The 144,179-nt window shown below is 35.8% G+C and overlaps 6 protein-coding genes and 2 long non-coding RNA genes across 10 annotated transcripts; 7 read left to right on the top strand and 1 right to left on the bottom strand.

Moving 5' to 3' along the window:
- Positions 1-12,711: 12,711 nt before the first annotated feature.
- Positions 12,712-33,022, bottom strand: LOC121728939. Its single transcript, XR_006035892.1, has 3 exons — positions 33,011-33,022; positions 19,071-19,075; positions 12,712-12,812 (listed from the first exon to the last, which is right to left on the bottom strand). It is a non-coding gene; the product is annotated as an uncharacterized LOC121728939 (long non-coding RNA).
- Positions 19,520-21,590, top strand: LOC121728937. The gene has a single exon (XM_042117276.1). The coding sequence runs from the start codon at positions 19,581-19,583 to the stop codon at positions 21,498-21,500; it is 1,920 nt and encodes a 639-aa protein (XP_041973210.1). The 5' UTR covers positions 19,520-19,580; the 3' UTR covers positions 21,501-21,590.
- Positions 32,009-41,340, top strand: LOC121728938. The gene is made up of 10 exons (XM_042117277.1): positions 32,009-32,231; positions 33,214-33,337; positions 33,637-33,742; positions 34,343-34,490; positions 35,590-35,682; positions 36,178-36,276; positions 36,971-36,991; positions 37,911-38,104; positions 40,727-40,950; positions 41,250-41,340. The coding sequence occupies exons 1-9, from the start codon at positions 32,127-32,129 to the stop codon at positions 40,932-40,934; spliced, it is 1,098 nt and encodes a 365-aa protein (XP_041973211.1). The 5' UTR covers positions 32,009-32,126; the 3' UTR covers positions 40,935-40,950; positions 41,250-41,340.
- Positions 41,341-41,494: 154 nt separating this feature from the next.
- Positions 41,495-43,579, top strand: LOC121728897 (organic cation transporter protein-like). The gene has a single exon (XM_042117218.1). It carries the CDS (start codon positions 41,770-41,772, stop codon positions 43,372-43,374), a length of 1,605 nt encoding a protein of 534 aa, XP_041973152.1. The 5' UTR covers positions 41,495-41,769; the 3' UTR covers positions 43,375-43,579.
- Positions 43,580-47,499: 3,920 nt separating this feature from the next.
- Positions 47,500-53,082, top strand: LOC121728816. The gene is made up of 8 exons (XM_042117117.1): positions 47,500-47,691; positions 47,884-48,057; positions 49,057-49,367; positions 50,158-50,320; positions 50,976-51,071; positions 51,485-51,583; positions 52,247-52,458; positions 52,872-53,082. The coding sequence occupies exons 1-8, from the start codon at positions 47,533-47,535 to the stop codon at positions 53,080-53,082; spliced, it is 1,425 nt and encodes a 474-aa protein (XP_041973051.1). The 5' UTR covers positions 47,500-47,532.
- Positions 53,083-53,688: 606 nt separating this feature from the next.
- On the top strand, positions 53,689-73,411 carry LOC121728795 (proton channel OtopLc-like). 3 transcript variants are annotated; one of them, XM_042117086.1, is made up of 14 exons: positions 53,689-53,773; positions 53,958-54,033; positions 55,717-55,828; positions 56,447-56,552; positions 56,792-56,905; positions 57,725-57,875; positions 58,163-58,359; positions 58,876-58,929; positions 67,975-68,125; positions 70,161-70,295; positions 70,730-70,823; positions 71,599-71,748; positions 72,153-72,402; positions 73,091-73,411. In XM_042117086.1, the coding sequence occupies exons 1-14, from the start codon at positions 53,711-53,713 to the stop codon at positions 73,409-73,411; spliced, it is 1,974 nt and encodes a 657-aa protein (XP_041973020.1). In that variant the 5' UTR covers positions 53,689-53,710. The 3 variants fall into 3 exon arrangements, with proteins under 3 accessions (XP_041973020.1, XP_041973021.1, XP_041973022.1); XM_042117088.1 differs by having other exon boundaries at positions 53,710-53,804; XM_042117087.1 differs by lacking the exon at positions 58,876-58,929.
- A 1,332-nt stretch (positions 73,412-74,743) lies between these two features.
- On the top strand, positions 74,744-106,382 carry LOC121728720 (proton channel OtopLc-like). The gene is made up of 16 exons (XM_042116960.1): positions 74,744-74,908; positions 75,358-75,547; positions 89,916-89,945; positions 90,423-90,488; positions 90,970-90,999; positions 91,479-91,605; positions 92,210-92,312; positions 92,465-92,614; positions 93,393-93,540; positions 94,499-94,695; positions 95,460-95,616; positions 98,630-98,776; positions 100,222-100,321; positions 101,538-101,693; positions 102,442-102,691; positions 106,062-106,382. The coding sequence occupies exons 1-16, from the start codon at positions 74,744-74,746 to the stop codon at positions 106,380-106,382; spliced, it is 2,337 nt and encodes a 778-aa protein (XP_041972894.1).
- LOC121728721 lies at positions 78,628-79,248 on the top strand. The gene is made up of 2 exons (XR_006035858.1): positions 78,628-79,164; positions 79,203-79,248. It is a non-coding gene; the product is annotated as an uncharacterized LOC121728721 (long non-coding RNA).
- Positions 106,383-144,179: the final 37,797 nt, after the last annotated feature.

The raw sequence follows: 144,179 nt of genomic DNA on the forward strand, positions 1-144,179 counted from the left end.
CCCCGAGACGGCAGTCGGTGAGCGAGAGGAAATAAAGTTATGATTTATGTAGTGAAATATGTTGCAGGCGAGCCAACTCTAAGCACTCCCGATGCTCTGTCCTTGCCAACATAAATTTCTTTCAAAACAATTGTCTTACGGTCTACGATATATTGAATGGAATTTTGGTATAGAATTAGAGATTTAGGAGCGTTTATTTCTGGTCCTTTGTTGATTTTGCGCTGTAATATTTTTTATGTAATGATATGAAAGTTTTTTACTATATGGTAAATCCTAAACATAGTAAAATTATATATCGTATCTTGTTTAGTATATCTCAATAAGCAACACACTTCGTTGCTTGAAATATAAATATTAATGGAAATAATATTTATTATAGTTATTATTGTGTACAGTACTTACAAGAATTTAGAAGTTGGCAATTTTCGAAATATCCGTTGGCTCTGATGGCAAATTAGTTGAGCAACTTTGAACTCTACTCCTCATTCGGATTAAAGGGACGTGTAGATTATATAGTATCAGCTTGCAAGTTCATTGTCAAGTTTTCTCACGTGGCAGTCTCCGGAACTTCTACAAGAAAGCTTACGATAATAATCTATATAGAGTCTACAGTAAATTGGACCAATTTGCGGCAGCTAATGAAAACCAGCCAACAATAGTTAGAGGAAAGTGGCTAACATGGCTTACTTTAATTGGAGCGATGGGCTTACAAAAATAATCACTTTCATACGGTCTACAGTCTAATATACAGAAACATTTTTGAGTAGACCAAAAGCAAAAAAAGATATTTTTTTTATATAATGAGAAAGTGAACAATAAATTTGAATTCTCTTTCTTATTTGAGCATGGTCACGGCTGTTATCTCCTGGCCGCGGTGACAGTCCGCCATGTTCTTGTGTGGTTTGATGGAGGTCGAGCTGTGTGCTAGCTCGATTAGAATGTTACTCACGGATTACAGTCGCCATCAATAAAAATATTAATATATATCATCAATAAAAAAATTAATATAAAAAAATATATATATAAGGACAACAGAAGATCGTATTACTGATACACATTTTTTAGCCTCTATTCAGTAAGATTTATCATTAAAGAAAGTACAGAAAGCTCTAAAGGCAAGATGCAATTCGATTGTTAAATATTTTACCCATCAAATCCCCAAGCGGCAGCCGGCTGTCGCATAACAATTGAAAATCTATTGTGTCTGCGATTCCCACGATCGAGGTATTAAAATCTAAAAACATACACAATGCATACTAAACTACAAAGAAAACAAATTTCAAGACTTGTGAACGAAAAATCGCAGTTATTTAATGCAAAGTTTTCTCGCGCCATAATAAATCACGTGTAAATTCCCTCCTACAAGCGGGCACGTATTGCATCTTAAATCCTACTTAGCATTAACTCTGGCGATTGCAGGAGGTATTTAATAATGAATTCTTTAAGCGTCACGTATTTAATACCGTCGCTATTTTAATGAGCGCGTCATAAAATGTTATAGTGAAGACAAAGACAAGATTAATTCGGTACATTAGCACTATCGCGCCGTAGCTGCCGCCCGCCCACACCCGCCCGCGCCGCGCCGTTCGTACCTCGTCTCGGAGATACGTATCTACGATTTATTGACGTTATATTTGGTGTTATTTGGAATAAGGCTTTGAATACTACAAGATTACTTGTACTAGATTTCAATCAAAAGCCCTGTTGGTTTTTTTAATGTCATCTTTCGATGGTTTTCAGTTTTCACAACAAGGAATGATCCCTTATTTCTTCAACGGCTAAAAATGAATAAAGGTCTTTTAAGGTCATTTATTTAACCATGTTTTTTGCCTTGACAATATATTATGTGTCTAGGCTTCCATTTCGTACATACAGCCAAATTTTACGGAATATAAACTATGTATTTAAAACCACACTTAATTCACACAGTAGAGTAATAGGCAATTACTACCGTCTTTATATATTTATTTAAAACCACACCTAATTTACACAGTAGCTTAATCTTTAGTAGTATTTTAATAGGCAATTACAATAATGCAAATGTCTAGTGCTAAGTGATGGAGGGATGCGGGCCGGGAATGTTCTGTGCCGTTGCCCGCTCGCAGATCGCATTACGTCTCGCTTGCATTCCGACGCTCCGGCTCACTGAACCTACACATTTAATTCCAATATCACTATTGATTTAGACGCTAATTTAAATTTGTGGTTTACACAATATGATACTAAGTGTGAAACATAATTAAAAATGTACGGAGCATACCTAAGAAGAGCAGTTAATCTCTATGAGCGGCTATTTAAGTATTTTTAATTTACAGAGTCTGTTTGGGTATATTCTAATTTTTAAGTAAGTTGTAACTTGTAAAATATTGTGTTCAGTTTGAGCACCTTTAGCGTAGCACCTTAAGACCCAGTAGTCCCTAAAATTAGGTCGATGTCTGTTAGTACGAAGGACATTAAAATAACATTCATATCAGCGCGCCTTGTAAAGCGGCGGTTACGCGCTGGCCGCGTGCCTTGATAAAAGAAAATAGGAGTAAAAACCTTTTGTTTTTAGTATTACACAAATCAAATATATCAAATCGTTTACGTTAGGTTACGAGTTTACGACACATATACTACATTTTTTGTTTTTTCTAGGTAGTGTGTAATTTAGCCATAAAATGATTTAATTATGAAAAACAGCGTTATAAGAGTCATCTTTGAGATTTTTTTCTATCGAGCAGAATTTTTCAAATTGTGTACCTTTGCAAATAGGAAATTTTCTCAAACGGTGCTTATTTTATATTTAAATAATGACATATTTTCATTTACTAAAAACGTTATTTAAGAAACCCATTTTACGTAGTTGCAACAACCACAGCGCCTTAAATAGGTTAGTCATACATCGGGAAAAAGTAAAAAATAAAACTAAAAGACTATTAGCGAAACACAGCTGATACGAGTTATCCGCAGTGCTGATTGGCTCGCAGCATCGTCGGGGATTAAAGACGCTTTACTTTCGATGATAAGCCCCAACTTTTACTTTATTTCTTTTCAATAACACAGCATAAAATATATACTGCATTATTATTTTCATCGGCATATACTTTCCGAAGTGTAATGTCATTTAAATATTTTTTTAAATAGGTCGAACTTCCCGTCGGTCGAACCCGATCATTGGAGTTATCCTACTATACTGGCACTCATCACTTTTACTAAGTTTACTTTTTCTTACATATTGTAAAGTAAGTAAAAGTACCTATGTAAATCCATAAATAATGTAAACCTTTAAGGGAGCGTATTACCTGTCAGTTGTCACTAACGCCACCCATAATTTAAAATTAATGTTATAGAAAACCAGACCCAAATTTCAAAAAATCATTTAAATACGCACTAGGTGATTATTCATTATTGCCTCTAGTATATTGGTTATACTTTCTATCTATACTTAATAACATTATATATGCGAAAGTGTGTCTATCTGTTACCTCTTCACGCTTAGACCGCTGAATTGATATTGATGAAATTAGCCTCGAAGAAGCTTGGCGTTCCTAACAGAGCGAGACAGTACTTCAGTCCGGACCAACGCCTACAACTCTACAAGGCGCAGGTTCGGCCTCATATGGAATATTGTTCTCATCTCTGGGCAGGGGCGCCAAAATACCAACTGCTCCCTCTGGATCATATCCAACTAAGGGCTGCTCGAATTGTTGACTGTCATAGTGTTTCAAACAGATTGGACCCCCTGGAATTACGCCGAGATGTAGCTTCACTCTGCATCCTCTATCGGTTGTATCACGGGGAGTGCTCTGAGGAATTGTTCGGAATCATACCACCAGCAACTTTCCGCTATCGTCCCACGCGAAAAACATACCATCCTCATCACCTTGATGAGTGGCAGTCTTTCACAGTGCGTCACAGCGCGCAAGAAAACTCTGGAATGAACTGTCACCAGCAGTATTTCCGGACCGATACGACCTGCAAACCTTCAAGAAAAGAGCGTATTCCCTCTTAAAAGGCCGGCAACGCACCTGCAGCAGCTCTTCTGATGTTGCGAGTGTCCATGGGCGACGGTAGTTGCTTACCATCAGGTTTGCCCGATTGACCCGTTTGCTCGTTTGCCCCCTTATTTAATAAAAAAAAAGTATATACTTATATTTACTAACTAGCTGTTGCCCTCGACTTCGTCCGCGTCAGCAACGAAAATATGAGTACTAAGAAAATAAAAAAGAGAAAAAAATCCCCTTTTTAAGGTTTCTTTATAAAAAAAGTGAAATAATATGTCCTCCTCTTTTTGGAAGTCGGTTAAAAAGTAGCCTAAGTTATTCCTTACTAAATCAGCTATGTGCCTAAAAAAGTCCCGTCAAAATCGCTCCAGCCATTTCGGATATTAACCGGAACAAACAGACAGACAGATATACAGACCAAAATTTAAAAAAATGTTGTTTTAGTGTCTGTACCCTATATACATTCATATGCATTTAGTAAAAAACAGTTCTTTCAATATTACAAACAGGCATACCAATTTTTATTTATATGTATGTATAGATGTAGGTATAGACTATCTAACTGACAGTTTAAGTCCCGGGACCGGGCATAGGATAATTTTTATTCGTAAAAGTACGGTTATCGCGTGACAAAAGAAATTTGACGCAACGTAGTTGCGGGCAACATCTAATATTTTGGGGTGTTTCACTTTATTTTGGAATAGACGAGACAATACACATGTAAGCACAACAAGTCAGTCGGATGCGTTGACAGTCGGTAGTTTTTATTATTCGTAGCAGTCGGTGATAATTTTATTGGGCGGCTGTCTGTCGCCGTGACGCAGGTCACTTGAAGAAGGTTCACGAACAATTCAATCACATGTACGTGATTTACAACTCGCTCAACACCTCATATTTGGGAATCGATTGAGTTAAGTTATACATTTTCGGGTCTAACTATAATCCCACGGAAACATTAAATGTAAAAAGGAGCCAAGCAAAATATTGCATAGCCATGCAATATCTTAAAAAGTTTCTAGATTACATTCAAGCCAAGTCTTCAACTTATTTTGTAATTTAAATCAACATTCAGTGAGTTTATCAATAGTTTTCTTTATTTTATAATTATTATAGTGGCTTGGCAATGAGCACTAGAGAAATAATCAGCGACTGATTGGATTTATTGGGTACCATCGTCCACATGCGTCGTTACATACTAAAAAACACTTTACGCTTGCTGTTTGTGAAAGTATGAACTACCCCAAATATGAAGTTTTATATTTGTTTTTCATGTGCTCATTGCCGAGCCACTATAATAATTATAAAATAAAGAAAACTATTGATAAATTCACTGAATGTTGATTTAAGTTACAAAATAAGTTGAAGGCTTGACTTGAATGTGATCTAAAAACTTTTTAAGATAGATATATTACATGGCTATGCAATATTTTGCTTGGCTCCTTTTTACATTTAATGTTTTGGTGGGATTTCATTTCTTTTTTTAAGGTTTCTTTTCTTTTCAGGTCACATTAAAACTTTTCTGTACTTAGCTTAGCACCCATTCTCTATCTCTAGGTATATAATATTCTAGGTCGTAAAATTAATTGATAATAACAGGTATGTACTTCTACAAAGTACAAATTCTATGACGATAGCCCAACAACTTTTGAACTTTCAGGAGGTTATTCGTGCACCGATGTTACTTTCGATTGAGTATTACGACCTATCCCGGATTTTTTTAAACCATAATAATTATACTCCGCAAACAAGCGACACCGCGATATAAAGGGAGTGCTACACCATCTATCGAGCGAGTATGGAGTGTACATCTTAATTCGCCACTAATTCGCAGTTCTGATTTCATTTATATTTTAATCGAATTTAATTATCATGGTTTCATTGTTAACTTTGTTAACACTATTTTTCCTTTTGTACGTTAAATAATTATTATGAAGTCGGAACTCATTTTTAAAGTTATCTAAAAAGGCCCATTCACGGCAGGACTGCACGGCAGCCTGCAGTGAATGGGCCTCACTGTTTAGTTCACACTCGGTGTTTCCAGCCGGCAAAACTGAGTGTGAACCAATCAGTGAGGCCCATTCACTGCAGGGCTGCCGTGCAGTCCTGCCGTGAATGGGCCCTTTTAGTTCTAAGTTTTTTTTAATTCATTTTTGTTCTTGCAAAGCCACAATCTTTTCTTTTATTTAATAAAGTTATATTATACTTTTCAGTTTTTATGAAAACGGGAGCCTATTCTTAATGAGTCTGGACTTCGCTGTCTGTCTGTCGTCCGTCCGTGTGTCACGAGGCTAGATCTCGAGAACCGCAGTAGCTAGATATTTTAATTTTTTACAAATCATGTACTTTTGTTGTCGCTATTAAAGCTAATAGTCCATTGTCCAACTAAAATAAAATAAATGATTAGTTGGGGGTCTCATACAACTAACACGTTTTTTTGCCCTTTTTTGCTCTATATTCATAATGGTAAAATTGAGGTTTTTGAAAATTTCAGAAAATACTCAATTGTATTTCAACTTTAATAATAAGTAATAAAAAGTATATAAACTTGTGATTTAAGGGGGGCTCCCATACAAATTTACGGTACGGAACCCTATGTACGCCAGTCCGACTCGCACTTGGCCAGTTTCATAATTTTTCCTTTCATTGTGAATAACGACCTACCTTGTTGAGAAATTTCAAGGTTCTAAGTGTGCTAGAAGTACCTTAGAATTTTGATGATCTGTCAGTCAGTGAGTGACAAAATGTAGTAACTTTGATCATCCGTTTGACACTGGCAGAATGTCGCAAAAAGCGATGGTTTGCCGTAAATAAAAGAAGAAGAAGAACTATTAAACTATTTATCGAAATTTTATGTAATTTGGAGGTTAAGCTAGTTTTAATACTTGCTCCTAGTCACCGAAATTCTAAGTCCTTAGCTTTGTTAACATCGAAGATAAAGGGGGTGTGAAAAAGCCGCGAACCGCTTCGAGAAAAGTATGCTACGGCCGTGCCTTTGCTAAAAAGCTTGGCTGGAGCACTGCCGTGCTCCCAGATAATAATATAAAAAAATAAAATATCCTACTGAGGCACACTTTTTTTTATGAAATTTAATTACTGCAATATACATAATATAAGTAAATATAGGGTTGTATTATAAGTCTTAAAATAGTACTAATATTATAAGTGTGTCTGCATAATGCTACCTCTTTAGGCTAGATGGATATGGGAACACTTTGAATATCGATAATAATTACTATAGAACGAAATATAGGCTTTATCACGGAATATATTAATGTTATATATTCCGTATATTCCTAAAAATGTACAGTTCCGCGCTACAACCTAATTTCGGTACAACGAATAATTGCAGAAAATATCTAGGTTTCTTTCATTGTAGTTAGAACTTAGAAGCCCAATAGCCAGTATGGTAGAGAATAGGGTGCGATAGGTAGGCATTACAAACTAAGCATCACATTAAATCTTGCATGACCGTAGCAAATGCATTTCCGGTTACTCTGTAGAATTAAATTAGCTTATTTCCTTTAAGCGACAATTTAGTCGGCGCTGTCACAAATCGTCGGCGAGGGTAAACGTAGACTATTAAGGAAATACAGCAATTCGAGCGGGCCTTACCCTACATTACTGCGCAATCTTACACCGGCGAAATTATAAGCAACACCTTCTTATGTCGTGTCTGGAGGCAGTAACACGTACTCAGCAATAACCGGGCGGATGCCGGCGCCGCTCATTTCGAGCTAGATGTAGATTCAACTCGAGCGCTTTGAATATTCAAATTTCGAGTTTTATTACTTTCGATGCCGTGTCACGTGACATTTAATGAATAGGCTACTGACTGCTTACGTGCAGAATTAAGGTACTAACGAATGACTGTTTCTCAACTGTTTTCAACAATAACATTGCATTGTAACAATCTCAACATAAAAAATAAGTAACGATTTTTTGACAATGCAATAAGTGCAGTGACGTGGGAGAGCCATGTTTCGGCACAAATGGGCCGGCTCGACCGGAGAAATACCACGGGCTCACAGAATACCGGCGTGAAACAGCGCTTGCGCTGTGTTTCGCCGAGTGAGTGAGTTTACCGGAGGCCCAAACTCCTACCCTTTTCCCTTCCCTACCCTCTCCTATTTCCTTCCCTACCCTCTCCTATTTCCTTCCCTACCCTGCCCTTTTCCCTTCTCTACCCTCCCCTATTACCCTATTCCCTCTTAAAAGGGCGGCAACGCACCTGCAGCACTTCTGATGCTGCGAGTGTCGAGAGCGAGTGCGGAAAGTTGCTTTCCATCGGGTGACCCGTTTGCTCGTTTGCCCCCCTATTTCATAAAAAAAAAATACATTGCACGCCCTTCATCACGTTAATATAACCTATATAAAACGCTTTGAAAATAGTAAGGCTATTAAAATTTCAATAGTTTTCATTAATTATAAGTCATAGGTACGAAACGTTGGAAAATTTAATTCCACCCCGGAAATGCCGAAAGTATTTTTCACCGAATTCCAGTTAATTTTATTTGGGCAAAATGTTTGAATAATCCGCAATTAAAACTGAATGGTTGTATAACCCAATTTATTAACACAATGCTATTGTGTGGGAGATAATTATAGGTTAAGACAGGGCTTGCCAAACTTATTTTAACTGCAATACCCTTGGGATACCCAAACTATACAAAACAGATGAAATACAAAATATCAAGTAATTTTTAATTTTATCGCTTTAATTATTATAATATAATAATTTATTTTTAATGAACCATTGATAAGTGAAATTTGAATTGATAGACGCTGCCCACGGAAATCGGTTATGTATTTTCTGAGATAGGGTATTTTGTAGTCAATTTTTTCAATACTATTGAAGTTTTTGCATAGCATTCCTACGCCACGTTGTAACGATAATAATAATAAAAATTCTTTATTTACACATTAAAACATAGCTCAATATTTTTTTAGCGCGAAAACCATTTTGTCGCGTAATTTAAAAACCTTACGCCCTTTCCGTTTAATGCTGTTCCATTGCTTGTTTTCTATGAGAGGCCAGGCCGTAATACAAGTAATCTAAAAAATAATATCCAACACGGTTTTTTACTTTAACGCGGCGTTACCTTAAAAGGCTGACAACGCACCTACAGCTCTTTTGATGTTGCGAGTGTTCATAGGCGATAGTAGTTGCTTTCCATCAGGACACCAGTTTGCTCGTTTGCTTCCCTTATTTAAAAAAAAATCTAAAATCATCAATCTAATTTGGTAAGTACTTTGTTTTAGGTCACAGTGTCCCTAAAAGCTTAGCCCTAATTCTAAGGGTGGGTTGCACCAGAGGTGTTGTTAAAGTTAATAGTTAAGGTTATCGTCAAATATGGCGTCCATTATTGAACTCAACTGGAGATTTGACAGTTCATTTGACGTTTTGTTATAAGTAGTTAAAGTAAGTTGGTAAAGCTAACGGTATCGAGTATACCACGTAATAGTTTAAAAAGAGCCAAGAAAGTTTATTTTCGGTGCACTTATCTAAGCGCGTATCTACATTTCGTTGACAAAAGAATGGACGTTGCGTTTTTAAGGAAACTTAGCATTTACAATTCCGCGGCAGCTCTGCACCGGACAAATGCACCTTCCATAAGTTGCCGCACTGAATTTAAATTTCGTAAACAAACAGAACATACACATGCAATCGCGTGGCTCCGTCCGACTATTTAACCAGCTTTGTTTATCATTCTGTACTCCCGCTGTTTACTCTATTGTGACACAAACATTTAAAAAAATGTTTCCTTTCATTGATTAAAAATTCTATTCATCTTCTCGTCGATGTTTTGTTTGGGTTCCGTTGTGAACTTGTTTGATGGGTTTTCAGGCTTGTCAGTTCTTTATCAAGGATTTTTAAAGTCAGATGAGAATAATATCTATATCAGCCATTCTCAAAGTTACTTAGGAAAGCCTTAATAGGAAAGGCTTCGCGAACGATATATTATGAATATTTTTTAGAAATATTGTCATCTGACGCCAGTATTGTGTAACTTCTTTTCTTTGCAAAAGGGTTCCAGCACCAAAAAAGTTTGGAAACCACTAAACTACACTATTTATCCCTAACGATGAGTACTACCCGAAAAAAATTAAACAGGAAAATAGACATTGTGCTTACTTAAAATAGACATAGGTACTTCATATTGGTTAATAATATTATTAACTATTATTTAATAAAAATCATTTAATAAAAAAACATTTTCATAGTTTTTTTTATACATATAATATCTATGGACGCTTTATTCAAAAAAATCATTAAAATATTTAGCATGCAGATGGCAGCTACGTTTTATAGAGCCGTGTCCAGTAAAATAATACACCTAAGCCCAAAAAAAACAATTGCAGGATCAACCACCGTCCAATCGGTTGTGTCATAGCAATAACAGTTTGAAAACAAAAAGCAATTTGATGGTTTGCCGACAGCGCGTGAGGCAAGGCAGGTGCTATCCGAAATTGATTCCCGCGGCGTCTGCACTCCAGCTGATGATGTCACTAGTGTCCGCTGTTACGTCACACCTGTAAGCCTTCGCTCGAATATAGCCTGTAAGTCAGGGGTTCCCAAACCGTGTGCCGCGGCGCCCAGGTGCGCCGTGAGTCGATCCTCCATCATTATCCGTAACCACAAATCTATAATATAAAAATGAGTCGCTGAAAGTGTTGCTAAACGCAAAACTCGAGAACGGCTGAACGGATTGGGCTAATTTTAGTCTTAAAATATTCGTAGAAGTCCAGGGAAGGTTTTTAAGTGACACGTAGTTCACCGGGACAGCTAGCATAAAATAAAATTATTATAATACGAATTATACAAAGCAGGCACATTAACTTGACTATACTCATTAAAGGTGTTTAGCCTTAAATATGCAGTAGACTCCAGTTTGGTAATAAAGTATTATTGTAGAGAAGCTACGAGTATTCGCTGCTACTTTATTTAATGTATTAATTTACAAAATGAATCATTAATTAAAAATAACTATACTCGTACTTTCATAATTATTATTAATTAGTTCATACGGCATACACTTATTATTTTCATTTATTTTTTTATTTTGTATATTATTTTATTATATCTCTCACATTTACTCGTATATCATATTATTATCACATTCCACTGCACACATCAATACAATATACAAGGGAGCTTACACCGATAGTTAGCATCGCATCTATTGAAATTTAATTCCGCCATTCACGATTGTGACGACTCAGTCCACGGCTATTCATCTCAATTTTCACCGTATAACTCATAAATTGTATGAATATTCTTCAATAATTATAATACACAATAGATATAATATTTAGATGTGTATTATAATTGCTTATTAGCTGGTTTAAGCTTCTTAGGTTTGATTTATATCGCGTGGTTTAGCTGCTACACCGTGAGATCAGGAACCTATTCGGAACGTGCACGTCAGTAGTGACATATTTCGGGCATGTGTCAAAAAATAAACAACAAGAGTTTGTTTATTTTGTAAATATTAAAGCAAATATATATATATAGAACAATAATTAATGGCATTTGGGTTATATTTAGTTAAAAACTACTTGTGAAAAATGAATATAATCATAAAAAACTGGTTTGGACTCAAAAAACACTCAATAAGTTTCAAGGCCCAATCTATGCTAAAAGGAAATAAATCGGTGTAAGCACGGACGTAATTTACGTCTGTGGGTGTAAGCAGGACATGTAAGGGATGTAGAAGAACTAAGAACTAATGGCAATGTTATCTAATACGAGCCAATATAATTCGCCAAACATCGGTGACTTTAGCACCCTATAAAACAAGTTCAAACGTATTGTACTCAACCAACCAAAAAACGTAACTAAACATTTATATAAAGCAAGTTTAAACATTTTTAATCATTCTTACAGATAGATAATAATGATCGGGCTGTTGCTGGAGTAAAATGCAGCTGCGTTTATAACCAGAGCGGCAAGTGCAAACATATTGCTGCTTTAATCAGTAACAAAAATACAAGCAATACTTTATACTTGAAAAAAAAAAAAAGAAATGTTTTTAAAAATCTTGTTCCTATTTATTTTTTAAAACATTACTGGCTGTGGTCGTTGCAATTGCTATAAAAAATCGAAGAAAGCGTCGAAAAATAGAATATTGGGTGCATCCACTATGGAGCGATCGGCTGACTCTCGGGAAATTTTATACTAGTTTTATGAAATTGAGAGCATACCCAAAAAAAATTTTAGTTACTTTAGAATGAGTGTCGAAAGTACTCTAGTATTATTTACCAGGCGCGGTCCGAAGAGGGGGGGGGGGGGGGGGGGGTCATGCAAAAATCTAAGGTAAAATTGAAAAATCTCAAAATATCTTGGTAAATAATAAAAGGAAATTTCTAGATTTCCCCTAACCACCACTTCGTCCGACTTTAGACAGCTGCTGTGAACCCAGAACCGTCCAAGGGCGCAGATAAAAAAAAATAGTGAAATGACTACTGAGTGCCCCCCCCCCCCCCCCCCCCCCCCCCCCCCTCCCCCAAAATTTCAGGCTGCGACCGCGCCTGGTATTTACTCTAGTATTTTAGAAACTCATTGCTGCAAGTATACACAAACTCACGCAGCGGCGGTCGAGTGGCAACTGGCCGGTCGGCAACTTTTTTGTTGCCCGTGCGCGCACTTGCATTGAAACCAATAGGGAAGGTTGGTTGGAAGGACAGTTGCGTCGCGGGCTCTGGGCAACGAAAAAGTTGTACAGAGTTGCGTCGCTACGTGCGCGCACTTTCATACTAGCTCCTAGACTTCATCAAGAGACAAATAAATCGCCGAGCAACTAAGTTGCCCGTGCGGGCATACCCATACTCTTGAAGAAAATCGGAGTCTATAAATTTACTAAAACACTGCAAACATTCTTCATGTTTCTGAGTCTTTGCATTAATACACTTTCAATCAATGAGTTTCTATAATAGTAACATAGAATATCATTGCTTTCAATCACTTCAATATGGATTCTTACTTGAGCAATATCATAAGTCCTTTCGGTTTCCTCTTGAGAGTACTCGTTTTGTTTTGCTCAAAATGGGGGCATAATAATTTTAACGTTTTTACCACTTTCATATTAATACGCGAGCGAAAAAATAAAATTATAGTTTATATTATGGTGAAGTAGTCCATCCAGCTAATATTATTTTGAAATTATGCTTATATCATAAATTTTTTTAACAAACAAAACATTACACACACAACAATGTGCACACTACCATCTTTTTTAATGACAAGCCTAGATATATATATGAGTTCTCTTTTGTTTTATGGTTAAAATCTGTAGTCAAATTAAAAATGGACGGAATTAATGGAACGAAAGGATTTTCATAAATTCCATCCCTAAGGGGATAAAATAGGGGATGAAAGATTGTATATAAAAAATTCTTAACGCGAGCGAAGCCGTGGGCAAAAGCTAGTAATATATAAATTTTGTACGGCAGTACCGAGTATAGGTATAATATATGAAAAGAATTTTCATATGCATCGAAAATAACTGAATACAAAAATGAAGTCGTAGAAAATGTTTGAATGAGAAATCTCGAAAGCGGTTTTTATCAACGAGTAACACGCTCCGTCCTCCACGGGAGAAGTCTCGCAACTTGTTTTCTCTAAGCATGAAATATTATATTGCATGTCATTTTCGTCGCTCCCAAGTTTCGCTGACTCAAAGTTTTACTCTTGCTTAACTTGATATAAAAATAATAATTATTAACATTACATTTTATTTTGTATGCACCAAAAAATATAAGTTGACGGTAACTTTTTATAAAATGACTAGCTGTCCCGGCAAATGTTGTTTTGACATACATACTTAATATAAAGTATTTTGCCCATAATATTATTTTATTGAAGTGACTAAATAAGTATGTCACCATGGCCACCCAATATATGGGTATAGGAAAAGAAAAATTAACTGATTGTGACAGATAAAGATTAGGAAGCCTGCATCATTCAATATTAAAGAGTGATATTTTTTTCACGGAAAGGTCTCTTCGGAACTCATTGATGGCTGTCAGCGGAAATCGTCTGTTGGCCGGAGTTACAAACTTTACCTTACGGGAAATCAACGCAATGAATTATGCATAGGAATTAAGTTTGACGTGAGATAAGCGGTCGAGAGATTTATTTGTTGATATGACGTATAAAACATTCTGTTTGCCGACTTGAGTTATAGCTGTTGTTCTATAGTGAATATATCGAAACGCGGACCGAGTTTTGGACAAGTTAAAGCTGATATACGTGGAAACTTTAACCAACTTTATTTTGCTCTGTTGTCTTTATAATCTCATTGAATAAGAGCAACGTAGAGCCTCACAACTTAAATTAAATATAATTTTAAAACAATAGCTCGTCACGTGATAATCATATTAATACTTAATTAAAACCATAGAATTAAAAATAGAAAATTCCTTTATTGTGTGTCGTAACGTCAGAGTTTATTTTTACGCAAATCTTTTCAACAGTCCAATGTAACAGAACAAAGTTATTACCCCATAATTTTTCATATCCCTAAAACGAGGGATAAGTTACGCTAAACAATTAAGCAAGCCATTGCGCAATTAAAAAAGCCGGGTTGTAACTGGCCGTCATTTTTATCTGAATTACGCACGCCTTACAGGTCCAGCCCGGAAATTTAACTTCATTAAGAATGAAATATGTCCCGACGCCGCTCCACGGCTTGTTGTACGAACGTTTACATTTCCCTACCTCTAGTTTTCTCATCAGAAACAACGGAAATAATTTCAACCGGGACTGAGTTACGACAAAACTCCAGCGGACATCGCCGCATCCGTAATGAGAGCGGGAGATATCGGCGATTTATTGTCACGTGTGGCAAGAAACGAATCAGCCCGGCCAGCCGCAGGTCGGTGTTTGCTAAAGCGATCCGGCGATACTGCTCCGGAACTGGAACGGAATATTTACAATGTTCTTCAGTACTGAGATAAGTACGAGGTGAAATAGTAGGCGGGCGGCGGTGCAAGGAAGTATTTAATTAAATTAAGCGACGGAGCATTTCGCTCCACGCTGCCCTTGCTAATCACGGGTCGACGTATATTCGAATACCAAACTGCTTTTGTGTATATTACAAAAACTTTACTATAAAAATTATTAAGTGGCGTAAAAAATCTTGTTAATAGCATTGAGATTGTACTGTTGATGTCCCATACAGTAATTATTATAAATACTATTAAGTATTTATAATAATTACTTATTACTTTTTTTGAGCGTCCTATCAATATGACGTGTATTAGCCAAAATGTTTAAATTTTAAATGTATTTGGTTGTAGGCCCAGAGTATACTAATAATAGCTCCCACACCGGTTTCGGTGACGGTGGCCGGTTTCATTGAAACCAGGCCAGCTACGCAGGAGTAATTTTATAGTGCCCAAGTCTGTACGCAGTACACAAGAGCACTCTCTATTCCTTTACTCTCATAACCCAGTGGCACGGAAGACCGACATGACCGGCGAGAAAACAGGCGCAGGACCGACTTTTTACATGCCCATCCGACGCATGGATCATCTTACTTGTCAGACAATCAGGTGATCAGCCTGCATTGTCCTAACTAAACTCGGAAATAACGTTGTAAAATGTTTTCAACGTGGGAATCGAACCCACGACCTCCGAGTCAAGAGCCGCGCTCTATGAGTACTCTATCCCCGCGTTCCAGATGACGTTAGAAACGCTCACGCTCAAGACCGTAGTTTTTCCCGTTCCACTAGCATGTGAGCGTCAGCGATACAAACCCAAGTGGAACGGATTATGGATCGTTTTGAGCGTTTTGAGAAAATTTAAAAAAAAGAACTAAGTATAATTTTTTTATACATAGGTACAATGAACCGAACTTGGATATTATGATCCTTTTCTTCAAGTCGTAAATAAAAGTAATTTTATTGTTTATAGTTACATTTAATTTACAAATAAAATACATAATATTATATTTGTTAGGTTTTTAGTATTACATTTTTTTACTTAAGTAATCATATTTTAATATAGTTAAACTTTTATTATATTTGAGTTTTCACATTGAATCATATTTTAATAACAAAACCCAATGAGTTTCTAAAATGTAACATAGAATATCATTGACAAAACCACATACTTTGAATATTGATTATAATTGTCACAATATACATATAAACGTTAGGTAACAATACCGCATAATGTTTAGTCAAGTCACGAAGTCACGAATAAATCAACAGGTATAGGAGAGATGAAAATTAGTTTTAATTATTATAATATTTTATAAGAAATCATTTGACCTTTCATTTAAAACAATTTATTTTCCAATCAAAATATTTCATTAAATGTTATTTAATTTATTTAAGTAATATAAATATTATTTGTAATGAAATAATATAAAGTTTTTTTTATCTACTCTCTCCTGAAAACTTTCCGAACATAGCTTTCGCGATATAGTTACGTTAAAATTTAAAAAAAAAACTAGAACGCCCACTTTGACCCATCTTCGTCGAGGGTCGTTTTGAGCGAAAATGATGACGTCATGAGTGACGTCATAGCCGCGATCAAAACGACCCCGGTCGCCAAAGGGAACGGCAGAAGGGGACGTTTTGAGCGTTTTGGTCAAAATTAACGTCATCTGGAACGCAGCCTATATATACTCATAGATTACTCATAGAGCGAAAGATGAGACTGGCTTTTTATTCCAAAACTGATTATGGTAACACTGTCATTAACGTCAGAGTCACCTATAGCATCTGTTGTTTATGTGTCAAAGTGAAAAATATTTCTGTGGTTTACGTGATTTTTTAATTTAAACGTGACGAAAACTTTGAAAAGAGATTTGCGAAAACTGCTTTTAGCTATGATTAGTAAATACGAACAAAAAAGAAGTGAAAAGGATGCAAGTTTTAAACAAAAACAAGATTGTTTACATGAAATATCTCAGTGCATTGGTAAGTACAGGTAAAAGATTTTGTTACTTTCAATTACAATTAATTAAAATCAATATTATTCATCATGTAATTGAATTTATTGTTTTGCAGGTAACATGAATGATGCAAAGGATTCAGTTATGCAAGTTAAAATGTCAAGCATAAATAAAATATGAGATATTATGTTCCAAGAAGAGTGTTTAAAGACAAAATCAGTTTCCTGATGAGATTTCTTCTTAGACCGGTAATACCTTAACGTTACAAAAAAAAAATACCTGAAAGCAACCTTGTTATTGAATGTTAACTTTATTTATGAACATATTTACGATGTATCCCAAAAAATATACGCTACACGATCTACAATTCCCTAGTAAAACCGCATCTTACCTATCTCATCGAAATCTGGGGATCGGCCGCTAAAACTAGATTAGATAAAATACAAATATTACAAAATAAAATTATCAAAACTATTTTTAACTATAACCGATTAACACCAACATCTAAAATCTACGACGAAACTAAAATAATGAACATTAAAAAACTATACAAATACCACATTTGCTTTTTTATTCACAAAACGCTCAATAGGAATATCCACACTAACCTTTCGTTCACTAAACATAAACAAGTTAGCGAGCGCCGTACGCGCCGAGCGAGCTACCTCGTCATACCTAAACATCGCACAAATTACGGCAAGTCGACACCTACTGTCGAAGGAGCGCAGCTATACAACCGCATACCCTCGCGCATTAAACACTCCCAATCTTTGAATGTTCTTAAAAAGCAATTAGCCGAACATATTATTAACGAGACTTAACGCTTAAGTTTTAATTATTATGCAACGCGAAAGTTTTAAAATGTTATATTATTAACGCAAATTAAAATGATTTAGTTTACTGTCTATACCTTTTGTAATAACATAATAACCTGAGGTTTTGTAATCAGTTAGCTATATTTTGTTAAATGTGAGGTACGTACACATTTTTTACCTTTAAAAAAATTTAAATGTTTCAAATGCCTTTATGTACCAGTAATTTAACTGTACCTACTTATATTGTATTTTCGACGACGAACGATGAAATTGTATCTAGACATTAAGTAATTAATGTTATCAAATAAGTGGCAGCTTGCCTTTGTTGATAATAAAGAATCTTTAAACCTAAACCTATATTTTCAGCTGGGCTAAAATGGTCATATTTAGCAATTCCTCTCAATCAATTCAGCAAATGAATTGTCAAAACTGTCAAACTGACAAATGTCAAATCAGTACAAAAATACAGAAATGAATTGCAAGCAGAGTTGCATTTTGCGATTTTAGAAAAATGAATTATATTATGATTCATATCATGATTCTTCAAAGCGACCATTTTAGTCCCGCTGATGTCAGTGTTTGTACCCTAAAAAGGATTAAAAAAGAAGGCCACATAAACAAAGGCATGTGTTTACGGGAGTTTGGCTGGGAGGTGTTAATGCATCCCCGTATAGTCCTGACCTTGCACCTTCAGATTTCCACCTGTTTCAATCGCTGCAGGATTCCTTAGGCAGTGTTAGGTTGACATCACAAGAGGACTGCCAAAACCACTTGTCGCAGTTTTATCATCAGAAGCCCCAAAATTTTTATAGCAATGGGATCGTGTCCCTACCAACAAGATGGCAAAAAGTTGTCAAACAAAATGACACCTATATATTTTAGTCAATTGTGAATAAACTTTATAAAAAAATCTTTCGAATGTTTATATAAAAATGCGAAAAAAATTCCGCAACCTTTAATTTTCTGTGTTGTTTTTTCATCTCCCCTTAATCCTTGGTTTTTATTTTTTAATCAACTTGCAAGGGAGGGTTATTAGTTTCAGGCATGTACAAGTATGTATTAAATAAACATATTTGAGTATAATTAATACAATCTATGATGCTTGCGAGTAATAATATAATATAGGAAATTATTTAACATTTAAATTAAATTATATTTAAACTTAGAAACAGTAGTGACAATTTAGTTTAAGAAAATGAAGATAATTGTTTGGTTAAATTATATTTTGTAATATATTTCATGATGTACGGTAAGTATTAAAGAAGAAGTTTTAATACTCCGACAAAAACATGCAAGAGTTTTCGTCAAAAACAAAACAAAATGAAATGTATTGCAAAATAAAATTTAAGTAAACAACAACAATAAACTTATTCTTGAAATGAGTTATCCAAACTAAAATATAATATTATTTTCATAAATAATCAAGTATCAAAACTATAATTCCGACTATAGACAAGGTTGCCATACGTAGATTTTTTGAATTTGCCGCCTTTTTCCAGTCTCATCTTTCGCTAGCCAGACTCCAGTAATATGATAAGTTTGAGGGTGTATGATAAGTATGCACAAATTTTCCCTTATTGCTCGTGCAGAGTTCATAATATAATGTTTCAAACTGTTGGTTAAACTTGTAGTACCTATACATTTTACATTTTTTTCGGAAACCTATTAAGCCTCAAAGACATTTAAATGTGACACGATCTATAATAGACAGACAAACTATTAGCATCTGTCGCAATCAATGGTCGCAACCATAATAATATATGTGTCACATGTGTGTCACATTAGAATTAATTTTGTCGTTTTCAATGTATTTTCTTACAGGAAAAAGTTGATTAAAAATCCTAGATAGCTAGATCCAGATTTTAAGCAAATTTAAAATGGAGAAGCACACCAATGAACTTAATGTTTTACAGGTAGATGAAACAAAATCGTATATTGACCGTGGACGTGAAAACAATAGCTTTCCACAAATACCAGATTCAAGCAACGGTTCATGTATATGTCGACCAATTGAGAAATGGACATCCCCTAGCGATCTCATTATTGATCTGGTAAATTTAAAACCGCCTCTTACTTCCAAAATAGCTAGAGGAAAAACACACATAGGCATTCAATCTATCGGCGAAACTTATTTGGTAAATGAAAAAGAAATTTTTCACAAATCAATCAAGAAAGTATTAAAAGACAATGACGACATTTGGAAATTTATTTTAAGAAGTGAAATAAAAACTATACACAAAAGAGCGAAGGAAACTTTCAAACAGATATTTGAACATAAACAAAGCATATTAGCGGAAGAAATGTCTAAATTCTATGAAAAAACACTAGCCGAATTGGAGCAACATGTAAAATCAGAAGCAAAAACTATAGCATATAGTTTTCAGACTAGTTTGCTAGACCAACTTAATAGCAAAATTGAAGAAAGATTAAAATGTGAAGGAGTAGATCTAGACAAAGAATTAAATGAAGAGTTAAATGCTGAACTTAACAAAATTAGAAATTATTACGACATTCTACTTAAAAATGAGATGTATAACTATACTAAATTGAAAAATAAAGCAATTCAAGAAAGAAACGATGCAGTTTTATCATTTTATAGACAAATCGAATCGGAAAGATTAACAAGTACTATGTATGTATTGAGTTCTGAGCGAAAAAAGTGCAAAGTGAAAAAAATTATGTTGGAAAATATCCAATACGAGGAAATTATAAATACTCTGAATATTTTTGTGCAAAAAGATATTTTATTGGATGATTTAGTCAAAGAAAATGAAATACTTCCTATTTTAAATAAAAAATGGCAAGATCAGGTAGTTAAAATCTTTAGATTGTTTCTAAAATTTATAGGTTTTAGCCTGAATATATTACCTGAGCAGACTTCGTTTTTACTGGACTTTGAAAAAATGGTAATATTACAGCTGAACGAATTTCAAAAACAACCTTACAATCCGTCTCAAATGTTAATTGATAAAGAAGATCATGATAATATGTTCGAATTTAATGAACAACAATCAGTACAATCTGTATGTGAGGAAGCACCATTCCAAATAGCTGGTAGGTTAGAATCTCCTTTTTCACTTTTCCTTAACTATGGAAGTAGGGAAACGATAGGAGGTGAGGCAGATTATCCATATTTTAGAGTACAGAGGAAATATGTTTACGCCAAATGTCATGGTTTTGAAAAAATTAAAGAATTGCTTGGTGCTAACTTATGCAGATTTGCAAGTAAGGAAGTAGAAACGATATTTAGCCCTTTAAGCAATTTTGAAGCCAAAGATAAGAAAGAATATTTGGATTCAAGAATTGATTCATCGGTTACTTCATCAAAAAGCACTTCCATTCATATGGAACCTGACTTGAACAAAGTTAATACTATAAGGGAATGTCCAAATAACTGTGGGAAATTAAATAGAGTTCATGACTTTTTCGACCTCAATTCATTTTTAGAATACAATGATAAAAATTATGAAAATTTAATATCTGGTTTTGGCGAACAACAGCCTGAATTGATTGACTCGACAAGAATCAAAGTTATTTTATTTAATGATATAGCGTTTCCTGCAGTAGAGGAAGATTTTAAGACTGTAGGGGTCCAATGTGAAAATGATGTTGATCATAAAAATAGTGCAATATTATGCGACTGTACTGAAACCGATAATTGTGACAATACTTCCAAAGGTTGTAAAATTCATGACGTACTTTTAAAACGAGAACTTTCTTTGAAAAAACTACTTAAAAGCAATCCGAAGTTATTTAGCACTTTATTTTCTGACGAGTCTTATAACTGTAAAGTCTAGTTTTAGATTTGTGATGAAGCAACTTTTGTGTGATTATTATTTTTTTAGTAGGTATATATTGCTGTCACGACTGCAGACTGTGACATATAATTTCTGTGTTTTGATACGTTCAAAAATATTATATTAATTTTTGTATTATTATTGTATAAAATATTACATATAAATCATTATATATGCTTATTTTTTCTTAATAATTTCCCTATATAAAATATCTAAATATTATTGTTTTCATATTATGCAGAATATTATGCTCTATTTTAGAGTTTCCCAACCTGTGTTCCGCGGACCCCTGTGTCATCTCTGGACCATACATAATCTGATTTTTTGCTGTTTATTTTATCAAAGGGATTCGTGAAAACCATGCTTGCTTTTCTAGGGGTCCGTGGCTGATAAAGGTTGATAAACACTGCTCTATTTATTTAATAACTATAGTTTTTCTGTGTTGTCACTTAATGGTTATAAAACATTACAACCACGTCGTTACGTTGATTGATAAAATTGATTGGTAAAATACTCCAAATAGAAGATACCAGTGAGTAGTGACATAAAGCTTAAATTACAAATTTGGTTGGCCTAGATAGTTGGCGACTTTTAATATAGACAACAAACTTTGAAATTGAAGTGAACTATTCGTTCGAGTAAACCGTTTGTAGCATTTGCGACAGATTGCACGAGAACTGGCGCTTAACACAATATTATGAAACGTTAAAATGTCAACTTACCATAACACTATTTAAGTCCGAACCACTATTACATAGCTGGGTAGTAAATAGTAACTAATAACGTAGGTAGTTATGTTAGTGTACTAGATGTTACCCATAAGTAAATTGTGTCTTAAATCTTTTAAACCGTACATTTTTACTAGATGAAAACTATCCTTAGACCTATCCCGGGACTCAACCTACAGCTACCGTTTTAAAACCGGTTCAGCAAAATACATTTTATAAAGAGTTTGCATACTAACAGGCGGATAGATAGACAAAAAAAACAGCTACATATTTTACACTAACCTGTTCACTTTTATATTAATAAAGTTGGTGTTTAAGTTACGGACGAATGTTAAGTTTAACATCACTAATCGGAATCAGTAACTCACAGTGGAATGTCATAAGTCGCGTCTGTACTAACACCCGGGACGTGTGATGACTTAATAAGTTAGGTAGGTTGTTAGGGACTTGTGTAAATTTACCTTTACGCCCGATATACGCCCGCGCCCGTCCCGACGTTATTCTCCGCTAACGGTGTAATTTATACGCCGTAGTAAACGCAAAATTTGTGTATTGTTGTAAGTGAATAATGTTACAATAGGTTAATTCAATATGCGACCTACGAGTAATTGCGCGCGGGAACAATGTATCTTTTCATCACTTTCCCCCTTAAGTTACGGTGTTATTAATTTAACCTATTTAAGCTACACTGCGTATGTTACTTTTCATCGCTTGCATATACTGTGATATTAAATTTACGAACTTATATTTACGCTATAGTAACGTACTAGTTTACACCTTTAGTGCAGAGGTCTATGTCCTACAACAGGCGTCGGAAACCTTTTTAGTTTTCAGACAAAAGTGTTAACTTTTAATAAGACAAGTAACATTTTTATCAAGTTTCTGAGGTGTTTTGACTTTTGACAGGAGTTTATCGTTTCAATGGCATCGTTAACACATTGTTAAAGTATTTGACGTTTTAGCTAATCAAAATATTTATTCAATACATGAATTCCTGTGAAAAAACCATAGCAACCAGCAACTAGCTACAGCAACACTGGTTGAACTAAAGAGTTATAAGGCTCCCGAGCCGGTTCTCGATCCGTCCTAGAAGATATTTTGTGTAGAAACTGTATAGCTACGTCCAAGCGGTAGCCAGCCTATTCATCTTACTTTAGTGATTGGTTATCTTCGCGTCACACGTGCCCAATATTTTAGAATATCCACTATCTAGTGAGTTGCAAAATCACTTTAGGAGATAGGATATGTAAAATCTGTATAGAAATGTTTGTATATACTATAAATAATTTGTTATATTGTAGGCGGATGATATTTAACATAACAGAAATATTTATAATGTCCAATATTTTAGAATATCCACTATCCGGTGAGTTGCAAAATCACTTTTAGGAGATAGGATATGTAAACTCTCCAAAGAAATGTTTGTATATATACGAACATTTCTTTGGTTGTGAATGCATCTTTATTTCTCATTTTCGTAACAACCTATTATCAACTTCGTAACATTATCATAATCGTTACATGATTTATCATTTTCGTTATGGGCACAAATTTTGCAAATGACCCATATACTATAATTTTTTTTTAATTTTGTGGGCGGATGATATTTAACAAAATATTAACAGAAATATTTTAGAATATCCAATATTTTAAAATATCCACTAAGTATCCAGTGAGTTGCAAAATCACTTTTAGGAGATAGGTTATGTAAACTCTACAAAAAAAAATGTATATTACTATTTTTTTTTGTAGGCGGATGATATTTATATGATAGCAGAAATAAATTAGATAGAGGCCTTAGGTTTTTATTTTTCGTAGGGTAGGGCCATAATAAGTTATTTCTGAAGAATGTATTTTAAATTCAAATTGTGATTATAATTAAAGACCTGAGTGGAAGAACCAGGAGTTGAGCCACTTGATGCTTCTCTAAATAGAATAAAACAAAGTCGCTTTCCGCTGTCTGTATGTATGTGTGTGTGTATGTATGCTTAGATCTTTAAAACTACTCAACGGATTTTGATGCGGTTTTTTTTAATAGATTGAGTGTTTCAAGAGGAAGGTTTATATGTATAACATATGCATAATATGGTAGAGAAACACTGATAATTTTAGAGGTTTCTAATGTTATGTCGTAAATAAATTCATTTTTTTGCGTTTATATTGCAAACGCTGGCTAAACCCTACGAGATAGATCAAAATAATGTACCACAGTATTGTACACCTTAATAAGGTAAACAAAAAAGTCCGCGATGGTATATGTCTATTTCTTAGGGATAACTTACAATAGCCATTTTTGTTCTTTACTTTTTACGAAAAATAATGGCTTATTTACGAAGCGATTTTGACAATTTACAACATTAACCCTTATCCAAATAAACATGTTTGGAAGCTAAGACATTAAATGTAGATTATAATTGTCTTTTACACTATACAATTTCGATCAATACTTTAGAAGTTTTCAAACGTATAAACTTACGCGGAATCAAAAAATATGTCGCGCGGCGGCGGCCGAGGGACATAGCGGTTACGGCGGAACCGGCCGGGGGCTCTCATAAGCTTCGGGCTTATGTTATTGTAGTAGATAGTGTATTTCGTCATTGTGTGGTTGTGCAGACGGTAACGCAGAGGAGCAACCACAGCGCTTTCTTTCAGACATTCATTGTTTCTGGTTCTTTGGTTTCTGAATTGTCGATAAAAATATATTTGACTTGGTTAGAAAAACGGACTTTTGTTTTTGCATGCGATTGGGTTATTTGTTGCTTTGTGGGTATTACTATACGATCATGCCTGGAAGACGTCGTCGTTCGAACATAGGTCGTAGTACAGTGAATGCCAAAAGAGCACGTTCAGCAAGAGATGAAGAATCGTCAACGGAACGTGAGACTCGCCTCAGCCAGAATAGTGATAGAAATCGGATACAGAGAGAAAGAGAATCGTCTGTAGAGCGTGAGGCTCGCCTCAGTCGGAAAAATGATAGAATTCGTATACAGAGAGAAAGAGAATCGTCTGTGCAGCGTGAGGCTCGCCTCAGCCAGAATAGTGATAGAAATCGAATACAGAGAGAAAGAGAATCGTCTGTAGAGCGTGAGGCTCGCCTCAGCCAGAATAGTGATAGAAATCGAATACAGAGAGAAAGAGAATCATCTGTAGAGCGTGAGGCTCGCCTCAGCCTGGATAGGGATAGGCATAGAATACAGAGAGCAAGAAAATCATCCACACAGACACATAGCAACACCGAACAAAACGAACAACCAAACAGCCACAGACCCGAGAGAGTAACTAATTCATGGGTAAATAAAGAAAATTCTGCCAATTTTTGCGAAACTTTTATCGTTTACGCAGCACAATAGGAAAAATCACCCGATTTTGAAACATTCTTCATTGGTGCTCCGCTCCTATTGGTCTTAGCGTGATAATATATTATAGGCTACATCCTACTAATATTATAAAGGCGAAAGTTAGTTTGGATGTATGGATGTGTGGATGTATGGATGTTTGTTACTCTTTCACGCAAAAACTACTGAATGGATTTTAATGAAACTTTACAATAATATAGCTTATACATCAGAATAACACATAGGCTACAATTTTAACCGACTTTCAAAATGGGGGAGGTGTTATGTTCGTTTTCTTATATTCAACGATTACTCCGCCGTATGTTACCCGATTTTTATATTCACAAAAGTGGTGATCTGATGAAGGATCCATAAGTAATCGAGGGAACTCCTCAAAACTTATAGGGAAACGTGTGGTGACTTCGGTTTCGTGAGAAGTATTCTAAGCATATGCTACCAACAAGTAAGATTTTGCACCGAGATATACCTGGTATACCGTGGTTCGGAAGGTGCTGAGAGAACTCCTGATTCTTTATAGATACAAGTTTGGGAGTTTCGGCGTTGTTTTAAGAACAGGAACCATATGCTACTATGCAAATTACATTCATCATCATCATCATCATCATCAGTACCATATTATACCATTTCATAGTCTTTTAGATCGAGACTCAAGTTTGTCAAGCGATAATTAAAAAAAAATCTTTATTTTATTTCTAAAAATAGTTTGACGACCTCTGTGGCTCAGTGGTGAGCGCGTTGGTAGCTCAAACCGGAGGTTGCGGGTTCAAATCCCGCCGACGGAACAAAAAGTTTTCAAAGTTCCTGGGTCATGGATGTGTATTAAATATGTGTATCATATAATAAAAATCTTAAATATATGTATAGTATAAAAGTATTAAATATATTTCCGTTGTCTGGTACCTGTAACACAAGTCCATCAGGTACTTACCACGGGGCCAGACTGACGTGGTGTCCATAGATAAAAAAAATCTATACCTACCTAATATAATAACATTGAAGAGTATGTTTGCTTGAACGCGTCAATCTCAGGAACTACAGGTCCGATTTAAAAACTTATCTCAGTGTTAGATTGATCATTTATCGAGTAAGACTATAGGCTATATTATATAATATACTAGATGTCCCGCGCGGCTTCGCCCGCGTAAATTAGGAATTTTACAGAAACCGTACATTTTCCCATAAAAAATATTTTCCCCGTTTTTCCCGCATTTTCCTGAGTTTCTTCTGTCGTATTAGTCTTAGCGTGATAATATATTATATAATATAGCCTATAGTCTTACTCGATAAATGATCAATCTAACACTGAGATAAGTTTTTAAATCGGACCTGTAGTTCCTGAGATTGACGCGTTCAAGCAAACATACTCTTCAATGTTATTATATTAGGTAGGTATAGATTTTTTTTATCTATGGACACCACGTCAGTCTGGCCCCGTGGTAAGTACCTGATGGACTTGTGTTACAGGTACCAGACAACGGAAATATATTTAATACTTTTATACTATACATATATTTAAGATTTTTATTATATGATACACATATTTAATACACATCCATGACCCAGGAACTTTGAAAACTTTTTGTTCCGTCGGCGGGATTTGAACCCGCAACCTCCGGTTTGAGCTACCAACGCGCTCACCACTGAGCCACAGAGGTCGTCAAACTATTTTTAGAAATAAAATAAAGATTTTTTTTTAATTATCGCTTGACAAACTTGAGTCTCGATCTAAAAGACTATGAAATGGTATAATATGGTACTGATGATGATGATGATGATGATGAATGTAATTTGCATAGTAGCATATGGTTCCTGTTCTTAAAACAACGCCGAAACTCCCAAACTTGTATCTATAAAGAATCAGGAGTTCTCTCAGCACCTTCCGAACCACGGTATACCAGGTATATCTCGGTGCAAAATCTTACTTGTTGGTAGCATATGCTTAGAATACTTCTCACGAAACCGAAGTCACCACACGTTTCCCTATAAGTTTTGAGGAGTTCCCTCGATTACTTATGGATCCTTCATCAGATCACCACTTTTGTGAATATAAAAATCGGGTAACATACGGCGGAGTAATCGTTGAATATAAGAAAACGAACATAACACCTCCCCCATTTTGAAAGTCGGTTAAAATTGTAGCCTATGTGTTATTCTGATGTATAAGCTATATTATTGTAAAGTTTCATTAAAATCCATTCAGTAGTTTTTGCGTGAAAGAGTAACAAACATCCATACATCCACACATCCATACATCCAAACTAACTTTCGCCTTTATAATATTAGTAGGATGTAGCCTATAATATATTATCACGCTAAGACCAATAGGAGCGGAGCACCAATGAAGAATGTTTCAAAATCGGGTGATTTTTCCTATTGTGCTGCGTAAACGATAAAAGTTTCGCAAAAATTGGCAGAATTTTCTTTATTTACCCATGAATTAGTTACTCTCTCGGGTCTGTGGCTGTTTGGTTGTTCGTTTTGTTCGGTGTTGCTATGTGTCTGTGCGGATGATTTTCTTGCTCTCTGTATTCTATGCCTATCCCTACCTGGCTGAGGCGAGCCTCACGCTCTACAGATGATTCTCTTTCTCTCTGTATTCGATTTCTATCACTATTCTGGCTGAGGCGAGCCTCACGCTCTACAGACGATTCTCTTTCTCTCTGTATTCGATTTCTATCACTATTCTGGCTGAGGCGAGCCTCACGCTCTACAGACGATTCTCTTTCTCTCTGTATACGAATTCTATCATTTTTCCGACTGAGGCGAGCCTCACGCTCTACAGACGATTCTCTTTCTCTCTGTATCCGAATTCTATCATTTTTCCGACTGAGGCGAGCCTCACGCTCTACAGACGATTCTCTTTCTCTCTGTATCCGATTTCTATCACTATTCTGGCTGAGGCGAGTCTCACGTTCCGTTGACGATTCTTCATCTCTTGCTGAACGTGCTCTTTTGGCATTCACTGTACTACGACCTATGTTCGAACGACGACGTCTTCCAGGCATGATTGTATAGTAATACCCACAAAGCAACAAATAACCCAATCGCAAAGCAAAAACAAAAGTCCGTTTTTCTAACCAAGTCAAATATATTTTTATCGACAATTCAGAAACCAAAGAACCAGAAACAATGAATATCTGAAAGAAAGCGCTGTGGTTGCTCCTCTGCGTTACCGTCTGCACAACCACACAATGACGAAATACACTATCTACTACAATAACATAAGCCCGAAGCTTATGAGAGCCCCCGGCCGGTTCCGCCGTAACCGCTATGTCCCTCGGCCGCTGCCGCGCGACATATTTTTTGATTCCGCGTAAGTTTATACGTTTGAAAATTTCTAAAGTATTGATCGAAATTGTATAGTGTAAAAGACAATTATAATCTACATTTAATGTCTTAGCTTCCAAACATGTTTATTTGGATAAGGGTTAATGTTGTAAATTGTCAAAATCGCTTCGTAAATAAGCCATTATTTTTCGTAAAAAGTAAAGAACAAAAATGGCTATTGTAAGTTATCCCTAAGAAATAGATATATACCATCGCGGACTTTTTTGTTTACCTTATTAAGGTGTACAATACTGTGGTACATTATTTTGATCTATCTCGTAGGGTTTAGCCAGCGTTTGCAATATAAACGCAAAAAAATGAATTTATTTACGACATAACATTAGAAACCTCTAAAATTATCAGTGTTTCTCTACCATATTATGCATATGTTATACATATAAACCTTCCTCTTGAAACACTCAATCTATTAAAAAAAACCGCATCAAAATCCGTTGAGTAGTTTTAAAGATCTAAGCATACATACACACACACATACATACCGACAGCGGAAAGCGACTTTGTTTTATACTATTTAGAGATTATCACGCTAAGACTAATACGACAGAAGAAACTCAGGAAAATGCGGGAAAAACGGGGAAAATATTTTTTATGGGAAAATGTACGGTTTCTGTAAAATTCCTAATTTACGCGGGCGAAGCCGCGCGGGACATCTAGTATGTAATAAAACTAACATTTTATTACATAAGGACAATAACTCATTTTTTCCTTATAATTAAACAAACCTTGTAACTTATCATCACCTCGTTAATATGTCTGGCTGTATAGCCCGATATATTTTATCTATATAAAATCGACATTTTTTTTATTTAAAATCATTTGCCGGGCCTCCATTTATGCAAAAAACGGTCATATTTTAACTGTAACTTACCTGCTTCTTCCACTCACGTCTTCAATTATGAAGTTTTGTGTCTCGTCTTTTGTGGTTTGGAGCATAGCTTTATAACAGAACGGTCGGCTGTTTTGTACCCTACTTACACGAAGCCACATAGCGTATGTATCGCACGTTTCTACTCAAGATGTGCATGTCGGCGAATGTAATTACACCTAGCCTACATACAAGTAAGTTCCGTATCCCTATATTCTGGGATACTTACCCTAATTTCAGGTAGTGTAATAGGAATTTGGGAGTCAGGCAAGTATCGAAGCTCTTGAAAGACCATGACTTCCCTAACTACTAGGTCCTGAAGAAATATTAGGAGACGAATGGCCTAGGCAAGCCCGCACTGGGGCCTCTGTTCGGCCTGGGGAGCGAGTAATCGTCGAAGAGGGGTCTGCCGTCCACCAGGCAGACGACCGCGCGGTCGCGATGTCGTACCCGTGGCTCCGTTGCCGGAGAGAGGGCGCACCGCCAAGTTTTAGTAGGTAGGGGCTTATGAGCGAGTCCCAAATATCCGCGTCAGGATTTCCCTCATCCCCTGCGGAAACGTAATTGCATTTTTTGGCGTAAAAAAAGGTCCTGAAGAAGTGTGCCTCCGGCTCACGGCCTTCTTTAAGCCAGCCCAAACTGCCCTTTGTTCGAAACATTCAAGTAAAAGCATAATAAGTGATTGGAATACCTGCACCTCTTAAGCTGTTTTATTAGAAATCTATGTTAAATAAATAACAAACTAAGGCAATATACTTGTATGTCTATCGCCCGCTCCAGCTCAAAATATAAAATTACTAGATTATGTTCGCAACTGTCTTGCACAGAAATTCATTTATCACACGCGAACCGTCGATTTTTCCGAGATAAATGGTATCCTATGTCCTTCCTCAGGACTCAAAGTATCACAATACCAAATTTCATCAAAATCGTTTCAGCGGTTTAAGCGTGAAGAGGTAACAGAAGACACACTTTCACCTTTGTAAGTAAAGTATGGATGTAGTGTTTACTGCTTACTTTGTATCAACCTAGGGGCAAGTCCACGACCGTTATGTGTTAGACAGATCCAGGATATCCCTCCGTATACGGCTGAAGGCAAACCGCAGGTGGTTTTAGTGGGTAAGAGTCCCACATACCCCCGGGGTGCTTCAGCTAACTGAGGCACATACCCAACCTGGGGCACCCATGATGGGTTTCCCCTGTGCATCAAAAAAAAGGGGCCAGTTATGCTCAGAGTAAAGACCGTATAAGAAGAGAAGACGCTAGCATGGTTTTATCACAGGGTGCTTTAGCTACCGAGTACTAAATAGTTTACAATCTATAATAATCTAGTTCTGCCAACACCACTTTAGTTTGACTATAAGTTATAACGTTTTTATTGATCAAACGTACATTAATTCGTTGTTATGGATATTGTTTTAAATATTATAAGCTTTTAAGCTTCTAATCCATTGCACAAATTGATATCGATTTGTAGATACAATTTATTAAAAGGAGATAACAACAACATAGTTAACTAGAACGAACTAGATAATATAGTTAAAAAATATATTTTGTCAATCATAAGCCAACGTAAGGGCTGCACACTACTGGTATTGTGTTAATACGCTATCTTTGTCCTACTATACTATAGCCTATAGTCTTCGGTATTTTATACCGTAGATTACAGGCTTTAATATACCGTAGATTATAGGCTATAGTATGGTAGGACAAAGATATTTACCAGTAGTGTGCAGCCTTTACGTTGGCTCATGATTGACAAATATGATAACGAACGTGTAAAGTGCATATTCGTCTTAAATTGCCCATGATCGACGTCGATCGTGCGCACTATCCAGGATGTGATAAATCATAGTAATAATACTTTAGGGTGTGTATGTGTCCATTATACAGAGTTCACTTTGAAAGTGGCAGCGCTGAAAGATCATTTTTTTATTATTTGTATGGGTGAGCGCGCCAGTGTTATGAGTTTGTCCATATAAAAGTTTAAGAAAAGTTACTTTTTCAGTTCTGGTTATTTCATAGTGAACTCTTTACAGGGGACTCATGCACACTCAATATGTATTATCACTATGTTTTGTTACATCTTATATATAGCGCAATATTAGTGGCAATCTTGGTTTAAATCTATCCTGGGCCAACGTGACGAGGAGCCTTTATGTAGTCTGTTTACAATTCGTCGTATAGCAACGGCGGCGCATTCACAAAACATTCCCGAACCGACGTTTTTCACGGGTATTTAATCTATATGGCTCTATAAAGAGAAAAACAAAAATATTTTCACACGTTTCGTGAATTTTACGCTTTATAAAGTGAAAATTCCTCTCACATGGCTCAAAAACCGAGAAAACTTGCACACATCAAGCCTTCCAAGTACGAGGGCTCGTCGGTGTTGCATAGCAACAAGGAGTATTGGAGCAAGGTCTTTGAACAGGTATGTAGAGTTGTAAGAAAATAACTTCAACAAATGTAATAACAACAACTATAATTAATTTTTTAACGTTGTTCGTGGCGGCCGAAAAGGAAGATCTTCCGACCGAGCGAGATAGCATGCTCGGTCAAGCCGAAGCCCACTGACGTCATTTCAGACGTTGTATATATCTTGCCGTTCTCCGAAACTTCGATAGCGCGATGCAGGAATGTTAGGCGAATTGTGGCTACCGCCACATCACTCCCCCCCGAAGACCTGTGGTATTCTTCGATGCGCTTGTGTTGTCAGGTGTGGGCCGAAGCTACGCGTGCAATGACCAGGAGAGGGACCGCGTGCTCTGCTTGCTGACCGGTCGTTGTAGCCTATGGCTGCCCCGTTCAAGCCAGACGCGGGTTCGACCGGCGCGGACCTCCAACGCGGCTTATGGTCGAGGCGACCCGGTTATGCTTGATGTCTCTGCTGACGTGGTGCGGAGGGGCGGGGAGTGTTGATGATGATTGATGTCCAGAAGGATGCGTGTTCTTGTCGGTGGTCACCAATTTAACGTTGTTCGTGGCGGCCGAAAAGGAAGATCTTCCGACCGAGCAAGATAGCATGCTCGGTCAAGCCGAAGCCCACTGACGTCATTTCAGACGTTGTATATATCTTGCCGTTCTCCGAAACTTCGATAGCGCGATGCAGGAATGTTAGGCGAATTGTGGCTACCACCACAATTTACTATTCTATGCAAACAGTTATTTTTATTCTAGACAAAAAGTTTATATCAACAACCAAACCCTTACATAAAAGAAAGATATTGCAAATATTATTAACGAACTATTTAGAAAAATCTAAAAATATCTTATCGGGTGTTCGTAGTAGAATTGAGCCATAGCCCGATTCTTTATACAAATCTTATAAATTATAATAATTTACCTACAGTAAATTAATTTTAATGTAAGGCTTTGTATAATAAAAAATATTATACGATCACCGGTTTTTTTAGATCGACAAAAACACTGAGAATCCTATACCTAAAGTGCTGCCCAGTGAACTAAGCGAAAGAGTCTGTGAGATTCTCGGCATTGGAATTAAGGCGGAGAAGTCTTCTAAAATTAATAAAAGCCACAGTATGTATATTTTATAGTACAAACACGAATAAAATGTTTTTCACAATCGTTTTCGTCCATCATCTCTACGTTGGCCCAAGAAACTGTCCGTCATTTCTATAATAATTCCATTTACTGAAGCCAGCATTGCTATATTTTTATTCTAGGAATATTTCTGTATAAAACACTACAGCTACACACTAGAGGGCGCTAAAAATTTCTACTCCTTCAGAATATTAGTAACTGTAGTGATAAAGTCGATATTAGGTAAAGCAAAATTATAACCATAATCGCAATATTTGTAAAGTCCGTTTTTTCAGTACAACCGCAGAGGAGAATAATAAAGGAGCCATATTTGTCATTTAGGAAACAACTGCACTTAGACAGGGAGTGGCAGTCTGACACTGAAGTAGAACTGGCATCCGAGTGAGTGGAACTTTTTTTATTCATAAAAGCAAATGTAATAAATAAAAGTATCGCCTCGGAAAGCAACTAATGTCGCCGAAAGACATTAGCACCACCAGAGTCGTAGCAAATACATGACCTACTCAGATGAATAGAAAATAAAAAATGTTTTTAAATTCTAATCTACTTATATCTAAAATTGAATGAACGTGGAATTAAGGATATAACGTTAAGTAATGTTATTTAAATAGTGTCATAAAAAAATCAGGCGACGTCTGTATTAGCAATGATTAGGTATGAGTTGCCGTTTGACTAATTTGCAATTTATTATTCAAATACAACTTATTGATAAAAAATAATCTAGACGATAACATGAAAGCAAAACCTAGGCCTAATTCCCGGCAGGCAGTAGGAAATGCTGAAGAAAAATTATATCGATGGACTATTTCGATCACGTCCCACAATTAATTTGATATGACTTTATTTAAATGTAATTATTATAACATAATATATTATACACAAACAACACAGATGTTACAAACTAAGTAATCTTATTTTAGCGATCAAAAAGAAAGTTTTAGTAATTTATACATATTTAAACTAAGATTATAAATATTTCAGTGATGAAGAAGATAAAAAGGAAGATGTTCATAGGGAGTTTCTAAAGAAACCTATACGCGAACAAATAACCTGGGCAACTCATTACTTGGAACCCGAGAAAGAGCACGAGAAAAGTCTCATCAGACGAGCAGATGATTTGACAGATAGGGTTAGTACCAAAACCAGGATACTTTTTATGGGGAGGGAAAACCTGGATACTTGCTACTCCTCCTATCTTCTTCTGATTAAATCACTGAGAGCAAAGGGTTTTCGTGGTTAGATACTGTTGTCGATCCTGGCGACTCAGAAGATACAGCGATGGGAATATGTGGTGACCCAAAGCTCGTTAAAAAAGCAGGATAGCATATAAAAAAGCAAAATAAAGTTAAATAAAATTATTATTCTAACACCCAGAATCTCCGATTTCAATACAGTTTGACAAAGCTTTATTTGAACGTGGCGAGAAAAGGAACTAAACGCTTCTATCATACAAAAACGTCATTTTTGACATGTGTTTGACAGTTCTCCTTTACCAGCAGCGCTCCCGTCAATGTCACTCACGTTCAAATAAAGTCTTGTCGAACTGTATGTATCCATTGTAATCTACAAAGTAGGCTCTCAATGGCAGGCAGTTATGAGTCAAAAACTTTAGCCCCGTTGCAAGCGCATACGCACTACGTGCTGAAACTACGTTCTTAACGTAGTTCAATCACGTCACACCTGTGTATTCAACTATCTTTGTATTTAACTTAACTGTTATTGTATTCATGATATCAAAGCTAAAAATTGCTTCGCATCTTTTATTAATTTTTTCATACGTGAGAGAGCCATGCTTCGGCACGAATGGGCCGGCTCGACCGGATAAATACCACGTTCTCACAGAAAACCGGCGTGAAACAGCGCTTGCGTTTCGCCGAGTGAGTGAGTTTACCGGAGGCCCAATCCCCTAACCCCTACCCTATTCCCTTCCCTACCCTCAACTATTCCCTTCCCTTCCCTTCCCTACCCTCCCCTATTACCCTATTCCCTCTTAAAAGGCCGGCAACGCACTTGCAGCTCTTCTGATGCTGCGAGTGTCCATGGGCGACGGAAGTTGCTTTCCATCAGGTGACCCGTTTGCTCGTTTGCCCCCTTATTTCATAAAAAAAAAAAATTAGATGTTTTCTCTTATATGATACGATGCAGTGATTAAGAAGGTTCTTATTACAATATTGTTTTATGTTACCCTCAAAAATGATATAATCACTTCGTAATGTTTAATTTTACAGATCGCTAAAGAGTTTAGTGACTACATGAAGCAGCTAGGTGGAGATCAACAGTCTCATTTATTTGACACCAAAACTATCAAGGAACTTTTTCAGGTAATATTATTAAGAGCCCTCTTCTGGCCCATGATTTTTAAACATGTTTGCGTCTGGTATCTACAATTATAGTAGGGGAGCCGAAGAGGGGATTTCACGACATGCTCGAGCGTGTCAGATTTAGCTTGTGTACTGTGTAGGTTTCTGACATCTGTCTATTTTTTTCTCTTATTTGTCTATTCATATTTTCATAACTAAGCTTTGCAGATATTTTATGTTGCACTAAACTAAATGATTTAGTCCTTGTTGTCTAAAATCTTGTTTTAATTTACCTAAATAAGCAATTTTCTGAATGTATTATTTATTGTGTTCATTTCTTTTTCATAACCTTTAAATGGCTCTTATAATATAATTAAGCGCTCTTATTATTTTTTTATCAGTTTTACCTAATGTAAAAAATCTACTAGGTCTCCATGACGCTCGAGTAACACGAATAGCACTCTGGGCTCCCCTACTAATATGCATAATCGACGTCGATTATTTATTTATTTACAGATAGAATTTGATACACACGTATCCCGAGGACTTCAAGTTGTGCCAAAAGAGCTGCCGACAGTCGAAGAAAAAGTCGCAGTAGCCACAGGGAATGTTCAGGTTAGTTCATAATATAAGGATATTACGTAGGATATTACTTTATGTATTTTATATTAACAGGGTGTAACAAAACAAAGTAATAATACTTGAGGGTGTGTATTGTCCCTCATATTATAGAGTTCTACCTGCCTACTATTTAGTTATCTGTGGTCCTACGTTTTTATGAGAAATGCCCCAACGCCAATAACTACTTGCCCATACAAAAAAATAATTTTAAGTTACACTTACAGTGCTGCTTATATTTATACGTGGGAGAGCCATGCTTCGACACGAATGGGCCGGCTCGACCGGAGAAATACCACGTCCTCACAGAGAACCGGCGTGAAACAGCGCTTGCGCTGTGTTTCTCTGAGTGAGTGAGTTTACCGGAGGCCCAATTCCCTTTCCTATCCTCCCCTATTCCTTTCCCGTCCTATCCCTACCTTCCCCTATTACCCTATTCCCTCTTAAAAGGCCGGCAACGCACCTGCAGCTCTTCTGATGTCCATGGGCGACGGAAGTTGCTTTCCATCAGGTGACCCGTTTGCACGTTTGCCCCATACTTTCATAAAAAAAAAAATTACAGTAAACTCCGCATCAGGCAAACACACACTCTAAAGTATTATCACTTTGTTTTGTAAACCCTTTATAACTTTACGATACTTATGTAAAGTCTTCGTCCTCACATTGACTCTATTTCAGAAAATAATTTCAGAAATCTCGCTCGGCCGCTCTTCAGCGTAGCTAGCACGGGGTTTCCCAGTCGATTCTTCGGAAGAAAGTAATGGCAGTTTCTTTCCCATGTCTACATATCTTATTCCCGAGCATGGCACCACCCATCGACTTGAGTTTCAGTGGACAAAGACAAGAAACTCTTTCCATAGCAACCATCAAAGCAACGGCAATTTTTTTTTTGACATTTAGTGTCTTGGTTCTTTCTTTTTTAATTATGGCACCTCGGCTATAAAACCATGGCCAGTGTCGAGTAAATGGCGGCAAATTCAAAAAATCGACGTGCAGCAACCCTGTCTATAGCCGGAATTATAGTTTTGATCTACGAAATACGAAAAATAAAAACTAAGTAACTTTATTATTCGTAGTTTGTAGATCAAAACTATAATTCTGGCTATAGACAGGGTTGCTATACATCGATTTTCTTTTAATTTGCTGCCATTTACTCGACACTAGCCATGGTTTTATAGCCAAGTGCCATCAGGCGCGGTCCGAAGGTGGGGGTCACAGGGGACATGACCACCCCCAAAATCTAAGGTAAAATTGAAAAATCTCAAAATCTTGCTAAATAATAAAAGGAAATATCTAGCTATCCCCTAGCCACCACTTCGTCCGACCTTAGACAGCTGCTGTGAACCCAGAAACGTCCGAGGGCGCAGATAAAAAACCCCCCCAAAATTTCAGGCTGCGACCGCGCCTGAGTGCCATAATAAAAATAAAAAAAGAATCAAGAAACTAAATAAAACGTAGTGATTATATTCTCTTTGAAACTAAATGTCATAAGCGGTTCGTCATGCTTGACTTATAGATTTTCAAAAGCGGAAGATATCGAGATACGAAAGAAACTTTTTCTCCAGTGTTTTTCCGGTAAAACTGTCAAAATTTAGTTTCTTTCGTTTGTCTACGTGCTTGTGCTAGCTATGCAGAGGGAGATATCGAAGGATATTCGGGCGGAAAAGCGGCCAGATTTATTTTTGGCGTTCGGCAGAAGTGTACCACAGCAAGACCAGTGGAGGAATCCACGCAACGATACTAGAAGCTTGTGGAGGTCGGCACGGCATGTGCCTCGTGACCTGGTTACGCTGAAGACCGTTTGGGACGGAATTACTCATTTGAGGTGAGGGATATCAAAACCTTGAGAATCTATTTTGAATTAGACGTTGATGTTGAAATATGAATACTTCTAATTGAGGTCAGTCTTTGGGTTACCATAAATTATGTTAACCGTGTAATGGGCGAATTGAGAGGGATTTAATGATTACTTACTTATTTTTAACTTAACGAAGGTTTGGATTTTTTTGTCAAAATGTGCATTAAATTGTAGTTTAATTACCACTAAATATTTCTTAGTGGCGTAAATATTTAATCTTTTGACGAAATAGCATAAGCCACCATAATCTTATATCTTTAAACGAGCAATTCTTGTATATAATTATATATAAATTTATAATTGGAATCTCGAAATCGGCTCCAACGACTTTCATGAAATTTAGTATATATACTTATATATCGATCTAGCTAAGAATCATTTTTAGAAAATGTCATTTTATTCGTGTTTTATTGAATACCGAGCAAAGCTCGGTCAAGTAGCTATTTAACTAATCAAAGTAGCCACTAACCGAAATCGTAAGGCCTAGTATTTTACTAATGTGCTGGTTGCATCATACGATATCTTGGTTTCACACCCGACCCAGAAACGTTTTATGACCACAGAAATACTAATACAAAACAAACACGGTGTGTAGTTCAAAATATATTTTATTTTTAAACGTGAACTCACATCTGTATGGGACGGTAGCCAGAATACAATTTAGTTGCAAAGGTCGCATATTACAGAGTGCAATGTGCATCCAAAATATCGTTGTATTGTAAAAATTATGGATATTTTATATTGTTTGCTTTTTACCCAGAAAAAGTACTTACGTTTAAACTGTAAGCATACCCTCTGATAAAATATTTAAAAATAACATTTATTTCCGAAACTGAAATAAATTCGTACTTCTTTTTACACGCTTTCATGACCCAACAATAATCTGAATTTAAAAAAATACCTACAATCGCAACGTTTTCCAATACAAGTGATATTGAAATGAATGTGAAATTTTGTAGAATTGCTTTATAAAACAGTTTTATGGTAAAAATTAAGGTTACTATGAAATATATTGATAATATATTACTAAGCTGGAATTGTTTTTGCTAAGCTGGTATGAATTCGTATTTGAAGAAAAGTGTTTTCTTCAAATACGCATCGGAATATTCTTCGAATATTGCGACGCATAAATCCTAAATTATTCATATTTTTTTATTGAAAACTTGCTTATGGCTTTTTGTTTACTAGTAATATGAGTTATTGTTATTATAGCTGTAAGTTTAAAAAAATATATATTAGCGGCTTTACAAAACCTAAAACGCGTCGATTCCTCGAGACTTCGTCCACTTGACTCAACCTCAATCCTTAAAAAATTATGTCTTTTATTTAATAAAACGTCATAATTTTTAACACGCTTACATAAAATTTTGCTGTATGTATGTTTTTACCTACCTCCAGTAGTCTTATTACTTCGAAACTTTGCATGTCGCATTATGAGCCAATGACAATGCAACAATTTGTAAAATAAATAAGTAGAAAAATTAAAAAAAAAATTGAATTCGAATAATTCTAATAAAATCCTACTTCCTACTAATATTATAAAGGCGAAAGTTTGTTTGGATGTATGGATGTGTGGATGTATGGATGATTGTTACTCTTTCACGCAACGGAACGGATTTTAATGAAACTTTACAATAATATAGCTTATATACATCAGAATAACACATAGGCTACAATTTTAACCGACATTCAAAATTGGGGAGGTGTTATGTTCGTTTTCTTACATTCGACGATTACTTCGCCGTTTGTTAACCGTTTTCAAAATGTTTCTTTTGGTATTTTTGGGTATCATCCCAATTTGGTATTATATTCACAATTAAAGTGGTTATCTGATGAAGTATCCATAATTAGTAATCGAGGGAACTCCTCAAAATTTATAGGCAAACATGTGGTGACTTCGGTTTCGTGAGAAGTATTCTAAGCATATGCTACCAAACAAGTAAGATTTTGCACCGAGGTTTATACCTGGTATGCCGTGGTTCGGAAGGTGCTGAGAGAACTCCTGATTATTTATAGATACAAGTTTGGGAGTTTCGGCGTTGTTTTAAGAACGGAAAGCATATGCTACTATGCAAATTACATTCATCATCATCATCATCACTACCATATTATACCATTTCATAGTCTTTTAGATCGAGACTCGAGTTTAAAATCTGTACCTACCTAATATTATAAACCTGAAGAGTATGTTTGCTTGAACGCGTCAATCTCAGGAACTACAGGTCCGATTTAAAAACTTATCTCAGTGTTAGATAGATCATTCATCGAGTAAGACTATAGGCTATATTATATTATCACGCTAAGATAAATTAGAAATTACGAAATACTGGAGCAATTTTATGGCAATATTTGGCACAGATATAGAGTAGAACAAGTAAAGGGACTAGGGACATACGCTATTTTTTATGGGAAAATGTACGGTTTCTGTAACATTCCTAATTAACGCGGGCGAAGCCACGCGGGACATCTATAGTATGAAAATAAATCAAAGGTGTTTTTTTAGTTTTCATAAATTATTATTTACTAAGGATTGAGGTTGGTTTCTCGAGGAAAGGACTAATAATACGTGTGAGATAATAATTATTACAGGAGCGTGAAAGAGTACTGCCGGTGGATGATAGAGCACCCGGAGCACAAGCGGCCCCCGTACCTCACGAGTCTGGGGATGTTCGACCCGGCGGTGCTGGACGCGCGACTCACGCTGGAGATGGACCACCAGGTTCCCCGACTGACCCTCACCGAAGCTCCCGCCCCCGTCGATCACATCAGGAGAAGATTGTCCGAGTTGCTCGAATAGCCGCTCGCGCTATACAGTGTGTAACAAAACTAAGTGGTATTACTTTAGGGTGTGTATGGGTCCACCATATAGAGTTCAGTGTGAAAGTAGCAGCGCTGAAAGGGTAACTTTTCTTTTACTTTCGTATGAGAAAATTCATGACGCGGGGGCGCTTACCTACCTATACAAATCATAAAAAATGTTGTCCTTTCAGTGCTGCTACTTTACAGTGAATTCTATATAAGGAACACACACACACTCTAAAGTATTATCACTATGTATATGGGAAAGTTTTTACAATTACTTTATAAACATACTTTAATTTTTTTTTTTCAGTTTTGAAGCAAACTCTATACAAGAATTTTTTAACCCGTTTCCTCAATTGAAAAGAAAATCAAAGCTATATGAATACAATATAAAAAACTTTTAGTTTACTATTAAATTACTGTTTACTATTAAATTGTTATGCAATATTTAAATATTTCCAAATTTACATAACGTTACTTTTATAATATAATCGAAATAAAATAATACATATGAAGTAAGTGTACAAAGACAAAACGTTAACATTACAGAATCTAACATACAAATTGGCACGAATAACAGGCAAATAAAATTTTACACACTATTAATTCATATTATTTAGTTTGTATACTTCCGACATTTTATGTATCTTCATCGTCGTATGCTACCTTCAGTCGCGATATAAAGATAAGATGTGATAGAATTTTATTATACCTACACAATTTAGCCGTACAAAAGACGTCCACGCGCTCCACACAATATACAGTTTCAAGAATGTCTCATCCGAGATAGCACTCGATGTGTAAATAGTAAACTCGCGATTATATTCGACATGAATAGTGCTAACAAAATGGAATTCGAAACGGTTCTCAACGAAGAATTAGGAGAGATCGGAAAATATCAAATAATAAACATTCTCCTGCTAATGATACCCACAACGGTGTCCGGATTCTTGGCGTCGGATTATATATTCACGGCGGGGAGGCTCCCGCACCGCTGCGCCGTACCTTTGTGCGACGGATTATCGCCGGAATACGCTCCCGAATGGATTCTCAACGCTATACCAGAAACATCCAGCGGCTTCGCCGATTGTTCGCGTTACGCAAATATTTCGAGCGATATGACTCAAAACAATACCTGTCCTATAGAATTGTTCGACATAAACGACGTCGTCAGCTGCGAGAGCTTTGTGTACGAGCGGACGAACACGGTCGTCTACGATTTCGGCCTGGAATGCAACGAATGGCTGCGAGCCCTGGCCGGAACTCTGAACAGTGTCGGTGGAATGTTCGCCCTTCCGCTGGCCGGCCTCGTATCGGATCAACTGGGGAGACGGGTCTCGATAGTGTTTTTCGCCTTCAATGTCGCTCTAGTGGGAGTCGTGCGGGCGTTCTCGGTCAACTACTACATGTACATAGCGCTTCAGTTCTTGCAAACGGCGATCGGGGGCGGAATGTTTAGTGCGGCGTACATTCTAGCCACGGAGCTCGTCGGGGCGAAGTACCGGGTGGCGACTAGTGCCACTATGTCGTCCTGTTTCGCGCTCGGGCAGGCGCTGTTCGGCGCGATCGCCGCCGGCGTCCAGCCGTGGCGTCATCTGACGCTGACCGCCTTCGCGCCGGCGTTCCTGCTGCTGTCGTACTACTGGCTCGTCACCGAGAGTCACCGGTGGCTGCTCAGCAAGGGTAGGAGCGCCAGAGCCAAAGCCACGCTGGAGCGAGGCGCACGGTTGAACGGAAGAATTATATCTCCGGAAAAAATGAGCTACCTCCTCACGGCAATATCCGATCAGGAGAAGCTGAAATCGAATTCGACCGAAATTCCCAGTAGTAGATTATTGTTTAGTCGAGTTATTCAGTCCCCGATTATGTTGCGCAGATGTTGCACGACGCCGGTGTACTGGATCGCGACGACGTTCATATACTACGGGTTATCTATTAACTCGGTGAGCTTATCTGGCAATATATATTTGAATTATGTACTGATAGCTCTAATAGAAATTCCGGGCTATTGGACTGCCGTTTTATTGCTGGACCGAATTGGCCGCAAGCCGACTCTATTCTTCGGGTACATGATTTGCGCGTTGTGCTGTATTGCATTTTCATTTACGCCGAACGACTTTTACGGGCTATCGTTGATTTTGTATTTGACCGGAAAGTTTTGCATAGGTACGGTGTTCACGTCTTTATACCTGTATACTCTGGAGTTATATCCGACGAGGTATCGCCACTCTTTTATAGCTTTTTCGTCGATGCTGGGTCGGATCGGGTCGATCGTGGCTCCGCTCACTCCGCCGCTGATGGACTACTGGTCGGGGCTGCCGTCGATGTTGTTCGGTGTAGTGGCGACTACGGCCGGCTTGTTGGTGCTCACACAGCCGGAGACTCGGGGACGAAGAGTACCGGACACCTTTGAGGATGCAGAAGATATAAAATAAAATAAAGGTTCTTTGTATCTTTTATAAAATAAAACTGAAAAAAAATCGTGTACATTTTGATTTGACTCGTGGAAGAGCAGCAACAAGCAATAGCAAAACATAGCATCGATCGTAGCAATATACTATACAGAGTGAATTTTGAAAGTGAACATGGTATGGGAAATTCAAATCAGTAGGCGAGAGAATAAATTTAAGAAAAACTGCTTAAGGCCATCCCCTGAGCAAACGACCTTGACCGCGTTGCCGAGATCTCGCTAAAATCCTATTTTTTTATGAAATAAGAGGGCAAACGAGCAAACGGGTCACCTGATGGAAAGCAACTTCCGTCGCCCATGGACACTCGCAGCATCATTCATTTACTTAACTTAGTTCAAATTTTACTTAAAAAAATTCAAACGTCCGGTATGTAGTTATTGAAATTGTCGATCTATTGGCGTGTGTTTCAAATAACCGTAATTTGTAAATACTAGGGAGATACTGAACGTATGCTTGAATTTAAATAAATCTGATATAATGAGTATAAAAACAAAAATAGGTAATTAGTAACTATGAATAGAACGTATAAAAATACTGAAGATTATTGCTGTATTTTTATTCAAATTTTGTAGTTTTCAAATTATGAGTAAATAAGGCTCTTAAAAAAGGTAAATAACGGCATCTTCGTAGGGGGAGCGTTTTAATTATTATTTTAAATCCGAAAAATCAAAGCCTCTAGCCGGTTATTAAGCTGATCCTGATTTTGAAAAACTATCAAGTGATAATAGGCCTCTTGGATATCGTTGCTAAGATGTGGCAACGCCGCGGGTCGGTTGACGGCGGAAACTCACGGGCGCTTTTCTCATATGATTCTCATACAAGTCACTGCACTTTTTTGGTAATTGTTTATATTTTTAGCACAATAAAAAGTAATGCGCCAAATTACTATTAAGTTTGGATTTCGGAATATTTCCACAGACTTTTTCCGCGGAAAATCTGTATCGAAAGCTATATAGCTATTACTTAAATATACAAGATCATGAAATATTCTTTTAAATTCATTGAATATGATTTTTACTGTGTATTTATTTATTTGTAAGATCATCTTATTAGTTATTACTTATTACTAATAACAGGTTGTTTACCTAATTAAAAATTATAGAGCACAAACTAATTCCAAAGCAATCATATTCATGAGGTCTTCGAAATCTATGATGATGGAGAACGAATCATCCGTGTAAAAGTAATACCACAGACCAGAGTAGGTAATCAACTGTATGACGTGAAAGTGGAGCTATGTATTAATTGGAAAATTAATTAATACTTGAATAATTTAAACAAATATATTTTCAGCAACTGTTCAACCGTACATGCAAAATAAAAATGGAAAAAAATGAAGATGTGTTTCATTATCAAAGAAAATTTTAATATTTACTTATACGTGGGAGAGCCATGCTTCGGCACGAATGGGCCGGCTCGACCGGAGAAATACCACGTTCTCACAGAAAACCGGCGTGAAACAGCGCTTGCGCTGTGTTTCGCCGAGTGAGTGAGTTTACCGGAGGCCCAATTCCCTTCCCTATCCTCCCCTATTCCCTTCCCTTCCCTATCCTCCCCTATTCCCTTCCCTTCCCATCCCTACCCTCCCCTATTACCCTATTCCCTCTTAAAAGGCCGGCAACGCACCTGCAGCTCTTCTGATGCTGCGAGTGTCCATGGGCGACGGAAGTTGCTTTCCATCAGGTGACCCGTTTGCTCGTTTGCCCCCTTCTATATATATATATATATATATATATATATAATAATATTATATTAAATATAATATTATTATATTAATTATATTAATTATATTAAATATAATATTATTATATATATATATAATAATATAATATTATATTTACTAAATGACGCCCGCAATTCTTACTCTTTAATCGCGCGGCATTCGGGAAGCGTACATTTTCCCGAGACAAAAAGTATCTTATGTCCAGTGGCGTAACTATAAGGTGACAGGGCTGGAAAAATGCCACGGGCCCCCGACCCAAAAGGGCAAATTTTTTTAAGTACATATTGTTTTATCATTAACGTGACGATTTTTACTGATAGGGCCCCATCAATTTGCCACGGGCCTCGGATCTTATAGTTACGCCACTGCCTATGTCCTTTTTCGGGACTCTTAAGGATATAATATGGAGTTATCCATGCCAAGTTTCAGCAAAATCTGTTCAGCAGTTTAAGCGTGAAGAGGTAACAGTAAACAGACAGACACACTTTCGCACTTACAATATTATTAGTAAATTAGTAATATCAGTAATTAGTATATTAGTATGATAATATTATAAATGCGAAAGTGAATATTGAAGAAATAAGTATTGTTCTGAAATATTGAACCGACAATAATTTTATTTTTAAATATTACGTTATTTTTTATTATATCGTTTTTTAAATTACAATATATTGTTATACGTAATGAAACAATGTTAATAAAAGTAACTTGCGCGTGATAATTTAGAAATATTCATGCGAGATTTAGATTTAAGCATGATTAATAATCGGCATGTTGATTTCGATACGTTTTCCAATTCCGTCTCAGAAACGAATAAAATATTAATTCACGATTCCGAGATTGGGAATTTTTACACCTTACAACACAACAGTATCTCGTACCGCCCATATTTTCCTTTTTTAGAGCACTTTTTAACGTTTTCAACGTGTTTTCATTTTTAACTAGTAAACCGTATTTCACAGCTGATCGCACTCTGACACCCACGTGTTGCCTGAATCTGCCACTCGCCGCGCCACTAGAGATATCCAAGAGGCCTATAGGAATAAAGAAACTACTTTATTCCTATTATCACTTAATAGTTGATAGTGTTTACCTATGACTTCGTCACAGAATACATAATATTATTATTATACTTCATCCTAACACATCTGTCTACTCTGATCCTAACGTGCCTGTTTTCGAAATTTATCTGTAGGCACAGAATATATTATATTAGTAGTACCAAATGGCTGTAGCTGTTGGTTAATTTCAGAAACGGACACGGTAGACTTTATTGTAGTATAGGTAAAACTATACGATATAATATTAAAATAGGCATATTTTACGCTTAGCTGTTTGTTATTCATCTAATAGTAATTATCTGAGCTACTAAATGGTCTACAAGTAGATATGTATCAATTTTTGTATTTTAAACTTAAATAGTGATGAGTTTTAATTTAATTATTTTTATAACTTTTTATTTCAATAATTATTATCATAGCGTCTCAAATAATTTTCATAACGCAGGAAGTTAAAAATAATCATCAAATCAAGTCCTTGACTTGAACATCGTGATGTATGTTTTGATCCTTGGATCAAAACATACCTACATCACGATGTTAAAAATCAATATGTGCCGAAAAAAACCCCGAAAATTATGGCGCTTCTATTTCTCTCTTCTCTTCTCAACTCTAGCCATGCAATGTCTATTATAATTACGAACTTCGCACTCTATGGCGTCGGTTTGTTTAGGGCACTCTATATAATTTTCTACGAACTACGTGGTACGCTTGTCTGGTAAGTAGTACAATTTTGCAACACTAGATGTCTCCGTAACTGTGTTTTTTTTTAAACTGGTTTAAGCTTATGAAAGAGTGGAGTATACATGGAGTATATTAAAATATGTGACTTACAATATTTACAGAAGATATTGTAAATCACATATTATATTTTTGTGTAATAATATAAGAGTGCTATTAGTCTATTTTGGTCTGTTTTATAATGTTGCAGTGCCATCTATACGCATTCTCGGGTAACTGCGACAAGCACGTATCTCGAAAGCAAACCGCTAGATGTCGGAAAATTTCTAAGGTTGGGTTCCAACCACCTGACTGTGTTTATTGCCACTGCCTGTTGGGTTTGAAAGATAAGCTAGCTTAGAAGTAGAGACACTGACATCCATTATACAAGTACTTGTATAATGGAGGTCAGTGAGTAGAGAGTTAGAGACCTATCTAGGTGCATGATAAAAACAAGTACCGTATATAGGTACAGAATTTTTATTTCCAACATTGTCATCGATAAATGATAGATTTAAAAAAGAAACTTCTTTTTTAAATCTATCATTTATCGATGACAATGTTACTGCTTGTGTCACTTTTCTGAGATATCTTTTATAAAAAATCCCAAATAATATTAAAATGTCTTGCGGTAAACAAGTCAGGTTAGTAAAGAAATGGGACAAACCCCGGAAAATAGAGGTCATTAAGCCGTCTAAATACGAGAAGACCCCAGTAGCTGTGAGGACTCACTGGAGGAATGTCATCAAGGCTCTGGAGCTGTCATACAAAGATGAAAAGGTAAAAATATAAATATATAAAGGTAAAAGGTACTAATATAAAACTTCCATACATATTCTAGGAGCTCACTGCTCAGCAGCAGCTAACCTGTAAATTCGAAGAGGTAAAAAAAAAACGATACTGAGAAGAAGTATTAAATATGTCTTTCGAAATTGTTTAGCAATTTATCATTAGTATTTCTTCCAAATTCAGTTCTGGGAGACTCAATCTGACAAAGTCAGGGAATTGGTTGGACCAAAAATATTTAAAAGGCTCGAGAAGATCTTTAATCTGCCGCCCCGGGTCGGCTTATACGAGCCCAAATCTGATGTCGTGTCGAGGCAAGCTTCACATGAATTTTATCACCGTACACATGTGAGGAAGGAGGTAAGATTCGCTACTACTATTACAATATAAATTACATACCGTGGAGTGCAGTAGATAGACTTTCTACATACTAGACCGCTTAAATCAGACGCACGCACTATAGTTTTATTTAACTTAGAGTACCAAAATAAGACAGACACAAGTTTTACTCGTATCCGAGTAAAACTTGTGTCTGTGTTAATAATTTTTTTAACTACTAGATTTTTGCCTGCGACTTTTTAAATAACACGAAAATTACCATCGTAAGATCTATTCAGTAGTTTAGCAGCTTAGGTAAAAGACAGACATACTTTCGCATTTATATTGAACTAGATGACTAAGGGTGGGTTGCACCAGAGTCGTGGTTAAAGTTAAAGTTATGGTTATAGTTAAGGCTAACTTTAACTTTAACCTTAACTCTGACCACAGAATTTGACAGATGACAGCTAGTCCGACAAGGCTATAAATTAACGTGGGCGGGGGCGCTGCTGGTAAAGGAGAACTGTAAAAAATGTCATTTCTGTATAATGACAGCGTTAGTTCCTTTTTTCGCCACGTTCATTTAAAGCCTTGTCGAGCTCATTAAGGTTCAAACCACACATTAAGGTTTGGTTAAAGTCAAAAATGGCGTCCATTTTTGACTTTAACCAAAGATTTGATATTTTGCATTGTAGTTATAGTAAAAGTTATAGTTAAAGTTACAGTTATAGTTAAAGTAAGTTGGTGCAACCCACCCTTAGTTTATATTGAACGGAGTTGCGGCCGTTGCGCCAAAATTCGTTTATCGTGCGGGAACCGTATATTTTTGCGGGATAAAACTACCCTATGTCCTTTCCCGGGATTCAGAGTATCTCCATGTTGAATTTCAGTATAATCAGCGGTTTGAGCGCGAAGAGGTAACAGACGGACAGATAGACACTTTCGCATTTATAATATTAGTATGGATACTTAATAAGTATTGATGGTATTACATAGCATTCCTTTTTGGTATTTTAAACATCAATACCGCGATCTCATCAGGCTGTGTTACCGACGACATGCTCCGCGACAGATTTCGACGAGTCGCTCTACAAGAACGATATAGAAGAATTAGCCGAAGAGGAATCCGAGAGATGGTCCACTTCTACCAACATATACGATAGTGTATGTTATATGCCGAGTAACAGAGTGAGTTTGATACGAAGCAGATCGAGCGTTGGTCGCAGTGGCTCAGCGAAAGGATCGAAATATAGAACCTGGTCGTCCGTAAAATCATGGAAACCAAAAGCGTCATATGATGTAGCGTCTTCGTATTTTGATGACCTGATTGTCCACCACAGCAGGAATAAAGAGTATGTCTATTTGTATAACTCATAATAATCTATATATTAATACGTGAGCCAAAAACTTTGTATCCCTTTTGACGAAAAATGGGGAAACGTAGGTGAATGAAATTTACCACAGTTATAGTTTATATAGTGAAGAAGTGCATCGAGCTAATATTATTTTGAAATTATGCTTTTATATTACATTTTTTTACCAAATAAAACATTGCACACACTACAACACACACACTAGGAAAAATGACAGATTTTTGAGTGACAAGCCTATACATACGAATTATACTCTTTTATTTATGGTTGAAGTCTGTTGACAACAAGGTGACAAATTGAAAATGGATTAAGTATAGTTTTTTTTTATTGAATCTTAGATACTACAAGCTTTTGCCCGCGGCTTCGCTCGCGTTAAGAAGTATTATTATATACAAACTTTCATCCCCTATTTGAACCTCTTGGGGTTGGAATTTATAGATATATCGATAGATTAGACAATGCTTACACGGCCAGTCTGAGATCAGCTAAGTCCCAGAGACAAGAGTTGAAAAAAATATGATAGTCAATATTTTTTTACAAAATATAGGTAGTAGTCCTAATGTCGTTGAAACTAAGGTCGAATTTCGACCATTGGGCCATCTCTAGTACATCAAAATTAACATGATATTGTGTCTATTTGTCTCATTTTTAATGCTTAAACTAAAGCTTTTGAGTGGCAAACGTTTTAGATGAAACTTAGTATAGAGGTACCTCGTTTACGTTGATTTACTTGATGGCATATTGTGATAATATTTTTATTTCGGATCAGTAAGGAAAAATCATCAAGAGCTCACAATCCACATCATCACATGTTGTACTGCAGCGAATCCGAAACTGATATGATCAAATGGAATTCCAAATACAAACAGAAGAAACTTGAGGTGTCAGCCTCCGACGAGTATAGCAGAAGAGCTGAAATTTTGACTAAAACCGTGAGAATACAACATATTATCCACCGGCTTAGTACGCTAGCCACCTTAGGGCCGCGCTACACCGGAATGGCAGCGGCGAGGCGAGCACTTTCAGTGTCATATTATGATATTAAACTTCACCTTTTTTATTGTACCTAATACATAGTATCGCTTGAGAAATCGCGGCCGCCGGCGGCCGCCAGCGGCCACGAGCGGCCACGGTCGGCTGTAGATTTGTCAAGCGATACTATGTATTACAGTAATGAAGATAAAGTTTAAAAACACTGAAAGTGCTCGCCTCGCCGCTGCCATTCCGGTGTAGCGCGGCCCTTACTCCTGGCACGCCGCACGATTCATAATGCTTCCGCGCGACAGTTTGGGCCGCTGCACAACTAAATCACAATCAATTGAAAATTGTATGTAAATTAAAATAAATCGTTACATACAATTATTGCTTGTCATAGCGGCCAATATCCGCTATGTCGCACCGACGCCTAAACATGACTAGAACCTATACTTATCAGAGTAATTAGCCACAACTTTACTGCATACAGCAGTTACCTAGATTTTAGGGGGTTCATATTCTCATCCTCGGTCCTCGGACCGCCAAAGTACTAATGTTCTTCGGAATACTAAAGATTGCCAGTTGAATGATCTTTTAATACTTACATTTTAGATTGCAAAAGACTTCTACGACTGGTGGGTATCTCTTGGTAGCCTTGAATTCAAAAGTGAAATAAAACGTGCTGAAGATATTGAAGAATTGTTTCAGGTACTTACATAGTCTACGTACGACATTTTAAACATATTTTTTCTGTATTGTAACCTCTAATTTTTTAAAAATGAAATAAGGGGGCAAACGAGCAAACGGGTCACCTGATGGAAAGCAACTTCCGTCGCCCATGGACACTCGCAGCATCAGTAGAGCTACAAGTGCGTTGCCGGCCTTTTAAGAGGGAATAGGGTAATAGGGGAGGGTAGGAAAGGGAATAGGGGATAGTAGGGAAGGGAATAGGGTAGGGGATTGGGCCTCCGGTAAACTCACTCACTCGGCGAAACACAGCGCTAGCGCTGTTTCACGCCGGTTTTCTGTGAGAACGTGGTATTTCTCCGGTCGAGCCGGCCCGTTCGTGCCGAAGCATGGCTCTCCCACGTATAATATATCCCCCTAAATATTTTTTGTAGCTTTGGTTCGACGAGCATGCTTCTCGAGAGCTGAAATTGGATCACAAAATTGTTCCTTGCGTTTTGAAATCTATTTCTGAGTACACTGGAATTAAAAAGGTAAGTATACAATATTTTTATAATAATTAATTAATGCTGTAATTATTTATCTACTCTCTGACAGTAGACAGATACTGAATAACTATTTAGGATAACACGATATCTTATCAGCCGAAATATTCTATCCTCGGATAGATAAAATACATCTCGATGTGTTTTTTCATTTTTGTGATACAAAACGATAAAACTACCCTGCTACAGGTAGATCTTAAAAATATATTATATCCGTTAGTTATAAATCTGTTACTAGCCTTATATCTGGACATGACACCCGCAACTCGCGTTTATCCCTTGGGAAGCGTACATTTTTCCGGTATAAAAAGCATCTTTTTTTATGCAAACGAGCAAACGGGTCACCTGATGGAAAGCAACTTTCGTCGCCCAATGGACACTCGCAGCATCAGAAGAGCTGCAATTGCGTTGCCGGCCTTTCAAGAGGGAATAGGGTAATAGGGGAGGGTAGGGAAGGGAAGGGAATAGGGGTGGGTAGGGAATTGAATTATTAGGGTAGGGGATTGGGCCTCCGGTAAAATCAATCACTCGGCGAAACACAGCGCAAGCGCTGTTTCACGCCGGTTTTCTCTGATTCCGTGGTATTTCTCCGGTCGAGCCGGCCCATTCGTGCCGAAGCATGGCTCTCCCACGTTAAATATCTGGTTTTAGGCTTCCTGCTCCGAAGTGTTGAAGCAGCAAATAGCTAATGACATTCACGCTGAAACGAAACCAGCTCATACTGTAGCGTTTGCATCAAGTCTGCCACAAAAACTGAAGCATCTTCCGCCGAAAAATAACACGAAAGAACTGTGGGGGCCGGTGCCAATACCCGAAGATTTAAAGTCCATGACTTGTGTTTGGGGCGACATACAACACTTGACGTAAGCTTAAAATGTTTTATTAACTAAGCTTCTAATATGGTAAGTTATACAATCTTTTGTATTCGTTATCAAACCAATATTCTAACGATTCGGAGAAGACTAAGGGTGTTTATACACAGCGCCGCAGCTGCAGCAGCACCGCCGCGGTAGCGGTGCCACTGCCACTGCGGCGCCGTGTGTAAGCACCCTAAACTCACACTAAAAAAGCATTTGGCCTGTTTTGGGCTTAGAATCAATTTATATTATGGTCACTATGACGATTTATATATTTGATTATCTAGAAACCAGATTTAAAACAATTCTTTACAATAGTCGGTTTACAATGGTTTAAAATACTCGATTTCTTGATAACATATTATATTTTATGTTATTAGGAAATCGAGCTTACAATGATAATTTTTATACCTTTTCAGATCGACGAAAGCGTTCCTGAAATGGATGAAGCAAAAGCCAGATTTGCGTATACCGCCTTTCCTACAGAAAGTTGACAAGGGGGGCAAAAAACTCCCTTACACGGTACCATCCGACTACGTCCAAGCTGAAAAGACAAAGTCCGATCTAGCGGTGCTCGCCTCTAAACTGTCGATCGACCTGAGCAAGGAACTAAGCAATCTAATGTCTTGATTTTGTTTTTGATTTTTATGTTGGTGTTTTTTAATTTTAGAAAATACTTTTATTATTTTCTGATTTTAAATTGAACAAAATTTTTAAATAAAATTTCTTAATACTCAGTGTATTTCCTACTTCCGTCAATTTTCCACATTTCCAGAAACAACCGTTTAGCTGATATAACCTGGACTCTAACGATTTTTTCCACTTTAAAACTTAATATTTCACAAACGGGTCCTTACATTGGAAAATGATCTATGAATACTCATAATATTTTTAGAAAACCTATACAACGATGGGTTGGACGCGAAAAAAAATTATTATATTAGGAAGAAAAAATATTTTAAAATTGCAGGTGAGCTGAACCGAAATTGGTATTAAACTACAAAATTTTAATGAAATGTGATATTAGTAATATATTATGATATGACATACATCGGAAGGCCTTTATCTTTCACTAGTAAAATATCACTTTTTAATTTTTATAATAAATATTATTATCACATGTAAGATATGAGGTATCTATTCTGTTAACACTATCTTTGTGATTCAGAATTTATACTCCATATCGATAAATGTTTAGTGTTATAAAGCACTGCATAGGAGAATGATTATACTTTTGAGTGCCCAAAAATACTAAACAATGAATGAAGTACGAGAAGATATCGCAAAGCAAGAAGTCAAAAATGAAAATGATTTTCAAGAGGTAGGAGCAACTTTTCTCCTAAATAATGCAGGTGAATAGACCTTCTTTACTGAACTGCACTAGAATATAGGTTATAAATAACGTAACGAATATTGCCGAGTAATATAAACAAAACATCGTACTGTATGATATTATGTATGTACAGTAAACTGAAACAATACAGTTTACTTTCAATTGCTTACAGGAATACGTTGATAGGCTGTCTCCGAAATTCAACGATGATGATTCATACAAGTATTCGCTGCCGCCTCCACCACCAGGTATTATTTTTCATTTTAACCACTTACTATGTTTTACTTAGCAATGTTAATGTTCTATTAACTTTTCTAAACTAAAACTAGTTTAAAAACTAATTTCTTTCACACTCGTTTCGATCTAAATTTCATCCGAACCCATGAAATTAGGTTCTGGAGTAGACGTAGAAGTTTATATATTACTAGCTGTCCCGGCAAACATCGCTTTGCCATTAATAAAGAATTTCGTCCATATTATTTTATTGAAGTGACTAAATAAGTATGTTACCATGACAACGTCCATCGCTATCCCGTCGCACAAACAATGATCGCCGTCAGTCTCGAGTTGTAATAATTTACTATTATTTATTCAACAAATGCACTAATCAATATAAAAAGTACCCAGTAGCCGATTCTCAGACCTACTGAATACGCATATAGGTTAAAATCAGTAAAGCCGTTTCAAACAACGATATCAAAATACTAACTACATTGATCTGGCGGTACCCACAATTCGCCTAACATTCCTGCATCGCGCTATCGAAGTTTTCTGAGGGCGTCGGTATATATATATATATATATACGACAGCTGAAATGTATCACGTGGGTTTCGGCCTGACCGGGCATACCACCTCGCTCGGTCGGAAGATCTTCCTTTGCGGCCACCACGCATATTCCCACATTGGTGACCCTCGACAGAACACGCTTCCTTCATCATCATCACTCCTCGCCCCTCCGCACCGCGCCAGCCAGCATCGCCTCATCGGGTACCTCGTCCACTAGCCGCAATGTACCGCGGCCTGGGCGACTCCGCATCGGCATCGTCGGGCTTTCTCACTACACCGACCGGTCAGCAAGCAGAGCACATCTCTCCTGGTCAGCACGTAGCATCGGCCCCGCATGGCAGCTTATCCGACTCACTGGATCCCGTGCAGCTGCTTACAGTTCCGACTCACTGGGACTCACTGCAACAGTTCCGACTCACTGGAACTCACTGACACTCAAGCGACAAGACTTCAAGATTTGACCTCCGGTCTTCGGGGGGGAGTGATCTGGCGGTACCCACATTTCGCCTAACATTCCTGCATCGCGCTATCGAAGTTTTCTGAGCGCGTCGGTATATATACGACAGCTGAAATGTATCAAGTACGCGGCCTAACATTGTGACACGAGAATTTTATATCTTAGATATAAAATTCTCGTGTCACAATGTTAGGCCGCGTACTCCTTCGAAACTATAGAATTAAAATGTGGGATATGTGCGGTGGCCACAAAGGAAGATCTTCCGACCGAGCGAGGTGGTATGCCCGGTCAGGCCGAAGCCCACGTGATACATTTTTATTATAATGATCTTAGGCAGTGATTGCGGTTTTAGACACCTCATTTCTTTTCGTCATCCGTGAAACTCGAGTTCGGGTTGTGCGGAAGCGCTCTTAGTGTTAAGTTTCATTAATAGTTTTAATAATAATTGTTTTATTTTAGTTGTCTGGAAAAAACAGCTCAAGGTGGTCAGATCGGCTTTTCTAATTTGTATGGTTCCTACTTTTTATTGTATTTTAACACCTCCAATCTCCATCGTGGGTATCGCAGACAATAGATTTTCAATTGTGCGGCAGCCGGCTGCGGCTTGGGGATTGATGGTTTAATGTGCAAATTAAAGATTAACCGCAGCTCCCAATCTGAGTATTACAAAATGCCAAATTTTTTCAGACTCAAGCCAACTGGACTCAATGGCATCACATCCAGAAACTCCATCCATAGTACTGTCAGCATTCTCAGATCCTTCGCCGACTACTCCGAAAAACAAGTCAGAGTTCATATCGTAAGTTTTTTTTATAAAACAAGGAGACAAACGAGCAAACGGGTCACCTCGTGGAAAGCAACTACCGTCGCCCATGGACAACATTAGAAGAGCTGCAGGTGCGTTGGCGGCCGTTTAAGAGGGAACACGCTCTCTTCTTGAAGGTTTGCAGGTCATCTTTGTATGGAAATACTGCTGTATTTTTATTATCAAAGACAAGACGTATGCTTTTGTAATGAACTAGCAACAAAACTTATAGTTGCTGAAAACTGACCTATGCCGGATTTGTTGGCGGTCATGTTTTGTTTATCATCATCATCATATCAGCCTATAGTCGTCGTCGTCGTCGTCCGTTTTGTTTATAATACTTCGAAAATATTGCCAAAAATAACTATCAAAATTCGGTCTATCAATCTGTTGCTGTTCGAACCACTTAACAAAGTATATTGATGTTTGTTCAGAAGGTACTTTAAGTCTCGAGACAAAATATGGTTATATTCCAAAAAAATTATGTACCTAAGCCCGTTTACGTCTAGTACTATTAAACTATTTTTGAAGAGGCTATTGTTTCATCGAAATAATATTATGTTTGAAGCTTAGTGGATAGTCTACTTACGATTTTTATTTGAATATTTTCAGGGAGTCACTGACCTCAACATTAAGTAACATCTATGCTCTCTTCATCATAACACTTGGAGTTATTATTTATACAGGCGACTTCTTCTATAGTGTTCATATATCTCCTGTAAGTACTATCGATGAATTAAGGAGATGGCGGACCTACGTATTTTGGTCCGGTTCTGTCAGGCTTAGTCAGTAGCTAACGACTAGCATTGGCTTGACATAACCCGACGGAATAACATAGGTTCACCATCGATTTTTCTAATTTATTGGCAGACTTACACTGCAATCCAATAAGAATGTTATAATTATTATTTACCATTTATTTTGAAATGTTAATAAAGCATTGATTCTTATTTTCAGATCTTCTCCTGTGTATTAATAGTAATCGGATTAGTTTACCTTGTATTTTTAATTGCACACATAAATATTATTAAATATAGATATAATAAATTGAACTCCAAAAAAGAGGAAGACGTGAGTATAATTTTTAATGTTATCCTGAAAACCCCTAACTAAAAATATTAACACTCTGAATTCAGATAACCCAATATTTAGTTCTTTCATGAGTGCGGCGCTGTGGAGGACACGGCCCAGCATACCCTTGAGGTGTGCGATCGTTGGGCCGTGCAGCGCCACGATCTCGTGGCAGTGCTAGGAGGGGACCTCACGCTCCCGAGCATGGTGCGCTGCATGCTCGAGAGCGATGAGGCCTGCCAGGTGGCGGTCTCTTTCTGCGAAATTGTTATGTCGCAGAAAGAAGCCGTGAAGCGGGACAGAGAGGGCGATCCTACCTCTCTGCCGCTCCGCCGGCGTAGGACGGGAGTGCGGAGGCGATGCTATGCGAACCTCCTAACTCTCGTCTAACGAGGCTCCGGGAGAAGATGGGAACCTCCCCGGCTTAGTCAGTCCCGGCGCCGAGGAGTTTCCCCTGCGCAAAAAAAAAATAGTTCTTGTCAATTCATTCTCGATTCAATCTTTGTGTCTTCTATATTTTCATTGTTAATTCTGTCTAACGTATCAGTAGCTCTACCACGAGTTTAAAGCTATTTATCGATACTCAATACCGACTACATAAATTTTTAGAATGGCAAACTTTACAGCGCCTCTAGCGGTTACTTGCGGAACTAAAATTGCCATACTAAATATTCACGCAGTCGGTATCGAGTATCGATAAATACTCGATACCGACTATATATATACCGACGATATAATAAACTCATGGTAGAGCTACTGTTTCCTTAAAGTTAGAAGAAATGGCTTGTAAAATGATTGTAATATTTTGTATCATTTTAGATAGAAATAGTAAATAATCCAAATGGAAATGCTACTCATCCAAACGACAACGAAACTAATTTGCTAGGCAAAGTTGCGCCGCTGGAAGAAAGCTACCAATTCACTCACGGACGACATTCCGGTAGCTTCTATCTAAAGTTAGGTGCTACAGGTAAGTAGCTACAAGAATATTATTATTTAAACCTAGTGATCACAGTACAGATAATATTTAAGTCTAGTTACCACAGTATCTCATGGAAACTACCTTTTAAAACACGCAGGCTACCTTTAATAATAGTAATTTAAAAGACAAAAAGGCTTAAAACTGATGAGTAGGAAACCAGTAATAGCAACTCCTTATCTTCGCATAACACTTAAGTCACAGTATAGCAATATGACATATTGCTATACTGTGCATAAATAGAGTTTCTAAATATTATTATTGTATAAAATTTTCAGGTTTTGCAATCGGTCACCTTATCCACGGTGTACTGTTACTTGCCAGTCAGATACAGTTCTACATGGACGATAAACTTGACAACGACAGGTGTTTGAACATAATGGGGATTGTACACGATATGTTTAACCCTTTATTTTGTTTTCTAGAGCTGTATTTTATATTTAACTACTCGAATATTGTCATCTTGAAATATGCGGTAATTATTTTTTAAAATTATCTTCAGTCTTCACAATTTAAATGTCTCCAGAATTGTTGCTTTTCAATTTTCAAACATCTTCAGCCTCTACATCTTCAGTCTTCACAATTTCAATGTCTCTAGAATTGTTGCTTTTCATACATCGTCAGGTAGCTATTTTCGCAGAAGTGCCGAGCGTCATTTGAAATTTGATTTTACTGAACAGTCATTTAAAGGAGAATGAAGTAAAGTGGTCCGAATTTCCACCACTAACGAGACCTATATTGACTTATTGTCCAATAGATATAGAGCAACTTTCATTATTCAAGACAGATTAAAAATAAGCTGTCAGTGTAAAAAGTTATGACTATATGAAAAAATAATTTTTTGTGTCAAAATATTGAAATGCCGAACGGCATGACATAACCTAGATTGAATAGTTAAAAAGTGCAATCGATCATATGATCGCTACTTTATGGAAAAAAATGGTAGACAACTTTTTCATTCCACTTCCATTAACTTTTTACTTAATTACAGGATATTTTTGGTTGCAGTCCAGTTATAATGATTCCGTATTTAGTAGACCATTACGTAAGTGTTATTGGTTGTGGACATTTGCACCATACTCAATAAATTTTTAATACATCTGTAGTGTTTCTACAGATAGATAGGGATGGAATGAAACAACCAAACCCGATGAGTGCTGTTCTTACACTGATTTATTAAGTAAAATGTAACAATGTTAATGAATGTAAACTGCTGACACAAAGCGCTCACTCAGCAGTTAAACTAATACATTATTGTACTTTGTACATCCTGGGACTCAGGGAAAAGGATGCTGAATGATGTAAAGAACTAAAACTTAATGTCCATACGTAACCTAATGTCTCTAAAATGTTTGTCCTAACCACTTTATGTCACAGTTAAAATTAATAATCACTAATTTCACTTTCACTAATTTTTGGAACTGACAATCGCACAGATTTTTTACACTTGCCACTTGTTTTCACACAGGACTGCGTACTGGTGCTCGGAGGAACCACCCCCGTTGATGATAATGACTGCTGCTTTGTAGGCAGCTCCGGAAGTTCCACGTTAGTGGCCTCCACCGCCCGCAGAACCACCGGGGCAGTGACAGCAGGGGACACTCGAAACTGTTGTTGGCTCGTTTTACGAACACGACGGACGACGTAAATGCACCCCCCTAAGATCAGCAGTGTCAGCGTGGCGTAGATCGCAGTATAGTGGTGTACATCGTGTACACTGACGGGAGAGTAAACCACATTAGCTTCGTTTTTTATGTTCTCCAACTGCATCTTCATCTGATCCCAAGTATGACTGTGATTGTCCGGTATGAAACTTTCAGGTAGTGTAGAATTTAGAATATGATTAAGGACAGAAAATTCTGGTACTGGAACTATGTCAGGCTTTGTAGATAGTTTTGTAAGATAGTTAGTGTGTCCGTAAATTGTAACGGATCTACTCTTCAAAACGCATCCCGACGCTATGTCCATGAGTCCGTTTCCTTGTAAGGTAATCATTTCTATTGTGTCCGAGCAGAAAAGTCGCGCTTGGCAATTTTCGCAGCACGAGAACAACCACCTGTTATTAGCACGTAATTTGATCCACCGCTCTTCGCACTTAATTGTTTTAGTCGTACATAATGTTTTATTGTTTGTATGTAGATTACAAAAAGAATGATTAATTTGTTGCTCATAAATTGGTCTATCAAAGGCACACAAGACTTTTCCTGAAGATAAATGCATACACAAATGAGTATCTTCTTCTGTTAGTAAAATAAATATTTCCTTTTGTAAATTAAAAGCTATGTAAGGTGTAAATGTTTGAATAATAAGATTACTTTTAAAAGGTATACTATATATTTTGTCTAGTTCGAATGATTCCTTTGCAATTAAAGGTATTTTTATCTCTATTACTAGAAATGATCTTCCGATTTTTGAGCTAACTTTCATGACCTTGTATAATTCCTGTAAGTCTTCTTCACTAATAGGCAAAGTTAGGTCTCCCCTTAATTGATTCGAAATAATGTGCATCTGTTGTTGCAGCTGTTCTGAAGGTATTAAATGTGCGTCCAAGTGTCCATGAGATAAATCAGTTACTGTATCGACTAAATTATCTTGTATACGTCGAAGATTCGATATTAAAATCTGTGCCGACAGAACTGATGATATAGTATTAAGTTGATGCTCACTGTCCGACTGTACTCGATTTAAAATATTTGTAAAGTTTTGTAAATGTGACTGTACCATGCTGAATTGCTTATACATAATATCTTCATTTCTGCGTAATATGTTTGACTGTGCCTCAATAATGCTCGTTTGATTTTTCAGAAGGCTTCGTAAGTGATTGGAGTCGTACGAAATCTTCTCTATGTCCTTTTCATATTGTTTCAGAAACCTGTCGTCGAGAACTCCGAATAATGCGTTAGCTACATAACCCACACCATTAATTATGCCTCTCTTCTGTCGTTTATTAGTTTTATATTGCAGCAATACATTATAATGTTGAAGTTCCGATAGTTCATGTTGTAATTGTTCGGCTATGCTTATGTACTGCGGTGAAAGTTGTGAAGTATCTTTCTGTATATGTTTTACGTACTTCTGTAAATATGAAATACTCGTCCAATACGTTGACATATTATAGTAAACAACTAATTTCCACTCATCCCTGATTAAGTTAATATTGAACTGTTTGTCGAAATACAGGCTTTGGCTCGAGTTGAAATTAGATATATTGTAGGTTCCCTGTGTGGGCGCAATTGTAAATAAAAACATAAAAAGTAGTGTAAATATAAAATTACATAAATTATTCCTTCGAGGTCGACGTCGAGATGGCGGTAGCTGGTTTGTATGGCTTTCTGGTTGCACCCCGTTCGTTATTCCAGGGGTCACGGCATGTCGATCATGATCACTAGAGCTGCTATTCACCTGTACGGTATCGCTCTCCTTGACTGGAAGTCGGGAAAGTTTTAAAATTGGCCTTTTCAAAATACCATTCTTGGTCTTAACCGATACCACTCTCACGTACCCATCCTTGCCTGGATGTACCTCGACTATCCTACCTAAAGCCCATTTCCCGGGAGGTAAATTGTCTTCCTTCACCAGAACTATGTCATCCACTTCAAAGTTTCTCGATGGACTCTGCCATTTGGATCGTGTTTGAAGCTGCTGAAGGTACTCCGAAGACCACTTCTTCCAAAAGTTCCTGTTCATGGCTTGTACCATGTGCCATCTTGTGTTAAGATTAAGATGTTCCGGTTCAGCCTGTGGACGAGACAGCAAAGGTCCCCCTACGAGGAAATGTCCAGGGGTCAGGTAATCATCATCAGGATTCTCCGTCAACGCAACCAGTGGTCGTGAATTAAGGCAGGCCTCTATCTGCTGTAGCAGGGTGTTAAATTCTTCGTAGGTAAGTCGCTGCTCGCCTATCACTCGCCGAAGATGATATTTGAGTGATTTGACGGCAGCCTCCCATAGACCTCCTGCAGATGGAAATGATGGTGCGTTGAAAGTCCATTTGATATTGTAGCTGTTTATGTTCGCGAAGAAATTCCTGTCAATTGTGGCAAAAATCTCTTTGTACTCCTTGATCAGCAATCTGTTAGCGCCTTTAAAATTTGTCCCGTTGTCACTGTACATATGACTCGGGGTGCCTCGCCGGGCACAAAACCGACGAAAGGCTGCAAGAAATCCAGGGGTGCTGAGGTCGGACACGAGCTCCAAGTGAACGGCCTTGGTCGATAAGCATACGAATACGGCTACGTATCCTTTCGTTGTTCTTATCCCACGCCCCTTTTGTGCTTTAATGTCAAAATATCCTGTGAAGTCCACACCTGTAATGCTAAATGGACGCGAAGGAGTTACGCGTGGTTCGGGTAGATCTGCCATGATCTGTTGATGATTCTGGTGGCTGTAACGCCTGCATGTAACGCACTTACGTAACTCTCTTTTAACAGTACGGAGCCCGCTCAGTATCCAATGTGTTATTTGTATCTAATGTGTGATAAGGTAAGTCTGGGTCCGCCATGTAAAGTTAAAGAATGAGCTTGCTGTATAATTAGTTCTGTGAGACGACTGTGATTCGATAAAATAATTGGATTTTTCGCACAACTTTCTAAATGCGACTTATTAAGTCTCCCACCGACTCTCAGTAATCCGTCATCCTTACTAATAAACGGATTTAAACACAATACCTTACTATTCCTAGGTAATTTTCTATTCTGTAAAATACAACTAAATTCTTCCTTAAATTCTATAGATTGTACAGTTCTAATTATAATACAATATGCATTTTCCATTTCAACAGCTGACAAATAATTCTGATGTGGTACATTCTTCTTGTTGCGAAGCCACAGGATGTAACGTGATAGCCATGCCACTGTTGTTGCGACACGTGCCAATGAACTGTATTCATTCAATAATTGTAATATTAAAGTCTTATGTTTTATAATTGTAGTTGATAAAGTCGCGTTCACACTAGCCTTAATTTCTTCAATACATGTAGTTAAATTAGAAACGTTTTCAATTGAACTTATATCTAACTTGTTGAGCCATTCTGGGCCCCACCATAATGAATGGGATTCTAGTTGTGCAACTGTCAATCCTCTTGTAGCACAGTCTGCTGCATTTAATTCTGTACTCACATGATGCCAACGTGAAGGTTCGACAATTTCTGTAATCTTTTGCACTCTGATGGATACAAATTTCTGCCATCTGTGAATGTCACCTTGAATCCAAGCCAATGCAATCATAGAGTCACTCCAGCAGTGTACCTCATATTGACTGTCCGTCATTGTAGCCAAGACCTTATCCAAAAGGTTAGCCAAAAGATGTGCGCTACATAGTTCAAGCTTAGGTAGAGTTAACTTGTTCTTCAAAGGAGCGAGTTTTGTTTTCGCCGTAAGCAGCCTCGTTGTGCACACGCCTTTACTGTTTGTAGCGGTAATGTACACCACGCTTGCGTAAGCCTTTTCCGAGGCGTCGCAAAACCCATGTATAATGTATTTATGAGTATTACCTAAATATCTAGGTAATTCGAATGTATCCAAATGTTGAAAATCCTGTTTTAATGTTTTCCAGTCACAAATTATCTGCTGAGGAAGCTCATCATCCCAGGTAATGTTCGGCTCCAACCAAGTTCGTTGAAATAAAATCTTAGCTCTTATTGTAAGAGGTGAGAGCCACCCCAGCGGATCGAAAATCTTCGAAATGTTGGAGAGTAGTTGTCGTTTTGTAAGGTGATCCTCGCTATTTAAATCCACGAATTTATTTTGAAATGTAAATGAGTCTGTTCTAGGACTCCAACGTAACCCTAATGTTTTTCGCGATTCAGCACATTTGAAATCTAGCGAAATGTCCAACTGTTCTGGTGACAAGTTTTGTGTGAGCTCCATGTTGTTACTGGACCATTTACGTATGTTCATGCCTGCTGTGTTGAAAATATCAATAATCTGTTTTTGCAAATCTCTCGCTTTCTCTATAGAACTCTCACCTGTGAGGAGATCGTCCATATAGAATGACGTCAAAATAGCATGTGATGCTAGAGGAAAATCATCCTTATGGTCTAAAGCGAGCTGTTTCAGGGTTCGCATGGCAAGATACGGCGCAGACTTAGTTCCGTATGTGATTGTCGTTAATTGGTATTCTTGCGGCGAAGAGTCTGCAGTTTTTGCGGTCGAGAAGATGTCTCTCCATACGATTCTCTGAAGATGCTGGTCACATTCTCTGACAAAGAACTGACGGAACATCTTTTCCAAATCCGCTGTAATGACGATTTTATGTTTACGCCACGATAAAATTAAACTATGTAAATCGCTTTGTAGATTTGGGCCTTGAAGCATCAAATCGTTCAAACTGTACCCCGTAGAAGTTTTTGATGAAGCTTTAAAAACGGTTCTCAGTTTAGTTGTTGTCGAGTCAGCTTTTAAAACTCCATGATGCGGGAGGTAGTACGACGGCTCTACCTTTTTTGTTACAGGTTTCATATGTCCTAAACTTAGATATTCCCTCATAAACTGTGTGTAGCTTTCTGAGAATTCTGTATTTTTTGCCATTTTACGTTCCAAATTATATAATTGTGCTATCGCCTTCGGTCTAGAGTTTCCCAGATGTTTCTCAAAGTCCTGTTTCATCGGAATCGCAACTTCATATCTACCGTTCTGTAATCGTCTCGTGGTCGACTGGTACAGCTGTTCGCAGTACTCATCTTCCTCCGAGCGGGCAGTCGAGGAGTTCTGAACCTCCTCGAGCTCCCAATACTGTGAAATATCGGCTAGATTGTTCAGCACGACACAGCAGTTAAATGTCTTCACGTCCCCTGACAAGATCCAACCTACCCTAGTCTGTTGTGCCATGGGCGCCTTGTTAGGGCCCTTGATGAGGCCATCCATGAGGATGTCGGAGTACACACTCGCATCCAGTAGCATGTCAATAGGTCTGGAGATGTTGAAGTCGGGATCCGCAAGTCTAATGTTTTGAAGGTGTGACCACGGCTGTTTGTTAAATGTTCCGTTGGGCAAATTGTTAATGACTATATTTATAACAATAGCCTGAGTTGAAAATGTGTAGTCATCGTAAATTGACATACAATTCAAAGTAACGACTCCCTTTCCTTGTTTAGAGCCATATCCTATTCCAGAAATAGAAGCGGGATGATGTTGTCTAGGAAGACCTAGCAGCTGGGCGGCGCGCTCCGAAATTAATGAAATTTGAGAGCCTTGGTCTAAAAGCGCTCTTAAAACTATGTAAGTACCGTCGTAGGCTTGTATTTTTAAAAGTAGTGTAGTTAATAATATCTCCTCATTATCCGTAGCTACGTAGTTAACATTATGATTTTTATTAGTATTGTAATTAGGTGTAAAGTTAGTATTAGCTAAGTTAGATGTAGGCATGTAACTCGACGACGGAGCTGTTGTGACGACGGGCTGTGCTTGCGTAATCGATGACGTCGAGTATGTTGTATGAGGTAAGGATTTCTGGGCTTTGAAAACAGCGTAATATCCATCGTGTAGAATGGTATTGTGATCACCGTGGCAATGTTTGCAACGTTTTGCAGAAGTACAACCATTTGCATCGTGAATGTAAAGACAGTTTTGACAAATATGTAATTTTAGTACCGTTCTCATTTTTTCCTCGGCCGATAACTTAGCGAACTTACTGCATTTAAATAAAATATGATTCTGCTGACAGAGCGGACAGTTCCACATGCGAGTTTCTGTCACCTGATAATGCGGTTTCGCTATATATTTGCCTTTAGCATATTTTGTGTTATATTGCGTATTAATTGAATGCGACGAAGAGGGCTTTGGTGTGAAAGTTTGAGCCTTTCTTTTTTGTATGGGCTCTAAAGCTGTAAATTTATTTTCTATAAAATTCATGAGCTCATCCAGCGTAGGTAGCTCCCGTGGTTTTTTCCGATTTTCCTGGTAGTCACTGTACGTGTCAGGGTCCAGTTTTTTCGTTATCAGATGTACGAGTAGCGGGTCCCAAGAGGAAGTGTTTATGCCGAGATTTTGTATGGCATTAATACACTCCATGGATGTATCATAGAGACGCCTAATTTCATACGCTGACTGTTTGTAAGAAGCTGGCTGATTTAAAAATATCTCTACTTGTTTTGTAAATAACAACTGACGATTGTTATACCGATGAGTGAGAAGCTCCCAAGCGGTATCGTAGTTTTCAGCGGAAATATGTAGATGTTGTATAAGACGCTCGGCTTCTCCTCTAAGTTTGCCCTTAAGGTGTTGCATTTTTTGACCCTTTGTGAGCAAGTTATTGTTATGGATACTTTCGGAAAATAAATCGTAAAACGTAGGCCACTGTGTGTATTTGCCTGTAAACACGGGGATATCTATTTGAGGTGTTGCCTGTTGGATGTGAGCCGCGGATGCTAATTTTTTATTAGGTGACCGTTTGATATCTTTATAGCAATTTTCGTAGTAGGAAAATTCATTATCGTAGTCCGCGTTATCTCCTTGTAAAATATTGTCAATCTCTAAATGTAAGGAATCAATGTTATTCCAGCGAGACTGAACACTACGCAGCTCATCTTCTAACTCCCATTTATCGCCTATGTTGTCTACGTTAATATTGTTAATTAGCCTAGCGAATGCCCTAAAATTTGTACGTTGAAGCGATAAAAGTTTTTCAATGTCTGTGTGTGCCTGTTGCGGCGGTGCTGGCGGCGCCTGTGCTGGCGGTGCCTGCTCGCGAGACGGTGACGGTGTTGTCGTGTGTTTTCTGACGGACAAACTAGTACCTGTCTGGTCTGTTTTCGAAGTAGGTGTATAGGAAGAAATTCTATAACGGACATTATTGTAAAATTCGCGTGCCTCCTCGTACTGATTTTCGACGAAATATGGAGCATCAGGTTGACCGCGCAGACTGAGCTTGTCATTGTTCGCATTAAACTCAGCCCAGAGCCTGTCCAAATTAGCGAGTCTCTCATCGAGATATTCGCGCGTTTTACGGGATGGTGAATCCTTCCTAAAATTAGTCTCTATACGCTTAATTTCTTCTAGGATCGCGTTCTGCTGCTGAATTAGCTTGTCCATCATGTAAAGAAAATATGGAAAGATCTTACTTGGTTCTGTGGTTTACTCTCCTGCGGGACTGCTGTCGATGCTGTCGCTGATGTGGGTGCTGCGGCTGTCGATGCTACAGAAACCTCACGGAGTAAAGTCCACTGAACACTTCACTAACTGTAGTTCTGACTGTACGTCACTGCAACTGTTCGTCACAGATATAACACTGTATATGCTAAAGTCACTGGTGTCCTCACAACACGGCGCGGATGCAAAGCAACTGTATGTTACACGCGACGCGAGAGCAAGGTCCTGAAGGAACGAAGGACCAAAAAGATCTGTAGTGTTTCTACAGATAGATAGGGATGGAATGAAACAACCAAACCCGATGAGTGCTGTTCTTACACTGATTTATTAAGTAAAATGTAACAATGTTAATGAATGTAAACTGCTGACACAAAGCGCTCACTCAGCAGTTAAACTAATACATTATTGTACTTTGTACAACATCTATAACATTTTTCATACAAAATGGTAAAAAACGTGACTTTTCATTCAGCCATAACTTATCACTTACAGGGTATTTTTGATTGCGGTTTGGTTATAATAATTCAGTATTTAGTATACATTTTTACTAAATATAGGTCCCGTTAGTGTTGGAAATTTGGACCAGACTCCATACATTTTAAAACATACTCCATCTTCAATCTATGTATTGTTATAATAGTATTGGATCCTACCGTAAAATCCTGCAGGAATCGTTTTTTTCGATCAAATATATTTTTAAATTATCTTTAGAACGTATAGAATGGATTAATGTTGGGTTGCCTTGTCAAAGTTATTTATGTGTATTGTCCTATCATTCCTCAATGTCATTCCTTCTTAATTCTCTTACTTTTCTATTGAATACACGCAAGTTTGTATTACGGGCTTTCATTTTGCTCAATTAGAGTTACTTGCAGCTACTTTTAACAAGGCAACCCAACATTAATTCATTCGTTCTAAAGATTATTTTAAAATATATTTGATCGAAAAAAACGATTCATGCAGAATTTTACGGTCGGATCTTAGGATATAAAAATATATTTCAGAGACTGGCCAATCTGGGCTTCACACATTTGATCGCTAGCAGTATATGTTTCTGGATCTCTACCATTTACCGTGAGACACATCTATCACTGACTATCTACGCCAACTCCATATATGGCAACAAATCTCACAGATATTCTTCTACCAAAGTGGGTAGGTATATTTTAATGGTTGTTAAGACAACAGACGTAATACCCTTTTTATATTACACTTTTTTTACAAAAACTACTATTTAAACTGAGGTAGACGTGCCATACGCATCAAATGTTCCGCCGTTCCAATAGACCTAATTCACACCGTTGCAGTCAGTGTTCACTGGGGCGCTGTACGCGACGGTCGTATGCGAGTGTGTACGGTTAGCAAAGAAATTTTTAAAACAATCTTAATTTATTTTCAGATACTAAATGTAATCAAAGGGCAAAATGCTATCTTGTCTAAAAATATACAAATAAATCTTCAGGGATTACCTTTCAAAGGTGACTATCATAGCTGTTCACAATAAAAGAATAATTTTTAGGAAGATCTTCCGACCGAGCGAGGTAGTATGCCCGGTCAGGCCGAAGCCCACGTGATACATTTCAGATGTCGTATATATGTCGCAGCCGACTGGTTTAAATAGCCGTTCAATCAAACAGCTAGCCCTTTGACTCAACAACGTCATTCAATCACATGGCTTTACGTCGTTTAGTCGATTTGTTGACTATAACGTTCAACACTACAGCTAGACGACGCTTAGCCAACTGGTTTAATGGTAAATTAACTGGGGGTCACCCTAGTTAATTTGCCATTGAACCATTAGTTTAATATGAAATTTGGGAGAATAGGAATTTTTTTTGTTGAAAGATTTTATTGAAAGAATAATTATTCTCGGATTAAGTTTAAGGGGTGACCAAAAGTTTAATGCAATAGCCAATAAGTAAAAATAAAAAATTCTGAGGCATGTTTTGTGACGGTCGCCGGCTGCTGCCGCAGCACAGTCACAGTTCTAACCTAACCTACTTTTGGACTTTCCGTGTTTTTGTTTTAGCGGGGGGCTGCGCCCCCCAACCCCCCTTTTATTTGGTGACGGTCGCCGGCTGCTGCCGCAGCACGCTCGCTGCGCTCGCTCGGCTCCCTCAGTGTTGTGGTCTAAATTCTAACCTAACCTAACCAACTTTTAGACTTTCTGGATTGTGTTTGTTTTTGTTTTGGCGGGGGACTGTCCCCCCCGAACCTCCCCTTTCGGGAGGGTTGAAAATACTGTATTCTAACTAATTTTGAACATATTTAGCACATACAATAATTATAGCTAATTTATTATTTATGGAAGTGCAATAAATACCTTGGTGATGTATTTCATAATCCCGTAATTTCTCCTCGAATATTTGTTGAAATTTTGATTCACTCGTATGTGCCTCCATAATTTTTGTCTCTTTAATAACCCTTGTAACTTTTATTACTACTACTTTCTTTCCGAAAAATAACCACAAACACCAACAAACACCTGCTAGTTGACGCCATATTGTAAATAAAACGCACCTAGCGCCGCACCGGTGCGCGTTGAACTACTTCAATTAGACGGCGGCTTTTGAATCAGCTGTAGTGTTCGTTTTGAGTGACTAAAATATTCAATCTAAAAGCTAGACGTGTGATTGAATGGCTTTGTTCAGTCAAAGGGCTAGCTGTTTGATTGAACGGCTTTTTAAACCAGTCGGCTGCGACATAAATACTGACGCGCTCAGAAAACTTCGATAGCGCGATGCAGGAATGTTAGGCGAATTGTGGGTACCGCCACAAAAATAATATTGGCATCTCGCACTTGACTACGTAGATACTTTTAGTTTCTGTGTTCGAGTAATGTTTTGAGTGTTTTATTTTAGGATGGCTTTTCAAATGGCATTTCGTAGAGTACACCACTTCTACCTTAGTTTAAATATACTTAATTCTTTGCTTTTTATGGATTATGGATATTATTGTATTTTCACTTTAGAGACATACAAATATAATAAAAAATGAGCATATTAATTATTAATGTATTCATAGTAATTATATAATACCATGAGCAAAATTCACCGGTAGGTGACCGGTAATTTTTTCGGTCAATGTTGGTTTTGTCAGCTGGGCTTGACATAATCAGACCAAATTCGTAGATCCGCCATCTGTCCATGAAGTAATTACATTCTTAAATTAAATAACTTTTATGTTTCAGACAAATCGATAGGTCTGATAGATCTGGAGAGCCTGTATGACGCTACTTGTGTTAGCTCGCCAGCAGCGATTATGATATTTGAGAATTTCTCTCCATACTTGTTTCCTTTTGGAGTGGAGTTCAACATTCTCATAGGTACATATTATTTAATATTTACTTCAACTTTAAAAACATGTTAAAAATTAGGACTAATAAAATATTATTCTTACAAAATATGTAAGAAAAAAAAATTGCTATTAAACTTTAATAAGTGTAAAATTGCGCTATATAAATTATAATGCATAACATCAAAATAGATATAGGTGTCAGGATGGCCGCGTACACGTTTTCCGGATTAGATTTCCGATCTTGAATTCCGTGAGACGAGCGAAAATCGCGCCGGTTTCCACTTAAGACGTACGTGCGGAATTCGTTCCGTTCGAAAAGCGGTTTTCCCAATAGGCTAACCAATTTGAAAATCCAATACGGAAAACGTATTCGATTTCCGAACTGAATACGTTTTCCGTATTCGATTTCTGAATTTGTTGACCGTATTCGGAAACATATTCATATAATATTTGTTATTGCAGTTGCCTTCTACTACGTGATCTGGAGTCACATCGGTCGTCCCATTGAGGAGGAGCAAACCCCGCATCATACAGACCACCAGAGCGTTCATTCTATGTAAGGAATATATTATATATAAACTTTATACTTAAATCTTAAAAAGACAATGTTTGTTCTCGCATCACACATAAACTATTAAAAATATTTAGTTTAACACATAAGTAACTTAGGCTAACTTTATTTCTGATTATCATCACAAATATATTTAAGATTTAATGCTCAACAATCAACATAATATTATAATGGGCACGGGTTGCATAGTTTATTATAAAATTAATAAAAGTAACAACACACTTTCAGGCAGCGCCCTGCAGCAGAGTGATGGGCCGAACTGCTAGTATTATCTAGCCTTACCATTATAGTATTAATAGCTTCTGTTGGGAAATTCCGGTAGTCTCAAACTGAATTAATTCCACATTTTACCTGGAAAAGCAATAATATGATGTATCCAGGCTATCGAAGTGCAAATTTTGTTTGCAGTGCCCAGCCAAAAACTGTATGCCTAAATGAAACGCTCAACAAAGCCTCCACTGACCAACTATAACAGTTTACGAAGGGTTAATTTAAACAATAGCATCTAGTGTTAAATATATTACATCAGCTGATACTCTCTGGAAAAAAAAACGAATTCTGCAAGTACGGCACATTATTAATTGAATTAAAATAAAGTGTAAAATTATTTGTTGTGGCTCTGTTTTATGTGGGCCATATCATACAATCTGCATACTTACGTACTTATATAATATATTTTTTTAATCGAGCTTACAAGATTTGGGTTTATTGTTTAAATAATATAATATTTTCATTTACATCTTCGTTTGGATGATTTTAGAGAGCAAGACGCAGAGAATGAGTCCCCTGGTAACATTGTGGTCCACGTCGACTGCCACGGATCCAGCAAGGGTCTGTTCTTCGGCCTGGTGTTTGTGGTGCTGATGGCAGCTAATGTCATACTTGGATTTGTTCTTGGGAACCTTGGCGGGTACGTAGAGCTAGAACTTATGTTTTGTTAGCCCTATAAAGGTAGTAGTTTAGGAAATAGTATAAAAGATGAGCAAACGTTTTCCAGTGGGTCAAATTAAGTAAGTCGTAAAACATATCCATACTAATATTATAAATGCGAAAGTGTGTCTGTCTGTCTGTTACCTCTTCAAACCCAAATACCGAACCGATTTTGCTGAAATTTTATTTGAGTCCCGGGATACTTTTGATCTCGTTTTAATATAATAGTCCATTGTATAAAAAAAACAATTTTCATTAGTAGCAGACAAGAATAAATTACCTATAAAAGCCAGGTGAAAACGTATCTGATTAATTTTATTTTTAACCGACTTCCAAAAAGGAGGAGGTTATAATATGTATGGCTGATGTTTATATTTTTTACAGTGACTTCACAGGCTACGGATACGCTCTGAAGAATCACACGAAGCTGTGGATGCATTTTTTCATGACGGTCGCTGTGATAATAGCGTACAAGCAGTCAAGGAGTTTGGATGTGAACGACCACCCTATCTCTAAGCTCGATGACGTGTTCCTTTACATTTGTCTGCCGGCTTTCTTCATGGAAACCCTGCTTTCCCTACTAGCCACTATCGTGATACTAAATATCGTGAGATGTATCGATCTAGTGTTGATGGTGAGGATTTTTCCAGAAGTTGAAAAAACTATTTTTGTTTACTTATCTCTTTTTTATATCTTAACTCTATCCTTGATTTATCATAGAAATTCAAATTTTGAGTACAGCTTAATTAAGTTTTATACCTAGTAAGACCACGTTCAAAGATTTTTATTATTATTAACGAAGAGTAAGGCGCAGCGCAGACGACAGACTATCCGTGACGCACTTTTTAGTCCGTAGAAATAGAACCTATGCAATTATATGCGCCATGATGAGTTAAAAAAAATTATGAATCAAAAAATCAATCCTTCATTATGTTAATTCATTAATCAAATTCTTTACGTTAAGTCTACTTGATATTCATTTAGTTATGTAATCATTAAAATATCTCCTTCAAGAAGAGAGCGTATTCCCTCTTAAAAGGCCGGCAACGCACCTGCAGCGCTTCTGATGTTGCGAGTGTCTGCTGTCTGTCTGTCGTTCGACCCCTTATTTTATTTAAAAAAAAATATCCCTAATTTAGAACCAATTGTAAGGGTCTGTTTCACCTTTTCCTGATATTAAGTGCCGAATAGGCTATTCACAACTTATTTGACAGATTCTCCATACTTGATCTGTCAAGTTGATTGGTGGATAGCCTATTTGGCACTTATCAGGAAGTGATGAAACGGGCCCTAAATCGTTTTCATTCACGGATATTTTTCAGGTCATACAGGTGATCATCCAGACGATATTCCTCATCGATGGCATGCGACGGTGCAGCAACACGAAGAAACTCCGCCGTTACAAGCCGGGCCGGGATGCCGTCATGTTCCTCCTCATAGCCAACGTGTGTATGTGGCTCTTCAACACCTTCTCCTTCAAGTCACCGGAAAGTGTCGACGAGAGATACGAGTTCTACGGCAAGGTCCTCTGGACGATCCTCGGACATGTCACTCTACCGCTGATGATGTTCTACAGATTCCACTCCAGTGTGTGCCTCGCTGATATCTGGTATTCCGTCTACAAGCCGAGTACGTACCATTAGGTGATGTTAAAATTGTGTTTATTTTCAATAAACTTTTATTTATTATTTTTAGTTGTTATTTTACTATCACTCTTATAAATTTAAAGTGACAGGTGTAAATTGTAGTATGAGTTCCCGGTCTAGGATACTACACAATCTAAATATTTTCAGGAAAAATGTTGCGTAATAGTCAGGGAACCCTAGAACAAATTTTTTTTATTACTACTAACAAGCAAATTTTTGTGAGTAGCTTCATTTTGATAAGTCAAACAACTTTATTATCTGCGAAAAATCTTGAAAGTGGTAGCTAACAGAGATAGAAAGGATTTCATACTTTGACTTGATGGTCCTAAAGTATGGATCGTTCTATTTATAGGACAATGTTACTTTTAAATTATACAAATTTACTATTAACCTACCAATATACAAAAAATCTGCTGGTTAGGGTTCTGTAATCAACAAAACTTGGTTGACTATAACGGTAACCAGCAGATTTTTTATTTATATAATTTAAAAGTAACATTGTCCTACAAATAGAATAATCCATATTTTAGGACCATCAAATCAAAGTATGAAATCCTTTCTATCTCTGTTAGCTACCACTTTCCAGATTTTTCGCAGATAAAAAAGTTGTTTGTCTTATATTTTATTAATTATTATAAGCTACTCACAAAAAAATAGCTTATTAGTAATCACAAAAAAATTTGTTCTAGGGCTCCCTCGCTATAATAAATTTTATTATGGGTAGGTCTCGGGTATTACGATTATGTAATGTATACTTAAAAATCTATCAATTAATAAATTATAGAAAAATCCTTACTAATAATATTATATCTGCAAAAGTGTGTCTGTCTGTTTGTTACCTCTTCACCCCCAAACCACTTAACCTGTTTTGCTGAAATTTGGTATGGAGATAATTTGAAATTAACTCCTTTTTGGAAGTCGGTTAAAAATTACCTCGTCACGCCCACACCGCTGAACCGATTTTTTCGAAATTTGGTATGGAGATACTTTGAGTCCATAGGATACTTTTTAACCCGAAAAAATGTACGGTTTTTTGCGCAACGGAGTTGCAGGCGTCATTTAGTTAAAAATATGAAATCTGTTTAGAAAAACTAGGACTAATGTTGTGCGAATGTTACTCATAAAATAAAAGGAAGTGAAGACATAAGATAATTACGTTTTTATAATAGATATGTGTAATGTCTTATCAAAGATAATTGGACTTATTTTTACGTTTCATATGCCATATTTAATCGCAATACTGATTTCACCTTGTTTACACAAAGACGGATTACGCTACTGCAGAAGTCAAGTACAGAATAAAGTAAAAAATAGTAATTATTAGTCAAAATGGCTGAAAATAGAGATCCTAGAAAAGAAATGTTGAAAGAAATCGTGAATAGAAAGAACATGGGAGACAAGAAGTTCCATTCTGAAACCTCGCTGCAGCATTTTGGAGAGATTGTGGACGATGATGATGATGATGATGTATCTGACAGTGGAAAAGATCCAGGGGTAAGTAAGTTTTTATTACATAAACGCAAAGCATGCTTTTACAAGAGCTCCTTTAAGGTTAAACATTTTGATATGATTCCTGTAAATAAAAATTAAAGTATTTAAGGGTTCAATGACTTATTTATGATACAACTGATAAATCCACGACCATAATGTCAAATATTTTTTTCGGTAGACCGATGGGACGGTGTTTTAATATATAGATCATTCAATAATACATATGTATTAATTTACTATACTGAAAAACAAAATATATAAAGAGTATGCCACATTTAACTTTGTTTAAAATGCAAATAAGTATGTCGGCTATCACAAGTTATCCATTCTAAAACTAGCTACATGCTACTACAAGTTAAGATCCTCCAAATAATAATTGAATTTTTATATCAAATTCTATCTTCATACTTAACTTGCTTGAATCAAATGCGAGTTAAAACCTCAAATTTTAGGTGACGAACACAGCTCTGCCGTCTACCCCGTCAGTGGAGGAGTACCCAGGGCGGCGGCGGACCATGTCGCAGCCTGGCCCGATGTCTGGCAACCTGCTGACCGCCACAGCAGCACGCGCTGCCCGACGCCGACCCCAGAGGACTGTCAACTACGCTGACGCTGATAAGACTGTAAGTGACAAACCCTCTGGTTAGGAGAGGCAGCACGTGCCGGGCTCTCTAGCCCATCATTCAGTATGATCACCGTCTCTACATATTATAAAAAATATTATCTATACTTATAAATAAAAACATAATAATATGCTCATTGATATTTCCTGTAAAGATTACTATATTATTGTTTTTTGAAGTTAGTTTACTGCGCATTAGTTTTAACATGGGTGTAAGCTACTTATTGTTCGTAGGGCCCGTCCACATGACGTAATTTTTGCGCACTGGCGACGCGTGTTTGGCGAACGAGAGTGCTTGTCTGGACAAACACTCTCGTTCGAGCGCAAATATCGACTGAATAGGGACGCACCGTACGCGGCACCGTGACACGGTGCGGCGCCGTACCGTATCACGGTGGCGGCGTCGTGCCGTAACACGGGGCCGGCGCCGCGCCGTGTCTGATGGGGACGCAGCCTTTCTGATGCACTCGTCTTCTGCGCGTTTTCATCGCGCTTTGGCATATATAAAGTTTAAAACTTTAGGCTTCCTTGCGTTTGCTGAGTGTTCAAATTACGTTTGTATCGATACAAACAAGCGTATAAACCGGCCAAGTGTATGTCGGGTCACGCACAATATAGAGTTCCGTAGTACTAGTTTTTGATAATTTTTGTATGGTCAATGAATGTACATTAATTATAACGTTCATCTCAGTTACGTTCAAAGGAATTTGAATGAGAAGTTCCTTTATACTTCGCCGAATATATTTTTTTAGTTCATCGTCTTTTACTCAATAACTTATGAAGTATTCTTAGCCGTGACAGTTTTTGTTTTAAATTCAGCATATTTCCTACTCCCGTGAATTTTTTCACATTTCCAGAAGCAACCGTTTAGCTGGTAGAAGGGGGGACACTGGACTCTAACGATTTTTTCCGCTTTGAAACTCCAAATTTCACAAACGGATCCCTTAATCGGAAAATGATCTATGAATACTCATAATATTTAAAAAAATATATCTAACGACACCCACACAGTGAGGTGGATGCAAAAAAAAATCATCCCCTCTTGTTATGTAGGGGAGTTACCATTTTTTGCAAGACTTTATATACCTACCATTTTGTCGGCATCTTTGATATGTTCATTCATGCCGTATTACAGCTTTGTAGGTCCTATAGTCTCTGAATAAAACCGCGGACAGACAGACGGACAGACGGACAGACAGACGGACAGACAGACGGACAGACAGACAGACAGACAGACAGATGGACAGATGAACAGACAGACAGACAGACAGACAGACAGACAGACGGACAGACGGACGGACAGACCGAAACTATAACGGTTCCTTGTTGACTACGGAACCCTAAAACGTATTGTGGAATGAAAGCAAAATATTATAACTTCATAATATTTTGTTTAACGAGAAGTATCCACTACTACATTAATTATAACGTTGACAATAATATTTATTTAAGTTCGATAGGAAGGTAAATTTTAACATTTTGTAAAATTTGGTAAGATTTTTAAGGTCTAGAGGTCCCGCACTTTATTAATTCCATAATTATCCATACTATATAATTATTATTAACGACGACCTCTGTTGTTGGGCTATTGGTAGTTCAAGCCGGGGGTCGCGGGTTCGAATCCCGCTGACGGAACAAAAAGTTTTCAAAGTTGTTGTTGTGTATTAAATATGTGTAATGTGTATCATATTATAATAAAAATCTTAAATATATGTATAGTATAAAACTGGTACCCGTAACACAAGTCCTTCAGGTACTTACCACGAGGCTTGACTGACGTGGTGTGAAGCGTCCATAGATATTATTTTATTATTATAATATTATTATTATTAAAGTACTTAATATTATAAAATATGCGAAAGTATGTCTGCCTGTCTGTCTGTTACCTCTTCACGTCCAAACCGCTGAAATTTTGATGAAATTTGGTATGGAGATACTTTGAGTCCCGGGAAAGGACATAGGATAGTTTTTATCCCGGAAAAATATACGATTACCGTGCGACAAAAGACTTTTGACGCAACGGAGTTGCGGGCGTTATCTAGTAAATAAATAAATCATTAATGTCCCCCCAAACTTTGCATTTAACTATAAAATATTTATTTTAATACCATTAGGCAACGCTATGAAGATAAAAAATGTGCAAAGACAGGATTTGATAAAAAATTGCAATAAGTACCTGACGTTTATCAGTAAGTCATTAACTGATTAATACAATTAATGAAATTTAATCTTTGTTATTTATATAAGCATCAGCAAAATCGCGTCAAATATTAGGAGCCACTTAACAGTTTACTAGTGGTGACACGCGGATTCATCATTCATACTTTACTAATCCTTATCAAATGAAACGTGATAAATAATAACAATAACTGTCTTTAACAAAATGAAAGCATCTCTCGGTTTGAAAACAATTTATTACATAAATGAAAAACGTTATACATTAAGGGTGGGTTGCACCAGAGGCGTGGTTAAAGTTAAAGTTATGGTCAAACTTATGGTTATAGTTAATGCTAATTTTACTTTAACCTTAACTTTGACAACAGAATTTGACAGAAGACGTTGCTGGTCCGACAAGGCTTTAAATGATTGTGTGGGCGGGGACGCTGCTGGTAAAGGAGAACTGTCAAAAATGGCGTTTTTGTATGATGACAGCGTTAGTTCCTTTAACGGCCGTTCCCAAAATTCAATCTATATCTGGTTTGACATACAACCGATCGCAGCTAACATTGAATTGACATAAAATATATGTCTCTAATGTCTAATTTGAGCTATTCCTATCTCTAGTAGGGCAAAACCAGAGATAGATCAAATATTGGGAATGGCCGTAAATTTAAAGCCTTGCCGAGCTCTATGGTTATGGTTAAATACAGCGTTCTTTTTTTACTTTAACCAAAGATTTGACATTTTGCATTGTAGTTAAAGTTACAGTTAAAGTAAAGTAAAGTAAGTTGGTGCAACCCACTCTAAGTAACGGAAACGCTGAGATTTTATTTTCGGACATTATTAGAAAGAAATAGGGTAAGTTTTATTAACCTAACATAGAAAAACTATAATTATTAATATTATTTACTATCGTTACGCATATTATGATATCGACGGTTAAAAGGAAATAAGCGCCAAAAAGTGAAATGTTCAGGAGAGTCGTTTTAAGTTTTGAGTTTAAGAAAAACTGACGTATCTCTGTTATTTATTGACGTATCGTGATAATTTAAACAGTTATAAAATGATAAAAAATGTGCCTCGTACCGGTATTGTTAGTTTTAATGATTTGGTGCTATTTAAAGTATTTTTGTCGCTTATAACAATTACTTTAAAATTTTGAATGAGGTAATATGGCATAAGAGACAAATGGCAAAAAAAAATTAGAGAATAAGAAGCCTAAACAATATTCTGATTTCTTATATCGCAAAGTAAAAGGGTATACGAGACTAGACGATTCAGTAAGTGTTATAGGAAAAAAAGGATAACGACTTTTTACAGTGGTCGTTTATTAGTTAATAGAACAGAAGTAACAGTAGACTTTCACAAAAACTAGACTTAAGTGACACACAATGTCATTTGAAAGTGAAGGAAAAGAAGAATAATCAACATCTGGCGACTGGCATTGTGTGAGTCTATGGAAATGTGGTTGAAAAAGGTTGTAGCATAGACTTAACATATACTGTCGTATTATAGGTTTATGGGTTGTAGGGTATAACCGACAGAGTAATATGAAAATAAATTTTGGATGTATAAGGTACAAGCGCCAAAGCTATGATCAATTACGAAATGGAAGAAGCTTTAAACAACAAATTATATTATGGACTTTTCTAATAAAATAATGTCTTCTTGTAAATATAATTTACTTGCACAAACTTTTACAATGAGGTAAGAAGACAAAGACTAAAGGCCATAGATCATAGATCAGTGTTCTCACCTGGCAGAAATATAAAATAAAATAAAATGTGGCCAGTGTTAAATTTTCTTATTCAACACAACGTTTGTAATTTTTGAGAGAATTTCTTAAAATATATAAGCAGCCGAAAGCTGTAGACAAATATTTTTTGCAGGGGTACAAGCACCTTTACAGACAAACTGACCTGAATTTTTGTCGGTTACAAAAAATACTACTAGGAAATTGCTTTTTTTTTTGCTAGGGCATAAACGCCAAAAAACTCATCGTAGAGCAACAGCTATGTCCGCACTGTGCACTTTCATCTCCAATTTTCGTCATCAACTTTCATATTGGCGCATTCAATAATTGAATGCGTCAAGGAACGCAACGCCAATATTGTCATTTTTGAAGTTTTGGATACGGTCAGAGGGCATGCGTCGCGGCCCGCGGGCATGCCTTACCTTCACTGTTGATTGCGCTGTAACGCATGCCCTTGATGAACAGAAAAAGGCACAGTGTGGACAAAGCTTACGAGAGTCAGCGCATTCGAAAGAGTGGGAAATTTTAAGTAAGATGGCATTTAAAATTCATTTTTGACAAAAATGTCGCTTATGTCCTTTTAACTGTCGATATAGTTAAAATATTTATGGTTTGAAAACTGGCAGCTCCATTTTTTCATATATATTTATATAATGATTTAATGTGGATTTAATATATAGATATCAGCGACCACATAACCCAATAGACGCCTAATGTTTTGATTTCTCTTAACAAATTATTGTGTCAATGTGCTAAGGTAAGCGACGCGGGGGGAGAGGTAAGAAATGCATTACGATTGGCCAATTCAAATTCACGGCATGTCATAAATCAGAACTAGTGATGGGAAGTACGAAAAGCGCTTGTCAAAAGAAATAAAAAAAAATAACAGTACATATTTATTTTAAAGTATAGAATGAAGAAAAGCCTTTTATTAATTGTGGCAAGCTTCTAAAAATATACAAAAACGTCTTCGGATTATATTAAAAAAGTTCCTATACTTACCTAAGTATATTTAAAAATATATTTTTTTTTACAAATTATATATATACTTTTTTAAACTTTTAAAGGGCAAAAATTCTGTAATATTAAGTATATGATTTTTGCGAAACTTTTATCGTTTACGCAGCACAATAGAAAAAATCACCCGATTTTGAAACATTCTTCATTGGTGCTCCGCTCCTATTGGTCTTAGCGTGATAATATAATATAGGCTACATAGGATATATAATAAAGCCTTCCTTGATTAATACTGAGAAAAAATTTAAATCGGTCCAGTAGTTTCTGAGATCAAACAACAAACAAACACTTCAGCTTTATATTTATTATTAGTATAGATTATTTGACTTGCTAATTCCGCCACATAATTTCTATAACACAATAAAATTGATGGAAATTTATTTCTAAAAATAGTTGTTCGCCAATAAAACTGCTTGAAGTTTTAGTGGCTAAAAATCTTTACTTGGTTACTTTCTTTACGCTTTCAAGATAAGATTTCATGATTACTTCGCAACGCCGACAAAAAACAACGCTTTGTGCCATCACAAAGCGTTGTTTTTTGTAGATAGTAGTAGTACTAGTAGATGGATGGTTTATCCATATTTCTCTTACTAAAATTGGCAAAAACAGTGTTGGTACTGCAGAGCTCAGTAATCGTCGACAATTTTCGTTGCTATTTTTTTTTAATGAGATAAGAGGCAAACGAGCAAACGGATCACCTGATGGAAAGCAACTTCGGTTACCCATGGACACTCGCAGCATCAGAAGAGCTGCAGGTGCGTTGCCGGCCTTTTAAGAAGGAATAGGGAAGGGTAGGGATGGGAAGGGAAGGCAAGGGAATAGGGTAGGGTAGGGAATAGGGGATTGGGCCTCCGGTAAACTCACTCACTCGGCGAAACACAGCGCAAGCGCTGTTTCACGCCGGTTTTCTGTGAGAACGTGGTATTTCTCCGGTCGAGCCAGCCCATTCGTGCCGAAGCATGGCTCTCCCACGTATAGCTATACGCTATAAATTATAATCATTAATCTGTTGTTTAACAACAGTTCTACTCAAAATGACTTGAGCATATCACGCTTTGTTTCGATTTTCGATAAAAAAAAAATACACCTCTGAAAGATAGTTGGTATCACATCACTAGTGACGCGTGACGATAACGGAAGAAAGGATAAGCATTACTAATTTGTATTTGATAGAAAGGGATATGACTTATGTCAAATGTTTTCGTCATGGATTCAGACCAGTGTAATTTGAGCTCTGAATAAATTGATTCTTGACAGTAAAAAAAATATTTTGTATGAAACGCACGAGATGTACATGGGTCACGGATGTGGTCGATACTAAGACAGATTTCGCTATCATTATCTAAAGTAAGACCTATAAGTCTAACATATTGTCTGAAAGTATTCGCCTTGCATTAGGCGTCTAGAGGCTATGTGGTCGCTGGTAGATATCAATTATTATTTTTTAACAAAAAAATTAAACCGACTCCCAAGTCCCAAGGTAACAACAATATTCTTAAAAATGGTATGATCTAAAAAGTATGAAATAATTCTTATTCTTCGTTAGTGCCTTTTTCGAAATTCGACTTAATCTCAACCGATTTGTATTCAATTTTCTTTCGTTTAGTCTGTATCAGCCCAGAACTAAGATACTTGACGTAGAACTTAGCCGATACCGACTTCAATAGAATGAAAATTAAGTACAGAATTGGTTGGGATCTCAGAACAGGAAAATAAGGTTGGGATAGTCGAATATCGAAAAAGGTACTAACAAAGAATAGGAATTATTTCATACTTTTCATATCCTATATAACAACACAAGAATTTTAAAAATCGGTCCACAAACAGCGAAAAAATCATCAAAAACATAAGTTTCGATGCAAAATATCACGAAAAGTACCAATAATTTGGTCATAATCGGTCATAATATTGTGATGACCCATGGTATAATGTGGTATAATTATAGTTATGATGATGATAATTAATCAAATTGATATAATATTGCCTTATGCTTTCAGTTGTTTAAACAACGCCAAAATCCCCGAACAGGTATCTATAAGGATTCAAAAGTTCTGTTGGGTACCTTCGGAACCAGGGTATATATTATAACCTAGTGCGAAATCTTACTTTTTGGTAGCATATACTTCGAATACTTAAGAAAAAGTCAAAATCACTATATTATGTTTCCATACAAATTTCAAAGAGTCCCCTCGATTCCTCATGGATTCCATCATCAGATCACCACTTTTGTGAATATCGTACCAAATTCGGCTACATCACAAAAATAATTTTGAAAATCGGGGAACAAACGGCTGAGTAATCGTTGAACATACAAAAAATGCATACAGCCGAACGTATTACCTCCTCCTTTTTGGAAATCGGTCAAAAATTATATCTGCCTTTACGTAAAACTTTGACATTAATTAATCTTCATTTGCTATCTGATAATACAACTTGACTAAATGGATAAGCATAAAATTGATAATTACTTAAAATCAAAACATGGAGATTCTTGAACTTTTTGAAGAAATTGACATAACACAGGCAAGGCACTTTTAATATTATATTCTTAGTTACGAACTAAATCCACACTAATATTATAAATGCGAAAGTGTATAATATTATGGTTGTTTGTCTGTCTATACCTCTTTACGCTTAAGCCGCTGAACCGATTTTAATGGAATCTAGAATTTCTTGAGTCCGGGGAAAGGCCATTTATTTATTTAGGACTAGCTGTTGCCCGCGACTTCGTCCGCATGGACTTTAGTTTATAGTTGTTCCCGTACATCAATTGAATAGTTTACGCGCAAATCATAAAAGTATATTGTGTGGGAACCACGCATTTTTCCGGGACAAAAAGCATTCCTTGTCCCGAGATTCAAATTAGTATCTCCATGCCAAATTTCATCAAAATAGATTAAATAGTTTAGGCGAAAATCATAAAAGTTTATTGTGCGGGAACCGTACGTTTTCCGGGACAAAAAGTATCCCTTGTCCTTTCCCGAGACTCAAAGTATCTCAATACCAAAATTCATCAAAATCAAATTAAATAGTTAACGCGCAAATCAGAAAAGTATAGTCCGGAAAAATGAACGGTTACTGCACAAGTTTTTCCGGGACAAAATGTATCCTATATTCGTCTTCGGAACTCAAAGTATCTCTATGCCAAATTTCAGCAAAATCGGTCCAGCCGTTTACGCGTGATGTCGTGACCACGCGAAAATGGATTAATTTTTATATCTTATCTTATCTTATCTTATCTTATATCTTATCTTATTCTTATATTCTTATCTTATCTCTTATCTCTTATATATATATATATATATATATATATATATATATATATAAAAGAAAGTCGTGTTTGTTACAACACTTATAACTCGAGAACGGCTGGACCGATTGCCATAATTTTTGGATTTGTTGGATTTGTTTCCGTCCCGAATAGCAGAATACATCTTAAAAACAATGAAAACTCGATATGTGTAATGAATACTTAATCTTTTCAATAGATGCTGATTTGTTTATTTCATGTCAAACATTTGTTGTCCAATCCTGTCAAATAGTGTAACAACTATTTATTTTTTTGGAGCTCATGGCCTGGTTGCTGAAACATTTAAGCCACAACTTTATTTTTTTCTGAAGACATCATGTGCGCGTTCAGAAATTTATTTTTTGTAAAATTTCTACAAAGTTCAGGTACTGTTATATTTGTTTGTTTTAGACATTAATTTTCGAAAATTATTTATTAATTATTTAATTTTTAATTCCCGAAAATAATACCTAAGATTTATTCTACAGTAAAAACATAAAATCATCGGAAAGGAACGGAATTTAGGGAATAAAAAATCAATTGGTAAAGGTTATAAGATTAAGAAAAAAAATCTACAGGTTAACAAAAGTGTAATTTTCTTTTTATAGGTTGTCTATGATTTTTCTTGATAAGCTATTCATACGTAGTGGTTATATACTCTTTGAGCTATTGTCTATGTCTCGAAAGTTCAGGCACTGTTAAAGGGCCTTCTTATTATATTTCGGATATTGAATTAATACTCGGAGTTTTATTTTTTTTCCCAATCTGCACAACATAGTTTTCAATCATTTTTTTCTGACATGAGTTCGAAGTACTTAATTATTATTTTTTATTCTTATTCTCATTCTGTACCTATGTATGTTTTCATCATCATTCATCATAATAAAATACTTTTTTGTTTCTATCTATATAAATATATATATATATATATATATATATATATATATATATATATATATATATATATATATATATATATATATATTTTTTTTTTTTTTTTATATCTATGGACGCTTCACACCACGTCAGTCTGGCCCCGTGGTAAGTACCTGAAGGACTTGTGTTACAGGTACCAGACAACGGAAATATATTTAATACTTTTATACTATACATATATTTAAGATTTTTTTATTATATGATACACATATTTAATACACATCCATGACCCAGGAACTTTGAAAACTTTTTGTTCCGTCGGCGGGATTCGAACCCGCGACCCCCGGCTTGAGCTACCAACGCGCTCACCACTGAGCCACAGATATTATTTTGTATCATTGTTTTACGTTCATCAAAGCCTAAATTAGTTCAGCTAAAAAGTAACACGACATTCAATTGACTGTTAGGCGGTACGAAGTTCGCCGGGTCAGCTAGTATATTATATAGATAGTTTTTGTTTACGAAAAACGTTTGCAAAACGGAGTTGCGGGCTCTATCTAGTAAAGTCTACATTGTTATAAAGGTTGAAGAACAATGATAATAATTGTTATTATAAGTAAGTATAGATTAATTTGACATAAAGCGACGACAGAGATGATTGTGATGAGAGTTTGTAACCCCCGACCAAAAAGAGGGGTGTTATAAGTTTGACGTGTCTGTCCGTCTGTCTGTCTGTCTGTGTCTGTGGCATCGTAGTATCCAAAGGGTAGACCGATTTCGATCTAGTTTTTTGGTTTAAAAGCTGACATCATGTCGAGAGTGTTCTTAGCTATAGTTCATCATCATCAACCTACTCATTGCTGGAAAATCGCGGTTCGTCAGGTTCGTGATAGGCTGATAAAACTTGCAGTCGTTTGAAGGGTTTTATCTGTTGCATTCTGATTATTAATGATGAAATATACACATTAATGAAAAGTTGACCTGGTACTGCAGCATCACCTGGTAATCAATAGGATACCCAGCTCCTCACCAACTAAGAGCAGAGGTTTCGTGTTTGGGCTCATTTTAATTGATCAAGGTGTGTCGGGGGACCGCTAATGTAGATGTTTGATTTCACATAACATCATACTTTAAGGGTCAGTTTACAGCGACCTGAATCGAGAGAATCAGCGACTAATGGCGATACGAAATGCAAAAGTCGCTACTGTCGTAGTTTACTTGGTTAAAATCAGTAAATATTATTTCATTACTTTTTAAATTTATTCGGCGGGGGTTTTTTAAACTTCTTAATTAAATTCACTCTATAACCACAATCATCTCTGTCGTTGCATGAGGAATATATCGAATTACCAATAACCATGTATACATAAACCTTTTTTCATCAATTATCTTAACGCAGCTCTCAGAAAATATAGTTATATTTAAAAAGAACGCAAAACAAAATCATGCAACCAAAACTTTACTTAATGTTGCTCAGGTAATGTAGAAGTGTAAATAATTGTAAAAGTAGTTTGTAATCCACAAATCCCTTTGTATTTTTGAGCTAAATATATTTTAAATGCCGCCTGAAGTTTAAACAAGTAAATTTGTATATATACGGGCGCAGTGAGTTGTAATGATTTGATGGAAAGTATTGGGTGGATACGACGTAAAAGTGACCATCAGAAAAACCGACGACTTCTTTATTTAATCACTAGAGAAATAAACTTAATATTTAAACCTAGATTTTCACTCCTTAATACTTTCCTAAGAGTTAATTTTTAAGTCTTGAAAATTTGGTATTAGATATAATTCAACAATAAATAAATAATTATTTATACTTACTATCAAATAAAGTTCAGGTAAAGGTAATTTTACCAAGTCTTTTACCGTACTCAGATTACATTTAATGATGATTAAACTCCTATTTAATGAAGAGTTTGACAGATGATGTATCTCCATACATCATCTGTCAAACTCTTATCTGTCAAACTATTAAATGGAAATTTTGACATTTCTCTCTCCAGAGAAATGTCAAAATTTCCATTTAATATTTTATAATAATTAATATAATATTCGTCGCTGAGCGTGGAATTCGACAGTTTGAAAAACACTGAATCCGCAAGTTAAGAAGTAAACATAGGTTTGTAAACAAATAATTATTTATACTATCAAATAAAGTTCAGGTAAAGGTAATTTTACCAATTCTTTTACCGTACTCAGATTACATTTAATGATGATTAAACTCCTATTTAATGAAGAGTTTGACAGATGATGTATCTCCATACATCATCTGTCAAACTCTTATCTGTCAAACTATTAAATGGAAATTTTGACATTTCTCTCTCCAGAGAAATGTCAAAATTTCCATTTAATATTTTATAATAATTAATATAATATTCGTCGCTGAGCGTGGAATTCGACAGTTTGAAAAACACTGAATCCGCAAGTTAAGAAGTAAACATAGGTTTGTGACTTTTCAAGACTTCTAATAGTCACCCCACTATATTAAATTGTGATTTCTAAGGGTCAATTCAGACCGCAACGTGACGAGGCGAGGCGCGACGCGACGCGACCTAAATTTGTATGGATTTGACAAATGTCGTCAGCGTGAGACGTCTTGCGAATCTGTCAAATCCATACTAATTTAGAAATGCATCTACGCGTCGCGTTGCGGTCTGAATCAACCCTAAGGATTGATTCAGACCACAATGCAACGCGTAGATGCATTTCTAAATTTTTATGGATTTGACAGATTCGCAAGACGTCTCACGCAATTGAAATCTCTCAAATCCATACAAATTTATGCCGCGCCTCGCCTCGCCTCGTCGCGTTGCGGTCTGAATCGACCCTAATAATTCATCACATTGATTGTTCGCAGATATACGTCTTATTATTTTATATTCGTAACAGAATCACGATTGTATTTTTACATTTCGTTACTGTTATACCAGTGCTTATACGCTTTTTGAAAAATATGCGGCTAGTGAAATAATATTATATCAATTTAAATAAAATGCAAATCATCGCGTGCAGCTCCATAGCGTCCAGCGAGCGGTGTTTGTGAGGCGGGTCACTCTCGCGCACCCAACTGTGAAGCTTTTGAGTCCGGCGACCCCTCGCCCTACTCGCTGCCCCCCTGCCGCCCCCTCGACCCCCCTTCGACCCCCCGCTCTGTAAATGCCGACTGCGGACACGTCGTGCCGCCCCAACGCCTCGCCTAATGAAAATTCAATCTCTTTTTTCCGACATCGACTGTTAACTCTCGTCATAAATACTCATACCGTGAGGCGTCGGCGAGCCGCATACCAGCTTAGATAACGCTTATCGTTTTTCGTCAATTTATTTTTAAATGTTTCATTAAATAAATACCTGAAATTATGTCATTTATGGTTATTAATTTATTTTTAAACTATTTGGAAATTCGTAACACTAAAAAAATTAGTTTTTATTATACGATCGTTATCAGAGCTGTAATAACCACTTTCGAAATCCTAAACTACTTACCTATGTATCTCGAAATAGCAACGCGGCTCATTATAATTGTTAAGGGGCGTCGGATGGTGTAAACGAATCTCCTTTTAGTTTTCGAATATAAAATTTTGTATTAGTGAAATTTTTTAAAGGGTTGATTGTAGTTTTGCAGCAAAAAATAAAGAAATAATCTTGATCACAATTAAAATAATATGTATTTTATACTAGAAGTTCCGCGTGGCTTCGCCCGCCTAAATTAGATATTTCACAGACAAATTAGTCCACAAAAAATAGCCTGCGCTAGTAGTTCGTGAGATAAGCCCTTTCAAATAATTTCCCCCGTTTTTCGCATATTTTCCGCTTTATAATGTTAGTATAGATACTTTCGTTTTTAACCGACTTCCAAAAAGGAGGAGGTTCTATGTTCGGCTGTGGTTTCTTTTTCTACTTGAACTTACTGAAGCTTATTTCTAACCTCTGGATGAAGTAAATATCAAGATGAATAAAAAATTATATTGCGATAAAATTAACGTGATTTTGTCAAATAATTAACAGTTTGTAAAACAAACAGTTCATCGCCACTTCGCCATCTGTAATTCGGTATTTTTCCTAAACGAGAGCCGAAATCGATTCGAGAATGTGGAATACAGTAATGGGATTAAAGTGAAACACGGTCGGTGTCGATCGAGAAACAGGCGACTAATGAAGTTATTAATCCGATTCCGCGCTCTGCATTTTTACCAGTTACTGTCCATTTTTACGTCCGGTCCCGTCACTGAATGCTGCGATATAGGTTTTTACTGCAAACAAAAAATTTGGAATTATTTTGCGTTTTTTTTACGTCCGTGGTTATGTCATAAAATAACGCGAAACATCAGACTTTCATACGGTACCAATAAACGATAGGTAGGTGGTGCTATTTTTTGCAAAGTCATTTCATACCGACCAAATTTTTGTCCAGAGTAGATTAATATATTTTAATAATCAACATAATGAGCGGCAGTCGCCGCACCCGTGGTGGGTTATACGAGTACCTACATTGAGAGTGTCTCAAAGTTGTCGAAAAAATTTTTGTTAAAAGTAATTTAATACCGTACGAAAGTCTGATGGATGATTATTGAGGTCACATTTAACCACCACACAAACCACCGTCAGCCGTATATACTAGAATACTATTATTGTTACGATTTTCGCTCGGTATGAAATGACTTTTCAAAATGAGCACCACCTCCTCTAAACTATTACATTCTTGTATATAACTAGCTGTCCCGGCAAACGTTCTTTGCCGGGACACCTAGTAGCAGCTCGTAATAATTTTGTATAATATTAGGAATTCTCGTGTCACAATGTTAGGCCGCGTACTCCTCCGAAACGGCTTTACTGATTTTAGCCAAATTTTATATGCATATTCAGTGGGTCTGAGAATCGGCTACTGGGTACTTTTTATATTGATAAGTGCATTTGTTGAATAAGTAATAGTAAATTATTACAACTCGAGACTGACGGCGACTATTGTTTGTGCGACGGGATAGCGATGGACGTTGCCATGGTTGATGGTGACATACTTATTTAGTCACTTCAATAAAATAATACGGGCGAAATACTATAAATGGCAAAGAAACGTTTGCCGGGACAGCTAGTAATAGGATAATAATCAGGTAAAACATATTCTGATATCTGAAATTCGATTTGGGTAATAACTGAAAATGATATTATTGTAATTTCATATCCGAAAAATGTCATCTAGAATGTTTATTGCATGTTATTTTAGTCGTCTATCTTCACATTACATTTTTGTTTCAGCCAAACTCCACAGAGCGAATTCCAAAGTTATACAGAGATGACGATTCTTTACCCCAAACACCTGCCGGTAAGATATGCAGTATTGTATTTATTTGATCGTAGCTCACATACACACCACCTTCTTAATAAAAAGATTTACACTGGGTGTATAATACTGTTGCTAAGATTATTGTTAGAAAAGTGGCTTCACAAACAAAGACATGACATTGTAATATGACTTGATTTGATTTGTTTACGCAATGTGCACCTTGCATAGCTTTTATTGCAGGCTTCGAGCGCGGCGACTAGACTGAATCAAGAAATTCCGTAACGAATAACACCCCCCACTCTGACTGGTGCGGTGCGCAGCGTTGCCAGACTTTGGCACGGTGTTTGTGTGCGTGCGACTAGACGTATGCTAATTATAATTGCATAAATAATAAAAAATACTATGCAATAGCTTTACCGCGGCAGTCTCCGAGTGCAACACGTATTTTTTATTTGAAAATTAAATTCTGTGTATATTTTTGGAAAAAATTATAATTACTGTTATATCACTTTACAGGAGACCTCACCCCAAGTCCTTCACCATACACGGGCTACTACAGAAATGGTGACCTGAAATCTCTCAGTAAGTTTGAACAGTAAAAACTTTTCTGGGATAGTCTAGATTCTGGTGAATGCTGAATGTACTCGTAGTGTTTCTAGGATTTCTAGGATTCTAGAATTTGTAATTTTTAGTAGCTCAACAACGCTTGAAATACATGACATTAGTATTACTAACCCTTTCTTCTGATTCATTTCGTTGCGGTTCCTAAGACAGATTTAGCTTGTCCCTCGGGCATCCCTGAGATCATATCAAAGGGTTTTCGTGGTTGGTTACCACTGTTGATCCTGGCGACACAGGAGTTGCAGTGGTGGGAATGTGTGGTGGGCCATTTGCCCGTTTAAAACTAACATTACTAAAGGTCAGTTTATGTTGCAGCGTGACGCGACGATGCGATGCAATATATTTTTAAAAGAGCCACCCTAAACTGAAATCTATGTCCTTCCTATACATGGAATTGAAAATCCGTCTGCGATATCGGACTGCCTGTTCCAATTTCCATTAGCCCATTTAAAAATGCATCGCGTCACGTTACGTTGCAAGTTGCAACATAATCTTTATTAGTACCCTCACTTTTTAACACGCTTTTAGTCGCTTGGGTTGTATGTATGTAACGAAATATTTGATTCTTACCAGGTAAGAATCAAATATTCCGAGATAGGTCCTATCTCCAGTAGTTTAATTATTAATTCGCAACTTTGCATAAGTATTATGAGCCAATGACAATGCAATAAATAGTTAATTTTAAAAAACCATATATTTTTTAGTTTTTTTTTTAACTAGGGTAAATGACTAGTAAATTGGACAATACTAGTCATTGGAAAAAGCACAAAAAGATATTTATTAATGTTGCTTTAAAAACTGACTGTTTTTCTTTAAAAACAGGCGTTCTTTTACTTTAAAAACAGGATTTTTTTAAAGCAACATTAATAAATATTGTGTTTTTGTGCTTTTTCCAATGACTGGTACTGTCCAATCTACTAGTCATTTACCTTATTATTATTACACTATCAGGCAGCTACCGCGGCGGTATGACTCCTAGGAAGCGGTCAGTGACCACAATGGACGCGCAATCCATCCGGTCGGTAGAGACCCATGCCCCACCACCGACGAGCCCTGAAGACAACGCCCGCCTTACTAAGTACGTTAATTAATTATTTAAAAAAATTAAATTACGAAAAGTAAATTGGGATTCGTAACACCGATTTTGATGGTGCGTAACTTACGACTATCAAAATATTTTATGCGACATAATAATATTATTATGTCTATATATAGCTAATATAGCTGTCGCAAGATACATAATAATCACCCATGTTATGTTAACAGTTGACCAGCCCTAGTAGACAAGTGGCAAGCGATTATCGTAAACGCTTACAAAAATATGTATGCGATTTGACATATTAAGTCATCGTTTCGCTAGCGAATACAAATGTGGCGTTGGCGTTAGCGTTTACGATAATCGCTTGCCGCTTGTCTAGGCCCTCAGGCTCTCAAGTTCCTGTGTCTTTTATTTGCTATGAAATGTAATAAAGCGCTTGATAGAGCATACTAGGTTCTTAACTAAGCTTAATCTTATTTAGTAAAAATTTTAGTATTTTCCATAAGTGACAAATATTTTGATTGTATTTAATTCATCATTAAAAAAATATTATAACAAAAAAAAAATTAATAACAATTTTATACTCAATCATATAACAATAAGAAAAAATTAACAACAATACACAATCACTTTTCTGTTTCAGGAAATATCTCACGTTAATATTAAGTTGTATGTACGCCGTGCTGCTGGTCACGCTAGGGTTAATAATTTACTTGTCAAGTCCTTTTGTGAATATCCTAGGAAATGCTCCGTATGTAAGTATTTCATGTTCAAGCAACCTCAGTAAAAAACATGATCTTAAATCAAGACATATTATCTTCTGTAAAAAATCTTATCGATTGATAAGCTTAACTATTACTACTTAACCCTTATAATTATAATATTCTTTTTTTTTCAGATATATTCTCTTGTATTATTGGGCTTTGGATTTTCGTATCAAATGTATCTATTAATAGATATAACACGATACAAGCGAAAGGCGCTAAAGAACCAAAAAATAAGGGGTGCTTACGAAAATAAAATCAGTGATTTTTATAAGAAACAAGAGGTAAGAATTTTTAATACGTCATTAAAAAGCTGGATGATTGTCGCTACTTCATACCTGAAACCTTGCGGAAACTGTACAATTTTCTTTCCCCAAAATCAGCTTTACATATTATGCAAAATTTCACGAAAATCGGTCCAGTAGTTACGAAGCTATTTTTTAGCTTTATTTAGAAACATTATAAAAATACTATAAATTCAATATTATAGTATAGAGCAGGGGTTCCCAATCTTTTTCAGCCTGCAGCGCAGTAACACGTCACAATATTTTGCCATGGTGCCCTACTCTACCTATAACCTAGCTATTACAAAAACACACATAAATTGACCCCTTTAATGCATATAGAGGTAGTTAAGCAGGTAAATAATAATGAACAAATATTTTATCATCTACCTGTTTTACATTATAATTTTATTTTATAATATTTGTGGTTTCGGATAATGATGGATAATCGACTCACGGCGCCCCTCTTGCCTTTCCACGGCGCACCAGGGCGCCGCGGCGTACAATTTGGGAACCTCTAGACTATAGTGTAGTTTTGTACAACACAAGTCCGTGATTTACTATGATGATTTAATATGAAGATGCGCCTATTGCCCCCTCCTTTTTTTGATGCGCAGGGGAAACCCTTTATGGGTGCCCCAGGTTGGGGATGTGCCTCAGGTTAAGATGAAGCACCCCGGGGGTATGTGGGACTCCCAGCGACAAGCACCGGGCTTACCCACTAAAACCACCTGCCCCCTCCTGCTTTGATGAATGAACTCTCTTCAATATGTTTTAGGAAGAATTCAACAATGGTGACCGCACGCCTGAAGGTAGCAGATCGCAGCAGATTTACCCCTCTCCCATACTGAAACCCCTTAAACACGACTACTGCTTCACACATGGCAGACATTCTGGAAGCTTCTATCTGAAGCTAGGAGCCGCTGGTATGATCCTTTGTGAATCAAATGAGTTGATTTCATATAACAAATTTTGTTTGAAGGTCTATCTATCAAATTTATCTATTAAAATTATACAGTAAAATAATATACACTCATGTTACAATAAAGCCATATATTATGTTACCGTTAATGTGCGTAAACAGCGTTGCCAGAATTTTTTTTGTGCCAAGTCGGGACTTTGGAACTTTTTGAGTGAAAAAGCAGGATTTGTCAGTCAAAAGCGGGACAAGGTAAGAAAAGGTATAAAATCGAAAGTTTTTTGAATTTTTATCTTTTTATTTGCGTTAAAATAACGTTTACGTGACAATAGATAGCTAAAGAAAATCCACCCCTCTATTTCCTACAGTCTTATCAGTTATCTTCATTACGCAGTACGCACCTTTCATTCTCAGCAAGCTGCACTTACTTTCGGGCTTTCCCCGAAAAGCAGGACTGAGCCTGTCCCGCGCGGGACCTTTAATTTTTATGAAAAAAATCAGGACGTCCCGCCAAAATCGGGACGTCTGGCAACGCTGTGCGTTAACCAGTTAGACTGCAGATTAAGAAGGTATTCTGCAGATTATCTGGGTGAGTCAGTTAAAGTACAAAAAGTTTATTCTATTCTCATTAAATTACATAAAACAGGTTCTAGTTTGAATAAAACATGTTCTTTAGTTGTAGAGAATTATTTAATATAATTTTTGGACATAAACAAAGGAATAAATTATTAAGTTTAAAGTAAAACCAACCAAAACAACAGTCTTAGGTTGACAAGCTTGAGTCAAAGTTTTTAGGACTTTTACGAAGAAAGAAAACTAACTAGGTAAAGTTCAATTTTTTTTTTATTTAAACACACTTTAACGGATGGTATCAAGGAATCTGCAGATTACCTAGGTAATGTGCACGTTAACGTATTCTGCATTCTAACGGTAACATATTAAATATTGTTTGTTTTACTTTACAGGATTTGCGCTCGGCCATTTGATTCACTCAATTTTGTTGATCACTGTACAAATAAGCTTCTATTACGACGAGACTATCGACAACGACGCCTGCGTCAATCTCTTGCAGCTGACATTCGACATCTGCAGCCCACTTTACTGCTTTGTACAACTCTACTTCATGTTCAAATACTCGAATGTACTGATACTACGTGCTCAGGTTTGTGAAAACTGAAATCTTTTTATCTACGTCATCTAGGTTTATATAAATAAAAATTGTTTTATTTCATAATCAATAAATTTCATGACTTCCTACGTATTGACCTACCTAGAAACTCGCACAATGGTTCGTTCCCAGCAAAAAAAGTGAAAAATTGTTCTACTTTTTAAAAATAACAAAAATATCATTTTATTATGTACTTACTTAGTTGCAGTAAAGTATTGAACATTTGGAAAGTGAAAAATTGTTCTACTTTTTAAAATTAATAAAAATTATTATCACTTAATTATATATTTAGTTGCAATAATGTATGGAACCATTGTTCTCCTTTTTAAAATTAATAAAAATTATTATCATTTAATTATGTATTTAGTTGCAATAATGTATTGAACATGTTTTGTTTAATTGACCTGCAGAGTGCAGACGTATAAACTGTTATTTTATATAGCAGTGGTTTTGTGCGATTAAGGGGTCAATATACTGCATGATTATCATTCAATACAATAGAAAATAAGTATTAAATATAATATGTAAATTGTAAGTATACAATATATTATAATCATACACTATTATCATGCATAATATACGTAATATAAGATATATTACGTATATTATGCATGTACTCTTCAGTCTACTTTTTACGCTTTATTCCAGATTAAAAAAACATCTATTTGCTTTGTAATAAGTTTCTTTCCTTAACACGTCTTGTTGTCAATTAAAGTCTTTACAAAAGTTAAACTTTTTAAATTTTGTTTCAACTACAGGGCCTCGCGCACTTCGGTTTTATGCATATGATAGGAAGCAGCTTGTGTTTTTGGATCAGTACAATTGTACGGGAAACTGTGCTCGCTCTCACCATATACGCCAACACAGTGTACGGAAATAAGACTGATGGTACTGAGTACGAGACCATGAGTGGCGGTAAGAATTTTACTAAATACTTAAGAAAAAGCGCTTTTAGTACGAAATAAAATTACAAAACGTATCGTGGGGGTACATTTCAACTAGCCAATCCGCCATCTTGGATGTCCGCCATGTTGGATTTAAGTCATGTAACTATTTTTTTCGTATTCCTTACAGCAAACCCTTTCATTTGATACCCATATCATGGGTGCATTTCAAATTGCCTGTCCGCCATATTGAGGAAGCCGCCATATTGGATTTGTAATTATGTTTCTTAGCTACTAATGACGTATCAGAATTCAGAGCGTGTGCAAAATTTTATCCTAATCGAAGACCGGGAAATGGTTCAAATTAAGATTCCAAGATTTTCTTACATACATAGTTACAAGTGAAGCTAATAAAAGCGTGTTAAATTATTATTTTTAAACGAAAAATGAAAACCGACTTCCAAGGTAAAAACATAGTAATATTCTTAAATGAACTAAAAAGTATTAAATAATTCTTATTCTGTACTCAGTATTTCTGTTCTCAATCTTCATTATTGAAGTCGGTACCAGTTAACCTAATCGAAAGTTCTATGACAGAATATAACTGCACCTTTTAGGACTGCTACCAGCTTCAAAATTATGAAGATTGAAAACAGAAATACTGAGTACCTACTCAGTATTTCTGTTTTCAATCTTCATAATTTTGAAGCTGGTAGCAGTCCTAAAAGGTGCAGTTAAAACAACATTTATTAGATCAAAACAACAAAAACTGTATAGAAAACCTTAATGATAATTAAAAAGAACAAAATTATTATTTTTAAACAAAAAAAAATGAAAACCGACTTCCAAGGTAAAAACATAGTAATATTCTTAAATGAACTGAAAAGTTTTAAATAAATCTTATTCAGTAGGTACTGAATAAGATTTATTTAAAATTAATGCTTCCACGTCCATCTTGAACGACGTTTAGATCACAAGTCACAACTGAACACGGCCATCATGTAGAGTCGTTGCGACCATTGTATAGCTATAGCTAGGGAATGCAATACCGGGATACCGGGATCCCGCATGTATTTTGCGAGACTAATCCCGGTCGAAAATTTAGCGGAATCCCGCGGGACTGGCGGGATTACAAAGAAGCGTGATTCATACGTGCTCTGCGCGCGGAGGTGCGTGAATTACTGGCTACAGGCAGCCCACTAAACAATTTACATTCAGGTGCCTTACTCCCGAAACTGATATCGATTTCGATTTTCGATTTCAACGGTTTTTGACAGTTTAGACATGCTTTAGACATCTAAAATAGCGCTTTTTTAGATGTCTTAAGTGTCAAAAACCGTTGAAATCGAAAATCGAAATCTATATCAGTTTCAGGAGCAAGGCCCCAGTTCGCCTATAATAATTCACTTTAAATGACAATGATTGTAATTTGTACCAACCAGCGTGGAGGCTGAGAAAACTTTTTCAGCTGCTGGCTAGTGGCTACCTTGTGTCGAATGTCGTCTTGTGTCGTTGTGCCGTTTGGCAGACACAACTAATACCTAACTTTTTTAACATAATTTTATAAGCTTGGGCTGTACCTATAAATATATAAATTTTTAAAGTTTCGCTCTGACGTCATCATCGGCGGCCAATAATTGACCTCAGCAGTATGTTTTTTCCTTTCAATCTTATTTATAATGGCTGGTTCGTCAAATGAAAGTTCTCATTATGTGAAAGCTGATACGAGAAGCTTACCAAAAGTTCGAAACGTAATGTTGGTCGAATTTATTGCTAATTTAACGCCATTGAAGGTCAAACAAAGGTTAAACGTATTTGTTCAAAAATATAAGTAACTAATGGGTATTTTTTTCATTTATATACAGAAAAACGATCACTGACCTTATTCCTCGAAATGTTTTTGTAATGAGCAAAATTAAAAAAAAATGGACAATCCCCATTAGTATCAGCGTTGCCAGATTTTTTTTGTGCCAAGTCGGGACTTTGAAACTTTTTGAGAAAAAAAGCGGGATTCTTCAGTCTAAAGCGGGACAATGTAAAAAAAAAGTATAAAATCAAAAGTTTTTTTTTTAATTTTTATCTTTTTATTTGCGGTAGAATAACGTTTACGTGACAAAAGATAGCTAAAGTAGCCAAAGAAAATCCACCCCTCTACCTCCCGTACTTTTATCTTCATTACGCACCTTTCTTTCTCACCACGCTGCAAGTACCTACGTTCGGGCTTTTCCCGAAAAGCGGGACTGTGCCTGTCCCGCGCGGGACATTTAATTTTGATGAAAAAATGGGAACGTCCCACCAAAATCGGGACGTCTGGCAACGCTGATTAGTATAGTCTTTATAACGATTTATTTTAAAAGTTTAAGTCCACCCTGCGTGATCCCGCAAATACCGGGATCCAGCGGGATTGTAATGGTTCAATCCCGCAAATACCGGGATTGAAATTATCTTGCGGGATTGCATTCCCTAGCTATAGCCACTGCATGCGCCATTTGATGGGCCAGCGATGGGCCATCTTATAGAGGCGCCACACCCCCATTTGATGGGCCAGCGCTGGGCCATCTTGTAGAGGCGCCATAATATGTTCCCATTTGAATTTCAAGAAGTCCCCTCGATTCCTCATGGTTCCCATCATCAGACCACCACTTTTGCGAACATGGTAACTCGGAACAATACCCTACACAACAAAAGAAAAATTTTGAAAATCGCTTCATAAACGGCGGAGTAATTGTTGAATATACATAAAAAATATCCACAGCCGAACATCTCCTCCTTTTTAGAAGTCAGTTAAAAAATATAGAAGTAAATGTTCTTGGTACTTCACTATTTTTATAAATACGAGTCAATGCCATAATGCCACACTCTTCAAGCTTCATGAATTTTGATGCGAATCTTTGAGTCACTGTAAATTTTTCAACTACGCAAAATTTTAAATTCGTTTCGTCGATTTAAAAGAAAGACACACTTACGTTTTTGGAATATCAAAGATGGTGATGATGGCTTCGAATCGATACTCGTATTTGGACTACCAAATATGTGTGTACAAGCCTTTTATATTTCAGAAATCAAGCCACAGCTGGATGTGAGTGGTCTGTACGACGAGCGGTGTCAGGGCCCGGAAGCGATCACCGTCATCGTCGAAAACTTCTCGCCCTATTTATACCCTTTCAGCGTCGAATTCAATATTTTCATAGGTGAGAAAGATCGAATCAAAAAAGGGAATATACTTAGTACTTACCTATGTTTTTTTTTTTTATTAGATTAAATAAATATATAGAATCAAATAAGGAGTTCAACGTAACGTCGTATCACACACACACCATAATGTGTTCAATTTTGCTAAAAAGAGATAGAAACCTTTGACCGCTCATATTTTGCTCATAATTTAAAAAAAGTAAATTTTCTTTCGCACTTCCTTTTAATTTTTGATCTAATATCCATTTGATAGGTAATTAAAGACATGAGTGGATGGAGTGGGATAACTAACATTTTGTAACTTATGAGCAGTATTCATTTTTTTCCCTTACAATTTGAACAAACCTTGTAACTTACCTACTTAACCCCTGGATCGTGATCAAACACTAGCTGTCAAAATGTAATAAAAAAAATGGCGACCTACCTTCCTAAAACCTACCCTCTTTGTACAAAAAATGTAATAACTTTACAACGTAACTATATTTTGTGTTTCTGTGAAAAATATTATAATATATGTTAAATTTTCTATCTATGATGCCATCATATTATAGTATGTAGTATGATTTAATATTCGTCTTACAACTATAAACATTAAAAATTATGTTGCTGACAGTATTGCAAGAAATAAATGAATACTTTATTCTTATCTCAATAACAAAGACATAAACTAACTAGTTATTGTAAACAATTCAAAGCAAGAAGTTGAGAAGTATAAAAACAAACCACTTGAAATGGGACACTCCTAGGTAAAAAAAATATGACCCGCAAGCAAACTTCGACCTTAGTGCTATACTAATAAAGTTCAAAATGGCCGCGACCGGTAAAAAGCCGTTAAAAATAGGTCATTTTTATCTCAATTGTTTTACTAAAGCGATGGAATAATATACGATAAATTGTTGTTTAGACGAGAATAATTCCAAATATAAGCTTTTAACGTCATTTATTTACAAAAATATTAAACAAATCGCGATTGAATCACATAAATATAAGCCCACTTTTCGAGTGTAACCTAGAAGTTATTACGACGTATTTATTTCCAATAATAATTAATACATACATAAAATTATTAAAAAGTACTTACATTCGTGAAAATCCTAAAGTTACATACAAAAACCATCAAAATACTCAACAACACGCGCGCCACAAACACGATTTTCAATAGACTGAAATCGATGTTAATATTAAATCTAGCTATAATCTAGCTAATAGACGATAAGATAAGGCTAAACATATAATCTACATTTTTTTAATTGCAAATAATTTTCACAATCCTATAAAGACTCCATTTATGCAAAAAAACGACAGTTCTCAAATTGTTAGTTACCCACTTCATCCACTCGTGTCTTCAATTATAGATTTGTTACATTATGCACAATATATTTTTTAGATTTATTAAATTTATCTATTTCGATGTTAATATTAAAATGGTAAATATTTATTTCAGTGGCCGTGTATTACATAATCTGGAACCACGTGGGTGCTTGTGACAACGAGGACAACGAGGACGGTGCGTCGAGTTTGGAAGACAATCAGACGGTGTGCAAGTAAGTGCTCATGTCTTTCAACATAAGCTCTAAAATGACATAGCCTACGTTAGGATGTGTCCGGATTAGAGCCAGTCCACACGGCGCGTTGCGTCATCGTTGCGTCGACGCAGCGCTACCGTTTGACGCATAGCCGGCCACACGGGCGCTGCATCATCGCAGCGTTATTACGAAGCAGTCTAAGACCCTTGATAGACGTACGACCTTTAAGCACGCGGGGTTTAAGTTCGCGAACTTACTCGGCTCGACGGCAGTGATAGACGTACGAAATTTAAGCACGCGGGTTTTACGATCCCGAACTTACTTGGCTGGACGTCGGTGACACAGAGAACGCGGTTTTTAGGTGACACACAGGCGATTAACGGCCGTTCATAATATTCAATCTATCTCTGGTTTGACATATAACCAATCGCAGCTAACATTGAATTGACATAAAATATATGTCTCTAATGTCTAATGTGAGCTATTCCTATCTCTAGTAGGGCAAAACCAGGAAAGGTTCAAATATTGGGAACGGCCGTAAGATCGTCAAGCCATAAGTCCGCGTCTATCACCCCTTTTAACGTCAACACGCGTCGTCGTCTCGGGGGCTGCTGTCCATCATGTGTGCTTTGCGACGACGCAGCGAGCCGTGTGAACACCTTGGTTAGTTGTATGTAAAACAACGAAACGGCAGCGCTGCGTCGACGCAACGCTGACGCAACCCGCCGTGTGGACCGTAGTGTGGACTGGCTCTTACTGATACAGGACCGTGACCATCACATTTTAGAATTGTAATATTTTAGTAAAGTGGTAGATGTGTAAATATTACCTTGTATAGAAAATACTATCATGTCACGACATAGAATTCATGCATCACAGGGAAATATTATTTGTTTGGTCACAGTTACAGTCACTGTTTATCTGAAGTATTTAGTTTCGATGCGGTGAACAAACATGCATATTGCATACGTAATAGACTTCTTCAATTATATACTTACATCAAAAAACATGCAAATTACTTCGTCCAACTTATAAGTTAGTAAAAATACAAGTAAAATCAAGTTAGCGATAAATAGCTAATCCCACTAGTCAAACTCTATTCAAAAGCTTTCCAGCGCAAACTCTAAATCTATCTTCAATGTAATTTCGACTTCATTACCAGCGAGCATGGTTCAGTTTTATTCGGGTGGTATCAAGATAGCCTTTTAAGCGGCGTTTTAATTTTTCCTTTTAGAATTCCGACGGCGAACGAGGAGAACGATTATACAAGTAACATAGTGATCTACGCTGATTGCCATGCCTCCAACAAGGGCCTATTCCTGGGGCTGATACTCACTGTCATAGTGGCCGGGTTGCTCATCATAGGATTTGTCTTCAGCAGCGTCGACGGGTAATACTTTCTTGTATAATTATTCTTACTGACGTGATAAATTCGAAAGTGTTCTGTTGCCGCTTAAATCTCTAAACCAATTTTGATAAAATTTGGCGCAGACATAATTTTCTATTTTTCTATATTCAGTTTTTCGTTTAGCATAATAGTGCTTTAAGAAGCCTTTTCAGTGCCATAATGCTATAATCCGAACGCGATCAGAATGGGATCAGAATGACAGTTTTGTTTACTAATGAAGTAGCGTTCGCAAAAATATTCTGAACATTAATTTATACATAATAATAACAAAATACGTAATCGACCCATTCTGTACATAACAGAACAGTTTTCATTCAACTCTGTGGCAGCTACAACTTTTTCAGCTACTATTTTTTTTTTTGAGCAAACCCAAAATTTTCATGAAAGATATTTCTTGGTAATATTTTACCATAACTGTGATACAGGAATTATTTTATTAATCAATTACTATAATATTATCACATATTATTAGTTATAACCTATTATTATCACAAAAAAATTTAAATAAAATTTTGTTAGTCGACCCTACGGCTCGCCAGCTGTCAGCGCGCGACTCAGTTCCAAAAGGACGCATCCCATTCTGATAGCGCGGAGCGCGCGCATAATATAATAATTTATTTCTAGTTCGTAGCGGCATCTTTGTACTGCTACAAATAGCATTCTAAGAATTACACTCTAATACTTTTCCTGACTACACCAATTACAAAAAAAAAACTTTTTGTTATTTCAGAGATTTCTTAGAACTGGGCTACAAACTGAACGACATAACGAAACTGGCGATGCACGTGGTGCTATTATTCGCCGCGGTGTTCGCGTACAATCAGACCCGGCAGCTGGACATCAACGAACACCCTGTATCGCTGCTGGACGATATCCTGCTCTTCATCTGTCTGCCCGCCTTCTTCATGGAGACCGTGTTCTCTATGATAGCTACCATCAGCATACTGAACGTCGTTAAGACCATAGACGCGCTTCTGATGGTGAGAGAGAAACTTCCCCATTTTTATGACTTTAAAATAGTGGATTTTTAACCGGCTTAAAAAAAGAGGTTATCGATTCGGTCCGTATATTGTGTGTAATATTTTCAGGTCTGTATATCCAATAGATAGATATTATGTTAAAAGTCTTAGGCCAAGTGATCAGTCACATTTAAGTGTGACTGATCACTTAGCCTAAGACCCTATAAGCTACAAAGGATTTTCCTTTGTAGCTTAGACACTATGACACTATTACATAATTTTAATACAACCTCATATTATGGAAATATGTAGGTAAAGTACTTTTGTTAAAACGCACCTTTAGTAATAGTCAATGTTCCCTAGAACAATTTTTTTTATTACTATCAAGGTCATTTTTTGTGTGAAGCTGCATTTTGATGAGATGAACAACATTGTTATCTGCGAAAAATCTTGAAAGGGGTAGGTAACAGAGATAGAAAGGATTTCATATTTTGATTTGATGGTCTTAAAATATGGATTTTTTTATTTGTAGATAAAAAAATCTCAATGTTACTCTTAAAATATATAACTATTAATCTATCAATAAACAAAACATAATAAGGGGGCCCTTAAATTTTTACAACATTGTTCTATAATAGAAAAATCCATATTTTAAGACAATCATATCAAAGTATGAAATCCTTTCTATCTCTGTTAGCTACCACTTTCAAGATTTTTCGTAAATAAAAATGTTGTTCGTCTTATCAAAATGAAGCTACTCACATAAAATTAACTTGATAGTAATAAAAAAAATTGTTCCAGGGAACCCTGACTATAATTATAGAAGGGCACAACTCAAAAAAAACATGTTTCGAGACATTCATATAATGAGTTTTTTAACTATTTATTTTGCTTTTGCAAAAACTGCTAATCCATTTTTTCTCGAATTTCTTAAAGTGCCCGTTTTGATTTTTTCATATTTTTTGTGTAAGTAAATAGTTAATCTTCTCTTAAGTATATATGTTACGCTCAAAGACCGAAATCGCTCAATGAGCGATTTCGGTCTTGAATAATTTGAAAATTTGAAAAAAATGGCTCACAACGCGTTGTGGTCACAGTGAAACAGGCACGACGCGAAATTCGCGTCGTGGCTCTAATGAAAATGGCCACGACGCGTTCTGGCAATCACAAAAAGACCATAACGCGAAATTCGTGTCGTGGCTGATATGCTACCTATTCGTTTTTCTTGATTTGCTCTTGATTGATTAATCGTCCATAGGTATGGAAGATTATATTTGAATGGGCATTGTCCAAAAAAATCACAAGTACTTTTTATATTTTTTTTTTCGTTAAAATAGGGTATTTTAAGAATATAAACTAAATAATTTTGAAAATCATTGACTAGTTTTTTCTCAATAAATTTTTAAAGTTTCGCTCTGACGTCATCATCGGCCGCCAATTGACCTCTGCAGTATGTTTTAAATTTCCTTTCAATCTTATTTATAATGGCTGGCTGTCAAATGCAAGTTCTCATTATGTGAAAGCTGATACGAGAAGCTTACCAAAAGTTCGAAACATAATGTTGGTCGAATTTATTGCTAATTTAACGCCATTGAAGGTCAAACAAAGGTTAAACATATTTGTTCAAAAATATAAGTAACTAATGGGTATTTTTTTTCGTTTATATACAGAAAAGCGATCACTGACCTTATTCCTCGAAATGTTTTTGTAATGAGCAAAATAAAAAAAAAATGGACAATCCCCATTACCACGCGTACTACAAAATATTTTTTCTTTTACTAAATCACTGCATAACGTGTTTATCATTATTATTTATAAAATATCCATAACCAGCGCGAAGTGGAGTTAGTAAATGAAAAAATATTTTGTAGTACGCGTGGTAATTTAAATATAATCTTCCATACCTATGGACGATTAATCAATCAAGAACAAATCAAGAAAAACGAATAGCAATCAGCCACGACACGAATTTCGCGTTATGGTCTTTTTGTGATTGCCAGAACGCGTCGTGGCTGTTTCACTGTGACCAAAACGCGTTGTGAGCCATTTTTTCGCTCATTGAGCGATTTCGGTCTTTGAGCGTGACATATATACAAAATAAAAATGGATTTTTAAATGTGTTAGACGCGCTAAAACACGAATACGGCTGAACGGATTGGGCTGATTTTAGTCTTAAAATATTCGTAGAAGTCCAGGAAGGGTTAAAGTGACACGAAGTTCACCGGGACAGCTAGTATTCTATAAATCATTCCTGCTGCAGCTGTACTTCTATGATGAGTCGGGAAGTAGATTAAAAGCTGGACTGAAAATTCTGCCGAAAGCTGGTGGCGTCGGGCATCATACAACTTTGCATACTGCAAAATTCGCTAAATAGTGGAAATAATCGACATTATATTACGGGAACAACACCCTAGAGTCATTTTACCTACAACACATTAATACACAAGAACAATAATTAAAATTGCCTAATATTGCATCCGGCCCTTTGAAAACCACTGTCTAATGAAATATAGTCTCGAGTCTGGCTATATTTTAGGCCCGATTCGACCAAACTTGAAGTTACACGAGTATAACTATAATGAGAATAATTTTACTCCTTTAATTTACTCTAGGATATTATCGTTTGCATTTTACCAAGTTACTCAAAGAGTATGAAATAAAATGTCAATTATAGTTCACAATGACACCGACCGTGACAGTTGACACCCTGTTGTGCAACTATTCTCAGTTTAATATTTACTCCACCAAAATAGCCCGTGTAAATATTTACTCCCGTGTAATTACCTCGTTCTTGGATTAGAAGTTGGAAAAACGCAAAACCAGCTTACTCTTAGATTAGGAGACAGTTATACTCGAGTAAAATTTTACTCCAGTTTGGTCGAATCCAGTCGGTCGTCGGACGTGAGTTAAACCCAGTGTGAAAATATGTATGAAAAATTATTCATATTTGACGCGGACGAAGTCGTGGGCAATAGTTAGTGAGAAATATATATCCAACAGATTAATATACCCTTTCTACGCCTATTTGTTAAGGATAGCTCCATAAAGTAACGTTAATTACTATTGATTTTGTGATCATAAGATGCAAAAATAAATATACTAAAATAATCGTAACTCAGCTCCGATATTACTTAGAACAATTTTTATTACTGATATATGTTTCTCTAATGTAGTGCTACAAAATAGTTATAGTTTTATCCCTGGCCGCTGGAAAAAAAAATGACGCCACAGGTCCATACAAAGTTACCCAATGCCCTTTTTATAACTCAAAACTTGTTGTCCCGAAATATGAGTTTTTTGAGTTGTGCGCTCCAAAACTAAAGGTGCAAAACATAAAGGTATAATACTGTATTGCATTGAGCATGAAGTTTCATGCAATATTTTTTTTCAGACCATACAAATCTTGGTGCAGACGACTCTCCTAGTGGACGGGTTGCGTCGATGCAGCAACAGCAGGAAGCTCCGGCGGAAGAAACCCGGCAGGGAGCTGGTCATGTTCCTCCTCATTACCAACGTAGCCATGTGGCTATTCAACACTTTCTCCTACAAATCCCCGGAGAGCTTGGACGAGAGATACGAGTACTACGGCAAGGCTATCTGGACGATATTGGGCCATATCAGCCTACCTCTGATCATGTTCTACAGATTCCACTCGAGCGTCTGCTTCGCTGATATGTGGGATGCCGCTTATAAGCCTGGCTCGGATCATTGATTTTTGAAATATAATAGCATATTTAGAAATTAAATTAAGAATTAAGTATTATTTTTTAATTAAATTATTATTATAATTTATATTTTAGTTTCTTAAAATTTGGTTTGTTATTACTTTTAGCAATATTTCGCGAAATAAACCACGACCTTTAAGTAAATGAGTACGTGTACGTATAGGCATGCGTACAGCACCTACCTCCTCTCCCACACTGCCTATGCGTAATCGCATGCAAGAACCTGCAAACACCACCACCACACAAGCAATAATGTTGGCAAATCCGTGCAAGGAACGTCACTTGACGGACGTTGTTCGTAGAGTCCACATCCTGAGGATGCTCCGGTGTTGGGGCGAAACGCGCGTCGAGGTTTTCAACCTGCATGGTGGTGAGGGGCATGCTGCATTTGTCCAAGATCCATACTTATTTATTTAGGACCAAAAACAGTTTTGCATGAATTACAACATTAGGTTTAGACATTTAAAAATACACGCTACATGCAATAACTAATTACAATTGGTCACAGCATGCAATTACTTATAGCGTTTTCGGCATCCAGAACTGCCCCGGGGCAGGGCAGGGCAGGCCGAATGGATACGGAAATAGCCGAACAAAACCGGTGATCCACGAAGCACTTAGACTTACTAGTACTAGTAATTTTATGTATTAATTTAAACTTTGGCTATTTCCGTATCCATTCGGCCTGCCCTGCCCCGGGGTTGTGTTTTCTAGAATAAAAATATTTTATAACGGTACATTAGAAAATAGATAAAAAATAGGTTACCTAAAGAAATCAGACAGACTAGTTTTTTTAACGATTTACTGAAAATCGGCCAAGTGCGAGTCTGACTCGTGCATGAAGGATTCCGTAGCGTAAGAGCGCAAAAGTAATAAAAAATGTGTTTTTTGTATGTCAGCCCCCTTAAATAAATATTAAAGTTAAAATATAAAATAAATAATATGACTATGACTAGATTGTCACATAAAAATAATAATAAAAAGTATTCAAACTCAAACTCAACATTTTTTATTCAGAATTTTTTTTTTTCAAATATTCTCTGAACGTCAGGGCTACACTGGTGCCTACCACCGGTTCGGGAACTAACCCGGCAAGAAGAAACTCGTACGGGGCCATCTTTTTCTAAAAAGATGGAAAATTACAAAAAATATATTATAAAATAACAGTGTCATTATGACTAAATAAAATACAACGAGTGTACAATAATTATGCATAATATTATTAGACCTGGATCCCAAAAGGATAAGACATAACTTACTTTCTGATGGATGAAACCATAGGTCCCTGGTAGCGCCTCGTGTACTTAGAATACCTGCGAACCCGTGTAGTTCTAAGTGTGATACCTGGTCAGGCACCAGGCAACAAAGCCGACCAAAAATGAGTCTTACTTTACTTATTTTCAAATGGCCAACATTTACATAATATAATCTGTAGACTATTGTTCCGAACCAGCATCATGCAGTGTAAGACACCTTTGAATGACCAAAACTACCATCAGACGATTCAAAAACAACCCCGTTGCATTTTTTTTTCAAAGGCGCTATTTCCATTCCATAAATTAATATAACACCCTAGAAAACAATACGATATTGCAAGAACCCATCCTCCACCAGCTGCTGCTCGCGACCCCGTCCGTGTCAGCACACTGCACAGTATAATAACAAAGATGGACAACTCTCCCCCGTTTCCCTACCCAAAGAGTAAAAACGGGACCCGACAACAAACATATTTCAGCCCGTCCGTCCGTCCGTCTGTCCATATCCAGACTGCACCTACCCCCTCCAACATGCAGTGAATATTATTAAAGTATGGATACAATTGAGCACTCCCTGGTCATATACCTAGTCAAGCGCCCACCAGCTAGACCCAGATCCCAGAGCGAAAGACAACTTACTATCACAATATGGGTGAAACCCCAGGCTCTCAGTAGCTCCTTATGTACCCAGAATACCTTCGAACTTGTGAATCTCTACATGGAGCCATACTCACTCTCACTCACTCACTCACAATGTGTAAAAACGTCCGTCTGTCTGTCTGTAACCTCTTCACGCACAAACCGCCAAACCAACCTTGCTGAAATTTGGTACGGAAATACTTTACTTTTTAGGAAATATGATACTTTTATCCCGGAATTTTGCGAAATGAAGTTGCGAGTGTTATCTCGTAATTAATAAATATTGAAGTACTAGCTGTCCCGGCAAACGTTGTTTTGCTATATAAACTATTTCGCCCATATTATTTTATTGAAGTGACTAAATAAGTATGTCTCCATGGCAACGACCATCGCTATTCCGTAGCATTGTAAAGTACAATGGTCGCCGTCAGTCTCGAGTTGTAATAATTTGCTATTATTTATTGAACAAATGCACTTATCAATATAAAAAGTACCCAGTAGCCGATTCTCAGGCCTACTGAATATGCATATAAAATTTGGTAAAAACCAGTAAAGCCGTTTCGGAAGTGGTGACTAACATTGTGATACAATTTTATATATAAGACTAGCTGTTGCCCGCAACTTCGTCCGCGTGAATGTATGTTATTAAAATCGAGATTTAGGAAATTGAACACCCATCTACTTTTCTTTGATCTTAGATATTTAAACACACGAAATTTTTAATTTACTTACATCAAAGACCCAGGAAACTTGAACCTCAGATACGGTACTTATCGTTTTGAAAAATGCTTTCTTCGAAGAGGGGATGGGGGCCACAGGACAGGGGAAAGGAACATGTGACGGAGATAAAGGATAGACTTCAGAAGACGGGATTTAATGTAGGCATCTATCCCTCTTTAACCTACCTCTTATTTATAATCTACAATTAAATCAGAACAAAATAACGCTTGAAGTTGTTTACTTACTTACACACAATGTAATTTCTTTATGGGCATTGGCCCACCGGCCACCACACATTCCCACCACTGTATATTCTCCTTTGGTTGTTGTTGTAAATTTCGAGGAGTTTCTTCAATTCCATTACTTATCAAATTACCGTTTTTAGGTTTCCGTACCCAAAGGGTAAAAACGGGACCCTATTAGTAAGACTTCTTTGTCTGTCCGTCTGTCTGTCTCCAGGCTGTATCTCAAGAAACGTTATAGCTAGAGTTCTGAATTTTTTACAAATTGTATATATCTATTGCCGCTATAATAATAAACACTGAAAACAAAATAAAATAAATATTTAAGGGGTAATCCCTTACAACAAACATGATTTTTTGGCCTTTTTTGCTCGATATCAATAATGACAACAGGCAGGCAGTTGAAATTTTCACAGAATCCTTAATTATATGTGTACTGTAGTAATTATTAATTAAATTAGAATATAATTAAAATTTAAGGGGGGCTCCCATACAAAATCACAACTTTTGGCCTATTTTCTCTATAACGGTACGGAACCCTTCGTGCGTGAGTCCGACTCGCACTTGGCCGATTTTATTGTAAACGTGGTATCAAATTCGGGCAATCTATACAACAAAATAGAATTGAGTACCAAGAAGATGGAAGACCGGGAAGCTAGTCCTTCTTCGAAAGGCTGGGCGTCCAGAAGAGGATCCTTCTGCGTACCGCCCCATCGTTTTGCTAGACGAAGTCTGCAAAATCCTCGAGCGGGTGCTCGTTGCGCGTCTCGTCAACCATCTTGAAAGCGTCGGGCCAGACCTGAGCGAGAACCAGTTTGGGTTTCGCTCAGGTCGATCAACGATTGGGGCGGTTGCCCGTTTAAGGGACATCGCAGAGGATGAGGTTTCCCGGGGTGGGGTGGGGCAGTGCTGGCGGTGTCATTAGACATATCCAACGCCTTTAACTCCCTGCCCTGGGGGACGATCAAAGCCGGATTGAGACACCACGGCGTTCCGAGCTACCTGCGCTGTTAGCAGTTACCTGTCGGAACGCTCCGTGCAATTCCCGACCCAGGACAGCTGGGAAGAATGGGAAGTAGATTGCGGAGTTCCACAGGGGTCGGCTGCAGGTCCGACCCTGTGGAATATTGGATTTGACCCCGTGCTCAGGGGCGTCAACCTTCGCGACGTCTGCGTCGCGAAGCGGTCATTTGCTACGCTGACGACACCGAAGTTATCTGCTGTGGCAAGACCTACCGCGAAGCATTGATCCTGGCGACTGCAGCGGTCGCGCAAGTGGTCCGCCGGATCCGCGCCCTGGGCCTCACCGTCGCACTCGGAAAATCTGAGGCTTTATCTTTCATGGGCCGAGGAATCCGCCGCCGCCTGATATGGCCGTGGTGGTGAGCGGCACGAGAATTAACGTCACCCGGAACATGACGTACTTGGGTATGACATTGGACGGAAGGTGGTCTTTTAAGGAACATTTCCGCCGGCTCTCCGAAAAGGTCTCCAGGACAGGAGGAGGCCTAGCATCGCTCCTCCCGAACCTCGGGGGGCCGAGCATCGGATGCCGGCGGCTGTATATGGGGGTCATACGGTCAATGACCATGTATGGCTCGCCGATCTGGGCCAACCATCTTTCGCCCCAAAACCGGACTATACTTGGAGGTTGCAGCGGTTAATGGCTACCCGAGCAGTGCGTGCATACCGCACAGTATCCAAGGATGCGGCATGCCTGCTCGCGGGAAGCATCCCGTGGGACATAGACGCTCGAGCCCTCGCCGACGTATATTGGCGTTGCGCAGCTGTCCGTGCGGAGGGTGGCAACCCTCTTCCGGATGCCGTACGTCGGTGGAAGAACTCAGCAGAAGAGAGGGCGATAGACCTCTGGGCAGAACGGCTCGAGGAACCGACCGTTAGCATTGCCCTAGTGACGGCGATCCGCCCCATATTCAGGGAATGGATCAAACGCACACATGGTGCGCTATCCTTTCACCTCACGCAGATGCTGACCGGGCACGGATGCTTCGGTGGTATCTGTGTGAAATAGCGCGTAGCGAGGTCACCACAGAGTGCCACCACTGTGGAGAGGAACGAGACACGGCCGAGCACACCATCACGGCCTGTCCCGCCTGGGCGACACAACGCGCGGCGCTAACTGCTGCTATCGGCTAGGACGCGACTCTCCCAGCCCTCTGCAGGGCCTTGGTCGAGAGCGGGGAAAAGTGGTCTGCGGTCGAGACGTACGCACATAGCGTCATCTCGACCAAAGGGGAGGCCGAGCGCATAAGGGAGCGAGAGGCGCAGGACCACCGGCGAAGACGGCCAAGGCGAAGACGTCGCAACGGACGCGACATTCCTCCTTAGCCAGGGAACTCGGGGTGACGGTATGGGGATGCTGCCACTCATTGCACCGAGTCCCCGAGAGACTCGCGATGCGCGTTGTGTTCCTACGCATCGCGACACAAAGAAGACGACCGGCCTATGCAAGCCCCCCATGTGATAGACCATAGGGGGACAAGAAACCCCAACAGTGTGGGCCTGCTTTGGGTGAGCAGGCGAGCGCCGACGGAAGCCACGGAAGACATGTAATAAGCCCTCGCGTCTCCGTCCTGCGGAAGTAGGAACACGGTCGGGTTTTAGTGGGTACAGCTGCGGCCACTTACCATCTCTTCGGCCGTAGCAAGTCCCACATACCCCGGGGGTCCTTCCCCAACGCTACCGGGGATGCGTAATAGCATTTCCCGACCAAAAAAATAAAAAATAAAAAGGTATATTCCTATAGCAATATACGTCATTACGCTTTGAGTTGGAGACACCAGACATTTCGAGATACAAACTAATTTCTAAAAAAATGTGTTCGGAGAGAGACGAATTTGTTACAAGTAAAATTTGAAAAATGTTGGATTTAAGGTCCATTTTTAAAGGTTTTAGAAAGACAATACCCACATTCCGGGGGTGTTTCAGTAGGGGGTACAAAATTTTCGTTATTTTTTCAATTGGATGCACCGTTTCTGAGATACGAGCCAATTTAGAAAATAATTTTTATTTTTATTTTTTTTGCTTCTTGGTATTTTATAGTTTATGTAGGTATATTCCTATAGCAAGATACATAATTTTTATAACGTTCTGAGTATGAGACACCAGACATTTCGAGATACAAACTAATTTCTAAAAAAAAATGTGTTCGCAGAGAGACGAATTGGTTACAAGTTAAATTTGAAAAATGTTGGATTTCAGGTCCACTTTTAAAGGTTTTAGAAAGACAATACCCACATTCCGGGGGTGTTTCAGTAGGGGGTACAAAATTTTCGTTATTTTTTCAATTGGATGCACCGTTTCTGAGGTACGAGCCAATTTAGAAAATAATTTTTATTTCTATGTTTTTTGCTTCTTGGTATTTTATAGTTTATGTAGATACATTCCTATAGCAAGATACATAATTTACATTACGTTTTGAGTTGGAGACACCAGACATTTCGAGATACAAACTAATTTCTAAAAAAAATGTGTTCGCAGAGAGACGAATTGGTTACAAGTTAAATTTGAAAAATGTTGGATTTCAGGTCCATTTTTAAAGGTTTTAGAAAGACAATACCCACATTCCGGGGGTGTTTCAGTAGGGGGTACAAAATTTTCGTTATTTTTTCAATTGGATGCACCGTTTCTGAGATACGAGCCAATTTAGAAAATAATTTTTATTTTAATTTTTTTTGCTTCTTGGTATTTTATAGTTTATGTAGGTATATTCCTATAGCAATATACATAATTTACATTACGTTTTGAGTTGGAGACACCAGACATTTCGAGATACAAACTAATTTCTAAAAAAAATGTGTTCGCAGAGAGACGAATTGGTTACAAGTTAAATTTGAAAAATGTTTGATTTCAGGTCCATTTTTAAAGGTTTTAGAAAGACAATACCCACATTCCGGGGGTGTTTCAGTAGAGGGTACAAAATTTTCGTTATTTTTTTAATTGGATGCACCGTTTCTGAGATACGAGCCAATTTAGAAAATAATTTTATTTTTATTTTTTTTGCTTCTTGGCATTTTATAGTTTATGTAGGTATATTCCTATAGCAAGATACATAATTTTCATTACGTTTTGAGTTGGAGACGCCAGACATTTCGAGATACAAACTAATTTCTAAAAAAAATGTGTTCGCAGAGAGACGAACTGGTTACAAGTTAAATTTGAAAAATGTTGGATTTCAGGTCCATTTTTAAAGGTTTTAGAAAGACAATACCCACATTCCGGGGGAGTTTCAGTAGGGGGTACAAAATTTTCGTTATTTTTTCAATTGGATGCACCGTTTCTGAGATACGAGCCAATTTAGAAAATAATTTTTATTTTTATTTTTTTTGCTTCTTGGCATTTTATAGTTTATGTAGGTATATTCCTATAGCAAGATACATAATTTTCATTTCGTTTTGAGTTGGAGACACCAGACATTTCGAGATACAAACTAATTTCTAAAAAAAATGTGTTCGCAGAGAGACGAATTGGTTACAAGTTAAATTTGAAAAATGTTGGATTTCAGGTCCATTTTTAAAGGTTTTAGAAAGACAATACCCACATTCCGGGGGTGTTTCAGTAGGGGGTACAAAATTTTCGTTATTTTTTCAATTGGATGCACCGTTTCTGAGATACGAGCCAATTTAGAAAATAATTTTTATTTTTATTTTTTTTGCTTCTTGGCATTTTATAGTTTATGTAGGTATATTCCTATAGCAAGATACATAATTTTCATTTCGTTTTGAGTTGGAGACACCAGACATTTCGAGATACAAACTAATTTCTAAAAAAAATGTGTTCGCAGAGAGACGAATTGGTTACAAGTTAAATTTGAAAAATGTTGGATTTCAGGTCCATTTTTAAAGGTTTTAGAAAGACAATACCCACATTCCGGGGGTGTTTCAGTAGGGGGTACAAAATTTTCGTTATTTTTTCAATTGGATGCACCGTTTCTGAGATACGAGCCAATTTAGAAAATAATTTTTATTTTTATTTTTTTTTGCTTCTTGGCATTTTATAGTTTATGTAGGTATATTCCTATAGCAAGGTACATAATTTTCATTACGTTTTGAGTTGGAGACACCAGACATTTCGAGATACAAACTAATTTCTAAAAAAAAATGTGTTCGCAGAGAGACGAATTGGTTACAAGTTAAATTTGAAAAATGTTGGATTTCAGGTCCACTTTTAAAGGTTTTAGAAAGACAATACCCACATTCCGGGGGTGTTTCAGTAGGGGGTACAAAATTTTCGTTATTTTTTCAATTGGATGCACCGTTTCTGAGGTACGAGCCAATTTAGAAAATAATTTTTATTTCTATGTTTTTTGCTTCTTGGTATTTTATAGTTTATGAAGATACATTCCTATAGCAAGATACATAATTTACATTACGTTTTGAGTTGGAGACACCAGACATTTCGAGATACAAACTAATTTCTAAAAAAAATGTGTTCGCAGAGAGACGAATTGGTTACAAGTTAAATTTGAAAAATGTTGGATTTCAGGTCCATTTTTAAAGGTTTTAGAAAGACAATACCCACATTCCGGGGGTGTTTCAGTAGGGGGTACAAAATTTTCGTTATTTTTTCAATTGGATGCACCGTTTCTGAGATACGAGCCAATTTAGAAAATAATTTTTATTTTTATTTTTTTTGCTTCTTGGCATTTTATAGTTTATGTAGGTATATTCCTATAGCAAGATACATAATTTTCATTTCGTTTTGAGTTGGAGACACCAGACATTTCGAGATACAAACTAATTTCTAAAAAAAATGTGTTCGCAGAGAGACGAATTGGTTACAAGTTAAATTTGAAAAATGTTGGATTTCAGGTCCATTTTTAAAGGTTTTAGAAAGACAATACCCACATTCCGGGGGTGTTTCAGTAGGGGGTACAAAATTTTCGTTATTTTTTCAATTGGATACACCGTTTCTGAGATACGAGCCAATTTAGAAAATAATTTTTATTTTTATTTTTTTTGCTTCTTGGTATTTTATAGTTTATGTAGGTATATTCCTATAGCAAGATACATAATTTTCATTACGTTTTGAGTTGGAGACACCAGACATTTCGAGATACAAACTAAATTCCAGAAAAAATGTGTTCGCAGAGAGACGAATTGGTTACAAGTTAAATTTGAAAAATGTTGGATTTCGGGTCCATTTTTAAACGTTTTAGAAAGACAATACCCACATTCCGGGGATGTTTCAGTAGGGGGTACAAAATTTTCGTTATTTTTTCAATTGGATGCACCGTTTCTGAGATACGAGCCAATTTAGAAAATAATTTTAATTTTTATTTTTTTTGCTTCTTGGTATTTTATAGTTTATGTAGGTATATTCCTATAGCAATATACATTATTTACATTACGTTTTGAGTTGGAGACACCAGACATTTCGAGATACAAACTAATTTCTAAAAAAAATGTGTTCGCAGAGAGACGAATTGGTTACAAGTTAAATTTGAAAAATGTTGGATTTCAGGTCCATTTTTAAAGGTTTTAGAAAGACAATACCCACATTCCGGGGGTGTTTCAGTAGGGGGTACAAAATTTTCGTTATTTTTTCAATTGGATGCACCGTTTCTGAGATACGAGCCAATTTAGAAAATAATTTTTATTTTTATTTTTTTTGCTTCTTGGCATTTTATAGTTTATGTAGATACATTCCTATAGCAAGATACATAATTTACATTATGTTTTGAGTTGGAGACACCAGACATTTCGAGATACAAACTAATTTCTAAAAAAAATGTGTTCGCAGAGAGACGAATTGGTTACAAGTTAAATTTGAAAAATGTTGGATTTCAGGTCCATTTTTAAAGGTTTTAGAAAGACAATACCCACATTCCGGGGGTGTTTCAGTAGGGGGTACAAAATTTTCGTTATTTTTTCAATTGGATGCACCGTTTCTGAGATACGAGCCAATTTAGAAAATAATTTTTATTTTTATTTTTTTTGCTTCTTGGTATTTTATAGTTTATGTAGGTATATTCCTATAGCAAGATACATAATTTTCATCACGTTTTGAGTTGGAGACACCAGACATTTCGAGATACAAACTAAATTCTAGAAAAAATGTGTTCGCAGAGAGACGAATTGGTTACAAGTTAAATTTGAAAAATGTTGGATTTCAGGTCCATTTTTAAAGGTTTTAGAAAGACAATACCCACATTCCGGGGGTGTTTCAGTAGGGGGTACAAAATTTTCGTTATTTTTTCAATTGGATGCACCGTTTCTGAGATACGAGCCAATTTAGAAAATAATTTTTATTTTTATTTTTTTTGCTTCTTGGCATTTTATAGTTTATGTAGGTATATTCCTATAGCAAGGTACATAATTTTCATTACGTTTTGAGTTGGAGACACCAGACATTTCGAGATACAAACTAATTTCTAAAAAAAATGTGTTCGCAGAGAGACGAATTGGTTACAAGTTAAATTTGAAAAATGTTGGATTTCAGGTCCATTTTTAAAGGTTTTAGAAAGACAATACCCACATTCCGGAAGTGTTTCAGTAGGGGGTACAAAATTTTCGTTATTTTTTCAATTGGATGCACCGTTTCTGAGATACGAGCCAATTTAGAAAATAATTTTTATTTTTATTTTTTTTGCTTCTTGGCATTTTATAGTTTATGTAGGTATATTCCTATAGCAAGGTACATAATTTTCATTACGTTTTGAGTTGGAGACACCAGACATTTCGAGATACAAACTAATTTCTAAAAAAAAAGTGTTCGCAGAGAGACGAATTGGTTACAAGTTAAATTTGAAAAATGTTGGATTTCAGGTCCATTTTTAAAGGTTTTAGAAAGACAATACCCACATTCCGGGGGTGTTTCAGTAGGGGGTACAAAATTTTCGTTATTTTTTCAATTGGATGCACCGTTTCTGAGATACGAGCCAATTTAGAAAATAATTTTTATTTTTATTTTTTTTGCTTCTTGGTATTTTATAGTTTATGTAGGTATATTCCTATAGCAAGATACATAATTTTCATTACGTTTTGAGTTGGAGACACCAGACATTTCGAGATACAAACTAATTTCTAAAAAAAATGTGTTCGCAGAGAGACGAATTGGTTACAAGTTAAATTTGAAAAATGTTGGATTTCAGGTCCATTTTTAAAGGTTTTAGAAAGACAATACCCACATTCCGGGGGTGTTTCAGTAGGGGGTACAAAATTTTCGTTATTTTTTCAATTGGATGCACCGTTTCTGAGATACGAGCCAATTTAGAAAATAATTTTTATTTTTATTTTTTTTGCTTCTTGGCATTTTATAGTTTATGTAGGTATATTCCTATAGCAAGGTACATAATTTTCATTACGTTTTGAGTTGGAGACACCAGACATTTCGAGATACAAACTAAATTCTAAAAAAAAATGTGTTCGCAGAGAGACGAATTGGTTACAAGTTAAATTTGAAAAATGTTGGATTTCAGGTCCATTTTTAAAGGTTTTAGAAAGACAATACCCACATTCCGGGGGTGTTTCAGTAGGGGGTACAAAATTTTCGTTATTTTTTCAATTGGATGCACCGTTTCTGAGATACGAGCCAATTTAGAAAATAATTTTTATTTTTATTTTTTTTGCTTCTTGGCATTTTATAGTTTATGTAGGTATATTCCTATAGCAAGGTACATAATTTACATTACGTTTTGAGTTGGAGACACCAGACATTTCGAGATACAAACTAAACTCTAGAAAAAATGTGTTCGCAGAGAGACGAATTGGTTACAAGTTAAATTTGAAAAATGTTGGATTTCAGGTCCATTTTTAAAGGTTTTAGAAAGACAATACCCACATTCCGGGGGTGTTTCAGTAGGGGGTACAAAATTTTCGTTATTTTTTCAATTGGATGCACCGTTTCTGAGATACGAGCCAATTTAGAAAATAATTTTAATTTTTATTTTTTTTGCTTCTTGGTATTTTATAGTTTATGTAGGTATATTCCTATAGCAATATACATTATTTACATTACGTTTTGAGTTGGAGACACCAGACATTTCGAGATACAAACTAATTTCTAAAAAAAATGTGTTCGCAGAGAGACGAATTGGTTACAAGTTAAATTTGAAAAATGTTGGATTTCAGGTCCATTTTTAAAGGTTTTAGAAAGACAATACCCACATTCCGGGGATGTTTCAGTAGGGGGTACAAAATTTTCGTTATTTTTTCAATTGGATGCACCGTTTCTGAGATACGAGCCAATTTAGAAAATAATTTTTATTTTTATTTTTTTTGCTTCTTGGCATTTTATAGTTTATGTAGGTATATTCCTATAGCAAGGTACATAATTTTCATTACGTTTTGAGTTGGAGACACCAGACATTTCGAGATACAAACTAAATTCTAAAAAAAATGTGTTCGCAGAGAGACGAATTGGTTAAAAGTTAAATTTGAAAAATGTTGGATTTCAGGTCCATTTTTAAAGGTTTTAGAAAGACAATACCCACATTCCGGGGGTGTTTCAGTAGGGGGTACAAAATGTTCGTTATTTTTTTCAATTGGACGCACCGTTTCTGAGATACGAGCCAATTTAGAAAATAATTTTTATTTTTATTTTTTTTGCTTCTTGGCATTTTATAGTTTATGTAGGTATATTCCTATAGCAAGGTACATAATTTACATTACGTTTTGAGTTGGAGACACCAGACATTTTGAGATACAAACTAAACTCTAGAAAAAATGTGTTCGCAGAGAGACGAATTGGTTACAAGTTAAATTTGAAAAATGTTGGATTTCAGGTCCATTTTTAAAGGTTTTAGAAAGACAATACCCACATTCCGGGGGTGTTTCAGTAGGGGGTACAAAATTTTCGTTATTTTTTCAATTGGATGCACCGTTTCTGAGATACGAGCCAATTTAGAAAATAATTTTTATTTTTATTTTTTTTGCTTCTTGGCATTTTATAGTTTATGTAGGTATATTCCTATAGCAAGGTACATAATTTTCATTACGTTTTGAGTTGGAGACACCAGACATTTCGAGATACAAACTAATTTCTAAAAAAAAAGTGTTCGCAGAGAGACGAATTGGTTACAAGTTAAATTTGAAAAATGTTAGATTTCAGGTCCATTTTTAAAGGTTTTAGAAAGACAATACCCACATTCCGGGGGTGTTTCAGTAGGGGGTACAAAATTTTCGTTATTTTTTCAATTGGATGCACCGTTTCTGAGATACGAGCCAATTTAGAAAATAATTTTTATTTTTATTTTTTTTGCTTCTTGGCATTTTATAGTTTATGTAGGTATATTCCTATAGCAAGGTACATAATTTTCATTACGTTTTGAGTTGGAGACACCAGACATTTCGAGATACAAACTAAATTCTAAAAAAAATGTGTTCGCAGAGAGACGAATTGGTTACAAGTTAAATTTGAAAAATGTTGGATTTCAGGTCCATTTTTAAAGACAATACCCACATTCCGGGGGCGTTTCAGTAGGGGGTACAAAATTTTGGTTATTTTTTCAATTGGATGCACCGTTTCTGAGATACGAGCCAATTTAGAAAATAATTTTTATTTTTATTTTTTTTGCTTCTTGGCATTTTATAGTTTATGTAGGTATATTCCTATAGCAAGGTACATAATTTACATTACGTTTTGAGTTGGAGACACCAGACATTTTGAGATACAAACTAAACTCTAGAAAAAATGTGTTCGCAGAGAGACGAATTGGTTACAAGTTAAATTTGAAAAATGTTGGATTTCAGGTCCATTTTTAGAAAGACAATACCCACATTCCGGGGGTGTTTCAGTAGGGGGTACAAAATTTTCGTTATTTTTTCAATTGGATGCACCGTTTCTGAGATACGAGCCAATTTAGAAAATAATTTTTATTTTTATTTTTTTTGCTTCTTGGCATTTTATAGTTTATGTAGGTATATTCCTATAGCAAGGTACATAATTTTCATTACGTTTTGAGTTGGAGACACCAGACATTTCGAGATACAAACTAATTTCTAAAAAAAAAGTGTTCGCAGAGAGACGAATTGGTTACAAGTTAAATTTGAAAAATGTTAGATTTCAGGTCCATTTTTAAAGGTTTTAGAAAGACAATACCCACATTCCGGGGGTGTTTCAGTAGGGGGTACAAAATTTTCGTTATTTTTTCAATTGGATGCACCGTTTCTGAGATACGAGCCAATTTAGAAAATAATTTTTATTTTTATTTTTTTTGCTTCTTGGCATTTTATAGTTTATGTAGGTATATTCCTATAGCAAGGTACATAATTTTCATTACGTTTTGAGTTGGAGACACCAGACATTTCGAGATACAAACTAAATTCTAAAAAAAATGTGTTCGCAGAGAGACGAATTGGTTACAAGTTAAATTTGAAAAATGTTGGATTTCAGGTCCATTTTTAAAGACAATACCCACATTCCGGGGGCGTTTCAGTAGGGGGTACAAAATTTTCGTTATTTTTTCAATTGGATGCACCGTTTCTGAGATACGAGCCAATTTAGAAAATAATTTTTATTTTTATTTTTTTTGCTTCTTGGCATTTTATAGTTTATGTAGGTATATTCCTATAGCAAGGTACATAATTTACATTACGTTTTGAGTTGGAGACACCAGACATTTTGAGATACAAACTAAACTCTAGAAAAAATGTGTTCGCAGAGAGACGAATTGGTTACAAGTTAAATTTGAAAAATGTTGGATTTCAGGTCCATTTTTAAAGGTTTTAGAAAGACTCGTATCTCAGAAACGGTGCATCCAATTGAAAAAATAACGAAAATTTTGTACCCCCTACTGAAACACCCCCGGAATGTGGGTATTGTTTTTCTAAAACCTTTAAAAATGGACCTGAAATCCAACATTTTTCAAATTTAACTTGTAACCAATTCGTCTCTCTGCGAACACATTTTTTCTAGAGTTTAGGTTGTATCTCAAAATGTCTGGTGTCTCCAACTCAAAACGTAATGTAAATTATGTACCTTGCTATAGGAATATACCTACATAAACTATAAAATGCCAAGAAGCAAAAAAAATAAAAATAAAAATTATTTTCTAAATTGTCTCGTATCTCAGAAACGGTGCATCCAATTGAAAAAATAACGAAAATTTTGTACCCCCTACTGAAACACCCCCGGAATGTGGGTATTGTCTTTCTAAAACCTTTAAAAATGGACCTGAAATCCAACATTTTTCAAATTCAACTTTTAACCAATTCGTCTCTCTGCGAACACATTTTTTTTAGAATTTAGTTTGTATCTCGAAATGTCTGGTGTCTCCAACTCAAAACGTAATGAAAATTATGTACCTTGCTATAGGAATATACCTACATAAACTATAAAATGCCAAGAAGCAAAAAAAATAAAAATAAAAATTATTTTCTAAATTGGCTCGTATCTCAGAAACGGTGCATCCAATTGAAAAAATAACGAAAATTTTGTACCCCCTACTGAAACACCCCCGGAATGTGGGTATTGTCTTTAAAAATGGACCTGAAATCCAACATTTTTCAAATTTAACTTGTAACCAATTCGTCTCTCTGCGAACACATTTTTTTTAGAAATTAGTTTGTATCTCGAAATGTCTGGTGTCTCCAACTCAAAACGTAGTGTAAATAATGTATATTGCTATAGGAATATACCTACATAAACTATAAAATACCAAGAAGCAAAAAAAATAAAAATAAAAATTATTTTCTAAATTGGCTCGTATCTCAGAAACGGTGCATCCAATTGAAAAAATAACGAAAATTTTGTACCCCCTACTGAAACACCCCCGGAATGTGGGTATTGTCTTTCTAAAACCTTTAAAAATGGACCTGAAATCCAACATTTTTCAAATTTAACTTGTAACCAATTCGTCTCTCTGCGAACACATTTTTTCTAGAGTTTAAGTTTGTATCTCAAAATGTCTGGTGTCTCCAACTCAAAACGTAATGTAAATTATGTACCTTGCTATAGGAATATACCTACATAAACTATAAAATGCCAAGAAGCAAAAAAAATAAAAATAAAAATTATTTTCTAAATTGGCTCGTATCTCAGAAACGGTGCGTCCAATTGAAAAAAATAACGAACATTTTGTACCCCCTACTGAAACACCCCCGGAATGTGGGTATTGTCTTTCTAAAACCTTTAAAAATGGACCTGAAATCCAACATTTTTCAAATTTAACTTTTAACCAATTCGTCTCTCTGCGAACACATTTTTTTTAGAATTTAGTTTGTATCTCGAAATGTCTGGTGTCTCCAACTCAAAACGTAATGAAAATTATGTACCTTGCTATAGGAATATACCTACATAAACTATAAAATGCCAAGAAGCAAAAAAAATAAAAATAAAAATTATTTTCTAAATTGGCTCGTATCTCAGAAACGGTGCATCCAATTGAAAAAATAACGAAAATTTTGTACCCCCTACTGAAACACCCCCGGAATGTGGGTATTGTCTTTCTAAAACCTTTAAAAATGGACCTGAAATCCAACATTTTTCAAATTTAACTTTTAACCAATTCGTCTCTCTGCGAACACATTTTTTTTAGAATTTAGTTTGTATCTCGAAATGTCTGGTGTCTCCAACTCAAAACGTAATGAAAATTATGTACCTTGCTATAGGAATATACCTACATAAACTATAAAATGCCAAGAAGCAAAAAAAATAAAAATAAAAATTATTTTCTAAATTGGCTCGTATCTCAGAAACGGTGCATCCAATTGAAAAAATAACGAAAATTTTGTACCCCCTACTGAAACACCCCCGGAATGTGGGTATTGTCTTTAAAAATGGACCTGAAATCCAACATTTTTCAAATTTAACTTGTAACCAATTCGTCTCTCTGCGAACACATTTTTTTTAGAAATTAGTTTGTATCTCGAAATGTCTGGTGTCTCCAACTCAAAACGTAGTGTAAATAATGTATATTGCTATAGGAATATACCTACATAAACTATAAAATACCAAGAAGCAAAAAAAATAAAAATTAAAATTATTTTCTAAATTGGCTCGTATCTCAGAAACGGTGCATCCAATTGAAAAAATAACGAAAATTTTGTACCCCCTACTGAAACACCCCCGGAATGTGGGTATTGTCTTTCTAAAACCTTTAAAAATGGACCTGAAATCCAACATTTTTCAAATTTAACTTGTAACCAATTCGTCTCTCTGCGAACACATTTTTTCTAGAGTTTAGTTTGTATCTCAAAATGTCTGGTGTCTCCAACTCAAAACGTAATGTAAATTATGTACCTTGCTATAGGAATATACCTACATAAACTATAAAATGCCAAGAAGCAAAAAAAATAAAAATAAAAATTATTTTCTAAATTGGCTCGTATCTCAGAAACGGTGCATCCAATTGAAAAAATAACGAACATTTTGTACCCCCTACTGAAACACCCCCGGAATGTGGGTATTGTCTTTCTAAAACCTTTAAAAATGGACCTGAAATCCAACATTTTTCAAATTTAACTTTTAACCAATTCGTCTCTCTGCGAACACATTTTTTTTAGAATTTAGTTTGTATCTCGAAATGTCTGGTGTCTCCAACTCAAAACGTAATGAAAATTATGTACCTTGCTATAGGAATATACCTACATAAACTATAAAATGCCAAGAAGCAAAAAAAATAAAAATAAAAATTATTTTCTAAATTGGCTCGTATCTCAGAAACGGTGCATCCAATTGAAAAAATAACGAAAATTTTGTACCCCCTACTGAAACACCCCCGGAATGTGGGTATTGTCTTTAAAAATGGACCTGAAATCCAACATTTTTCAAATTTAACTTGTAACCAATTCGTCTCTCTGCGAACACATTTTTTTTAGAAATTAGTTTGTATCTCGAAATGTCTGGTGTCTCCAACTCAAAACGTAATGAAAATTATGTACCTTGCTATAGGAATATACCTACATAAACTATAAAATGCCAAGAAGCAAAAAAAATAAAAATAAAAATTATTTTCTAAATTGGCTCGTATCTCAGAAACGGTGCATCCAATTGAAAAAAATAACGAAAATTTTGTACCCCCTACTGAAACACCCCCGGAATGTGGGTATTGTCTTTCTAAAACCTTTAAAAATGGACCTGAAATCCAACATTTTTCAAATTTAACTTTTAACCAATTCGTCTCTCTGCGAACACATTTTTTTTAGAATTTAGTTTGTATCTCGAAATGTCTGGTGTCTCCAACTCAAAACGTAATGAAAATTATGTACCTTGCTATAGGAATATACCTACATAAACTATAAAATGCCAAGAAGCAAAAAAAATAAAAATAAAAATTATTTTCTAAATTGGCTCGTATCTCAGAAACGGTGCATCCAATTGAAAAAATAACGAAAATTTTGTACCCCCTACTGAAACACCCCCGGAATGTGGGTATTGTCTTTAAAAATGGACCTGAAATCCAACATTTTTCAAATTTAACTTGTAACCAATTCGTCTCTCTGCGAACACATTTTTTTTAGAAATTAGTTTGTATCTCGAAATGTCTGGTATCTCCAACTCAAAACGTAGTGTAAATAATGTATATTGCTATAGGAATATACCTACATAAACTATAAAATACCAAGAAGCAAAAAAAATAAAAATTAAAATAAAAATGTGTTCGCAGAGAGACGAATTGGTTACAAGTTAAATTTGAAAAATGTTGGATTTCAGGTCCATTTTTAAAGGTTTTAGAAAGACAATACCCACATTCCGGGGGTGTTTCAGTAGGGGGTACAAAATTTTCGTTATTTTTTCAATTGGATGCACCGTTTCTGAGATACGAGCCAATTTAGAAAATAATTTTTATTTTTATTTTTTTTGCTTCTTGGCATTTTATAGTTTATGTAGGTATATTCCTATAGCAAGGTACATAATTTACATTACGTTTTGAGTTGGAGACACCAGACATTTTGAGATACAAACTAAACTCTAGAAAAAATGTGTTCGCAGAGAGACGAATTGGTTACAAGTTAAATTTGAAAAATGTTGGATTTCAGGTCCATTTTTAAAGGTTTTAGAAAGACAATACCCACATTCCGGGGGTGTTTCAGTAGGGGGTACAAAATTTTCGTTATTTTTTCAATTGGATGCACCGTTTCTGAGATACGAGCCAATTTAGAAAATAATTTTTATTTTTATTTTTTTTGCTTCTTGGCATTTTATAGTTTATGTAGGTATATTCCTATAGCAAGGTACATAATTTTCATTACGTTTTGAGTTGGAGACACCAGACATTTCGAGATACAAACTAAATTCTAAAAAAAATGTGTTCGCAGAGAGACGAATTGGTTAAAAGTTAAATTTGAAAAATGTTGGATTTCAGGTCCATTTTTAAAGGTTTTAGAAAGACAATACCCACATTCCGGGGGTGTTTCAGTAGGGGGTACAAAATGTTCGTTATTTTTTCAATTGGATGCACCGTTTCTGAGATACGAGCCAATTTAGAAAATAATTTTTATTTTTATTTTTTTTGCTTCTTGGCATTTTATAGTTTATGTAGGTATATTCCTATAGCAAGGTACATAATTTACATTACGTTTTGAGTTGGAGACACCAGACATTTTGAGATACAAACTAAACTCTAGAAAAAATGTGTTCGCAGAGAGACGAATTGGTTACAAGTTAAATTTGAAAAATGTTGGATTTCAGGTCCATTTTTAAAGGTTTTAGAAAGACAATACCCACATTCCGGGGGTGTTTCAGTAGGGGGTACAAAATTTTCGTTATTTTTTCAATTGGATGCACCGTTTCTGAGATACGAGCCAATTTAGAAAATAATTTTTATTTTTATTTTTTTTGCTTCTTGGCATTTTATAGTTTATGTAGGTATATTCCTATAGCAAGGTACATAATTTTCATTACGTTTTGAGTTGGAGACACCAGACATTTCGAGATACAAACTAATTTCTAAAAAAAATGTGTTCGCAGAGAGACGAATTGGTTACAAGTTAAATTTGAAAAATGTTGGATTTCAGATCCATTTTTAAAGGTTTTAGAAAGACAATACCCACATTCCGGGGGTGTTTCAGTAGGGGGTACAAAATTTTCGTTATTTTTTCAATTGGATGCACCGTTTCTGAGATACGAGCCAATTTAGAAAATAATTTTTATTTTTATTTTTTTTGCTTCTTGGTATTTTATAGTTTATGTAGGTATATTCCTATAGCAAGATACATAATTTTCATTACGTTTTGAGTTGGAGACACCAGACATTTCGAGATACAAACTAAATTCTAGAAAAAATGTGTTCGCAGAGAGACGAATTGGTTACAAGTTAAATTTGAAAAATGTTGGATTTCAGGTCCATTTTTAAAGGTTTTAGAAAGACAATACCCACATTCCGGGGGTGTTTCAGTAGGGGGTACAAAATTTTCGTTATTTTTTCAATTGGATGCACCGTTTCTGAGATACGAGCCAATTTAGAAAATAATTTTTATTTTTATTTTTTTTGCTTCTTGGCATTTTATAGTTTATGTAGGTATATTCCTATAGCAAGGTACATAATTTACATTACGTTTTGAGTTGGAGACACCAGACATTTCGAGATACAAACTAAACTCTAGAAAAAATGTGTTCGCAGAGAGACGAATTGGTTACAAGTTAAATTTGAAAAATGTTGGATTTCAGGTCCATTTTTAAAGGTTTTAGAAAGACAATACCCACATTCCGGGGGTGTTTCAGTAGGGGGTACAAAATGTTCGTTATTTTTTTCAATTGGACGCACCGTTTCTGAGATACGAGCCAATTTAGAAAATAATTTTTATTTTTATTTTTTTTGCTTCTTGGCATTTTATAGTTTATGTAGGTATATTCCTATAGCAAGGTACATAATTTTCATTACGTTTTGAGTTGGAGACACCAGACATTTCGAGATACAAACTAATTTCTAAAAAAAATGTGTTCGCAGAGAGACGAATTGGTTACAAGTTAAATTTGAAAAATGTTGGATTTCAGGTCCATTTTTAAAGGTTTTAGAAAGACAATACCCACATTCCGGGGGTGTTTCAGTAGGGGGTACAAAATTTTCGTTATTTTTTCAATTGGATGCACCGTTTCTGAGATACGAGCCAATTTAGAAAATAATTTTAATTTTTATTTTTTTTGCTTCTTGGTATTTTATAGTTTATGTAGGTATATTCCTATAGCAATGTTAAATTTGAAAAATGTTGGATTTCAGGTCCATTTTTAAAGGTTTTAGAAAGACAATACCCACATTCCGGGGGTGTTTCAGTAGGGGGTACAAAATTTTCGTTATTTTTTCAATTGGATGCACCGTTTCTGAGATACGAGCCAATTTAGAAAATAATTTTTATTTTTATTTTTTTTGCTTCTTGGCATTTTATAGTTTATGTAGGTATATTCCTATAGCAAGGTACATAATTTACATTACGTTTTGAGTTGGAGACACCAGACATTTCGAAATACAAACTAAACTCTAGAAAAAATGTGTTCGCAGAGAGACGAATTGGTTACAAGTTAAATTTGAAAAATGTTGGATTTCAGGTCCATTTTTAAAGGTTTTAGAAAGACAATACCCACATTCCGGGGGTGTTTCAGTAGGGGGTACAAAATTTTCGTTATTTTTTCAATTGGATGCACCGTTTCTGAGATACGAGCCAATTTAGAAAATAATTTTTATTTTTATTTTTTTTGCTTCTTGGTATTTTATAGTTTATGTAGGTATATTCCTATAGCAAGATACATAATTTTCATCACGTTTTGAGTTGGAGACACCAGACATTTCGAGATACAAACTAAATTCTAGAAAAAATGTGTTCGCAGAGAGACGAATTGGTTACAAGTTAAATTTGAAAAATGTTGGATTTCAGGTCCATTTTTAAAGGTTTTAGAAAGACAATACCCACATTCCGGGGGTGTTTCAGTAGGGGGTACAAAATTTTCGTTATTTTTTCAATTGGATGCACCGTTTCTGAGATACGAGCCAATTTAGAAAATAATTTTTATTTTTATTTTTTTTGCTTCTTGGCATTTTATAGTTTATGTAGGTATATTCCTATAGCAAGGTACATAATTTTCATTACGTTTTGAGTTGGAGACACCAGACATTTCGAGATACAAACTAATTTCTAAAAAAAATGTGTTCGCAGAGAGACGAATTTGGTTACAAGTTAAATTTGAAAAATGTTGGATTTCAGGTCCATTTTTAAAGGTTTTAGAAAGACAATACCCACATTCCGGAAGTGTTTCAGTAGGGGGTACAAAATTTTCGTTATTTTTTCAATTGGATGCACCGTTTCTGAGATACGAGCCAATTTAGAAAATAATTTTTATTTTTATTTTTTTTGCTTCTTGGCATTTTATAGTTTATGTAGGTATATTCCTATAGCAAGGTACATAATTTTCATTACGTTTTGAGTTGGAGACACCAGACATTTCGAGATACAAACTAATTTCTAAAAAAAAAGTGTTCGCAGAGAGACGAATTGGTTACAAGTTAAATTTGAAAAATGTTGGATTTCAGGTCCATTTTTAAAGGTTTTAGAAAGACAATACCCACATTCCGGGGGTGTTTCAGTAGGGGGTACAAAATTTTCGTTATTTTTTCAATTGGATGCACCGTTTCTGAGATACGAGCCAATTTAGAAAATAATTTTTATTTTTATTTTTTTTGCTTCTTGGTATTTTATAGTTTATGTAGGTATATTCCTATAGCAAGATACATAATTTTCATCACGTTTTGAGTTGGAGACACCAGACATTTCGAGATACAAACTAAATTCTAGAAAAAATGTGTTCGCAGAGAGACGAATTGGTTACAAGTTAAATTTGAAAAATGTTGGATTTCAGGTCCATTTTTAAAGGTTTTAGAAAGACAATACCCACATTCCGGGGGTGTTTCAGTAGGGGGTACAAAATTTTCGTTATTTTTTCAATTGGATGCACCGTTTCTGAGATACGAGCCAATTTAGAAAATAATTTTTATTTTTATTTTTTTTGCTTCTTGGCATTTTATAGTTTATGTAGGTATATTCCTATAGCAAGGTACATAATTTTCATTACGTTTTGAGTTGGAGACACCAGACATTTCGAGATACAAACTAATTTCTAAAAAAAATGTGTTCGCAGAGAGACGAATTGGTTACAAGTTAAATTTGAAAAATGTTGGATTTCAGATCCATTTTTAAAGGTTTTAGAAAGACAATACCCACATTCCGGGGGTGTTTCAGTAGGGGGTACAAAATTTTCGTTATTTTTTCAATTGGATGCACCGTTTCTGAGATACGAGCCAATTTAGAAAATAATTTTTATTTTTATTTTTTTTGCTTCTTGGTATTTTATAGTTTATGTAGGTATATTCCTATAGCAAGATACATAATTTTCATTACGTTTTGAGTTGGAGACACCAGACATTTCGAGATACAAACTAAATTCTAGAAAAAATGTGTTCGCAGAGAGACGAATTGGTTACAAGTTAAATTTGAAAAATGTTGGATTTCAGGTCCATTTTTAAAGGTTTTAGAAAGACAATACCCACATTCCGGGGGTGTTTCAGTAGGGGGTACAAAATTTTCGTTATTTTTTCAATTGGATGCACCGTTTCTGAGATACGAGCCAATTTAGAAAATAATTTTTATTTTTATTTTTTTTGCTTCTTGGCATTTTATAGTTTATGTAGGTATATTCCTATAGCAAGGTACATAATTTACATTACGTTTTGAGTTGGAGACACCAGACATTTCGAGATACAAACTAAACTCTAGAAAAAATGTGTTCGCAGAGAGACGAATTGGTTACAAGTTAAATTTGAAAAATGTTGGATTTCAGGTCCATTTTTAAAGGTTTTAGAAAGACAATACCCACATTCCGGGGGTGTTTCAGTAGGGGGTACAAAATGTTCGTTATTTTTTTCAATTGGACGCACCGTTTCTGAGATACGAGCCAATTTAGAAAATAATTTTTATTTTTATTTTTTTTGCTTCTTGGCATTTTATAGTTTATGTAGGTATATTCCTATAGCAAGGTACATAATTTTCATTACGTTTTGAGTTGGAGACACCAGACATTTCGAGATACAAACTAATTTCTAAAAAAAATGTGTTCGCAGAGAGACGAATTGGTTACAAGTTAAATTTGAAAAATGTTGGATTTCAGGTCCATTTTTAAAGGTTTTAGAAAGACAATACCCACATTCCGGGGGTGTTTCAGTAGGGGGTACAAAATTTTCGTTATTTTTTCAATTGGATGCACCGTTTCTGAGATACGAGCCAATTTAGAAAATAATTTTAATTTTTATTTTTTTTGCTTCTTGGTATTTTATAGTTTATGTAGGTATATTCCTATAGCAATGTTAAATTTGAAAAATGTTGGATTTCAGGTCCATTTTTAAAGGTTTTAGAAAGACAATACCCACATTCCGGGGGTGTTTCAGTAGGGGGTACAAAATTTTCGTTATTTTTTCAATTGGATGCACCGTTTCTGAGATACGAGCCAATTTAGAAAATAATTTTTATTTTTATTTTTTTTGCTTCTTGGCATTTTATAGTTTATGTAGGTATATTCCTATAGCAAGGTACATAATTTACATTACGTTTTGAGTTGGAGACACCAGACATTTCGAAATACAAACTAAACTCTAGAAAAAATGTGTTCGCAGAGAGACGAATTGGTTACAAGTTAAATTTGAAAAATGTTGGATTTCAGGTCCATTTTTAAAGGTTTTAGAAAGACAATACCCACATTCCGGGGGTGTTTCAGTAGGGGGTACAAAATTTTCGTTATTTTTTCAATTGGATGCACCGTTTCTGAGATACGAGCCAATTTAGAAAATAATTTTTATTTTTATTTTTTTTGCTTCTTGGTATTTTATAGTTTATGTAGGTATATTCCTATAGCAAGATACATAATTTTCATCACGTTTTGAGTTGGAGACACCAGACATTTCGAGATACAAACTAAATTCTAGAAAAAATGTGTTCGCAGAGAGACGAATTGGTTACAAGTTAAATTTGAAAAATGTTGGATTTCAGGTCCATTTTTAAAGGTTTTAGAAAGACAATACCCACATTCCGGGGGTGTTTCAGTAGGGGGTACAAAATTTTCGTTATTTTTTCAATTGGATGCACCGTTTCTGAGATACGAGCCAATTTAGAAAATAATTTTTATTTTTATTTTTTTTGCTTCTTGGCATTTTATAGTTTATGTAGGTATATTCCTATAGCAAGGTACATAATTTTCATTACGTTTTGAGTTGGAGACACCAGACATTTCGAGATACAAACTAATTTCTAAAAAAAATGTGTTCGCAGAGAGACGAATTTGGTTACAAGTTAAATTTGAAAAATGTTGGATTTCAGGTCCATTTTTAAAGGTTTTAGAAAGACAATACCCACATTCCGGAAGTGTTTCAGTAGGGGGTACAAAATTTTCGTTATTTTTTCAATTGGATGCACCGTTTCTGAGATACGAGCCAATTTAGAAAATAATTTTTATTTTTATTTTTTTTGCTTCTTGGCATTTTATAGTTTATGTAGGTATATTCCTATAGCAAGGTACATAATTTTCATTACGTTTTGAGTTGGAGACACCAGACATTTCGAGATACAAACTAATTTCTAAAAAAAAAGTGTTCGCAGAGAGACGAATTGGTTACAAGTTAAATTTGAAAAATGTTGGATTTCAGGTCCATTTTTAAAGGTTTTAGAAAGACAATACCCACATTCCGGGGGTGTTTCAGTAGGGGGTACAAAATTTTCGTTATTTTTTCAATTGGATGCACCGTTTCTGAGATACGAGCCAATTTAGAAAATAATTTTTATTTTTATTTTTTTTGCTTCTTGGTATTTTATAGTTTATGTAGGTATATTCCTATAGCAAGATACATAATTTTCATCACGTTTTGAGTTGGAGACACCAGACATTTCGAGATACAAACTAAATTCTAGAAAAAATGTGTTCGCAGAGAGACGAATTGGTTACAAGTTAAATTTGAAAAATGTTGGATTTCAGGTCCATTTTTAAAGGTTTTAGAAAGACAATACCCACATTCCGGGGGTGTTTCAGTAGGGGGTACAAAATTTTCGTTATTTTTTCAATTGGATGCACCGTTTCTGAGATACGAGCCAATTTAGAAAATAATTTTTATTTTTATTTTTTTTGCTTCTTGGCATTTTATAGTTTATGTAGGTATATTCCTATAGCAAGGTACATAATTTTCATTACGTTTTGAGTTGGAGACACCAGACATTTCGAGATACAAACTAATTTCTAAAAAAAATGTGTTCGCAGAGAGACGAATTGGTTACAAGTTAAATTTGAAAAATGTTGGATTTCAGATCCATTTTTAAAGGTTTTAGAAAGACAATACCCACATTCCGGGGGTGTTTCAGTAGGGGGTACAAAATTTTCGTTATTTTTTCAATTGGATGCACCGTTTCTGAGATACGAGCCAATTTAGAAAATAATTTTTATTTTTATTTTTTTTGCTTCTTGGTATTTTATAGTTTATGTAGGTATATTCCTATAGCAAGATACATAATTTTCATTACGTTTTGAGTTGGAGACACCAGACATTTCGAGATACAAACTAAATTCTAGAAAAAATGTGTTCGCAGAGAGACGAATTGGTTACAAGTTAAATTTGAAAAATGTTGGATTTCAGGTCCATTTTTAAAGGTTTTAGAAAGACAATACCCACATTCCGGAAGTGTTTCAGTAGGGGGTACAAAATTTTCGTTATTTTTTCAATTGGATGCACCGTTTCTGAGATACGAGCCAATTTAGAAAATAATTTTTATTTTTATTTTTTTTGCTTCTTGGCATTTTATAGTTTATGTAGGTATATTCCTATAGCAAGGTACATAATTTTCATTACGTTTTGAGTTGGAGACACCAGACATTTCGAGATACAAACTAATTTCTAAAAAAAAGTGTTCGCAGAGAGACGAATTGGTTACAAGTTAAATTTGAAAAATGTTGGATTTCAGGTCCATTTTTAAAGGTTTTAGAAAGACACTACCCACATTCCGGGGGTGTTTCAGTAGGGGGTACAAAATTTTCGTTATTTTTTCAATTGGATGCACCGTTTCTGAGATACGAGCCAATTTAGAAAATAATTTTTATTTTTATTTTTTTTGCTTCTTGGTATTTTATAGTTTATGTAGGTATATTCCTATAGCAAGATACATAATTTTCATCACGTTTTGAGTTGGAGACACCAGACATTTCGAGATACAAACTAAATTCTAGAAAAAATGTGTTCGCAGAGAGACGAATTGGTTACAAGTTAAATTTGAAAAATGTTGGATTTCAGGTCCATTTTTAAAGGTTTTAGAAAGACAATACCCACATTCCGGAAGTGTTTCAGTAGGGGGTACAAAATTTTCGTTATTTTTTCAATTGGATGCACCGTTTCTGAGATACGAGCCAATTTAGAAAATAATTTTTATTTTTATTTTTTTTGCTTCTTGGCATTTTATAGTTTATGTAGGTATATTCCTATAGCAAGGTACATAATTTTCATTACGTTTTGAGTTGGAGACACCAGACATTTCGAGATACAAACTAATTTCTAAAAAAAAAGTGTTCGCAGAGAGACGAATTGGTTACAAGTTAAATTTGAAAAATGTTGGATTTCAGGTCCATTTTTAAAGGTTTTAGAAAGACAATACCCACATTCCGGGGGTGTTTCAGTAGGGGGTACAAAATTTTCGTTATTTTTTCAATTGGATGCACCGTTTCTGAGATACGAGCCAATTTAGAAAATAATTTTTATTTTTATTTTTTTTGCTTCTTGGCATTTTATAGTTTATGTAGGTATATTCCTATAGCAAGGTACATAATTTTCATTACGTTTTGAGTTGGAGACACCAGACATTTCGAGATACAAACTAATTTCTAAAAAAAATGTGTTCGCAGAGAGACGAATTGGTTACAAGTTAAATTTGAAAAATGTTGGATTTCAGGTCCATTTTTAAAGACAATACCCACATTCCGGGGGTGTTTCAGTAGGGGGTACAAAATTTTCGTTATTTTTTCAATTGGATGCACCGTTTCTGAGATACGAGCCAATTTAGAAAATAATTTTTATTTTTATTTTTTTTGCTTCTTGGCATTTTATAGTTTATGTAGGTATATTCCTATAGCAAGGTACATAATTTTCATTACGTTTTGAGTTGGAGACACCAGACATTTCGAGATACAAACTAAATTCTAAAATAAAAATAAAATGCCAAGAAGCAAAAAAAATAAAAATAAAAATTATTTTCTAAATTGGCTCGTATCTCAGAAACGGTGCATCCAATTGAAAAAATAACGAAAATTTTGTACCCCCTACTGAAACACCCTCGGAATGTGGGTATTGTCTTTCTAAAACCTTTAAAAATGGACCTGAAATCCAACATTTTTCAAATTTAACTTTTAACCAATTCGTCTCTCTGCGAACACATTTTTTTTAGAATTTAGTTTGTATCTCGAAATGTCTGGTGTCTCCAACTCAAAACGTAATGAAAATTATGTACCTTGCTATAGGAATATACCTACATAAACTATAAAATGCCAAGAAGCAAAAAAAATAAAAATAAAAATTATTTTCTAAATTGGCTCGTATCTCAGAAACGGTGCATCCAATTGAAAAAATAACGAAAATTTTGTACCCCCTACTGAAACACCCCCGGAATGTGGGTATTGTCTTTCTAAAACCTTTAAAAATGGACCTGAAATCCAACATTTTTCAAATTTAACTTTTAACCAATTCGTCTCTCTGCGAACACATTTTTTTTAGAATTTAGTTTGTATCTCGAAATGTCTGGTGTCTCCAACTCAAAACGTAATGAAAATTATGTACCTTGCTATAGGAATATACCTACATAAACTATAAAATGCCAAGAAGCAAAAAAAATAAAAATAAAAATTATTTTCTAAATTGGCTCGTATCTCAGAAACGGTGCATCCAATTGAAAAAATAACGAAAATTTTGTACCCCCTACTGAAACACCCCCGGAATGTGGGTATTGTCTTTAAAAATGGACCTGAAATCCAACATTTTTCAAATTTAACTTGTAACCAATTCGTCTCTCTGCGAACACATTTTTTTTAGAAATTAGTTTGTATCTCGAAATGTCTGGTGTCTCCAACTCAAAACGTAGTGTAAATAATGTATATTGCTATAGGAATATACCTACATAAACTATAAAATACCAAGAAGCAAAAAAAATAAAAATTAAAATTATTTTCTAAATTGGCTCGTATCTCAGAAACGGTGCATCCAATTGAAAAAATAACGAAAATTTTGTACCCCCTACTGAAACACCCCCGGAATGTGGGTATTGTCTTTCTAAAACCTTTAAAAATGGACCTGAAATCCAACATTTTTCAAATTTAACTTGTAACCAATTCGTCTCTCTGCGAACACATTTTTTCTAGAGTTTAGTTTGTATCTCAAAATGTCTGGTGTCTCCAACTCAAAACGTAATGTAAATTATGTACCTTGCTATAGGAATATACCTACATAAACTATAAAATGCCAAGAAGCAAAAAAAATAAAAATAAAAATTATTTTCTAAATTGGCTCGTATCTCAGAAACGGTGCATCCAATTGAAAAAATAACGAACATTTTGTACCCCCTACTGAAACACCCCCGGAATGTGGGTATTGTCTTTCTAAAACCTTTAAAAATGGACCTGAAATCCAACATTTTTCAAATTTAACTTTTAACCAATTCGTCTCTCTGCGAACACATTTTTTTTAGAATTTAGTTTGTATCTCGAAATGTCTGGTGTCTCCAACTCAAAACGTAATGAAAATTATGTACCTTGCTATAGGAATATACCTACATAAACTATAAAATGCCAAGAAGCAAAAAAAATAAAAATAAAAATTATTTTCTAAATTGGCTCGTATCTCAGAAACGGTGCATCCAATTGAAAAAATAACGAAAATTTTGTACCCCCTACTGAAACACCCCCGGAATGTGGGTATTGTCTTTCTAAAACCTTTAAAAATGGACCTGAAATCCAACATTTTTCAAATTTAACTTTTAACCAATTCGTCTCTCTGCGAACACATTTTTTTTAGAATTTAGTTTGTATCTCGAAATGTCTGGTGTCTCCAACTCAAAACGTAATGAAAATTATGTACCTTGCTATAGGAATATACCTACATAAACTATAAAATGCCAAGAAGCAAAAAAAATAAAAATAAAAATTATTTTCTAAATTGGCTCGTATCTCAGAAACGGTGCATCCAATTGAAAAAATAACGAAAATTTTGTACCCCCTACTGAAACACCCCCGGAATGTGGGTATTGTCTTTAAAAATGGACCTGAAATCCAACATTTTTCAAATTTAACTTGTAACCAATTCGTCTCTCTGCGAACACATTTTTTTTAGAAATTAGTTTGTATCTCGAAATGTCTGGTGTCTCCAACTCAAAACGTAGTGTAAATAATGTATATTGCTATAGGAATATACCTACATAAACTATAAAATACCAAGAAGCAAAAAAAATAAAAATTAAAATTATTTTCTAAATTGGCTCGTATCTCAGAAACGGTGCATTCAATTGAAAAAATAACGAAAATTTTGTACCCCCTACTGAAACACCCCCGGAATGTGGGTATTGTCTTTCTAAAACCTTTAAAAATGGACCTGAAATCCAACATTTTTCAAATTTAACTTGTAACCAATTCGTCTCTCTGCGAACACATTTTTTCTAGAGTTTAGTTTGTATCTCGAAATGTCTGGTGTCTCCAACTCAAAACGTAATGTAAATTATGTACCTTGCTATAGGAATATACCTACATAAACTATAAAATGCCAAGAAGCAAAAAAAATAAAAATAAAAATTATTTTCTAAATTGGCTCGTATCTCAGAAACGGTGCATCCAATTGAAAAAATAACGAAAATTTTGTACCCCCTACTGAAACACCCCCGGAATGTGGGTATTGTCTTTCTAAAACCTTTAAAAATGGACCTGAAATCCAACATTTTTCAAATTTAACTTGTAACCAATTCGTCTCTCTGCGAACACATTTTTTTTTTAGAATTTAGTTTGTATCTCGAAATGTCTGGTGTCTCCAACTCAAAACGTAATGAAAATTATGTACCTTGCTATAGGAATATACCTACATAAACTATAAAATGCCAAGAAGCAAAAAAAATAAAAATAAAAATTATTTTCTAAATTGGCTCGTATCTCAGAAACGGTGCATCCAATTGAAAAAATAACGAAAATTTTGTACCCCCTACTGAAACACCCCCGGAATGTGGGTATTGTCTTTCTAAAACCTTTAAAAATGGACCTGAAATCCAACATTTTTCAAATTTAACTTGTAACCAATTCGTCTCTCTGCGAACACATTTTTTTTAGAAATTAGTTTGTATCTCGAAATGTCTGGTGTCTCCAACTCAAAACGTAATGAAAATTATGTACCTTGCTATAGGAATATACCTACATAAACTATAAAATGCCAAGAAGCAAAAAAAATAAAAATAAAAATTATTTTCTAAATTGGCTCGTATCTCAGAAACGGTGCATCCAATTGAAAAAATAACGAAAATTTTGTACCCCCTACTGAAACACCCCCGGAATGTGGGTATTGTCTTTAAAAATGGACCTGAAATCCAACATTTTTCAAATTTAACTTGTAACCAATTCGTCTCTCTGCGAACACATTTTTTTTAGAAATTAGTTTGTATCTCGAAATGTCTGGTGTCTCCAACTCAAAACGTAATGAAAATTATGTACCTTGCTATAGGAATATACCTACATAAACTATAAAATGCCAAGAAGCAAAAAAAATAAAAATAAAAATTATTTTCTAAATTGGCTCGTATCTCAGAAACGGTGCATCCAATTGAAAAAATAACGAAAATTTTGTACCCCCTACTGAAACACCCCCGGAATGTGGGTATTGTCTTTCTAAAACCTTTAAAAATGGACCTGAAATCCAACATTTTTCAAATTTAACTTTTAACCAATTCGTCTCTCTGCGAACACATTTTTTTTAGAATTTAGTTTGTATCTCGAAATGTCTGGTGTCTCCAACTCAAAACGTAATGAAAATTATGTACCTTGCTATAGGAATATACCTACATAAACTATAAAATGCCAAGAAGCAAAAAAAATAAAAATAAAAATTATTTTCTAAATTGGCTCGTATCTCAGAAACGGTGCATCCAATTGAAAAAATAACGAAAATTTTGTACCCCCTACTGAAACACCCCCGGAATGTGGGTATTGTCTTTAAAAATGGACCTGAAATCCAACATTTTTCAAATTTAACTTGTAACCAATTCGTCTCTCTGCGAACACATTTTTTTTAGAAATTAGTTTGTATCTCGAAATGTCTGGTATCTCCAACTCAAAACGTAGTGTAAATAATGTATATTGCTATAGGAATATACCTACATAAACTATAAAATACCAAGAAGCAAAAAAAATAAAAATTAAAATAAAAATGTGTTCGCAGAGAGACGAATTGGTTACAAGTTAAATTTGAAAAATGTTGGATTTCAGGTCCATTTTTAAAGGTTTTAGAAAGACAATACCCACATTCCGGGGGTGTTTCAGTAGGGGGTACAAAATTTTCGTTATTTTTTCAATTGGATGCACCGTTTCTGAGATACGAGCCAATTTAGAAAATAATTTTTATTTTTATTTTTTTTGCTTCTTGGCATTTTATAGTTTATGTAGGTATATTCCTATAGCAAGGTACATAATTTACATTACGTTTTGAGTTGGAGACACCAGACATTTTGAGATACAAACTAAACTCTAGAAAAAATGTGTTCGCAGAGAGACGAATTGGTTACAAGTTAAATTTGAAAAATGTTGGATTTCAGGTCCATTTTTAAAGGTTTTAGAAAGACAATACCCACATTCCGGGGGTGTTTCAGTAGGGGGTACAAAATTTTCGTTATTTTTTCAATTGGATGCACCGTTTCTGAGATACGAGCCAATTTAGAAAATAATTTTTATTTTTATTTTTTTTGCTTCTTGGCATTTTATAGTTTATGTAGGTATATTCCTATAGCAAGGTACATAATTTTCATTACGTTTTGAGTTGGAGACACCAGACATTTCGAGATACAAACTAAATTCTAAAAAAAATGTGTTCGCAGAGAGACGAATTGGTTAAAAGTTAAATTTGAAAAATGTTGGATTTCAGGTCCATTTTTAAAGGTTTTAGAAAGACAATACCCACATTCCGGGGGTGTTTCAGTAGGGGGTACAAAATGTTCGTTATTTTTTCAATTGGATGCACCGTTTCTGAGATACGAGCCAATTTAGAAAATAATTTTTATTTTTATTTTTTTTGCTTCTTGGCATTTTATAGTTTATGTAGGTATATTCCTATAGCAAGGTACATAATTTACATTACGTTTTGAGTTGGAGACACCAGACATTTTGAGATACAAACTAAACTCTAGAAAAAATGTGTTCGCAGAGAGACGAATTGGTTACAAGTTAAATTTGAAAAATGTTGGATTTCAGGTCCATTTTTAAAGGTTTTAGAAAGACAATACCCACATTCCGGGGGTGTTTCAGTAGGGGGTACAAAATTTTCGTTATTTTTTCAATTGGATGCACCGTTTCTGAGATACGAGCCAATTTAGAAAATAATTTTTATTTTTATTTTTTTTGCTTCTTGGCATTTTATAGTTTATGTAGGTATATTCCTATAGCAAGGTACATAATTTTCATTACGTTTTGAGTTGGAGACACCAGACATTTCGAGATACAAACTAATTTCTAAAAAAAATGTGTTCGCAGAGAGACGAATTGGTTACAAGTTAAATTTGAAAAATGTTGGATTTCAGATCCATTTTTAAAGGTTTTAGAAAGACAATACCCACATTCCGGGGGTGTTTCAGTAGGGGGTACAAAATTTTCGTTATTTTTTCAATTGGATGCACCGTTTCTGAGATACGAGCCAATTTAGAAAATAATTTTTATTTTTATTTTTTTTGCTTCTTGGTATTTTATAGTTTATGTAGGTATATTCCTATAGCAAGATACATAATTTTCATTACGTTTTGAGTTGGAGACACCAGACATTTCGAGATACAAACTAAATTCTAGAAAAAATGTGTTCGCAGAGAGACGAATTGGTTACAAGTTAAATTTGAAAAATGTTGGATTTCAGGTCCATTTTTAAAGGTTTTAGAAAGACAATACCCACATTCCGGGGGTGTTTCAGTAGGGGGTACAAAATTTTCGTTATTTTTTCAATTGGATGCACCGTTTCTGAGATACGAGCCAATTTAGAAAATAATTTTTATTTTTATTTTTTTTGCTTCTTGGCATTTTATAGTTTATGTAGGTATATTCCTATAGCAAGGTACATAATTTACATTACGTTTTGAGTTGGAGACACCAGACATTTCGAGATACAAACTAAACTCTAGAAAAAATGTGTTCGCAGAGAGACGAATTGGTTACAAGTTAAATTTGAAAAATGTTGGATTTCAGGTCCATTTTTAAAGGTTTTAGAAAGACAATACCCACATTCCGGGGGTGTTTCAGTAGGGGGTACAAAATGTTCGTTATTTTTTTCAATTGGACGCACCGTTTCTGAGATACGAGCCAATTTAGAAAATAATTTTTATTTTTATTTTTTTTGCTTCTTGGCATTTTATAGTTTATGTAGGTATATTCCTATAGCAAGGTACATAATTTTCATTACGTTTTGAGTTGGAGACACCAGACATTTCGAGATACAAACTAATTTCTAAAAAAAATGTGTTCGCAGAGAGACGAATTGGTTACAAGTTAAATTTGAAAAATGTTGGATTTCAGGTCCATTTTTAAAGGTTTTAGAAAGACAATACCCACATTCCGGGGGTGTTTCAGTAGGGGGTACAAAATTTTCGTTATTTTTTCAATTGGATGCACCGTTTCTGAGATACGAGCCAATTTAGAAAATAATTTTAATTTTTATTTTTTTTGCTTCTTGGTATTTTATAGTTTATGTAGGTATATTCCTATAGCAATGTTAAATTTGAAAAATGTTGGATTTCAGGTCCATTTTTAAAGGTTTTAGAAAGACAATACCCACATTCCGGGGGTGTTTCAGTAGGGGGTACAAAATTTTCGTTATTTTTTCAATTGGATGCACCGTTTCTGAGATACGAGCCAATTTAGAAAATAATTTTTATTTTTATTTTTTTTGCTTCTTGGCATTTTATAGTTTATGTAGGTATATTCCTATAGCAAGGTACATAATTTACATTACGTTTTGAGTTGGAGACACCAGACATTTCGAAATACAAACTAAACTCTAGAAAAAATGTGTTCGCAGAGAGACGAATTGGTTACAAGTTAAATTTGAAAAATGTTGGATTTCAGGTCCATTTTTAAAGGTTTTAGAAAGACAATACCCACATTCCGGGGGTGTTTCAGTAGGGGGTACAAAATTTTCGTTATTTTTTCAATTGGATGCACCGTTTCTGAGATACGAGCCAATTTAGAAAATAATTTTTATTTTTATTTTTTTTGCTTCTTGGTATTTTATAGTTTATGTAGGTATATTCCTATAGCAAGATACATAATTTTCATCACGTTTTGAGTTGGAGACACCAGACATTTCGAGATACAAACTAAATTCTAGAAAAAATGTGTTCGCAGAGAGACGAATTGGTTACAAGTTAAATTTGAAAAATGTTGGATTTCAGGTCCATTTTTAAAGGTTTTAGAAAGACAATACCCACATTCCGGGGGTGTTTCAGTAGGGGGTACAAAATTTTCGTTATTTTTTCAATTGGATGCACCGTTTCTGAGATACGAGCCAATTTAGAAAATAATTTTTATTTTTATTTTTTTTGCTTCTTGGCATTTTATAGTTTATGTAGGTATATTCCTATAGCAAGGTACATAATTTTCATTACGTTTTGAGTTGGAGACACCAGACATTTCGAGATACAAACTAATTTCTAAAAAAAATGTGTTCGCAGAGAGACGAATTTGGTTACAAGTTAAATTTGAAAAATGTTGGATTTCAGGTCCATTTTTAAAGGTTTTAGAAAGACAATACCCACATTCCGGAAGTGTTTCAGTAGGGGGTACAAAATTTTCGTTATTTTTTCAATTGGATGCACCGTTTCTGAGATACGAGCCAATTTAGAAAATAATTTTTATTTTTATTTTTTTTGCTTCTTGGCATTTTATAGTTTATGTAGGTATATTCCTATAGCAAGGTACATAATTTTCATTACGTTTTGAGTTGGAGACACCAGACATTTCGAGATACAAACTAATTTCTAAAAAAAAAGTGTTCGCAGAGAGACGAATTGGTTACAAGTTAAATTTGAAAAATGTTGGATTTCAGGTCCATTTTTAAAGGTTTTAGAAAGACAATACCCACATTCCGGGGGTGTTTCAGTAGGGGGTACAAAATTTTCGTTATTTTTTCAATTGGATGCACCGTTTCTGAGATACGAGCCAATTTAGAAAATAATTTTTATTTTTATTTTTTTTGCTTCTTGGTATTTTATAGTTTATGTAGGTATATTCCTATAGCAAGATACATAATTTTCATCACGTTTTGAGTTGGAGACACCAGACATTTCGAGATACAAACTAAATTCTAGAAAAAATGTGTTCGCAGAGAGACGAATTGGTTACAAGTTAAATTTGAAAAATGTTGGATTTCAGGTCCATTTTTAAAGGTTTTAGAAAGACAATACCCACATTCCGGGGGTGTTTCAGTAGGGGGTACAAAATTTTCGTTATTTTTTCAATTGGATGCACCGTTTCTGAGATACGAGCCAATTTAGAAAATAATTTTTATTTTTATTTTTTTTGCTTCTTGGCATTTTATAGTTTATGTAGGTATATTCCTATAGCAAGGTACATAATTTTCATTACGTTTTGAGTTGGAGACACCAGACATTTCGAGATACAAACTAATTTCTAAAAAAAATGTGTTCGCAGAGAGACGAATTGGTTACAAGTTAAATTTGAAAAATGTTGGATTTCAGATCCATTTTTAAAGGTTTTAGAAAGACAATACCCACATTCCGGGGGTGTTTCAGTAGGGGGTACAAAATTTTCGTTATTTTTTCAATTGGATGCACCGTTTCTGAGATACGAGCCAATTTAGAAAATAATTTTTATTTTTATTTTTTTTGCTTCTTGGTATTTTATAGTTTATGTAGGTATATTCCTATAGCAAGATACATAATTTTCATTACGTTTTGAGTTGGAGACACCAGACATTTCGAGATACAAACTAAATTCTAGAAAAAATGTGTTCGCAGAGAGACGAATTGGTTACAAGTTAAATTTGAAAAATGTTGGATTTCAGGTCCATTTTTAAAGGTTTTAGAAAGACAATACCCACATTCCGGGGGTGTTTCAGTAGGGGGTACAAAATTTTCGTTATTTTTTCAATTGGATGCACCGTTTCTGAGATACGAGCCAATTTAGAAAATAATTTTTATTTTTATTTTTTTTGCTTCTTGGCATTTTATAGTTTATGTAGGTATATTCCTATAGCAAGGTACATAATTTACATTACGTTTTGAGTTGGAGACACCAGACATTTCGAGATACAAACTAAACTCTAGAAAAAATGTGTTCGCAGAGAGACGAATTGGTTACAAGTTAAATTTGAAAAATGTTGGATTTCAGGTCCATTTTTAAAGGTTTTAGAAAGACAATACCCACATTCCGGGGGTGTTTCAGTAGGGGGTACAAAATGTTCGTTATTTTTTTCAATTGGACGCACCGTTTCTGAGATACGAGCCAATTTAGAAAATAATTTTTATTTTTATTTTTTTTGCTTCTTGGCATTTTATAGTTTATGTAGGTATATTCCTATAGCAAGGTACATAATTTTCATTACGTTTTGAGTTGGAGACACCAGACATTTCGAGATACAAACTAATTTCTAAAAAAAATGTGTTCGCAGAGAGACGAATTGGTTACAAGTTAAATTTGAAAAATGTTGGATTTCAGGTCCATTTTTAAAGGTTTTAGAAAGACAATACCCACATTCCGGGGGTGTTTCAGTAGGGGGTAC

This window comes from Aricia agestis, chromosome 7 (assembly GCF_905147365.1).
Source record: "Aricia agestis chromosome 7, ilAriAges1.1, whole genome shotgun sequence".
NCBI lineage: Eukaryota > Metazoa > Arthropoda > Insecta > Lepidoptera > Lycaenidae > Aricia > Aricia agestis.

Coding starts and splice junctions, on each gene's coding strand:
- LOC121728937 (XM_042117276.1), top strand. CDS start 19,581: ATGGAGAAGCACACCAATGAACTTAATGTTTTACAGGTAGATGAAACA.
- LOC121728938 (XM_042117277.1), top strand. CDS start 32,127: ATGGCTCAAAAACCGAGAAAACTTGCACACATCAAGCCTTCCAAGTAC. Junction 34,491..35,589: donor CAGATGATTTGACAGATAGG/GTTAGTACCAAA, acceptor TTAATTTTACAG/ATCGCTAAAGAGTTTAGTGA. Junction 36,277..36,970: donor TAGCCACAGGGAATGTTCAG/GTTAGTTCATAA, acceptor AAATAATTTCAG/AAATCTCGCTCGGCCGCTCT.
- LOC121728897 (XM_042117218.1), top strand. CDS start 41,770: ATGAATAGTGCTAACAAAATGGAATTCGAAACGGTTCTCAACGAAGAA.
- LOC121728816 (XM_042117117.1), top strand. CDS start 47,533: ATGTCTTGCGGTAAACAAGTCAGGTTAGTAAAGAAATGGGACAAACCC. Junction 50,321..50,975: donor CTGAAATTTTGACTAAAACC/GTGAGAATACAA, acceptor CTTACATTTTAG/ATTGCAAAAGACTTCTACGA. Junction 51,584..52,246: donor AGTACACTGGAATTAAAAAG/GTAAGTATACAA, acceptor ATCTGGTTTTAG/GCTTCCTGCTCCGAAGTGTT.
- LOC121728795 (XM_042117086.1), top strand. CDS start 53,711: ATGAATGAAGTACGAGAAGATATCGCAAAGCAAGAAGTCAAAAATGAA. Junction 56,906..57,724: donor ACTCCAAAAAAGAGGAAGAC/GTGAGTATAATT, acceptor GTATCATTTTAG/ATAGAAATAGTAAATAATCC. Junction 57,876..58,162: donor TCTAAAGTTAGGTGCTACAG/GTAAGTAGCTAC, acceptor TAAAATTTTCAG/GTTTTGCAATCGGTCACCTT.
- LOC121728720 (XM_042116960.1), top strand. CDS start 74,744: ATGGCTGAAAATAGAGATCCTAGAAAAGAAATGTTGAAAGAAATCGTG. Junction 98,777..100,221: donor CGAATTCAATATTTTCATAG/GTGAGAAAGATC, acceptor TATTTATTTCAG/TGGCCGTGTATTACATAATC. Junction 102,692..106,061: donor CCATAGACGCGCTTCTGATG/GTGAGAGAGAAA, acceptor ATTTTTTTTCAG/ACCATACAAATCTTGGTGCA.